This window comes from Maylandia zebra, linkage group LG10 (genome assembly GCF_041146795.1).
Source record: "Maylandia zebra isolate NMK-2024a linkage group LG10, Mzebra_GT3a, whole genome shotgun sequence".
NCBI lineage: Eukaryota > Metazoa > Chordata > Actinopteri > Cichliformes > Cichlidae > Maylandia > Maylandia zebra.
In genome coordinates this window covers 4,851,893-4,996,071 of record NC_135176.1, presented here as the reverse complement: position 1 = coordinate 4,996,071, position 144,179 = coordinate 4,851,893, and the positions used below count along the sequence as shown (strand labels likewise).

Below are 144,179 nucleotides of genomic sequence, written 5' to 3'. Positions count from 1 at the left end.
ATGAATTGATAAATATGGAATTGTAACTTTTTTTTAGAAAACAAAAAGTTTTTCTGTTGCTGTATTTTATTTAATTTTTATTTTGTATTTTAAGGCTGGTAAGATAGTCCTGTAGTGTGTCTTTCATGAATATGGTAGTTTTTTTACTTGCCGAATAAAAAGAAAGTCGGAGACTGACAGGCGGATTGCCACAGTATCTGTAGTAATGTAAATACTGTACATTCCTGTGAACATGCAGAAATTAGTAGATATTGGCATGTCATACAGCTATTTTGTCATACTGACAGCCCAGTTCTGCAATATATCCTGCGAGGACAAACCAAGGACAGAAAAAAAACCACATTGTGCTTCGAGTAGTACTCTCTCTGGTTCATAGTAGAATAGCTTTTTTTTAATCCAATGGAACAATAAAAGTGAAAAGGATTGAAGATTCAGCATGCCACTTTTAACCTTGCATTAATTATGTCCTTGATATTGTCACTGCATCTTTTTCAATGAAAAGTAAATTGTTTTTGAGAACCAAAGTGTCCTTCACATGGGCAGAAAAGATATTAACAGCCTTCAGGGTTGACCAAAGGTAATGATCATTTGTGAGAAACCTGCTTCAGATCAGTCTTCTGCTTGTGATTCACCATCCAATAACCTTGTACGTTTAGACAGAAAGTGTATACCTCTGGGCAATTAAGTTGTTGAAAAGTTCCAGTTTCATAGACATTATTTTTTTAAATCTCCTGCTGACAGCTGTACTTGGCTTCAAAGTTACTCTTTGTTGGCATAGACTGGTAAGAAGAAATAATAAAAACTGCAGAATATATATTATGAGCCAAGTAAACAATAACATTATTCATCTTGTTCTGGATATAGCTTATCAAGTTTATTCAGCCTATTGCTGTTTTAGATCATTGCATAGCTTATTACATTACATATTATTGCAGTCTTAAAGACCTTCAGTAGAATAAAATGTAGAAATTGTGGCTATGTCACCAAACCGTTAAAGATTTTGAGAAATGAATCTCTAATAGCTCAGTCAACACTACATAGTTCAATGTATAATCAGTTCATAAAATCTAATTTAGCAGATTGTGCTGTCACATTGTATTAAAAGCAGTGCAGCAGCAACTGTTTTTTTTTGTGGGGAAGAAGGACTGTATGTTAGCAGCTATACAAAGAAATTAAGTGACACTTGACTAACTCGATGAAGAAAAAAAGACACAGATTAGTCTCTTGGAAGAAGGGAAGCAGGTTTGAAAGGAAACCTGAGTTAAATGCAAAGTGAAGATTTACACCGCCTTCTGAACATGAATGGCTCTTCAATCTGAGAGGGCTCAATGAGAACTACTGACTATTTGGCTCCTTTCCTGTTTGGAAGACTTCTTCTAATTGGCTATGGTGTGTACTAATTTATTGTAAAATTGAGGGTACAGTATAGTAGTAAGTAATCAAACAGTAACAGTTTGAAATATTACAGGTTAGGTTACCGGTTGCAGGGGCCGATCCTTCCATGATGATTCCTCGTCTTCCTCCTCTTTTTTGGGTTTCTACTGTCTGAGGTATTCAATGAGCACGCAGTCGGTTGGGCCATCTTCCTGATGTATTCATGGACACAGCTGGACTTTTGCCCGGTGGACCGATGGTGATTTTTTGTTTTTATGGGCTGATGGGTTTTTTGGGGGGGGGGTTTGTAACAGTAAAAACAATGAAAGGTGGTGGATTGGCCAAAGGCAAGTTATGAACTGTTTCTGAGAGACAAATAACACCAGGATTCTTTTCTACATAACTGACAGCTGGTAACTGTGCAGGGGCGGGTCTACCAAAGTTATCCCAGGGGTGCAGGTAGGGCATTTCCAGGGAAAGGGAGCACAAAGAAATGCTTTTCCTTCTTATTCTCGTTTAAAATGTCTAGCTTTTAATAAAGCTGTTTTTTTTTCTGTTCTCAAACTGATCTCCCTGTTGGAGCTCAGTCTGAGGGGAGTTATTTTTTTCTCCTTATCTTTCCTCATGTGGTGCATTTTCTATTGTTATACCTCTCTGACCTGTCTTCCCCATGTGATGTTTTGTGTCTTGTATGTATGGTCGGAGGGTAAGATGGCGCCGCCATTGCGTGCAATAGGTCGGCAGCCTTATGAAATTTCCCCTTGTGGGACTAAAAAAAGGTATATCAAATCAAATCAAATCAAATAATTATCCGAATCTTACAACCAAAGTGGTCATCTGGTGTAAAATGTATAGAAATCATACATATATCCCAACAAGACAGTGAACGTCACTGTCACAACAGCGTTTGCTTTCATTCAAAGGCATTATGGCTTTTCCTATAATACCTGATGGGCTGGTCTCTAGTCAAAATGCCCGGGACGATTTTTTGTCCCAGTCCAGCCCTGGTCATGGATCTCTGTTGTGTCATCCTGGACCGTGGTACTGACCAATCCCTGGCCTCCTTCCTTCCTTCCTTGGCCTTCCTCTTTGAGATGTAAAATGGTGTAATGACCCCATATCATGTGCTTCAGCTTCTGCTTGAAGTGTTACCTCAGTTGACATCTCCATCAGTGATTGATAAAATCCCTCAAGAATTGTGCATAATCTTCTCCCAGAAATATTTTGTTGAACATTATTCATTAGCATTAGAAATGTTGCTAAATAAAAATATGATGTTCAAGGTAAAGACTCCAATTTATTTGTACCATTTGCAGTTTGAACAGTTGTCAAACTCTACAAAGTACTGAAATAGTTCAGCTGATGCCATTTTGTAGAGGCAGAGAATTCAGAAAAACCTAACCCCCAAACATGAAGTTCATTCATTCTATATTATCAGGTTTCATTCTATATATTCAGATTTTTATTGTAATATATATATAATATTTTAGCAGCATTATTTCAGCATCATTTTAGTATGACTCAATGGTGCCCTCGAGTGGCCTGAATCAGAGAGCTGCTTTTCTACACAGACAGAAATATACTAAATTACTTTTGCTGTCATTTAGTAAATGAAATTTCATTGCAGTTTTCTCAACACAGGATGAAAATATTAAAAACTGTTTTAAGCATAATAAAACATACAGAAATCTATAGCAGCAAAAATGCTATTCAATTCAAAATGTATTTGTATAACACGTTTAAAAACAACAGAGTTGACCAAAGTACTCACAATTGGTTAAAAACAAGAGAAAACAATGGAAATATAGATAAATTAGAAACTAATAGAGACAAATAACAAGACAGTGAATTAACAATAAAAACATAAAACAGGGCCCTGCGACAGATTACCCCGCCTCTCGCCCTATGACAGCTGGGATAGGCTCCAGCGCCCCCCGCGACCCTGAAAAGGAGAAGCAGAAGCGAATGGTTGGATGGATGGAACATAAAACAGGCCTGATAGTACTCATGCTGAACTCGAATTAAAAGCCAAAGTAAAAAAGTGAGTTTTAACACGCGATTTAAAAGACTGAATAGACTCTGAAGTACAAATCTCCTCTGGCAGATTATTCCAGAGTCTGGGTGCTGCTACTGCGAAGGCCCGATCTCCTCTATGCTTCAATCGAGACCTTAGTTGTGCTAAGAGCATCTGGCTAGAAGATCTCAGTGCTCTTTTGGGGTCATACGTGTTGAGGAGTTCGTTTAAATAACAGGCGCCATATTATTTAAAACTTTAGAAGTAAGTAAAAGAATCTTAAAATCAATATGATATTTTACAGGGAGCCAGTGTAAATTTGCTAAAACTGGAGTGATACGTTCATACATTCTAACACCTGTTAAAAGATGTGCAGCGGCATTTTGGACTAACTGCAAGCGATGGAGAGATGAGTGTTGAAGACCCAAATAGAGAGAATTGCAGTATTCCAGTCTAGAGGTGATGAAGGCATGAATAAGTGTTTCTAGATCTCTTAGAGGAAGATAAGTGCTATGAAGTGCAATGGTTAAACGAGACCTGTGGAATTAGCATACAGAAACCTGGTATCCAGTACAAGTGGCATATTTTATTTAAAGTCAGAAAGCCTATCCAGCCAGAATATATGAAAGCTGAAAAGTGTCTTGACTGAAAGTGCTCTGTGATCCATGACTTTCTGCTTCAAAGAACAGGAAGAAAAACATTACATTCTGCAGTCGTCCCAAATCCTGAAACACACTGTTTATAATTGGACTTCCAAAATGGGAGCTTGTTCATTATAAGTCTCAGATCTGCATTGCATTCCTTTGAACCCATGGTCTCCATTATCCACCCAACAACCTCCCTGCTTTTGTCTTTGACTATATCAAAATAATTGCATTCTTTAATCTGTGGAAAATTCACCTCAGCAGTAATTCTGGGTTTGTCTTATAGAACAGTCGGTCAAGGTGACACAACTCTTCTTGTGGGTCTTTTGGTTGCTCAGAAGCACACAGATAATGATACTCAAAGACAACTCTGGGTAAACTACTTGCTTTGTTGAAACACTGAAAGTTTTTCTGTACAATTACTCCACCATCTCATTCTAAAGAAGTTGTTATGACCCAGGAACATCTGGGTCATATATGTGTGTGTGATTCCTCTCTCTCCTCTATCTCAGGTGGGACATGGGTGTGTCTTGATCAGTGTTGGGGAGTAAAGGAATACATGTACCGGCGTATTTAAAATACAAAATATGAGTATTCCATTGTAAATAACTGTGAATAGCTTTGTGAAATAGGTCATTTGTAACCCTTTCAATGTATATATTTATTGTCTACTGCAGCAGTCTTGTAGGATTGAGAAGCTTTTTCTGTTGAACTCAGTTTTCTCCTGTTTTTCAAAGTAGAAAAACATTAGAAAAGCAAATTGTTTTTTGGTTGACTTTTGTTTGGTAGGGAAGCTTAGGGACCTTTAGAGATAAATAATTGACTAAATAGCATTTCAAAAGAGAGAGATTGCTACAGTTTTGGCTCTTTCTTGGGTGGTGTTGGAGAGGGGGGGCCACGTTTCTTGGAATGTTCAATTTACCTAAGAACATAACACAAGTATACGAGTATTGTGTGATGCCTGTAAGAACTGGTGCAATAATAAATAATGTAAAGTCTAGAATCTAATTACATTTTGGTAATTTTATACGTTACGATTTCCATTTCATATGAATTGGCTTGGACCTCAGTGTAATTAATTTGTGTGTGTTTACTGTTACTTACAAATCTCTGTTATTTGTGCATTAAGAAAGAACAGAATTGTGTGAAATACAAATAAAATCACTTTTAAAACGAGTGGCTCTCAGTCAGCCTTTAATAAAGAGCTCAGTAGGACTTTGATGTAGTAGAGTAGAAGCTCTTCGATAAATGTAAAATACAAAAACTGCAACTTCGTGTGGTTTCATTCTGATTAAAAAAACACACAACTAAATAAAAACAGTATTTATTTATTTGGAAATATATAGAATACAAGTGTCTGTAATTCACAGAAAACAAAGGATAAAAGACAGGAATACATCAAATAAAATATTCAATACCCTCACCTTGTATAAAATTATGCAATGGAAGTTGCGGAAAATGAATAGCACCCATAGCTGCCACTGAATATATTCTTTTGTGTCTTGATGGAAATCAGGAGTGTACAGTATGGACTGTATATTTATGGAATTCTGATTTCTGACAAATGTCATGTTGTCAAAGAGTGTTCTCTTGCACACTGTCCTTTAGTAATTTAGTCGCCTATACTGAGACACAAAGAAATTCAGTGGCAGATATTGTAGAAAACTGACAAATCCTGCTCCATTGACATTTACAGCCAGAACTTTTTGCATTATAACTCAAAAAATGTTTTTGTTTTGTTTTGTTTTCAGCCCACCCCTTCCCTTTCTTATTCCCCCATGTTATCATATTGATTAAGTCCATAGGAGGCCTAGTAATGACTAAATGGTGCAGTCTCCTTCAACTCATGGTACCCCTGGTGGTTTGGCTCTGTAAAGAGACGGAGAGGGCAGTTAGAGAGATTAGATGAAACTTTATTAATCCCTCGGGTGGGTTCCTCCAGGAAATTCAGTAGGACTAGGAAGTACCACAACTCTATAACTACCTATCTATCAACGTATCTATTGATGTAAGCATAAGCCAGTGTTTTGAAAAGACTCTTTTAGAAACGTAGGTGCTCTGCTGTGGTTACATACAGGAAGACAAAAACCAGTGCAGTTTAAAACCACACAGAAAAAATATTGTGACTTGGATTCTTTAGTTGCCACTGCTTATCAAACTGCTTCCTTAAAGTCCTGTTGGACATGACCTTCATTTCTATGCAATGAGCACTGTGAAAGCCACCCTACTATATATGTAAAACATTTGTTATTCCCTTTTTAGAACCTGCGTCTGTAGGTCACTTAATGATTTTCTGTACATCCCAAATGACGTAAACAAAAATAGCCACTAGCAGAAGGCGTTTGAGTGTGTAGATAAGTGTTACGGTACCGAGACTCATGTTCTCCTCCACCAGAGGCCTCTTCTCATTGCAGTTCACCACTCTTCCCTGTGCTGCTCCCAGAATAGTCATGATGTCCACTAAGTTGAGTTTCCCTTCCTCCCTGGCCTCCCCAACTTCCTCAGCAAGCTCCTTTGCTGCCTCTTCACGCTCCTCTATTTCCTCTTGGGTCAGCATTGCATGTAAACCTTGTTGTGCTGTGGTGTTTCCCACCTGTGGGGGTGCCAGAGAACACAAAGCCCTCACCTGCCCATAGGACTTCAAGTGAGCTATATTGGCACGTAAGAAGAGCAAGAGGACATTGAGGTCGTTCAGTGGGCAACCTAGCCGTCGTCTGTTGATGAGGTCCAGCGCTGGGAGGACCTCATAGATAGAAATGAAGGTGGTATCCCAAACAAAGAGTCGAAGGAGGCTGAAGAGGACGATAGGTGCCAATAGGATATAGATGGCACCATTAGCAACACTTATCACCTGAAAGACTAACTGGCCAATCATTTTACACTGAACCAATTCAGGGATCCAGTTCTGATCTCGCAGCATCCCTGTGCGTACAAAGCAGCTAAACTCATCCTGCAGGAAGGCAGACAGATGGAAGTAGGCCAGGTACAGGCAGGCAGCAGTCATGAAGATCAGGAGGAGGAAGCCCCGCAAGAAAAGCATGCTAACAAGAAAGTACGAGTTTTGTTTGCACTGCATGTGTCTCTCCAGAAGGGGGTACTCAAAGTACCGCTTCTTTTTGGCCCTGCAATGACACAAGAACAAACTCAGCATTATAACCATAGTCGTACTGCTACAAATACACACAGCTGGGAGCCACCCAACACAACCACAATGTTCTACTTTTGGCTCCTAGGAGTTCCTGACCACAATACCAACAGTACTGAGACTGTTGGTAGCTAAGCGCTTTGCTTAAGGGTATAACAAGGGTAGTTGCTGTGGGAGAGGAAGCGATCGCTCTTAGCTTTCCTAGTTTATCAAGAGACAGAAGAGCATCACTTTTGTATCCTCTGAATGATAGATACTTTTTACTGCTGCTGCAATGACCTAGTTTTATCACATGAGTCCTTGGAGATTTATGCAACTAGACATGTGAGTGAATCAATATTCATACGCTGAAGCTACTCAAAGCGTATGAACACTTGTGTTTACAAACTAACAATCATAAGTCCCTTACCGCTGCAACTCAGCCTGAAACGTCAGCGGGTTCTTAGTGTTCTGGCGCATATCCAGAATGTTTTGGGCCATTCGGACTGAGCGGTTGTAGGACTTGTCTAGTTCATCAATTATGAAGAGCAGGTCTGATCCCAGTGTGGGCATGACAAGCTGGCGCCAGAGTAGAGCTGGGAGGTACATCAGCACGGCCATGGCCAGAAGAGAGTAAGGGAACATCTGGACAGACAATGACAACAGAAATTAGGAATAAATGGAGAAGAAACACCCAATCATATAGATGAAACAAAAAAACAGCCAGTCTCACTACTGATCTTTTATTAATAAGTCAGTATTACAAATGAAGAAGCATGAATGATTTGTAAAGGGTTTTTAGAAAAAACTAAACTAAATCAATCCTTAACTCAGAAATGTGGTACACTGACATTTTTGACTGAAATTTTGCAGGGGTTTCAGCAGTTTATCATCCACTCTAGGCAGGAATAACATTCAAGAGTGCTTGATCAGAATCTTTGAACTCACTTTGTGTACCCAGAGGGAGCGCTCCTCGAAGTTCCCATCACTGTCAAACTCATGATGCATGAGAGAGTCCCAGCAGTATGTGTCTATATAGCTGGCCTGCTTCACAGTGAAGTTACTGGGAGGAAAACAGCTGATCTGAGGCCCTGCAGAATATACAAATATTGATCTATAACCTGATGTGAAAATGTGGAAAATTACTTCATGCAACATCAGTTGATTCTGTTTTGTCAATATGCCTGTAAGCCACTGCACAGTAGCAATCTCTCTCTCTCTCTCTCTCTCTCTCTCTCTCGCACACACACACACACACACACACACACACACACACACACACACACACACACACACACACACACAGAGTTTTCCATCCTAAAAGTCCAATGCTAGACACATGCTGTACATCTGAGGTGCTGCATGCCCTTTCCCTTTCACTGGAATAGATCTCTGTGGAAATCATATGTTTCCAAGTGGCAACATGGCATTTAAAAGAAAAAGAAAAACTCTGGGTGACTGTGTTCCAAATTTATGCTCACCCACCTTATATTTAGTTCACCTTTATATTACCACATATTGTCCACCCACACCCATCTGTCATTTCTCAAGGGTGCTCCACCCTTAAACAGAGAGCTAGAGTTAGAAGACATCAAAGTGTGCCCCACCTACTTGCAGCTTTGCAAGAGAAAGAGTCTGTTTTATCCTTGCACCCTCCACATTTGGCCAGCTCAATATAAGTACAAATATGCTGCCACTACTCTACTGCCAGGATATAATTTCTCTCACCACTCCACCTCACGATATAGTGCATGGCCCACTTATCTCATGGGTGTGCATATTTTTGTAATTATTCAGTCCTAGTTAAGTGCTAAAATTAAGAACCCAAGCAGACATGGGGAGAACATGCTCCACACAGCCACATGGTGGATTAGAAACCAGGAGTTTTTCAATTCAGTTCAATACAGTGTTATTTATACAGCGCCAAATCACAACAACAGTCACCTCAAGATACTTTATATTGTAAGGCAGACCCTACAATAATGCATACAGAGAAAAACCCAACAATCATTCAACCAGGTATGAGCAAGCACTTTGGCGACAGTGGGAAAGACAAAGTCCCTTTTAACAGGAATAAACCTCCGGCAGAACCAAGCTCAGGGTGAAGCACCCATCTGCCACGACCGGTTGGGGAGAGAGAAGGAAGACTGGATAAAAGACATGCTGTGAAAGCATTATTATAATTATTATTATTATGTACTAACCATGCCAGTTATGGTTTCATGCAGCTTCTTACATATTGCTAAATAATTCCTAAATAAAAAAATATATAAACAAAAACAACAGAGCATGCCTTCTCATGAAGTCTTGTAACAATATTTTCCCCTTCAGTTCCCTACCTGTGCAAGCCATTTGACAAAATGAGGGAGTTGAAAAAAGTTCTGTCCCTGCTTCTATCACCTCCTTTCAATCCTCACTTAATATTGGGAGATCGCCTCCACATTTGTGCTTTAAACAAGGCTTCTTGGCTAAGAGCACAGGTGCAAGTAAACCAGGCTCCAGACAACAGTACACTCAGGCACTGTTGTGAAACTGACAAGCCAGCAGATAAGCAGCCAAGATGCAGCAGATAAGCTGTGAATCTCAGGACCATGTCATGTCCTACACACACACTCCCCATCTCCTCCTCTGGTTAATCAACACATCCTCTCATCTGACTTAAATAGAGGGGAGCTGCTAGAGAAAAACTTTGGCTGGTAATTACAGCTTGCCACTGTTAGTGAACACTCCTCTCAATCATCCCCTGTTTCAATTAGTATCAGGCGCATCAGGCTGATTGCACACCGGCTCTGTAGAGAAGACGTTTAGTTCAAGGTCAAGACAGTCAGTCTCTGCAGCAATACACTTGTGGACCTGCCAAGTATATTTATGATTGTCAGCTGTGCTCTTTTTGTTATGAATGGCCGGGGATATAGTATCTGTGTGCTTGTTCCACTTAAATTATATATTTTTTTATTTTCCCCTCTGACAGCAGAAGAAATGGCAGCAAAAACAATAAAGTGCTGAATGGAGTTTTAAACCCTTTGTTATTTCTTGTTTTCAGTAATTTCATGATGTCTTGTCAATGTTGCATAACATGTACTGTTGAGGCTTTGAGGGGGTCTTAATGGAGTCAGCCGTTACAATCCTCCTTTTATGACAGATGTTTAAATCTTTCCTCTTCCATGACTGAGTAATTAATATCTTTGTTTTACAGTTCTTTATATTAAATTTCCTTGTATATTTATTGTAAGAGGGAATGTGGGATAAAACTCTGTTTTATCGAACCTGCAAATCTGTAGAGATTAAAAAAGTTAAGAACCGTATTAGGGGGGGGGGGGGGGGGGGGGTAGTTTGAAGAGCAGCAGAAATATTAGTAATATTAGAAATATTAGGTCTATTTCGCTAAGTATGAGACTCATCCTTATCATGAATTCAGCTACATGCAAATGATTAAAAAGACATTTAGGAACAAAAAGTACAAGATTCGTGTACAAGGAGGACTATTAACATTGCTAAAACAAGGACCACAAAATCCAATAAGAGCATGGAGAAAAAAATACCTATAATATTCATGAGGGTATAATTAAGGGCAAAAGCAAATGGAATACAAAACAAATGTCCTGACATAGTATTAAAAAAAACAGTTGCTCACCCAGGGAGATTTCACGGGCAAATGCCATGCACACCAGCATCAGCGGAAGGCCCACAGACACAAACTTGATGACCTTGTCAAGAGGAAGCTCCAGTTCCAGGTGGCTGATACGGTGTATCCCAGAGTCATCCCGCAGCAGGGCATCAGATAGCATGGCCTTGGCCGCTGCCTGGGCGATTGACATTTTGAACACCTAAGCAAGAAAAAAAGATGACTTTTTTTTGTTTGGTTGTTTGTTTTTTACCTCATATATGACTGCTTTCCTTAAGCTTATGTTCACTGCTGTTCTTCACTACATGTGACAAAATACAGCAATAACTCTGATAAATCTTTAGTAATAAAAGAAATCCTCTAGAGTAACAAATCAGAAATGGAATTAACATTAACCAAAGTATATTATCCAAAGACATCTGATGAAAGCTGTTACCACCTTACCTCAAGTCTTTCTGCTTTCTCTGCTGATGTTATTTGAAAATGTGGTTGCAGAGACTAGAATTTCCATAAAAATCTGCACAGTGCTGGAAAGCAGCTTAAATAGTCAGGGAGGGTCTCAGCCTGGACCAGCCCAAGATCCAACCTCTCATTTACTGAGTCTAACTGTAATTACAGAGAGGACATCTGGAAGCATGTATTCTCCCAAATGGCACTGACTAAAGCAGACCTCCAGTTCTCAACAGCAGGTCTTACAGCCGGTGTGTGTGTGTGTGTGTGTGTGTGTGTGTGTGTGTGTGTGTGTGTGTGTGTGTGTGTGTGTGTGTGTGTATTTCTACACTGGCTGTAGACCACTTCAAACAAGTGAACCATCACCAGTGGCTTTTTCAGCCTCTATCATTCAGATTCTATTTTTTACTGCACTTCAGCCCAAGAGCTACTGCTAAGATACTGTTGCAAATAACACACCAGATGGCTTGTTTCTGTCCCTGGCAGGCTGTACATGCTGTACATTGTGCAAAACTTCTATTTGACTCCATGGGAGTGACAAGAACACTGTGACAGGGTTTTGTACTCTAAATGTAAGAAAGCTTTTATTTTACTTTATTTTTGCTTTTGCTTTTATTTTACTATAGATGATTTGCTCAAGTGGTTCTCAATTCTGACACAAAATTCCCACAACCACACACAAAGAAGCTTTGGTCACATGTTTGAATTCCTTAAGCATGTGCTAAGATTTAAATGTTTGTTCTTTCATGCAAGCCCACTGCTAGAATTCAGCAATGAAGGTTGGTATGGGTTAAAACTCTATTATAACTGAAAATCTTTTTTTATTATTTCATACTTTATTTAAACTAAGTTCTTCAATAATTCAATTTTCAGTTCAATTCAATTTTATTCATATACATCACAACAAGAGTCACCTCAATGTGATATGATCAAGCACTTTGGCAACAGTGGGAAGCAAAAATTCCCTTTTAATAGGAAGAAACCTCTGGCAGAACCAGGCTCAGGGAGAAGCAGCCATCTGCTGTGACCAGTGATGACGGTGATGAAGGGAGAAAGACAATAAACATACTATGGAAGACAGCCAGAAATTAATGCTAACATGTGGTGAGTGAAAAGAGTTCAGAAGAGGAGAAATGTTTAGTGCATCATGGGAAGCCCCCAGCAGCCTAACTCTATTGCAGCTAACTAAGGGTGGCTTCAGGGTCACCTAACTATAGGTTCTGTCAAAAAGGACAAATCCAAATTCAATTCAATTCAATTCAATTTTATTTATATAGCGCCAAATCACAACATAAGTCGCCTCAAGGCGCTTCATAGATACAGAGAAAAACCCAACAATCATATGACCCCCTATGAGCAAGCACTTTGGCAACAGTGGGAAGGAAAAACTCCCTTTTAACAGGAAGAAACCTCCGGCAGAACCAGGCTCAGGGAGGGGCGGGGCCATCTGCTGCGACCGGTTGGGGTGAGAGAAGGAAGACAGGATAAAAGACATGCAGAGAGACAGAGGTTAATAACAGATATGATTCAATGCAGAGAGGTCTGTTAATACATAGTGAGTGAGAAAGGTGACTGGAAAGGAAAAACTCAGTGCATCATGGGAATCCCCGGCAGCCTACGTCTATTGCAGCATAACTAAGGGAGGATTCAGGGTCACCTGGTCCAGCCCTAACTATATGCTTTAGCAAAAAGGAAAGTTTTAAGCCTAATCTTAAAAGTAGAGATAGTGTCTGTCTCCCAAATCCAAACTGGAAGCTGGTTCCACAGAAGAGGGGCCTGAAAACTGAAGGCTCTCCCTCCCATTCTACTTTTAAATACTCTAGGAACAACAAGTAGGCCTGCAGAGCAAGAGCGAAGTGCTCTAATAGGGTGATATGGTACTACAAGGTCATTGAGATAAGATGGGGCCTGATTATTTAAGACCTTGTATGTGAGGAGCAGGATTTTGAATTCAATTCTGGATTTAACAGGAAGCCAATGAAGGGAAGCCAAAACAGGAGAAATATGCTCTCTCTTTCTAGTCCCTGTCAGTACTCTTGCTGCAGCATTTTGGATTAGCTGAAGGCTTTTCAGTGAGTTTTTTGGACATCCTGATAATAATGAATTACAGTAGTCCAGCCTGGAAGTAATAAATGCATGAACTAGTTTTTCAGCATCACTCTGAGACAGGATATTTCTAATTTTAGAGATGTTGCGCAAATGGAAGAACGCAGTCTTACATATTTGTTTAATATGTGCATTGAAGGACATGTCCTGGTCAAAAATGACTCCAAGGTTCCTCACAGCGTTACTGGAGGCCAAGGTAATGCCATCCAGAGTAAGAATCTGGTTAGATACCATATTTCTAGGCTTTTCAGGGCCGAGTACAATAACCTCAGTTTTATCTGAATTAAGAAGCAGAAAGTTAGCGGCCATCCAGGTCTTTGTCTTTAAGACATTCCTGCAGTTTAACTAATTGGTGTGTGTTATCTGGCTTCATGGACAGATAGAGCTGGGTGTCATCTGCATAGCAGTGAAAATGTATGCTATGTCTTCTAATGATACTGCCTAAGGGAAGCATGTATAATGTAAACAGAATTGGTCCTAGCACTGAACCCTGTGGAACTCCATAATTAACCTCAGTGTGTGAAGAGGACTCTCCATTTACATGAACAAACTGGAGTCTATTAGATAGATATGATACAAACCACTGCAGTGCAGTACCTGTAATACCTACAGCATGTTCTAATCGCTCTAATAGGATATTATGGTCGACAGTATCGAATGCTGCACTAAGGTCTAGCAGGACAAGCACAGAGATGAGTCCACTGTCAGAGGCCATAAGAAGATCATTTGTAACCTTCACTAAAGCTGTTTCTGTGCTGTGATGAGCTCTGAAACCTGACTGAAACTCTTCAAATAAACCATTCCTCTGCAGATGATCTGTTAGCTGTTTGACAACTACTCTTTCAAGGATTTTTGATATGAAAGGAAGGTTGGAGATTGGCCTATAATTAGCTAAGACTGCTGGGTCTAGAGATGGCTTTTTGAGTAAAGGTTTAACTACAGCTAGCTTGAAGGCCTGTGGTACATAGCCGATCATTAGAGATAGGTTGATCATATTTAAGATCGAAGAATTAATTAATGGCAGGACTTCTTTGAGCAGTTTTGTAGGAATGGGGTCTAAAAGACACGTTGATGGCTTGGAGGAAGTAATTATTGAAGTTAACTCAGAAAGATCAATTAGAGAAAAAGAGTCTAACTTAACATCGATGGTACTAAGAGTAGCTGCAGATAATATTACATCTGTGGGATGATTACTGGTAATTTTTTCTCTAATGATAACAATTTTATTTGTGAAGAAGTTCATGAAGTCGTTAACGTTAAAGGGATTGTTGGCTCAAAAGAGCTCTGACTTTTTGTCAGTCTGGCTACAGTGCTGAAGAGAAACCTGGGGTTGTTCTTATTTTCTTCAATCAGTGATGAATAGTAAGATGTTCTGGCTTTGCGGAGGGCTTTCTTATAAAGCAGCAAACTATTTCTCCGGGCTAAATGATGATCCTCTAAATTTGTGACACGCAATTTCCTCTCCAGATTACGAGTCATCTGCTTTAGGGTACGTGTTTGAGAATTATACCACGGAGTCAGGTACTTCTGATTAGAGACCTTAGTTTTCACAGGAGCTACAGTATCCAGAGTCGTACGTAGTGAGGAGGTGAAATTATTAACAAGATAATCGACTTCTGTTGGGGTAGCGTTCAGATAGCTGCTCTGCTCTATGTTGGTACAGGGCATTGAAGATGATAACAGTGGGTGGATTATATTCTTAAACTTAGTTACAGCGCTTTCAGAAAGACATCTACTGTGATAAAGTCTTCTCTCCACTGCTGTGTAATCAATTATTGTAAATGTAAATGTTATCAGGAAATGATCAGACAGGAGAGGGTTTTCAGGAAACACTGTTAAATGTTCAGTTTCTATGCCATATGTTAAAACAAGATCTAGAGTGTGATTAAAGTGGTGGGTGGGTTCTTTTACATTTTGAGAGAAACCAATTGAGTCTAATAACAGATTAAATGCCATGTTGAGGCTGTCATTTTTAGCATCTACATGGATGTTAAAATCACCCACAATAATTATTTTATCTGAGCTGAGAACTAAATCAGATAAAAAGTCTGAGAAATCAGACAGAAACTCTGTGTAAGGCCCAGGTGGACGATAGATGATAACAAGTAAGACTGGTTTCTGAGTTTTACAGCTGGGGTGGACGAGGCTAAGCATCAGGCTTTCAAATGAATTAAAAGTCTGTCTTGGTCTTTCATTAATTAATAGGCTGGTGTGAAAAATTGCTGCCACACCGCCCCCTCGGCCTGTGCTTCGAGATTTCTGGTAGTTAGAATGACTCGGGGGTGTTGATTCATTTAAACTAACATAATCATCCTGCTGCAACCAGGTTTCTGTAAGGCAGAGTAAATCAATTTGTTGATCAATTATTAAGTCATGTACTAACAGAGACTTGGAGGAGAGAGACCTAATATTTAATAATCCACATTTCACTGTTTTACTCTTTGGTTCAGATGTGGATACTGTATTGTTCTTTCTTTGTAATTGTTTATGTTTAAGTTGTTTGTTGATGGTTTTTAGTTTGTTTTTTGTCTGTTTGGGAGCTGACACAGTCTCTATGGAGATGGGTTTTTGGGGGGGTAGCAGGAGGAGAGAAGCTGCAGAGAGGCGTGTAAGACTGCAACTCTGCTTCCTGGTCCCAACTCTGGATAGTCATATTTTGGGGGGTTTAATAAATTTGTCCATATTTCTAGAAATGAGAGCTGCTCCATCCAAAGTGGGATGGATGCCGTCTCTCCTAACAAGACCAGGTTTCCTCCAGAAGGTTTGCCAATTATCTATGAAGCCCACATCGTTTCTGGGACACCACTCAGACAGACAGCAATTTAAGGAGAACATGCGGCTAAACATGTCACTCCTGGTCTGATTGGGGAGGGGACCAGAGAAAACTACAGAGTCCGACATTGTTTTGGCAAAGTTGCACACCGATTCAATATTGATTTTAGTGACCTCCGATTGGCGTAACCGGGTGTCATTACTGCCGACGTGAATTATGATCTTACTGAATTTACGTTTACCCTTAGCCAGCAGTTTTAAATTTCCTTCAATGTCGCCTGCTCTGGCCCCTGGAAGACAATTGACTATGGTTGCCGGTGTCTCTAGCGTCACATGTCTGAGAACAGAATCACCAATTACCAGAGTTTGACCCCCGGCGGGTGTGTCGCCGAGTGGGGAAAAACGGTTAGACACATGAACGGGTTGGTGGTGTACCTGGGGCTTCTGTTTAGGACTATGCTTCCTCCTCACCGTGACCCAGCCGCCCTCTTTCCCCAGCTGCTTGGGGTCTGCCGGGGAACAGCTAGCGGGGCCTACGCTATCTTCGGCTGCACCAGCTACAGGGGCCTGGCTAGCTATGGGTGAATGAAGGGTGCGAAGCCGAGTCTCCAATTCAGTAATCCTGGCCTCCAGCGCTGCAAATATGCTACATTTGTTACAGATATCATTACTGCTAAAGGAGGCCGAGGAGTAACTAAACATCTGACACAATGAGCAAGAAAGTGCAGGAGGGACAGGTGAAGTAGCCATGGTGCTAACGAGTCGGCTACGAGCTAAGCTAAGCTAGCGAAACAGTACAGAGACAGTGAGTGAATACTTTGGCTATAAATTAGGTAGTGAGTACACAGAAAGTGTGCTTCGGATGAAGCACGTGAAGATTATACTATGAAAGAAGAATGTATTTAAAAGTTGTTAATTAAATTGCTAAGCAAATAAGCTACTCAGAAACACCACTGTGTTTGAGCAGGAACAGGAAGTGATACTCTACCGCAGAGCGAGCGAACACCAAGTGACAGCGCCACCAAATCCAAGCTGGGACCTAGTTCCACTGAAGACGGGGCTGAAAGCTGAAGGCTCTGCCTTCCATTCTACTTTTAACTATCCTAGGGACCACAACTAAGCCTACAGTCTGAGTGCTCTACTGGGGTGATACAGTGCTGTAGGGGCTTTAAGATAAGATGGGGCCTGAGGAGAAGGATTTTATATTTGATTCTGAATTTAATGGGGAGGCACTGAAGAGAAGCTAGTAGTAGTTGTTGTTGTTGTTGTCAGTAGCCTACAAATAATAAATACATGAACTAGTTTTTCAGACAAGGTAATTGTAATTTTAGAGGTATTGTGCAAATAGGATAAAGCAGCCCCACATATTTAGTATGCACACTGAATGACATATCCTAATCAGATAACATATTTCTAAGATTTATAAGGAGAAAATTAGAGGTCATCTGAAATTAGTTTTACACCAGATATAACAGGACGCACATCTTCCAAGAAGTTCAGCTTCATGTCTTGACATTTTCACAGAATATTGTCCCAAAAATCTTGTGAATAATCAAGATGTTATTTTGGGTCATCAGTGGTTTTCTCCTAGGAACTCTCCCATGGATGACATTTTTACATGGTTTCTTTTGATTGTTGGATCATGATTCAACAATCATTCAAGTGAGGCCTGCAATTCTTTAGAAGTTGTTCTGGGTTCTTTGGTCAGCTCCTGGTTTTCAGTGTGTTCATGCAGTAATTTTGGTATGCCAGCTACTCGGCAGAAGGTCCACCCTTTCCCTGGCGGGTCGCGGAGTATGGGGGTGCCTACTGGGGTCAGCAGAGGAGCTGGCCCCAGGGAGGGGTCCCTTCTTTCCCTCCCCATCTCCAGCTGCCTCCCTCTTCCCGCTCCACCACAACCACCCACACATGCAGGGCCTTGGAGTAGGGGTGTGTCACCAGGGTGCAGAGGAGGCATCCCCCCTTCTGTCCCCTTCTGGCTGCCTCTGCCTCAATTTTATCCCACAACTTAGACATTCACATTACTCACACTCTCATTACACATACATATAGGATCTTGGGGGTGGGCACGATACACGGAATCCAAATTACCATCAGGGTGTACACCTCACCCCTGGCGTCGTTGCCCACCTCTCAATTTTAAATACACGTAGACATTGAGGGCTAGCAGGAGGGGCTATGCGCTTACCTGCTGCTCTCTGGCAGGTAGCTCCATGCCCTCCTGGGTTTTAAATGCACCTTAGAACACACATGCATCAACACTACAATGAGCGGGCGGAGGGAGGTTTGGAGTCTTCACACACCCCCGTTCTCTGCGGCCTGGTGGAGCGGGGGGGCTAGGAGGAGGAGTTGGCCGTCCGACTGGGGTCTGGAGTGTGGGGCCTCCCTGCTGCTGCAGAGTCAGGGCGGTCTGCTTCTCCCCACCGCAGGGAAAAGGGTAACACCACCTGGGTCTGGGTGCAGTTCCCCCCTCCAGGGGCAAGGGTACCTAGACCCGGTTCGTAGAGTACGCTTGGGGAGTGTGATTGTGTGTACAGCGTCTCTTTATGTCTGTCTCCACGTTGGTTGAGTGTGGAGTAAGTGCATATGAGAGCATGAGGGTGGGAATGGATGTTTGTATCTGTGTGTGCCTGTATGTCTGTGTCTATATGTCAGGTTGGGTATCAGACGCCACCTCTCTGGGGACATCTCAGGCCCTCCAAGGTTTGGAGGCCTATCTCCCCCCACCACTTCCCCTGCCGGTGGCGGACTCCCTCAGACATCGGTGCGTTGGTGGTTCTTTGTGTCCGGGGATGGGCGTCCAGGTACACACCGGCTCACTCCTTGGCGGCCGCTTATCGGGGCCTGGAGCCTGGGGCTCGCTCGGGCCACTCCGGAGGTGGGGTGCCCCCGGCCCCTCGGCCTGGGGCTCGGTCACTCAGGCACAGCTGGCTGCTGGCGGAGCTCACGGGCGCGTCACTGCAACCCCCCCTGGCTTCTGCTCCGCGGCTGCTGAGTGAGCCCTCATCTGGGACTCTCCTCAGCTCTTTCTGGGACAGTGGCGCGGCTGCCCCTCTGTTAGTCTTCCTTGGTCTCTTGTGTTCTGGGGGCCTCTGGATGTCTGGAGTTTTGATCTCCTCCATACCTGCTTCATGCCCTGAAGGACGTGGCAGTGGCTCCCCACACCCTCTAGATTGTTAGGGGGTTTCCCATGGCAAATTGGTCCTCGGTGAGGGAGCAGACAAAAAGCAAATCAGAAGACGCCTATGAGTAAAAAGTCTAAGGAACAGTTCATCCTGCCTGAATAGAGTTACTAGGGCTCTGCCCTGGAGCTGGGCCTTGGAAGGGTGCCCAAGGGCGAGTGCCTGGGCCCCTTTAGGCAATGGGGCCCAGGCTGGCGCAAGAAGAAGGAACATGGGCCCACGCTCCTGTAGTCCTGTAGGGGTCGAGTACAGTGTGTGCCAGGCGGCAGCCAAGGGGGAAGACCGTGGCAGGCTGATACTGGCTACTGAGGGTAGCGACTGGGATGTGGAATAATTCTGGGACCAGTCTCCTAGAGACTCCTGCATGTACATTCAGGAATGGTTCCGGTGGCTGTATGTTCTGGATACTCGGTGAAGAAAGGGGCTGAGTTGGATCAGGTGGTGGAGAAGGATGCTGGACAGACCTAGCTCACCTAAATGTATATTGAGGGTGCACTGGGAATGTCTGGTAGAGGCCTTGGTCTGTGAGATCTTCAACTCCCACCTTTAGCAGAGCTAAGACTGCATTTCATGGGAGAATGGGGACATTGAGTATGAATGGACCATTTTTACTCTGAGTCGTGGTCAAAAGCTGGTTGGTACCAACAGGCCAAGCGGAACGTGGCTTGAGCAGTGGCTGAAGCAAAAACTCGGGTGTGGGAGGAGTTTAAAGAGTCTATGGAAAAAGACTGTAGGACTGTGTCGATGAGTTTCTGGCAAACCCTCAGGTGACTCAGGAGGGGAAAGCGGTGTTTTACCTGCACAATGTATGGTACAGGTGGACCGTTGCTTACTTCAACTGAGGATATTGTCAGGCAGTGGAAGGAATACTTTGAAGACCTCGATCCCACTGACACGTCTTCTGTAGGGAAAGCAAAGTCTGGGGACAAAGGGGACAACACATCCATCACCGGCGATGAAGTCACTGAAGAAGTTAAATAACTCTTTGGTGTATGAGGTTTGCCCTGAGTTCCTAAAGGTGCTGGATGCTATAGCCTGTCAAGGTTGACACGCCTCTATAATGTTGCGTCGAGATAAAGGGCGGTATCTTATGGTTGGTGGTTCCCCTCTTCGCGAAGGGGGGCCAGAGGCGTGTGCTTCAACTACAAGAGGATCACACTCCTTAGTCTCCCCGCCCATTATTTGAACCTCAGATACAGGAGGGTAGGTGCAAAACACTGCATCAGCTCTTTACCCTCTTGAGGGTACTTGAGCATGAATGGGAGTTTGCCCAACTAGTCAACATGTGTTTTGTGGACTTCGACCATGTCAGTTGGAGAATTCTGTGAGAGATGCTTCGGGAGTATGGTGGTTGGTACCGACAGGTGTCTGTCAGGGCGGTTGCTCCGAGCCATTGGATCCTTATACAACTGTTGCAAGAGCTTGGTACACATAGGAAGTAATTAGCCACACTTGTTCCCGGTGGGTGTTGGACTCTGCCAGGACTGCCCTTTGTTCATAAAAATTATGAAGAATTGGTGACACAATTTGATGAACTTGGGTGGTCTCAGAATCTCACCTCTACAGAACCACATCATCTGCAAAAAGCACAAATCAGGTGGTGGCCTCCAGCTCACTGGAGTCATTCACAGCCGAGTGTGAAGCGGCAGAAATGAGATGGCACCTCCAAGTCTGAGGCCATGGTCCTCAGTGGGAAAAGGGTGGAGTGCCCACTCCAGGTTAGGGACAAGTTGCTGCCCTAGGAGTTTGTTGGGGTTTGCAAGTGGGGGGAGAGGGGACGGGGAGATTGTTAGATGGATTGGTGCTGTAGCTGCAGTGATGTGGATGCTGGACCTATCCATTATGGTAAAGAGAGGGCTGAAGGTAAAAGTGAAGCTCTTGACTTACCAGTAAATCTATGCCCTGGTCACCTATGGTCACCAGCTTTAGGTAGTGGCAAAAATAACGAGATTGTGGATACAAGAGGTGGAAATGAGCTTTCCCTGAAGGGTGGATGGGGGAGTTCAGCCATCTGGTAGGGGCTATAAGTAGAGCTGCTACTCCTTCCACATTGAAAGGAGCCAGTTAAGGTGGTCTGGCATCTGATATTCCATGCCATGTAAGGGAGGTGGCTAACAAATGCACCATTCTGTAGTCGGTATCTAAGCCATTCTTATTAATGATCTTACTGAAGAGGGAGGCCTATGCAGAACAACAGTGGGGGTAGAGCACTTCCTTGTTCCTTGTCATTTGATGGTGACTTGTGTTATTGGCTTGAAGTCCACCTCTAGTGTTGTTTGCCACATCCCAATTGAAATCCTGATACTCTAAGAGTCCTGTTGATTTTCTATACTTCTAAATTTTCCCGAATCCATGTATGTGCATTGAGTTGTAGTTGAGGCTTTCTTGTAGTCAATCTAGGCAGTGCACAGGTTGGTCAGTCTGGTCTTACAGTCTCAACCAACTGCTCACTCTACCAGTTGCTGATGTTTTGCTCCTCTTGCATTTCTGCCAATTCTCTTCTGTGTCCTGTATTAGTATTGACCCATGTGGCAGTTCAACTTAGCCACTATGATGGCTGACAGGAGCTTCCATGTTGTGCTGAGACAGGTCCCTTCTGGGGAACCTTAGGGATCAGGACTTTTGGGCTTTTGGTTAGCAAAGGCCCAACACTTAGCAGCTGGTTCATTTATCCATGGAGAAGGAGAATATGTAATTTACTCATTGGAAGGTTAGCAGTTCAATTCCTAGCTGCTCAAGTCTGTGTGCCAAATATCCTTGGGCAAGATACTAATCCACTACAAGAGAGTAGAAAAGTGCTATATAAGTGCTATATAAGAATCAGTCAATTTACCATTACACCCAGATTGGATGATTGATTTGCATATATGGACTGTTACAGGCTTCCACCACATATACATATAGGCAGTACTTCTACTGTAGCTATATCCATCCATTCTATGATAAATTCAAATGAATCTATCTAGATTCTTACATTCACATTTGATTCCACTTGCTCTCAAATTGGTATTTGCACTGTTCAGAAAAGACCTCTGGCTATTGTACTCATCTAATGTGTTGCGCATGAACTCCATGCAGAATAATTATTGAACAAATGCTATAATGTCTGAAGCACTTTTTTATTAGACCACTTGTGTAAATATGGCTGTGTCTTCCCTCCCACATATTTCCTCTCCCATGCATTTTGACCATTGCTCCCTCAAAAAAAAAAAAAAAGTCAAGTAGCTAATCATCTCACTACATGTTACCTCTGCTAAGTAGGTCCTATGTGACTGCTATAGTTCACATTTCTCGTGCCATAAAATATGGCTAAAGGTGGAGTAACAAAGGTGAACAATAACAGAGATTTAAGTGATGCAATTAGAGTTTGACCTTCTATGGTGAGGTTGAAAACAATGCAGGAAGGCAATTACATATATAAGCCATGTCAAAAAAAAAAAAAAAAAAAAAGCAATACAGTGATTTACTCAAAGAGGCCACAATTCAGGAGATTGTGGGTTTGTTTATGGTAGCTGGCTGAGAAGGTGGGCGAGCATTTGGGTGGGCATTTTCCAGCGAGTTAAATCACAGGCTTGAGATATAACGAGTGGGTGGAAGGCTATACATGATAGGACAGGCAAGTGGGAGAAGTTAACCAATAATTAGAATTTGTAATCTGAAAATTATTGTGAGGATGGTGAAGAAATGTTATACTCTCTTTTGTAAAAATGATTTACAGGTTATTGTATCGAAATATTAATGAATCAAACTGCCTCCCTCTATGAAAAGTCAGAGCCCTGCATGTGTTTGCTCAGCTCAAACAAATGCAGAACTTCCACGAGTCAAAATCAGTACCTTTACATGTTTAATTATTAAAAGTGATCTATTGAAACACAATAGATTATGACAACAACAAAGTTTACAAATGAAACAGAAATATTCCCCTAGTCTGTTGCTTGCTCTGGAAGATTCATTTAAAACTTTTTAAAAAGTTTAAAAAAAAAAGAAGAATAACAGGAAACATACTTCACAATGAACACTCAGAACATTCAATATAACAGTTTTTTTCTTTTTCTAGACATCTTCACATTAGAGATGAGTGATTCCATTTGTTTTAATACAAAACAGGGGGCTGAAATCGATTCACAGCTTCTTTAAAAGCCTTCACATAAAATGGAAAGATAGGTTACTACAGAGTCTCTTCCCTTTTTTATGTTTTTCTCAAAAATGTCTTCCATCAAAAAGAAGTCAGTGTCAGTACATGACATTTTTTTCCAAAGTCACTAGGCATCTCTGCGTGATTTCTCTCAGTGTTGAGTCTGTATGACCGGCACGCTCTTGATCTCTGACAGAACTGATCAAGGTCACAGAAATACGCAAGTAGTTTTCAAAGAGTTGGTGGTTGGAGTTAGGTACATATGTGCATGGCCACCTGCTTTTTCAACACCCTTATCCAGAAAATGTCATGGACAACATGAAGTCTGAAGCTACACACAAAAAATTGAATAAATATGCAAACCCTCAACACCAGAATACAAACATAGGAAAAATCCAATATACATACTATATGTGCAGTCAGTATACACTGGTTTAGTACAGCTGTTTTTGCTCATGGGGAGAGAGAAAATAAACCAAGAGTGTTGTAAAAGTCATGCGGCAGCAGTAAGTCAAGTGTTTTGCTCATGAGGAAGAAACATGTCAGATGAGAGTGCTGTTAAACCTGAGAACCTATGAGTCATTTAAAACGTGTGAATGATGTCCCAGAGTGGAAGCCAGCAGTCACTTCAACAAATATTTGAAATGTATTACACACACATCCTTTCCTTTATTTTGTCTTCTCACTCTTATTTTAGGAAGTGAAATGACACATTAGCTGCAAAGTGAAACTGTGGTCTGTCAATTGAAAATAAAGGGCACTTTCAGATGAAAAAAAAACTGATAAAAACGGCTGCAGCCCTTTTAGTAACTAATTTCAGATGACAAAATATTACATTCAATTAAGTAGTTGCTAAAACATACAGTCAAAAGAGATTTTCAGTTCTTTAATCCATGTAATGCTTTTCCTCATTGTTTCAAAAAAAGAAAAAAGAATCAGTTCCTGTAAAAGCACCAAACATCTTTAAATGCTGCTTTTAAACATACTCAATTTCAAACCTATTAGTTCCTGTGTCATTCCTCTCCATAAATAACCAGAGCTATAAAAATGTGCTACTCTCCAGAAAGTTCATGAGTTCACTACATAGGAACATACTGTGTTAAAATGCAATAACACAATTCAGCATTAAACTAATATTTTTCCTATAAACATGATGGTCATTGTGTTTGATTAGAGTCTGTGGTAAAGAACTAATACGTGCGTAAATGCTCTCTAGAGTCACTCGGCATTAGAGGCGTACTATTTGAGTTTCAATGAGGCTGTATTAAGTTCACAACTGAGATCAGCGTTCATAAAGTCTGTCAGTTGCCCCTGGCAGACTACTCCAGTTCCTCTCTGTGCTCCATGCTAAGATCTCTCCTTCCCACTCCCTGGCTGGACAGCTGCCTCCCCCTGTCATCTTCCTCCTCTCCATCCTCTTCCTCATCGTCCTCCTCTATGCCTTCCTCCTCCTCTTCCTCCTCCTCTTCATCCTCTTCCTCAGTGCCGTCCATTGAGTCATCGGCTCCGAGCATGGCTTGCTGCATGGCCAGGGTGGCTGAATCTGAGGATAGTGACTGGAGACTGTCCATACTCAGTGGGTCTGAAGCAAGGCCAGAAAGAGGGTAGGGAGAAGAGGGGTTATAATGTGACAGATACATTTAAAAAATAATAATGTAGGCAGAGGAAGATAGACCTTTTTATTTGTCTGTGCATGCTTCAGTATTATTTAGAAATTTCACTTAGCCAATATTCAGAGTGGCTACAGGGCCAGAGACTCAATTTTGGGAGCCACCTGAAAAAAACCATCCCATATGGAAAAGATATATATAAATCTTATAAAGTTTGTATCTGTCTTGTGTGAAACTTGTATGAAAAGCATACAAGAGTGACAACAGATATAAGATCCCTTGAAAAATTATATAAATGAAACTTGTATGTTTTGGATACTTCCTAAAACAATATCTGAAAGTAATGAGAAAGTGGCCACTTTCATGAGTAAATCATATAAGCCTTATATGATTCACTATATGAAGTAGGCCAAATCTTATGCAAGTCTTTTATAAGTTTTTTCTATTGCTTTTCCATATGGGATCCTACACACCAGTTTGATCAATTTTACCTTGCAAAACGTTACGTAGACTTTGTCTGCCACTGAAATTAATTCTTACCCTGCCTTTTATCTATATTTGCACTCCAGTAGGGAAGCTTTCTTTTACTTGTCTATACTCGTACCAGCTGCAGTACTGTGACAGGAGATAACAAATTGCATAAGTAACTGAGGTCTACAGCCTACCGTGTAGCAGTAAAAGAAAACTATTCCCAAGAGACTTGTTTGTACACATGAGTGCAGGCTGAGCTATTGATTGATTTAGGACACATTTTTAAAGAAACTGATAGTCTAAAAAAAAATTAAACAAAAGAGTGGTAATAGTGCCATCTAGTGGTTTGGATTCAAGCAGACACGCTTTTAGTTTGTTTATTTTTTTGTACAATGTGTACAATTTTACCGTTTATCAATATTCCCTCCAAATTCAAGTACATATCATAGCTATAGTGATCACTGTAGGACAAACACATCATAGTCAAGCAAGCAAAATCACAGACATTAAATTTAGACTGTATCCCATAACAGCCACAGTTGACGGCTGCTGTGTTTCTGCTGTTTGTTTTTACTGTTTCTACTACTATAATTGATTGTGTATAAAAATATTTTTCCAAACACTATATTTCAACTATATTTTAAGAGATGACATGTAAAAATTTAAATGTTCATGTATAGCTAGAAAGAGCTATTTGTGATCTTTAAATTACAAGTAAGCATCTATGGCTGGTAAATGGTAAATAGTTCTTATATGGCACTTTTCTACTCTCTTGGAGCACTCAAAGTGCTTTACAAAACAAAAATCAAGAAGACATTAAAGAAAAATTAAAAAGTAAAGGATTATTTAATGCCCAAAGAAAGCTGTTTGCTTTGCTTTGCTTTTCTTGGAAAATGTAACTGTTGGCATACTGTCTGAGTTGCTTCCTGTCTGAGATCTGTGCGTCTGCAATACACCAGCCACAATAGAGTCGGGCCAAAAGCGCTGTGTTGGACGATGCTGGGACTTCATCTTCTTCGCTTTAGGAGCTGGGTCAGGATTACTGGCATCTAACATAGGCTGAAGGATACGTCGACGAGCATTGATGAACCTGTGAAAATACCAAAGAAGTCATATTAGGAAAAGTAACACCTATGAATCCAACTTAATTACTCTGCATGTCTTTCACATATCTAATTAGTTCTACTAAACAGTACCGAGATTTAAGGAAGACATAAAATGAAAAACAAGTACACACAAAACTTTGAATATGACCATCAACACTTCAAAATGTTATCATTTGATTAAACCATACCCTAATGAAAAATTTTAATGCACTTTTATATCAAATTGTCTTTATTTATTTTTTTCTCTCTTTCTCTCTCTCTCTCTCTCTAAGGATAGACTGAAAGTCAGGACCCTCCACAGTACCATGGGAAGATAGAAGTGGCTGACACTGTGAAATTCTACTTGTGGAGAAAGCTGGACTGAAAGATAGCACTAATCATGGCAGCACAGGAACAAGCTCTAAGCACAAGATCCATAGAGGCTGGGGTCTATCACAGCAGAAAAGACCCCAGGTGGAGGTGTAAAGATGCTCCTGAGACAATTCTGGACATAACAGCAGGGTGTAAGATACTACTAGGTAGAGTATACATGAAATGCCATAACTAAGTGGCTGGCATTGTATAGTTGTACATTTGTGCTGAGTATGGTCTCCTCTATATCTCAGAAGGTTGAGCAAAGATCCTGTGGGATTTCCAGATACAGACACACTGGTAATGACAGCTGTAGTGATAGATATAGCGATGCCAAGTGGTAGCAGTATCAGGAAAAAGGAACACAAGAAACAAGAAGAGAGAGAGGGAGAGAGGGAGAGAGGGAGAGGTTGTTCCACATGTACTTGGTGTATACAACCAGGAGATGGTGCCACTGTATCAATGATGTACTCGGATATGCCAGCATAGTCAAGTTCAATTTAAAGCTTAACATTCATGCTCTGTAGAAGAAGGGCCAAAGTTTGTTCGATCTGATGTGCAGGCTGAGGTCTTTTAGTGTATGTAGGACCCTTTATGACACAGTGATTGCTACTCCAAGCTTTTATATGGTTGTCTGCTGGGGAGAAACAGTACATGGATTAAAACGCTGATGAAGAGAGCCAGTGAGCTAGACTCCACAGAGGAAGTGGGTGAGAGGAGGATGTTAGTCAAACTGATGTCTATTATGGACAACACTTCTAAAAGACTGTGGGGACCCTGAACAGGTCCCTCAGCAGTAGGACAGATCACTGTCACAGGTCCTTCATCCTGACAGCAGTCAGACTATATAATACCCACACAGGATAAATACTGTTTAAAAAATGCATATGTATACATTATCACTTCCACTGCATTTTAGCTATTTATATAAATGTGTGCATATAATAGCATTTTGGCTTTTTTGTACACTATTTTTCATTTATTTCAATTAATAATTTTCTAAAATATCTCTAAAATATCTTCACAAAACGAATTTCCCTTGCGTCGGATTAATAAAGCGTATATGTCTATGTCTAAAGAAAACTTTGTCTTACTTTTTAAATAAAAATATGAAGCCGTGTTTTGCTTTTACACATGCAACATGAGACCTTTTTGGGATTACAAAATCTTACCAGTTGTTTACTTGCAAGAGAGTCAGACTTGTTTGTGCTGCAATCTGTCTTTTCTCATCTTCTGTTGGATATGGGTGCTGCAAGAAGTAGGAAACGACATTTCAGTTTTCAAGCAGTTTCCAGCTGTTAAAATGGAATGTGCCGCACCATAATTATGTTAAACACTGAAAAGTCTTGCCCTCAAACACAGTGTAAATGTCTGCCTGCGTCTCACCATGAGATGCTGGAAGAGCCAGGAGCGCATGATGTTGGTGGCGTGTTTGGGCAGGACTCCCCTCTTATTCTTAGACTTCTTGTCTTCACTGTCCAACAAGGAGGACAGGTCCACATTTACCTTTATTCACAGACAACAGAAAGGAAAGAAAGAGGAAGAAAAGAAAAAAGGGAAAAGACCATAGGGCTTAGTTATTGTTGCCACGGAAACAAACTCAGACTACCAATTACCTTTTTTTTTTCCTATGGCAAGGGCAGAAACACCTCCTCAAGTGTCACCATGGTAACTGAATTTGAGTAATGATACTTAAAATATAAAGAAGCAGTACCCGTGACTAGTCTGTTATATGTGTGGTGCTTGGACTTTGAGTTTCACAGTTTGGCGTCGGTGAGCTAGAGTGACGCTGATGCAGAGTGGGCCTGTGTTTGCTTGGATTTTCATTGGTGTTGACCTGTAGTACACCAGCCTTTGTGTTCAGTGAGAAATCATTATTCAGATGTTACTGTTTGGAGTGTGAGTGCTGAAGGACGAGATGCTCTCAGACTATTGACAGTCTTTGACAGCCTGCATATGGATGTGTGTGAGTATGTGAGTTCATGTCTGGCTGAGACAACTAACTGCAAATATTTTTAACAGTTGTAAGAACATTTAGGTTTGCTATTTGGCGAAGAAATCATTTTTATCACTGTCATGCTTAAGATAAAGTTTGCACATGGCTTATTAGATAGTAAAGGGAAAACATCTAGTGATATTCTTCATTATTATGTTCTAATTAATGATAAATAATTCACTATTTCTAATTAAAGCATGACTTATATTGTTTTGTATTTTTTCTTTTTTTTCCCCCCGTGGTAATTTGGGCTTTTTAATAATTTCTTTGAACTGTTTTATTTATTTATTTATTTTTTTTTTAGGATGATTGCACAGCATATAAAAAACAAGTATTCAATATTTAGGCTCAAACATTTACATACATTCACTTAAATCTTAAAAAGTGGTGCTCAGGGTTCCATCCATCTTCATCCGCTTTATCCGGGGCCGGGTCGCAGGGGCAGCAGCCTAAGCAGAGAAGCCCAGACCTCCCTCTCCCCAGCCACCTCCTCCAGCTTATCGGGGGGAACACCAAGGCGTTCCCAGGCCAGCCGAGAGATATAATCTCTCCAGCGTGTCCTGGGTCTGCCCCGGGGGCCTCCTCTCGGTGGCACATGCCCGGAACACCAACCCCAGGAGGCGCCCAGGAGGCATCCTTGTCAGATGCCCGAACCACCTCAGCTGGCTCCTTTCGATGTGGAGGAGCAGCGGCTCTACTCTGAGCCCCTCCCGGATGGCTGAACTTCTCACCCCATCTCTAAGGGAGAGGCCAGCCACCCTTCGGAGGAAGCTCATTTCCGCCGCTTGTATCCGCGATCTCGTTTTTTCGGTCACTACCCACAGCTCGTGGCCATAGGTGAGGGTAGGGACGTAGATCGACCGGTAAATTGAGAGCTTCACTTTTACACTCAGCTCCCTCTTCACCACGACGGACCGGTGCAGCGTCCGCATCACTGCAGCCGCCGCACCAATCCGTCTGTCGATCTCCGGCTCCCTTCTCCCATCACTCGCGAAAAAGACCCCGAGATACTTGAACTCCTCCACTTGGGGCAGGAACTCATCCCCGACCCGGAGTTGGCACTCCACCCTTTTCCGGCTGAGAACCATGTGTTATGAGTGGCTGTGTGCAGACAGGAATAGGACCCAAGGTGCAGACTCCGGAGCCAGATGTGAACTCAAAACAGCTTTAATGTTAAACTCAAATATAACATAACTGGGGGAAAAAATCAAAATAAACTTACATCGGAAAACTGACGGAACACACAGCTAGGTAAGCGGTAGATCGCGACACAGACACAGAGAAACACAGGGCTTAAATACACAGAGGGAGCAATCAGGGAATGGGTAACAGGAGGGAAACACAGCTGGGGCAAATCAGGCCTAACGAGACAAGGGGAAGCGAAACCAGATACATTAACCTCAGACAAGGACCTTCAAAATAAAACAGTAAACCTGACACAGACTGAACTAAAGACACAGACTTGCACGCACTGCAACAGAGGGAACAGAGACTGACTGGAAACGGGGATATAGCAACTAAGGATACACAGAGACGCGAACTAGACAAGGGGATACAGCTGACAGGGGAGACAGAGCAACTAGAGAAGACAGAGACATAAACCATAAGACAGAACTCAAAGAAACCAAAGACTAGAAATTATAAATAATATAATAAACTCAACAACCCTGGGTCAACGACCCAGGCATCCTAACAACTTGGCCTCAGATTTGGAGGTGCTGATCCTCGTTCCCGCTGCTTCACACTCGGCTGCGAACCGTTCCAGTGTGAGCTGGAGGCCTTCACCCGATGAAGCCAACAGAACCACATCATCCGCGAAAAGCAGAGATGAGATTCTGAGGCCACCAAAGTGAAAGCCCTCCACCCCTTGGCTGCGCCTAGAAATCCTGTCCATAAAAATTATGAACAGAATCGGTGACAAAGGGCAGCCCTGGCGGAGCCCATCACCCACCGGGAACAAGTCCGACTTATTGCCGCCAATGCGAACCAAGCTCTTGCAACGGTTGTATAGGGATCGAATGGCCCGTAACAATGGGCCAGACACCCCATACTCCCGCAGCACCTCCCACAGGACACCCCGAGGGACACGGTCGAATGCCTTCTCCAAGTCCACAAAACACATGTAGACTGGTTGGGCAAACTCCCATGCACCCTCAAGTATCCTTGAGAGGATAAAGAGCTGGTCCAGTGTTCCGCGACCAGGATGAAAACCGCATTGTTCCTTCTGTATCCAAGGTTCGACTAGCGGACGAACTCTCCTTTCCAGTACCACAGGCTAACCAAGCCCGATAGGACTCCCTCTTCAGCCTGGTGGCTCCCCTCACCTCTGGTGTCCACCATTTCGTTTGGGGATTACCACCACGCCAACCACCTTGCAACCACAGCTCAATGCAGTAGCTTCGGCAATGGGGACTCAATGTCCCCAGCTCTGCCGGAGGTGTGTGTTGAAGATCTCGCGGACTGCAGCCTCTGCTAGACGTTCCCAGCACACCCTCACTACGGGTTTAGGTGCACCAGGTCTGTCCACCGTCCTCCCGCACCACCTGATCCAACTCACCACCAGGTGGTGATCAGTTGACAGCTCAGCCCCTCTCTTTACCCAAGTGTCCAGAACATATGGTCGCCGGTCTGGTGATACGATTACAAAATCGATCATCGACCTGCGGTCTAGAGCGTCCTGGTGCCACGTGCACTTATGGACACTCTTATGTTCGAACAAGGTGTTCGTTATGGCCAAACTGTGAGAAGCACAGAAGTCCAATAACAAAACACCACTCGGGTTCAGATCAGGGAGGCCGTTCCTCCCAATCACGCCCCTCCAGGTCTCGCTGTCATTACCTACGTGAGCATTGAAGTCTCCCAGTAGGACAACAGAGTCTCCAGGTGGAGCGCCTTCCAGCACCCCACCCAGGGACTCTAAGAAGGCTGGGTACTCCGAACTGCCACTCGGCGCATAAGCGCAGATGACAGTCAGGACCTGTTCCCCGACCCTAAGGCGCAGGGAACAAACCCTCTCATCCACCGGGAAAAACCCCAACGTACCGGCAGCAAGCCGAGGGGATATTAGAATACCCACCCCAGCCCACCGCCTCTCACCGGGGGCAACTCCAGACTGAGACAGAGTCCAGCCCCTATCCAGGAGACTGGTTCCAGAGCCCAAGCCATGCGTTGAGGTGAGCCCGACTATATCTAGCCGGTACCTCTCAACATCACACGCTAACTCAGGCTCCTTCCCCACCAGAGAGGTGACATTCCATGTCCCAACTGCCAGTCTTGGCAGCCGGGTATCAGTCTGCCAGGGTTTCCGCTCCTGGCCGCCGCCCGGCACACAATGCACCTGACCCCTAAGGCGCCTCCTGTGGGTGGTGGGCCTGCGGGAGGATGGGCCCATATCCCCTTTTCGGGCTGTGCCCAGCCGGGCCCCATGGACTAAGGCCCAGCCACCAGACGCTCGCCCTCGGGCACCCTCCCCGGGCCTGGCTCCAGGGCGGGGCCCCGGTAACCCTATCCCGGGCAGGGTAAACTGTTCCCTCGATGTTTTCTCCATAAGGGTCTTCTGAATCGCTCTTTGTCTGGTCCCTCACCCAGGACCAATTTGCCATGGGAGACCCTACCAGGGGGCAAAAGCCCCCAGACAACATAGCCCCTGAGATCCCCGGGACACACAAACCCCTCCACCACGATAAGGTAGCGATTCATGAAGAGGAGCTCAGGGTTCTACAGTCTATTTTAACTTAACAAGGCCAAGGTCATTTGGGGGGATTTATTTGACAGCAATAAATAAAGAATTGTAGATTTACACAAGTTGGAAGGCCTCCTGGAGTCATTAAGTTATTAATACAAATTATTTAGATCTATCAAATGAGAGGAAATTGGCTAGGATGTTCAGAAATAACACAAAACCCATTAATGCCATGAACTGAAAGCATCCCCAGAGCAAAAATAATTGATCATTGCTCTGGAGCTATTTTGCTGCTAGTGCTACATTGCACAGTGCTACATTGCACAGTGCTACATTGAATAATGAAGTTCTAGGACTACCTCCAAATTCTAAACTTCACCCCAAATGAACAGTTGGATGGTTGAAACTTGGGCACAGTTGGCCTTTCTAATAGAACAATAATCCTAAAGATCAAAACTGGTTTTGAAATACATGCAGTAGCTAACATTAAACTTCTGGAATGGCTTACCCCAAACCCTGACCTAACCCTATTCAAATCTTGTGGACTGTGCCTAAAAGCTCAGTCAGTGCCAAGAAATCAACCAACCATTTTCCTAGTATCATTCATTCCTACTATTTGGAGCCGTTTCAGTCCCCAAGACAGAGTATATTTTGTATACAAATGGGACATTGCTTGTTTTTTTCTATTAATAAATCTAACACCCCCATGGGTTAAATCCTCCTGACTAGGTCCTCTCATTGGTCCTCTAGTTTCATGTAAGTTGTATATTTTGTTGGAGGGAAATCATTATGCCCCACTATTATTAGGTTCCACGCAGAATAGTGTGGAAAGAATCCACAGACACGGAGATGCTGACCCTCACCCACCTACAACCCACATAATGCCCATAAATAGACATTCACACAGATCCCCCCTCATTCTCCCAACACAAAACAAGACTCATTACAGTTGCAGCTGTGTGTCACGTGGCTCCTTCTGTCCTGGGAGTGTGTGTGTTCCAGGAGAAAGCGAGGTTAAATTAATTGGCAGCACCGAGCCTCAGAGTGTGATTACTCGGGGCTTGTCGGCAAAGTGGCGAAGGGGCTGTGTTCAATTCCCAGCACGCATGTAGAACTCAGCACCAGCTGGGTCACTGTTACTGTCACAGAATTACATGAAACTGAGCCGCTCTTCAAACCAACACAGAACACTGTTAAATTTCTCTGCCCCATTTCTTTTCTTTTCCCCCCATTCAGAAAAGGCAAGTGTACAGCCTGTTGATTGGCTCTGCTTGGAGCCTTGGTTCCAGCATGGAGCCGTTCTTTGTCATAAATTTGTTTGAAATCTCCACAACAACAGAGTGGGCGGAGATTGTTAAAGTAAACCTTAAATTCCAAACACAATGAATTTGTAATAATTAAACTGCTGTTCATACAGATCGATATATAGCCTCTTACACCCACAACTCTATTTTCTGTAATAGAGTTATGCTATGAAATCACAATCAAGGTTAGATTACCGCTAATGCCAGACACACAATTTATTAAGAAACCACATTTTTTTATTCATGTTTTTATGTTCATCCAACTTTCATCCAATATATTTTGTCTGTTCTTCAGCTGTTGGTGTCTTAAGTCTTTGTTGTGACTGTATCTTGTACATAGACATAGGAAGGGTTCAAGTACCTGATACTCTATGCTTTAGAGGAGCCTTTGTACTCCTTCCCAAACAGAGATGAGGCGCTACACAACAAAAGAAAAGTCATAAAGGTTTGAAAAGGTGATAGTCCTCTCCTACCTAAACCACTCAAAAATTAGTCCCTGGGTATCACTCCTACAGTAAAATTATGATGATAAAGTATTTTTGCCTATATAATGACTACTTTAAAAGTCTTAGAGAAAGACAAAATGTTATACAGTATGAGTAATTTGCCAGCTTGTAGGAAGGCTGATACTGAAGGCTACTAAAGAACCTAATACTGAATGTCCTAGTCTTTTATATACGTCATAGTCAGTGGCTTTAGTAGTAGTAGTAATACTGTCATACTGTCTGCTTTGTTTATGACTACTTTGGTTAATTTCTTGTGCCTCTCTGTATTTTTTCTTGTATATTATGTGCTTCCGTGTCTATTTTTGTAGTTGTCATTATGTTCTGTCTTATTTTGATACTTTTCTTGAAACCATTTTGTTATTTTGCCTTCAGGCCTTGCCTGTTTTCTCTCTTTAAGTGTTCTCTAATTGTTGCCCTGAATTTAAGAACAGTAATATATTACTGTTAGGATACTCCTTTCTCAGAATGATTTGTTGATTCAAATGCTACGGTGAGGGTACTGACAGAGACTAAAAAGAGAAATCATTGTTAACTTGTTAAAGCAAATATCTAGTCAGCCATACACTCAGTGGCAGCAACTCAGTGCATTTAGGCATTTGCATTTGGGTATGGTTGTGGAACTTGTACAATTGTTTCACACTTGAACAATTTCTCAAGGTGTTCCAACTTGTAGAAATCTGCAATTATCACATTACTGATTCAATGTGAGGTAGATAATAAGTGTTTTGTGACTTGTAGACTAAACTGACTTCCAAGGTGCACACAGAAGAGTTGAAAGAGGCTAAAGCTCTGGCAAATTTTAAAACAATTTAAAAAATCATCAGGGTAAAAAACAACTTTTTAAATAATACATTTTAAATAAGGCTAAAAAATAAGATATCCCTAACACAAACATAAGGGAACCTATAATATACATTTGCACGAGCCCTTCTTGTCTAAAATACTTCATCTATTAATTACAAGGCGTTTTGTCCTAAACATACAGTTTGGCTAACTAATTTGACACATTGTCCGTATTATTCTTATGTTATTTACTGTGCATAACAGCAAGCTTCAATGTTAATATTCCATATGATATTCATCACTATTACTGTGTGGATCATCTGTTCACTTTTTGGCATTCACTTGTGAGTCAACAGACCCTTCCTTTGAAGGTTCTGTTGCCTTCAGAGTAATGATTTTCTAAAATAAGTATCCTCATATTTACAACAAACCAACAGTCACAGAGCAGGCATACAGCAAATGTCCCAGCTATTCTAAACAATTCCAGAAGCTTTTTGACAATCTAAATTGAACTAAAATACTAAAACCAGAAATCTGCCCCTGTGCAATAAAAAAAAAATTCAGTCATTCATATGAGTTTCTAAATCTTTTGGCGATAAAACATTTGTGATCCTAATATTTCCTGTTCATAAAAATTCTGAAATATTTTACTTCTGTTCTGTTCACATCTCAAATGTCCTGTACTTTTTGTTTTTAACAAAAGGTTTTTGAACAATGAAAAATGAATGACTAAATGAATTAGTCTTTTGTATGAGATCCGAGATTTATTTCTTGTATCTACCTAAATCACATCATCCACAAATTTGTCTTTAACTGATATTCATCTGCAGTGGCATGGTATCACAAAGGCTCCCCAAACATCAGGGGAATAAACAATTTCTATTTTGTTTAGCAGCAGGAGGCTATGTTCAGACAGACAATGAAAAGACCCACTGGGGAGGTCTGAGAGATGTAAAGAACAAATTGAGACCATAGGTGGTGAGGGCACAAGGAGGAGTGACAACGTTGGCCAGAAAGCATTGTGGTTCAGACAGCTTTACCTGTGAGTTCTGGATCTGAATGGTTCCCGGAGGCAGCGCCTGAGTTAACACTTGCCCTTGCGATGTCACCATGGCAACTGGCTGGTACAGGGTCCCACCTGAGGGGATAATTTGCTGCCATGAGTATCAAGTGTCTTCAGCAGCTACTAGAAGCCAGATTCTACACTAGCACCAGAGCTTATTAACTGCTTGTCAGCCTTGCAATCAAACACACAGCAAACAAGAGACTAAATGATAAATTCAAAGTGCATTACTGCCCTTTAACCCAGAAAAAAAACACAGAGAACAAGGAGAAGGAGGAGTGTGTTTTTGCTGCTGGCTTAATTAGCCTTGATCAAGACACTCTTATCACAGTCTGTTTGAGCTCTTCAGTATGTCGTGATCAAAGGGAGAGACATTGATTTATTTTGGGTTAAAAGGATTTTCCAGAGGGCAGGATTAACATTTCACTGTACAGGCTTGACATTACAAGAACCTGCCAGCCAAGCTCTCTGTGATGGATACTTATCATGACCCTCTGATACCAGCTATACAAAACACAGCCACAAACATGTAGCTAATGATATGTGTATATAATAGCAATGGAATAGTAAACATGCGTGTATACTGATTGATCAAAAGCATGCTAATGACTATTTTTATTTGTCATTATGCTCAACAAACAATTGAGTTTTATACTAATAATATGAAAATGCTTTATAATGATAACCCCAAAATGACGCAAAGAAAAAAGATCAAAGTCAAACTGATAAACACAGTGCAAATAATAAGAAAAGTATTCATTTGAAGACCAACACAGAGAGACTGAGGAGGAGCTTCTTCCCGCAGGCGATACGGTCTCTCAATCACACCACCACACAGTACTGACCCACACATATGGTTCTTACACACACACTGGACTTTCTGGACATTGTTTTTTTGCACAACACTGGTCACTATATTCTTCATTTCCAGTTAATACTTGTACAGCTGCTGTTATTGTGTATATATTTATTTATATTTAGATTTCTTCATACATTCTTATATAGTTCTATATTGTGTATTGTGTATTTTGTTGTACAGTTATTTTATTTTCAACTTTAATTTATATATTTTATCTTATTCTTCCCAGTTAAATTTACCCTTCATTCTAATTTGTGTTGTACAGTTATTTAATTTTTAACCTTAATTTATATTTTATTCCTTCCTAGTTAAATTTACCCTTTTTAATTTTTCATATTTATTTCCTATCTTATTCATAGCCTTTCCTTTTTTGTTTTCTTTAGGTCACGAGCAGTTGTCCAAGCATTTCACTACATATCGTACTGTGTATGACTGTGTACGTGACAAATAAAATTTGAATTTTGAATTTGAATTTGAATATGATAGTTATTAAAAGTCAGGAAATGGTGCTTTGGATAGCTGGTGTCAAATATTTCCTCTGATCAGAACGAGAGAGAAAATGTGGAGTACTATTTGAAAGTGTTGAGAGTGATTGGGCTAAGGCTCAGGTAAGTGTGCAGAAAACAACAGAACCACCTATGCGATTTTATTTATTTATCATTAGCTGTATGTCACTGACTGTCCCAAAATCTATGGAGACCCTATTTAGAGGTGGTAGTTTACTGAATAAGTTACACTGAGTTTTACATTTTTGTAGCACCTCTTCTTCACACATTGGGTCATAGAGCCATATGGAAAAAAAAGGTCGATAGTGTCAGGCCAAATTTTGTTTTATAGTGCTCATGTGAATTGACACGCTTACCCGAGACCACTTGAGAGTTGATGGTGGTCATGGCGACATTCCCCTGTTGCAGCCCTCCAGCAGGCACCACAATCCCTGAAGGGTTAACAGAGCTGGAGACAGAGGTCATGGATGGAGAGGAGGTCTGAATTAGTTCCTGGGGGATAACAGAGGGAGACACTGGTGAGCAACTCTAAGGGGGGGAAAGCTATTGCTTGTGTGTGATAACCAACAGCAAAATTTACCTGCTGATGAATGGCGTATCAAGGGAAACACTACATTACTGCATTATTACGCTAGGTACCATTAAGGAACTCTAAGCTCCACGGTGGGTCCATCACTGACCTGCTGCATGCTGAGACTGGTGTGTGACGGAGAATAGGGCCCTCCGAGGTCATTACGGAGGAGGTTATCGCTGTGCATCTTGGTCTTGAGACAAGTGATGTAACGGTTGCAGAAGTCCTTACAAAGCTCATTGACCTTCTCTAGTTCGAGTAGGTGGATTCGCAACACCTGAATGGCCTTTACCATCTGAGAGCAGCAAAGACAAAATATGAAACAGATCACATTCACCTTCTAAAACACTGATGACTTTTAGCGAACACCTTACCTTTAAAACACCAGGTTAACAACCATGAACAGAAGAATACGTTTGATGTTGGTCTCATGGATATTGCTGGCATTTGGTTTTATTGCAATTTATGTTACAAAGATCTGTAACGTCTAATGTCAAAATCAAAAATCATTGGTAATGGTATTTACAGATGCAGACTGCTGACTGACCTGCATCACTGATCCGTATATATATTAATACATTTTGGAATAAATGCAAATCTTCTGGTTTCTTGTTGTAATTATTTAACTTCTGGTACCCATCCGTAATGCTGGGTAATGTCTTTAAAACAGAGTCCAGGTAACAGATTAAAAAATCCTTAATACGGAAGACCCACGGGGGCCTGAGTGACTCAATAAACATTTGGGAAGTGCATCACATTCAGTAAAACAAACTAAAAAAAACATCTGGAGCCTTTCCACTCAATGTCTGTGGACTACAAATGTTTTTACATTAAGCATCATCATCATCACAGTAGTGTGTGAGTGAAGTGTATGTGTTAAGGCTGTCAAGGTTTAGTTCTATTTAGATTAGTTAACAAGCTGCCATGTTCTTCATGCTCTTCTAATTTTACCAAGACATGCACCAGTATCAAAGTGCATACTGCACTCTGGCTGTAAGATTAAGTTTTTCTTGGTCTGCAACTTTGCAGTACATTCCTATACAGGGTTCTAGTGGCTGTGCTTTTAAGATTACATATCCTGGCTAAGTCATTCACCAGTGTCTTGGCAGTTGTTTTGGGGTCTTTATACACATCTCACTATTTGTCTTTTCAGACTCTTTAAATTATTTCACTTGCTAACTCTGTCATGTTTGGTCTGTAATTTCTTGATGACACATCTCACTCCAATCCTTGGCACTTGGAAATGCTGTGATAACTTTGTATATCCATTTCTTCCTTTGTGAGCAACTATTTTCTCAACTGTGAACTCATTTTGTTTGTTTTTTGTTTTCCTTGTCAGGTGACAGCTCAAACCCTTGCTGAAGTTTTTTTTCTGTGTATGATTTGGAAGATAACCCTCGGGTTTCACTTGATTTTACAGCATTACAAATTTAAAGCGCATGACTGCAGCGCAGTGCACGGTGGTTGGTGCTTAGTTTTTCAGGGTACTCATAATATCGACCCAGCTAAATTTTTGTTTTTAAATAGTTATATTAATTTATGCAAGTAGAAATACTGTATGCTTTGTGAAGAAAATAATTATATTTAGAAGTTCTATAAGAAGTATAAGACTTTGAAAGCCATTTACACAGTTTTCAATAGACCAGTGTCTAATATTTAACAACTCCAATTCGTTGCAGTTGTGTTGCTAAGGAACAGCCTATTTAAGGATAAACTGCTGATAGCTACTGAGAAGAAATGAGAAACATGATTTTTGTTTTGCGTTGTTTTTCTACTAAGTTATGATCTGTCATTGAGTGAAATTTGGTTTGTTGGTTTGGCTGAAGTGACAACAGGAATCACTGACAATATATATATATCATCAGCTGCCTGGCTTTTCTTCACTCTGTGTGATACAAGATGGCACACCTTCAAAGTTGCCATCCAAGGTCAACAGAATGGTCAGAAAAGCACTTGGCCAAGGAGGAGATAAATCAGCTAATTAAACTGCACTTGCTTAATCAAGGGACCAGTAACTCTTGTCCTCATCGCAGCCAGTCAGGCCCAGCGTAGCATTACTGCCCTATGGAAGAGTTAGTGTCCTCTGGCAGAGACGCCTATTCCCATTACCTCATAAAACACACAGATGCAGGGTTAATTGACTGTTCAGCACTTGTCAGCCTGCAAGTACTGTAATGAGAAGAGTGCACTTTTTTCCTAATTCCTTGTCTGTGTCTTTGTGTCTGTCTGGCTTCAACTCCTCCCCCCCTTTTGTCATAGAAGATTATCAGCTTCCTCCTTCTCGTAATTTATAATTATTTCTAACTGTTGTGCACAGAGAAGATGGGAAAATTACTTTAAAAAGGACTGAATACTTGGGAATAGCAAAAATGGGATTCAATGCAGACACAGAGCCACATCTGTTAAGATTTATGTTACAAAAAAGAGGTTCAGGAACAGAAAAGTTGGCCGCCAGTAGGAAGACAGGCAGTAATTGCTTGAAAATACTTAATTTTAGTGAAGTTTTTTATTAGTTTTAGTATTAGTTTGAGTCTTTAAATTTTATTGTATGATTTAGAAAAATCAGTAGAGGCCTTAGAATACATTTTTTTAAGGTTGTTGACTCAGTCTTGTAAACATCCAAAGTCTCAGTTAACACACCCATTAATGGCTCATCAGGCAAGCCGTAATACAATTTTTACCAAACTAACAAAAAAAAAGAGAAAGAGAATTTTTTCTCTTTATTTTTATATTTCACAAAATCATTTCATTTAGTTCTAGTTTTATTTGAGTTAAATAAAAAGTTTTTAGTTTAGTTTTAGTTAAATAAAAATAACCTTGGTTATGGCATCAGTCTGCACTCTGTTTAAAAGGAAAAGAAAAGGGTGAATTCAAAAATATATTCACAGTCTATTCATACAAAAGCATACAAAACACAACAAGACAGAATAGCTGTGGAAGTGACAAACTAAAGAATTCTTAAAAGAAGTGGAGGACTCTTCGGTGTGTGAGGGAGAAAAGGTTCCAGTTAATGTGTGTTCTGTCGCATGGTTCATATAATACTGTAGCTGTATGTTTGTTATAGGTTTTTCATTTTTCTCTTCTTTAAATCACCTCTGTTGAGTTTTCTGAACTTTTTTAAGAGTTTTTTTTTTCTTTTTACTTCCATTGTTCTTTATTCAACCTTTATTGTGAGCATCTTTCCATTTGCTGGTGTTTCCTGAAGTTGCAGTACATGCAGTGTATGACCTCTTAGGGCTACTGCAGTTATAGTTGTATATAAAAATATAAAAGGCAGCTGTGGCTAAAAAGGTAAAATAGCTCATGTACTTATTAAGGATAATAAAAAAAACTGTACTCAGAAGGTAAAAAAACAGTAGAAATTACTGCATTACGTATTAATTACTGTTACATATTCATTTGAAAGAGCATCGGTACCAACAGTGCCATCTTCAGACACGCAACTTCACACAGCAGGCACACTGACCTTCCCCTCATTAGGAGCTGTTTCTCACAATAACACTTTGTGAGAAATTTTGAGAGGTCACTAAAGCTCCCATTTGAACAATATTAAAGTTTGACCAGCATATACACTAATGTTAGCTTTTTCAACTATTAGCAATTACCTGATAGCAACCGTAGCCATCTGTTATCATTAAAATAGCAGCTAGCAACTGGCTAATAATAGAACCTTAACATTAGTCTGCAATGTTAAAACACTGTGTTAGTTTAACAGGATAACACCTTTATTTGTATCTAAAAAGTTCAACATCAACTGAGAAAAGTTTATCAGATACTCCAACAGCCTACTTCATACATTCTATTGGATCTGGATCATCAGCTGGATCAGCAATGTAATATACATAAATATATCCATCCATCCATCCATTCATTTGCTTCCGCTTCTCCTTTTCAGGGTCGCGGGGGGAGCTGGAGCCTATCCCAGCTGTCATAGGGCGAGAGGCGGGGTACACCCTGGACAGGTCGCCAGTCTGTCGCAGGGCCAACACACAGGGACAGACAACCATTCGCACTCACATTCACTCCTATGGGCAATTTGGATTAATCAATTGACCTATCCCCACAAGCTGCATGTCTTTGGACTGTGGGAGGAAGCCAGAGTACCTGGAGGGAACCCACGCAAACACGGGGAGAACATGCAAACTCCACACAGAAAGACCCAGGCCTGATGGTGGAATTGAACTCAGGACCTTCTTGCTGTGTGGCAACAGTGCTAACCACCGTGCCACCGTGCTGCTATAAATATATATAAAATATAAAAATATAAAAGTCACCGCGATCGTGGCTCAAGAGTTGGCATTTTATCTTGTAGTCTCAGTCATTGTGTCCTTGGGCAAGACATTTCACCCGTTGCCTACTGGTTGTGGTCAGAGGGCCCATTGGCGCCAGTGTCTGGCAGCCTCACCTCTGTCAGTGCACCCCAGGGCAGCTGTGGCTACAATGTAGCTTGCCATCACCAGTGTGTGAATGTGTGAGTGAATGGGTGAATGTAGTGTGAAGCACTTTGGGGTCCTTAGGGACTACGTAAAGTGCTATACAAATACAGGTCATTTACCGTTTACAGTGTATAAGGCAAAAATAGAGTCTGTACAAATAGTATAGTGAGCTTGAAAATTAATATTTGGAATGACAACCTTTATTTTTCGACACAGTCTTTGGCTAACTTTCTTGTACTTAAGGAATTGTTCCCCAGGTTCTAAAGTTCTTCTTCATGCACTGCTTCAGTAATGTTGAGGTCTGAATTCAGAGGACACCGATTCATGACTGATGCTTTAACACATGTGATATGTTGACTTACCAAGTTGTCCAATTCTGGATCTTCGCTAAAGAAGGGTTTATGTTCTCGTTCCTGCTGGTGCACAAAGTTTTCTATGTCCACATCAAAGCTGGCTGACGTGATGCATTCAGATCCCTGTGTGGCCTGTTCACATTTCTCAAACAGCAATGCTAGCAGGGGAAACAATGGATGCCTGAGGAAAAAAGATAAAGAGGCACAGTAGGTGTCAGTTTCTAAAATTGTTAATATTATCTTTTCTGCTGTGAACAGAATCTTTCTATAAAGATCAATATAATTGCTTGAAGGTGAGGTCAGTGCTGAAGAGACTCTCTTTTCTACCACTCTAGTTGTTAAGGATGTCTTAACTACATAAAAAAACAACTCTAATCTTCACTTAGTCCATCATTCAATCAAATTTCAACTCAATTTAACCTATATAATGCCAAATCATACCAACAATCACCACAAGGCACTTTATATTGTAAGGTAAAGATCCTATGATAATAAAGCGAAACCCCCAACAAATAAATAACCCCCTTTGAGCAAACATATGGTTATAGTGGAATGGAAAAACTCCCTTTTAACAGGAATGGACCTTGCAAAATTTTAGACCTTTAACTTTAAACAAAGTGCTTCTGCTATTTTGCTTGTACTTTAGCTACTCCAGGCTTAGCCACATGACAGCTGTGTGGTCACCGTGCTCATTCTCACGTTCCTCCAAACTGCAACAAATTATCTGTGATTAATTGCTTTTGCTCTGATGAAGATAACTGTTTTAGTTACAACACCAACAGCATGGTTTACTTTTAGAACCGACTTGCACCTGCATAATACAATTGAAAAATTCAATTTGTGTTAATTTCAGTCACTTTATCTTACATCTTGATAAAGACGTTTTCCAGTCAGAATGCGGACAACTATCAGTTGTAACACCTACGAGTTTGTCCCAATTCAGCCCCATAAAATAAATCACTCCCTGTTATAATCTCTTACATTGCACTACTGCCAGCTCCTCCATAATCTCAAACTCTTTTGTTATCCCTCATACAGCCTGTGTTCAGAGTCAGGAAGTCTTGCTCTGACTTGATTTTGACTGAGTACCAGTGTGAGGGTGTATACTGGGTGTATTTCTAGGTTGACCCACGGAGACTGATTTAGGTGCTTTCAGTTGGAACTATGTTGAAGTCAGTACCCTGGATTTCGAACACCATACCTTTCCAGGTGTGGGTTAGATTTAATGACTAAATCACAATCTGAGAAAAAAAAACTTAACATGAAATGTTGTCACAGCACAGCACAGGCTGCATATAAAACATTACTTTAAAAAAATAATTTGCTGCATTGTATGCTTTGACAACAACATTATGAATGAGGAAATGAATAATCAGCTATCATAATAATTCAGGTGCAGCAGGAGGGAAGGAGTTCGAGAGAAACTTAAAGAATATCTGACAATCAGTAGGTTTTTGTAGAGTCTGTTACCTCAGTAACTGACATAAATTGAAGTTAAATGTCTTTCTATAGCAGAAAACCTGGAGTTGCCCTCAGCAACTCCTGGGCAAACAAACTCTGTGTTGTTTGCTAATCCTACTTCCTGGAATAGGGCCCAAGTGTAACCCAACTAGAAAATTGTTCTTTTTCATAACGTCATATTGTTTTTCATGTTTCATAATAATAATGTTTTCATAATGATAACTGTGTGCAACAAGTAGAGGTAAGGCATTAATTTGGCACACCAATGGAAAATAGTTTTCAGTAAGATATGCCCATGCTTCTTTGCTCATAGCTACTCCAGGGTGAGGTGGCAGCACATTGGAGCACCGTAACCGTTTAAACATTAAAGCTTACTGTCTAAAGGAGACATGGAAGTCACTTTAGTTTATCATCAACGGGTAAGAAGAGACCAATCAAGTCTCCAGAAATTAACATTACAATTTCTAAAAGATCCCTCAGACCTCTGCAGGGAGCGTAGGAGAGTCTAAAGTTTTTCAGTCACGAGTTTTGTCTTTCTCTAATGTCCATCAGTAACAAATATGGATTTTTAGAATTTTTTTTCCTGTTGGTAGCACCTATGTTGTAGAAGAATACCTGTTCAATCACTAAAATTTCACTTTGATCTGCAAAAGCTAAAGCGATTTATATGTCTTCTATATTTTGCAATGGGACAGGTGATTCATTTTCTGTGTAAGAATAGTCTGTAAAATCATTTTAGGTTGATTAGACTGTAGATTGCTAAGTGGTTAGTTATATTGTATATTGTTATAAGACCATACAATAATACAGAGAAACCCCCAACCCAACACATGACCCCCTAAGAGCAAGCATTTAGCAATCTGCACAAACAACGCTAATGCAACTAGAAGCGCAGAACCCGAGAGTGATGTCAAAGCTAAGTCTGTCCTGACCGTAGCCAAGCAGAGCTTCCACTTCAACAGAGGACATCACTACTATCATTGCGATAGTAGTCATGCTTGGTTTATTTCAGCCTCCATTTCTATCTGTAACTGGTTCTACAAAAGACTAAATAGTCTGGTTCTTATATAGTGAGCATTCAAAGCACTTTATACAACTTACATCATTCACACATATGTGTTTTCTAACGTTCACACTATGAATGCATCAGAGACCAACTTGGGGTTCAGTATCTTACCGGAGGATACTTAGAGCAGGTCTTCTATCAATTGGAAGGTTGGCGAATCAATATCTGCTCCTGTTTACAGTCTGCAAACCTCTCTTCTAAGCTACAGTCAGCATGGCCACAACAGTTTTCTGCGATGTGCTCTTTGATGAAGTTTACAGGTTTACACTGTTAAACGGTAATTATATGGCATCTCAGGTCATGTTAAAATGTACCCCAAAAAGGATGTATGCAGCAGTGTGACCTGGGCTCATGGCCAACTAACTCAAATGGCAATTAGCCAATGGTACTGTGAACAATTTGCCACTCGATACCACATACGCACACATTAGACTTGTCAATAGGGACAAGAATTTAAAACATATTGTAATATAAGCTGTACTCCAAGGACTCCTAATGCCCTTGTCCTACTTTTAACAGTGTGGTAGCTCTGTGAAGTACTTATAGTGGACAGGATATGGTCCAGTAACGGCACAGGGCTTCAGAGAGTTATCTAAATTGTTCCATTCTGTCTTTCACAGAGAACGACATTTGGATACTGTACAAGGATCTATAGTGTGCTGCTGTATACAGTACATGTTACATTATTGAACACACCCACTCGCCCCACTTTGATTCCAGGGGTACTTGGGAAGACAAATGGATTATAACAAAAATTTTGTGTAGCTAATTATACAATCCTGAAAGCTGCTTACACATGGCATATTTTATATTCATATTCCATGGTTTTAAATGTACAACATATATGTGAAGGCTTGGGGGAATGGTGATGCGTTTACTGTTTTAAAATACGAAAAGGCATTGATTTGATTGATGGTGTCTTGTATTTACTACATGCATAATAAATACTGCTTGGAGCTAAAAGCCACATTTAGGAGTGAAGAACTTTCATTCTTACATTTAAGCACATTTATGTAGAATCTGAATGTGGCTGTATAACTTTTAAATTAATATTGATTGCATAAAGTTTTGTTTCATAAAGACACAATGATGATGAAAATTGATGCAGTATACTTTTTAATTCCATTCAACTGTAAACCATACAGGCAAACATATCAATCACAGATCCTATCAGCTTTCACATAATGATGTAAATGTTGATGTCCCTCTGGGGACAAGTGGCAAAATTTGGGTGGAGACATCTAATATTTTATTTTTAGTATTTTCTTGATTCATACCACAACAAGCAAGTACTCAGGAAACTTTATAACAGATATGCAAGTTACAAAAAGTTTTCATTTTAAGCATCATCAGCAATGTTATAGATAAAGTTGTAAAACAATAGTAATGGGATTAGTTATTGTTGCATTTGACTTAGGAGATGCTAATATGCAAAGTGGTTCACTGCTATGACTTACAGAAGCACTTAATTATACTCATTCACTGTCTGTATAAGTCCATCATACTTCCCGTGTTAGCTTCTTTTGGTTTACTTTTATACTTTCTCCCTTCTTTTCCTATCATTGTAAAAATGACTGTATTCAATATTTTCTCTCCGTTCTAATACAATTTGCAAATTCTGATCAATTTAATTTATGTTTTAATCTGAAAAAATATACAAACACACCGTTCGGCCTTAAAGGTGAAGTTGTTAATGTTTTGTTTTTTAACCATCACTGGTTGAAAAGTAATAACCCTTGAGAATTAGAATTCAGTGTCCTTAGCCAAGGAGCCTCATACTGGAAATGTTTAATGTATTTCTATCTGCCATTGAGAATCACACAAAACTGGCACTCCACATGGAGTTCCTCTGGAGTCAATTAGTGGTCGTTTGTTGTTTACTTTCAATATAGAACTCAGGATTGCGGTTTCACCAACAAAATACATTATGGGACTGTTCTTCATGAAAGTCTGAGTGAATGGATTAGTGGAACATACCAAGATAAAGGTATGTAAGTCTGATGTCATTAGCCATTTCTGGGTCCAAACTCCTCTTCAGCTCTGAAAGTCAAACGAACACTGCGGCATCACTGAGAATTACAAACTGTCTAAATTCTTTCATCTTTAATAAAGTGATCAGTGTGGCTGCTCTACCAGGTGTAACAATTACGTTTAAAATCCAGGCATCCATGAAAACAAAATTTGTGAAATTTATGAGTTAGAAGTTAGCTCACTACTTTCCACCTAAACATAACATACCATGTTCTGACTGAGGGATTTCTGAAAAAATTAAAACGTACAGCTCTGCTATCACTTCTGACATAAACGATGACAGGAAACTAAACAGCAGGGACGTTTGTAGGGTTACTGAAGTTGAGCTAGCTGGTATATAATGATGTGGTACACGGTGGCTAGCTATACACCTACAGTATAGTTAGCATGGCTGCCCCACATATTAGCATAGTGAAGCTGGAGGATGAACGCTAACTTTTTTCCACTCAATAAAAGTAAATGCGAGGGTTCCCGATGGTTAGGGACACATGCAATTGTATGGTAGGATACTGTAAATGGACCAAACTTCACTCAGCAGAACAAATGAGATAATCCAGACACAATACAAGGTTAGTCATTAATTTACTGCTGCATGGGCTGGGCTGTAGTTACATTGTAAGGTTTAAAAAAATGAGCTTTAAAATTAATAGTGGCAATAAAAACCGAGAGAGAACGACAGTGATCACTGATGTTTTTAGAACAAAATGGCACATATTTCTGGCAGAAACACACGCATATATACACATTATTGTGTAACTGGAGTGCAAGTGTGGAGCAAGCCTTCAACTGAATACACCTCCAGGCTGGTCCCCCTGGTGGATACACAAGACATTACCACTAGTATTCCTAAATGCTGCTTAGGGGCGTTACTACTCATGGTTGCATGGTCCATGTCACAGGAGGGTCATCTATCAGCCGGCAATCGATCAGGATTCCACTAGGCATCCATCATGGTCCTGTCAGGGATGAGGCAACTATTTTAAGTGGCTGTAACTGTAAATCTCAAAACAAGGTGACTGTTTCTGGTGAACACTGTGAACCTTTCAAACAATAAATGAACTGATTCTTACATATCGCTTTTCTACTCTTCCATAGCACTGAAAGCCCTTTATACAACATGCTACATTCACACCCCTTCACAAAAGCACTTTCTTAAGTGCTTTTCAGTACTTCCCAGCTAACATTCACACTCTGATGGCTGCATTGGAGAGCAACTTGGGGTTAATATCTTGCCCAAGTATACTTGGCGTGGAGACCAGGATCAAACCACAAACCTTCCAATCAGTAGATGACCTGCTCTACCTCCTGAGCTACAGCCAAGTTGATAGGATTTTAGTTCAGTGAGTGAGAACAAATGCAGTCAAACACAAAGCTTCTTTATATAAAGATTCTACAGTTCCAGTTAACTGGATAGCAAGCTAACCCACGAGTTTTGATGAGAATGTCCAGCCTGATTCGAAGACTGCACTTTTGTTGCATTTCATTTGCCTTGGAAACTGGATGACAGATCTGGGAGTGATGCTACTCCTTGCTGAGCATGTTCCAGTAGTAAAGTCAGAAAGGCAAAGAAAAACAGGATTTGTTTTGCTCATTAGCAAGGCAGAGGCATTCATACATCACTAGCAATACAACACTGCCAAAAGAAAAACCTTAAACGCAGCACTGCAACACATTCACAGACAAAGCTGTGCTGTGCAATACTGTGCACAAATACACAGTAGTCGCAGTGTAGATTACAAGTTCTTCAGTTTTACTAATGTTTACACACACACACACACACACACACACACACACACACACACACACACACACACACACACACACACACACACACACACACACACACAGAAGATGAAACAACTTTTGGTTTCATACTATCTTATTAATAAATATGACTTGTTTTTCTGATTGTCTATTTGACTTTTACAATTCCTTGGCTGGTTCTTTGCTTAATATTTATTGCTATTATTTTTCACTTTCATTCTATAGACTATAAACGGTAAATCGACAGGAACTTATGTAGTGCTTTTCTACTCTAACTGAATGCTTTGAGCACTTTTAAAATTATGGTAGGGAATTGTGGCGGTATGGACCCTACTCAGGCTCTAACCCATGGCTCTCATTTCTAGCCTTTAATAGTCAACTATATTATACTCTAATCTCCCTGATCCCAATTTAATACTGCTCCCTCAGCCTACGTGCCAGGAATATTAAACAGGACGGTCACGTGCACACTGGAGAGATGCTGCATTTTTTGTCTGGTATCTGCTTGAGTTGGTTTGGAGAAGAATCCAGGTGGGGGAGAGAGAGAGGTTTATTTAGTCTTAGATGTAGTGTTATTTTTATTACACAATCTGATTAATTTTGACAATTTTCTGAGTTTATTTAAACTCATATTTTTACTAAGCTCCGATATCTACTCAAAGATAACGCAAATGACATATTAGCCCACAAGTGTCAGCAAACTGATACTTTCCTTGTCTTATTAGACATGCCCGTGTGATTTGTAAACATCAGACACAGAAAAAAATACTTGACTGCATCTATTAGCACAGTGCTGTCAAGGAGATCTGGCCTTACGGGGCTTAAAGCCTCAGGAGCATTGTGGCAAGAGCTAGAGAGTACACAACACCTTTAGTGGCTGGTAAATAAACAGGCAAATTGAAAGAAGTGATAACAGTAGGCAAGCTAAAAACAAAGCGAGCACGCCACTTAAAAGTGTTAACCAGATGACAGCTGAATTTCTTGCATGTCCAAGACAAGAAATTTAAATCACTTTGCATCAAGCTATTTCTTCAAATAACCTTAACACGATAACATGAGAGAAATATTTGATTTTGATCTCTTTCTATTGGTGAATACTTTAATAACAACTAGAATGTGATTATGCTTTTGTAAGGAGCTAAAAAAAAAAAATAGTGTCAGTACCCAAAACTATAAGCGGTGTTCCATCAGGAAAAGGAAAGCAGGCAATGCTTGCCTTATCAGATCTAAAAACAGACATAATGTTTTAACAGACATTAAAACGTATCACAGCCTTTCATCTCATAAAGCTCCTAACCTGTTTGCATCCATCATTAAAATTACTGTAATCTTGTGACTGCAGCTGGCTATTATTATTGAAAGCTCCGCTGTTTTGTACTCAAAAGAATGTAGTAGCTGTCTCCATCTCCTGTTCACAATGACCGGGGTGAGCAAGCTAAGAGGCCAGAAGCTTTTTTCTGGTGGTTTTGCGCATGAGCATTGTGGATAAACCTTTGGTCTCTTTGGTAAACTGATAGCAGGCAAGCAAGGTAGAACAGTACAAATGCAGACCACAAAGTGGTACTACCACTTTGTACTGTGTACAAAGTGGTCTGGAAACAAAATGGTGTGGAAACAGAGCAAGCACTCAGTTATTTATCATTGTAACAGATCAGTTTCGTCTTGCTTAACCACCTTGGCCAACATATGTCATGATAAATAAAACTAATAAAACAGGGAAGTTGAACAGAAATTATTAATTTGTTTTAATATATCCAAGGCCTCATGAAGAGCTTTTTCAGAGACCTCTGTTAATTTGGGGGAATATTTTTCTGCAGAATAATTCTTTTTATTTTCGATACTTTATGCACTTTTCATTGCTACAGTTTTATGTGCAATGAGAGTGTTTTCATAATGTTTTATTGCTTCTTTTCTTAAATTAGTGGTTTGAAAATGTCCTTGCCACTGTCAGATAGTAGTTAATTTTGTTTTTAGTAATATAATAGAATATAATAGATTTACATGTCTTCAGTCAGGAAGGAGTGCAGAAAGGTGAAAATGTCCATGAGAGTGCAGACGGCAGCACAAACGGTATGTTTTAATAAATACAGGTGAAACAAACAAAAAACAAACTTGCCAACTTGTACAGTAATTACATTTCATCTGAATTGTTGTTCCGAATGTGACATGTTTTGTTTTACTATTCATGCCATGTGCTGTAATTTTCAGTGACATTTGTAGTGAATGAGTAATAAAAAGCTCACTTGCATGTTAAAAAAGAAAACAGAGAGACATCTTTAACTGTACAGTTTTTATAGCTGATGATGCAAGCTATAGATTGAGACGTTTCATTTATCTGTTCTTCCTGCTGTTTGCATGTCATGTTTAATGACACTGACTCTAATTAGGATTTGCAAACAGTAAAGTTCATTAAACTGTTATACAACAGACTTTGTTGAGCTAAAGTGATAATGAAATCTAGAAACAAATTGTTTATGTATATGGTGAGATCTATATCTAGACAACAACAGCTTTGTAAAACCCATCCATTTGCATTCATTATATTTCATTTGCATTTAATTTTTCGTATATTTTCTTTGCCTGGCTTCTTGGCTTTAAACCACATTTCATATTGTTTAAATAAACACTTTTGTAGAAATCAAATGTTAGAAATTTCAGTCTAACATTTTGCAGTGTTTTTGGCAAAACAGATCATATAAAGTCTTTTGTTAAAGCAAACTACATCTGTGCGTTCTCTTGTGTAAAATCAAGTTCAGTGGATATGACAAAGTAATTATGGGTTTTGAGATTACTTTTGGAAATTCTAAGCTAACCGTTGCTGTCAGCAGTTCAATGTTGGTATATTCCAAAATCATGTAAAAGCCTAAAACTATCAAGGCACTATTGGTCTGCATGAGGAAGTCTGTCTCTGATGATGTTACACAATTGCACGCTGTTGGAGCTCACCAACTTTGAGTGAGGTCAAAACACCATCCTTCGGCACTTTCTATGACCTTTACACAGGAAGTTGGGATTAAGGTAGATGGGGTGTGAAAAGGCATGCATTTTTATGAATGTGAACATATGTATGTGTGTGCCAGTGTGTAGTCACACAGTGTGTGCTTTCCAGTCTCCCGCTACCTCCTCCAGCCATCTTGAGCACCCTCATGTTGACTGCCAGAAGCAGCGGTTCCTATCTGCAGTGCGACGGAATCGAGATTGCTGGCTGGGGGATCATTATGAGGGCCATAAAAGAGCGATTTACAGGACGGCCAGTGAGTGGAGTCATCACCAACCCCCCACCTCACCCCAACACACACACACACACACACACACACAGACACACACACTTTTTCCTGCACTGCACCATGCTGGATCACCAACGAAAAGCCCAAAATGGAGAATCAGAGGCGAGCGGAGAGCATGATGACTTAAACATGAAGGTGAGGCACGTGGCAGCTTTAGTGGAATCTGCTTTATGACCTGTGGATCTAAGCAAGGGAATAAGGTGCCAGTACATTTTTGATCAGATAACAGAACACAACAAAAGGTAGAGCACTTTCAAAAAGCACAAAAAATGTCTTGTCTTAAAGTGAAAAACACATACAGTATGTGGTACTTTTTTTTTTTTACATTTATTATTATTTCTTTGGGGTTTTCTGTTGTTGTTGTTGTTGTATTTTCCCACATATCCATAGCCCTGAACCCCTTAATCATCACAACCTATGTTTAAATTATGATTATTTTAACCAATTATAAAATGTGTAATACTAGTCCTAGTTTTTAACAGAAAAAATGACCTTGTTGATATATATTGTTTTAAACCACAGTTTTCACATGATGTCAGATCTACTGGGACAATGTAGTGGACACGCCCACCTGGCAGGCATTTATCTAACTGTATTAAATAGTTTTTCATTACACTTTTGCACTGTGTTTTCAGCAGTTATTCTATGAATTAAGCTTATGATTTCAACATTTTAATGACAACTATTGCAACTTTTTTCTAATTAAATATTTAACCTTAGCTAACTATTTGGAAAATCCCTTCATTACATTTAATTACTTTTACATCAACCATTTGATCTCTACTTTTAACTTTTTTTCATTGCTTCAACTGTCTACCACAGGTATGGTATGTGATATTGTAACTGTGTTATCACAACATCAATCTACTATTCATAATACAATCCTTTACTTATTCCTTGCTAGTGCTATATTTGGTCATATATAAATAAAGCAGAATTATTATTATTCACTATATTGTTAAAAGTATTCACTCACCTATTCAAATCATTGAAGTCAGGTGTTTTAATCACTTCCATGCCTACATAAATATAAAATCAAGCACCTAAGTATGTAGACTGCTTCTTCAAGTATTTGTAAAAGAATGGGTAAATTTCAGGAGCATGGTACCATGATAGCCACTTTGTGATATTTCCTTGCTACTAAATATTCCACGGACAACTTTCAATGGGAATGACAGCAACTCAGCCACAAAGTGATAGCCCTCCTAAAATAATAGAGTGGTAGTACTCAGAGGTCACCAACTTTCTGCTGAGTCAATCACTACAGACATCCAAATTCCATGGTCCCTAGAAATTAGCTCAACAACAGTGTGTAGAGAACTTCATGGAATGGGTTTCCATGATTGAGCAGCTCAAGCCTTACATCTGCAAGCACGATATAATTCGGCAGATGCAGTGCTGTAATCACCATTGGCCACCATTGGACTCAATAGAAGTGGAGATGTGTGGCAGTTGCCAGGAGAACGGTACTTGTCTGCATTGTGACAAGTACTGTGTAAAGTGTAAAGTTTGGTGGAGGGGGGATTATGGTGTGGGGTTGTTTTCAGATGTTGGGTTTGGCCTCTTAGTTCCAATGAAAGGAACTCTTACTGCTTCAGCATATTCTGGATAATTTCATGCTTCCAACTTTGTGAGAACAGTTTGGTGTTGTCCCTTTCTGTTCCATCATGAGTGCAGGCTAGTGCACAAAGCAAGGTCCATGAAGACATGGATGAGTAAACTTGGTGTGGAAGAACAGAATTCTGACCTCAACCCGATAGAACACCTTTGGGATGATTCATAGCAGAGACTGCAAACCAGGCCTTCTGGTCCAACATCAGCATCTGACATTACAAACATCTGGAAGAATTGTCAAAATTCCCAGTTCTAGATGCAGTGAAGCATTCCACAGCATAATCCTTCCACCACCATGTTTAACGGTGGAGAAAGTGTTCTTTGGCTTGTAGACCTCTTTCTTTCTCCAAAAATAAGCAGTGTCGCTACTGCCAAGATATATACTTTTACCTCATCTGACCAAAGGATGCATTTTCAGTATGTTCAAAAAGTCATTTTATACAAAAAGATCATAAATGTCTGGACATGTACACTCTATCCAGATTTGAAACTGGTAAACAGAAACAGGGAAAGTGAGGTACTCAGAAGAGGACTTTTGAACATCCACTATTCCATCACATGTTTAAGTACAAATCCATCTGCCGAGGAAGACTGTGTTATATAACTGGAAGCTCCAGGAGAGCTACTGAATGGAAATGTGGTGAGAGGTTCACTGTCTTTCAAGGAAAATAAAAGAAATGTCAATCCCAGTTGAAAATATTCTTTACATTTGAGTTTTAGCACTTAAATCTACCAAGTTGTCTACAGCCTATCAAAAACATTAAACCTGCAGATGAAGAGCAGCGCATGAAAACAAGCACAAATCAAAGCAGCGTAGTCATCTAAGGAACGAGTCATGTTTACCTGCATTTGCAATAATCTGTTAGGCCACCAAGTGGGTACAGAAAGACGACGGGGTGGGGTTTGAAGGTACCGCTGTGTGTTTTTGCGTGGGGATGCGTGTGAGTTGGAGAGAGAGAGGAAGAGACAGAGGTCCTCCTCTCTCTCTCTGCTCCCCACTGTTTGCCAGTCTAATCAGGCCTGCTGTACCCCTGTATATTAGAAGCCAGTTTGTGGTGAGCCCTGCTGTGTGTGCTCCCAACAAGGCCCCATTTCCCCAGGCTACATGTCTGAAGCACACCCTGTGTTAGAGAAAGGAGTGTGTCACACATTCACACACATACACACAAAGAACCTGCGGCATTATCTGAAAAAATCCAGTCTCCTTTTCTGTACTTCTCAATATTGCCTTTTATTCTTATGTCTGGTCTTGAAACCCTTCAACCAATATGTCATCTGTATTTAAACAGTCTACCTTTCATTTCACTTTGTATCCCTGTGTGTATGTACATCCTTTCTGATTATCCTGCATTGGCAGATGTTCTTTACTTGCGCTTTTGGCAATACACACACACACGCACACACACACATACATATATACATATATATATATATATGCGCGCTTTTTAAAAAAGCTGACAAAATACGTGACTTCGCCTACATTCTGTAAAAAGGTACTGTTATTTTCAATAAAGAAATAAAGATAAAAATTGAGGCTGACTGAATGAATGTTGTCTTTGCACAGAGTGTGGGTTAGCAGCTGTGAAGTGTAAATTATGTCCTATTCTGTGTTTGCTGTAGGCCACTCGTGCTAACAAAAGATAACATGGATCGCTAAGTAGTCCAAGTAAGAAATTAAAAAAAGGTAAAATTTGGACTTTCATTCTCAACTAAAGTCAAGCGGAAGGATACTCATAAAAATGAGTATCTTAAAGAAACAGCCAATAAAGCCACTTGAGCTTTGACACAGTTTCTTGCATTCAGAAGCAGCTGAACACCAACACATGCTGACCCGGTAAATGGAAAAAAGCACGGCCTGTTTTAAGCCCATCAAATGGTGAGAGACTTTGGGTTGCTGGAATAGCAGCACAGTGGTGGAGAACGCATTGATGCATTGTGGCAGTGAGGATAAATAGACTTTATGGTGCATTAGAGACTCACACAAACATGGAGGCTATAACAAAATGTGTCAATCCTAGGATGTATCAAATTAAAAGTAATCTCCTCCTGTGTATATTGTCATGTTGTAATGTTGTCAACAACAACTGCAAATAGAGGCTGAATAACTCGCTTTAGCTTTGTGAATTAAGGAACTAGCAGCATGGCTAACTGCTAACCTTTCCAGAAACACAAAGAAACCCCATCAATTCAAAATACAGGGGCCAGGACCAGCATGAGAAGGGCTTTCAGCAAAGATCCACTATGGAGGCATGTCAGTGGTAATGTGCACCACATACAGTTCTGCATTTGTACGGCTGTCAAAGACAAGAAGGAATCGAATTTTATTTCTATTTTTCTCAGATTTTTTGAAACGTATAAAATGACAATGACTACTTCTCGTAAGACAAAAATGTGTTTATTTGATTTTAGAGATTTATGAAATAACGTGTAAGTAACTAAATGTAGCATATGCTTCCATTTAATGTATACAGCAGATGTATGATACAGCCTGTGAGAACTTTTGAAAAGCACATTCACCCTGTTGTTTATCATTGATTCTCTACTCCAAGTTCTCTTCATGTAAAGTAAGTGAGCTGTTAAGTCAAGCATAAAAGTGTCACCTTAAAAGAGCGCATTGGTAAACACATCTCTTCTACCCGGGCTGGTTCTGAGAATTACAAGGACATTTCTGTTGAAAACAGAAACGACTATTATGATGTCTCTTTCAATTAAGCCCGTGTTTCCATCTCAGCCGCAAATTCTACATTCGCAACCTAAAAAACAAAAGACTCACCCGCTTTTTAATAAGATGCAGAGAATCCAGAAGGATCTTTATAGTAAATGCCACAACTCATTAGGCTAATTACCCTATCACACATTTACTCTGCTGCTAATAACAAAGTAGGCAGAGAGACAGAGAGACGGAGAGAGAAAAGCACACATCTCCTCATAAAATTGGCATTCCAGCAATTAGTGAAAAGAAACATTAAAGCCTGCACAGGCTTCCTGAGCAAAATAATTAAAGAAAAATGGCAGAGATGCTGATTCTCACTGCTCTTCTCCTTTCAAAGTCTACAGCCCCCATATGAGCACAGCACAGAAGCATAAAAACAAAGTGCTATTTGTGTCTTTTTGCATAATTTCACTCACTGTGGGAGACGGAAGTGAAGTCAAATTTAATTGTGTTTATAACAAGGTGCGTTTAGTCATTAGTTCCTCACAAGGGCAACAGTCATGCCAAAAATTCTAATCTGCTCAGCACTTCTTTGAGTGCTTAAACACAACTATTTCAATAGGAGATTTTAAACAGCACATGCTGGTGAATTCTTAGGGCTGCCTCTAAAAGCTAATTACTGCATTTTAATGACGGGCCATTATACATATTAACTGACTCATTCGACATTATATTCTCCGTAGCACCATTTACTCTCATCTCAATTTACCCTTTAGCCCACTGCTTTTTTATCACATAAAGACACTGATCATCTACAGCTATGTTTGTCTGTAACACTACGTTTCACAGACCCTGCCATTCTGTGAAGGTTCATAGTTGGAAAGGAGATATCTCAAATGGAAAACTTTTCTCAATTTAATGATAATTTTTTAAATTTTAATCCCCTTATAGGCCTCTGCATGTATCCCATTCACTCAGTGAAGCAATAGGGATCTACTAATCCAGCACCCGGGGAGCAGTGTGTATAAAAGGGTACCTCCTTCCTTAAGGGTACCTCAGGATAACTGTTCGGTGGATTCAAACCCCCGACCTTGTGATCATGGAGCAAACCCTCAAACCTACTGACCCATCCCACCCCTAGGAAGACTCCTAACAGAGTAAAATGACTAAATATTTACTGAGCACTACTAAAGAAGTTCCACTCTCTGAACTTTCACTTTCATTTGGGGAACTACAAGACCATCTAGCTATTTATTATTAATAAGTGCCACTAAAGTTTATGAGAGTGTTTAATTTCAGTATACATGTAAAGTATTAACAGACTGCTAGTGTTTTTGTTCGCAACTTATTAGCTATACTGTGTTTGTGAAAAAATCAAATCAAATCTGGAATATTCTTGCCCAGAAACAAGTGTAAAAGATTACTTTATAAGGATTGTAAAGATTACTTCCTTTGTGCAAGCAGAGTCAAAACTGCAGAGAGAAGAGCAGATGCAAATATCAGAGCTAAACAATACAGGTTCTTCCCATCACTGTCTGTTTGGTTTTAATCACTGCTACCTATACTCTGGAATACCTGATTCTAATCTAATCTAACCTGATGGACTGGAAATTATAGTCAATGCAGGGGTGCAATTCAAATGGGATGCACATATTTTGTCTTTATATGATTAAAGTGCCAGTTTAGGACAGTCAGTTCATATAACGCAAGTCTATTCTTGTCAGCTGTAGCTTTTAGCTTAATAATAAAAGCAAGTAGTCAACAAACAGGTTTTATAACTGAGATCGCATTTTAATAATTTCAAATGTTCTATATGTCACAGCTAGAATTAGTAATTCGTATTGTATATGTGGTTGAGAACTGTTAAAGGAGGAAACCAAGATCCAAAACTCCCCAGAGGAAATGAAAGAGGGGCTGATTCCACCACCACAAATACACCCGGAGCTGCTCCAAACATGGTGCCTCACATCAAAGACAGCCTTGTATCTCAGTGGATCAACCAAGGACTTTACAGTGGCTTGCCTCAGGTCTGCACATGGGGGGGGGACTCACATCTCCAGCAGTGGCAGATACACTCAGGTGGGACCCTAATACCATACAGTGCTGGGCAGCCTTCACTCAACAAATCAAGTTAGTTGCTGATAGTCTGGCAACACCAGGAGATCAGCCAGCTTGATTAAAAATGCCTGTATATTTTGAATAATTTACTTCATAAATAGATAATATAAACTCATTATAAGGGTTTATCAATATTCTAGTGATGAGCTGAGAGAAGAGGGAGGTGTAATTTGTATCTTTTTTTTTGCTGGCATTTTTTTTTTTCTTTTTGCTGGCATTCTGGGTTTTCCCCAAGCAGTAATTTTCTTACAGACATATATATATATATATCAATATTCTATTCAAAATCAAATCAAATCAATATATATATATATATATATATATATATATATATATATATATATATATATATATATATATATATATATATATATATATATATATATATATATAGAGAGAGAGAGAGAGAGAGAGAGAGAGAGAGAGAGATGTAGACTTTTAAATAAAAGATTAGTCAAATGGTGCTGAAAGTGTGACTTGAGATTTATTTGCTGATCATATGATTAATTTGAATTTTGAATAATTTGAATACAGAACTTCCACACAATCTGAAAATGTAAAAAAGCAATTCACTACACAGCATAAATGTCAACTTAATATATCTACCAGTGCCAGGCAGCTAATATAAAAACATATAAGCAGCAGCGTAACTGTGGTAACTACTTTCTTTATTTCCTGTAAACAGTATAACCTTTTTCTTTTGTAATATTGCTGCACTTTACACAGACATTGGCCAGAACATAAAGTAAAAGCCTGTAAAATAAGTATTACGAGTAATTGTGACACATGATGAAATCCATTTTCACAAACATCTCTATTATCTCTATTAGTATGGTTCATGTGTTTCTACTTAAATGAACATCTATTCACAAGTGTGATTCCAAAAGAAGCTCTCTTTCATCTGAAGAGTGATGCTTACCTTTGAAAATGGCTGTTGGCGTGAAAGAGAAATAAATTATGTTTTACAATGTTGATCTGGAGTCAAGCTAAAACCTCACACAAAACAAATGGCCAATAAAATTTCAAATATCACTTTCAACAGCAAATAAACAAATGATTTAAATTTCTTTTTTGTCCTCTTCTGGTCTGCTTTATTTTTGTTGGCTGTTCGTAATTCAAAACAGTGAGTTTATAATGAGTGATAATTATAACAATTTAGAGCCCACCTCATTATACAGACAACTGCTGCACTATGAGATACTTTTTTTTAAAGTCTTGTAACATTTACACAGTTCAAAGCAGAGAAAACTGAACTGCCTATGAGGAGTCAAGGAACAAAGGTGCTCTCTGGTTTATAAATGAAATCTGAAGAAAGCCCCTTCAAGTATAATTCCAAAAGCTTTTATGTCATGGCTAGTTTGAGAGAATGCATTAAAAACAACACTAGTGCCTGTGTCCTTCATCGGTGAGTAACACATCAAGTTAATTTACTACAGTCTCTTAAAGTCAGCATGAAATGAAACATTTCTTCAAAGGGGAACAATTGAAATGTAATTCAGAAGCAGAAGGGTGCACACTGCCAAACTTCATGACACAAACACATGGCTAAATAATCAAAACAAAAAACCACTGATAAACAACATGGTCTTTCTCTGCTTCTTGTCCCTGGTCATCTTTACATATTTATGTTTTCAGACTGGCTTATAGCCCTTACAGTAACAGATGTCTCATGAAAAATGTAACCAACCTGTAAACAGCCCTCTTGTCAGATTCAAGCTGGGCCTGGGGGTCAAGGGTCACACTGACAGAGCTATTTGGTGCTGCGGAGGCTGCTGGGATGTGGACCTGTGGGGTCTTGGTGTTCTGTTGAGTCGTGCCCGTCATCTGGTGATATTTAAAATAATCACAAAATGACTTAATGATAAATTTATGTTCTTTTTTTCTTACATTGGCAATTATGACTTTGAATATTGCTTTTGTTTTAGTATCATCTGTGATGTTGCATATATACAGTGATTTAGGATGCTAATACGCTCACAGTAATACTCCTAACACGGCAGTGCTAAGATTTAATGATTATCATTCATTTAAAGCATGCTGACATGCTCATATTTAGTAATTACCACTAATTAAGTACTTTCAAAATCCTACATCATCTCAAGTTATCGCAGTTTCATTCCGATAACTTGAGACGACGATTTTCAGAAAACTTGACCTCTGACCTCTAACCTTGAGGTTTAGGTCACTGAGATTTGAACTTGTTTGTTTTTAGTATGTGGCCCTTTGGTATCAATTTGGAAATCCTAGGTTATCACACTCACAAACTTGGGTGTCCATGTTGACTGCCAACCCACCCACCTGGCAGGGTGATGACAGCCCCTCAGATATATATAAAAGTCATTTTTTAAAAGTAATTCTTGTAATTGCTTTTCGAAGCAAGTAAGGCCACAACATGCACTGAATTCTGTCAGACGCCAAATGAGGATGTCGCTGGCATGAATCATTATGGCTCGACAGGTCAATGGCCTGATGATGCTGTTAAGCAAATGAATTGTGAGTGAATGAGTGAGTTAGGACAGGTTGAGTAATTGAACAAGACACTTACAGATCTTATAGACTGCTGTTAAATGATAAATATCCAGTTTGGAACAAGAAACTGAACAGTGAATTAATCAGAATATAGAAAAGGAGTACAAAAGATTTTGACTGCCTCTGTCAGTAAATGTTTAGATTTTATATATGTCTTATAAGATGCACAAGTCTCATAGGATGTTTTTGCTTCTTTTGAAGGTATTTGTATTGTGGGTGAGAAAGAGGGCTAACATGTTTTACAAACATGACCACTCGTCTCCTTGATTATCTTCTTCCTTCATTCCACTTTTCTCTCGCATTCGTTTTTTATGAGGATATGAATGTAAAAAAACCCCCATCCCCCTTCTGTTTTTTTTCAGCAGGGTGGGGTGGAAGGAAGCTTCAAGTCTTAATCCCAGCACCAAATGGGAAATAAATTAGGTTCTTCACACTTAACTAGCTCTAATTTGCATTTACCGAGCACACAGGCTGCAGCTCGGGAGCTCTCCCCTGGCACTAATCCTCTGGCGAGAGCAGACAGAGGTGCTATGAACAACAAGCAGGGTTAGATGGTCAGATGAACCTACTCTATTCCACCATCACAGGATGTCTGTGGCGCTGAACAAAATATTCTCTATTCTAATATTTCTGTACTATTATGTATTATCCTTTCTGGTGATCACTCGGTATAAGCTGTGTATTTTTACACAGGTATCACTGTATCTGTAAGTTATTATTTAAAGCTAATGTTCACCCAGGGATTCTCTTTATGTGCTTTATCATCTTTTATGACAGCATCTTTTTTCATGTTCACCCTTAATAATTCTCATAAACTTAAGGAAAAGTTACAAACAGATATGATTTTGAATAGTAGATTTAGAGGCTGGTTCACTACAAATAGCTACACATTTGTTTTACATCTATGAATGGTGCTGTACTGTAGTTCTCACAAAGGATCACCCATCCAAAATTCTATACAAGTCTGTTTAGAACATATCCTTGTAAAGAACATCAGTACATCTGCTGATGCATGGCTTGTGAGTTTACCAAACTATCAGCCCACAACACAACAAGCCAGCTCCACACTAGTTCCACTTTATATGTTTTAGGCTAACACCTGGCCTCCAGGTGGCTAACACCTGGAGGCCAGATAGCAAGTGTGGCCTTAGTAGGTTGGAACTGATTGGGCTAACGGGTGAGTAGACAGGACCAAAGGCAGGTCATGATATCATTGAGTATACGGTTTAGATTATATGTCATAGAATATGAAATGATTTGTAATTTAGCAAAACATTTTATGTCATTTTCATTTAGTTAATTTCTGTGTTCTCACAAAAATCAAAACAAATTCAAAACCTCAGCTCCTGTTGAAAAGAACAGCCTAATGCATACTGAGAAAAGATAGCTAGATAAAAAACAAGGGCATAAATCCCCTGTCAACAAAACCCCAAAGGTTAAACGTTACTTTCATTTTTTTTTCTTTAACTCCAGAAGTTGTTTAAAATGACACTATGTATGAATCATGAGAATGTGTACTACAAATCATCTTAGAAATTCAACTATAAAACAGTAAAAGTTTCAGTTTAGGTAAAAATTCAAAATGATTATTTTTCAAATCTTTAACCTTCAATCCTTCTCATCACATCCGGATTTATGCTTGTTGGCACATCCCCAGTTAAGTAAGAGCTCAGACAACACAGAAAACCTCCATAAGCCAAGCTGTGTGTTCACATTAGACACAGGGGTTACTGTACAGAGGTTTGTACCATATGACAAGTCTTTAAGTTGGCGCTCTAACCTGTTGGCTCTCCTGGTACGATGGCGGAGGAGCGCTCTGGGTGGCCATCATTGTCACTGCAGATGCTGGGGACACATGTTGCATCATGGGATAGTTTCACATTGAGACTGGTAAAGAAACAGACAAGAAAGAAAAAATCATAAATCCAGTGCAAGCAAGCAGTGATTGCAAATTCTATGACAGCAGCCACCACCAGGTGCTGCTATGATTAAATCATATGAGATGGGTTTCTCAAACACATCATCTCACACTTCTATCCCTTCTGCACTTACTAATTTATTTCTTTGCTATATTTCTCTTCAGTCTACTTCTGCATGTGTTGCATAGAGCTCACAGAACAGTCAGTATTAACACTGAGTGATCTAACAATGCTGACAAGTAAAAAGAAAACAACCTGATTAAGTGTGTGCAGCCCTTTTAATGAAATACCTTACATAGCAGCAGGTTCATAAGGATACCACAAATAAAGCCCACTACTTGTTTACCATTTACAGAGAGCTATGCTTGTTTGCTAATTACAGATGGCTTTACATGCATTGTGGCGGAGTCACCTTGGTCGTCTCTATGTTTTGGCTGCTGATGTTGTTGCTGTGCTGTAACTAAGCCAATCAAGAGGGCTAATTAGGGCTCTTGTTGGTAGGCTAATTGCTATTGGCCAAGACCCCACAGGGCTGAGGGCCGTACCCTGTGGAACTCTGTTGTAACCATTGCCCCCACCCCCACTGAAGGAAGCTAATTGGTTTGCAGAGACACACATACACACACACAGCACAGCTGGATCTCTTTCCTTAAGTTACATTTAACCTATGTGTATACTGCATGAAAACGCCTTGTTAATGTGAGCTGATGGCAGAAAATGTGTTTTAGATAAAGGTGTGGTTAAACTTTATTAAACCTTTTGTGAGATTTCAACTTTTAAAAAAAGGCAGGCTTTAAACTCTGATCTCACAAATCATGTGAGATCAGACACATGGGATGTTTCAATCTGTCACTTTAAACAATCCGTTTGCTCGGTACCCTGAGCTGGGAGAGTTATTGGAAAAATGCACTCTAATGCCACATAAAGCCTTGCGTGGTTGTGAAAGACAGGCAGCAGTTACAATGGACTGGTGCACTTGGACTGAATGGTATTGACCTGGAGGAAAAGCACTTGATTACCAGCTAGTGAAATGAAACTGGAACATCTGACCAAAATCTCTGTAGCGCTTGCAACATCCGCTCAGGAGATACCGCCTCAGGAAAATGGAGCAAATCAACCAGACTGTTAAAGCCAAGGATTTGCAGTATTTGACAGTGAAGTTACAGACTATAATAATCATATAACACTGTTTACATGATAGTATAAACGAGGATCTTGGACAGACTACAAAAGAAAAACTGCAAAAATATGTAATGAATAAGTATATAAGACACAACAAGTTGGACTATTACAGAAACATTAATGAGATTATGTTTGAGTATTATGCGGCATTCCTCCTTCCAGCACTATAAAATCTCCTCCTATGGCCTCCTGTGTGTTGAGCTGAGTGAACAAAAAGGCTCCTTTTGGGTAGACTTCAGTATCTTCAGGAGAAAGACGGGAAGCAGCAAGAGCAACTTTTTTCTCCTCTCTACTCTGGGATATTACATGACAGACATTTCACTGCCAGTCAGCTCATCACCCACTGAGACTCAGACCCTGACAATGTCTCTGAATGGGAAAGTCAGAGAAAAGACAACCATAGTAGACCCTTCTCTGTTTGAGTGGCACCCCTATCCACCACCGCTGCCAGCATTTTGATTTCAAATGGTGATTTGGTTTCTAATTTGGGGTTTCAGCTGTAAATCTGCATGTTTTATTGTGTCATTCTGTTTCAGTGTGTATGTATTCAGTGCACCCATATATAAGCAGGACTGTTTGCTCTGCGTGCGTTCACACTTGTTTGTGTGCCATGCGCATGTCTCAGTGAGTCGTGTTGTGTACCGATTGTGTCTTCTGGTTTCTGTTCTCATTCCAACTGGTATCAGCTGAAAGGCATCTTCTCTGTTATCAGTCCTCATTTTAATTGCAAATGAAGCGAGCGTGTTAGTGATTAAATGGAAAATTGCACATTAATTGATGAGACTGAAGATAAAGCAATTCCAATTACCACACAGTATTTTACGCAGCCGCTCAAGTTTTGCCATCCCTCAAAGGAACAAGCCACCAAATGGTAAATTTGAGCAGGCAATGGTGCATCCATAAATATACACACACTGAAACATAACTTGTGCACAAACACATGCTATACCAAGGCTGCTGAGGCGTGAATGTACATACAAGAGCAGACAAGAACACTGGGGAAAAAAACCCAGAAAAACACCAACAAGATATTTAATTTCAACCCAGCAAAAAAAATTCTCTCATGAATTTGAAAGTACAATTTTTGAAGACAATAAGCATCTGTCACCAACCCTTTCCAAAGTCACCAAAGGTGTGTGGTTACACAATAAGTTGTGAAATTAATTTCGGGGATAAATGACATGTTTGTTCCTCAACAAGGCCCTTTCAATTATTGCAAAGTTCGTAATGCATATCAATTGAAAAGTGCCTGTAGTCACAATCAAAATTCAAGAGCAAGCATAAAATAAAAAATGAGAAGTAGGCATAAAATTATTTCAACAAACATCAAAGGGTTTTGTGAATTTGGATTGGAGGCAGACGTTCTCTTTCATCGGATTGTGTGCAATAAGGAACATTTCTATTCAGCATTCAATTTTCCAACAATTCTCAGGCATAGAATGGGCCTGTGCTCTATTGATGCAAGGTTAGGCTGCAGTGTAGCTGCGGTTTCACCCCGTTTACCTCCGGCATTGAATAAATATTCATATCTAGTCACACATGATGTGATCACTGCCTGTGGACTTCACAGTTCAGCTATGTCTGAAGTGTTTTTTCTCTGCTTTGGTTTAAAGGTGAATTTCTTACAAAGTGTCCAGCTTCTATTATACATGGGATGAGAGTGTTTCGTGCCACTGACTACGGTGATAAAAAGAAACTTTGCGATTTAAACACACAAAGCAGCACCCTGGAGAACACTTCTTGCATGCCAAACTGTGACCTGGTAGGGGGCTTACACTGGTTCATTAATAAAAACAAGCCTGTTGTAGACAGAGATGCGGTATTCTCTCAGGTTGACTTATCAACACTTCACAGCAAAGAAGTGAACAGAGGTGATGGTGTTGACAGTCGCACAAACTGTGGAGTACAGGTAATGTGAGTCCTCACATGTAAAACTGAAAATAACCATGTTGCTGAATTGGTGGTTTGATGTGAGGCTGTGATGTTCAGATTTTTATAGCACTCTTGAATTCAGTCTCCAAACAGATTAAAGCTGAATGTTAACATTAGCATGCATTAGTGTGCTGTATATGCATACCTATATATATAATGTAAAAAAGTGACCAAGTTAAATATGTTTTGTTAGCATGTTTGCTCCATAATATTATCCATTATCATCTTATTTATTTTACTTTAGCATGTTAGCCCCACAAGCCAACAACACGGCATAATCTTACATTACCAAGTTAACCGTGACACTTTCTATCACTTGACACTGTACACATGTAGACTCCACAGTATCAACCATTACCATCCATCAATCCACTTTCTTCCACTTATTTGAAGCCACTTTCTCTAGCTTATCCGGGGGAACACTGAGGTATTCCCAGACCAGCCAAGAGACATAATCCATCCATCTTCTTCCGCTTTATTTGGGACCCAGTCGCGGGGGCAGCAGCCTAAGCAGAAAAGCCCAGACCTCCCTCTCCCCAGCCACCTCCTCCAGCTTATCCGGGAGAACACCAAGGCGTTCCCAGGCCAGCCAAGAGATATAATCTCTCCAGTGTGTCCTGGGTCTGCCCCGGGGCCTCCTCCTGGTGGGACATGCCCGAAACACCAACCCCAGGAGGCATCCTTGTCAGATGCCCGAACCACCTCAGCTGGCTCCTTTCAATGTGGAGGAGCAGCGGCTCTACTCTGAGCCCCTCCCGGATGGCCGAACTTCTCACCCTATCTCTAAGGGAGAGGCCAGCCACCCTTCGGAGGAAGCTCATTTCTGCCGCTTGTATCCGCGATCTCGTTCTTTCGGTCACTACCCACAGCTCGTGGCCATAGGTGAGGGTAGGGACGTAGATCGACCGGTAAATTGAGAGCTTCGCTTTTACACTCAGCTCCCTCTTCACCACGACGGACCGGTGCAGCGTCTGCATCACTGCAGCCGCCGCACCAATCCGTCTGTCGATCTCCGGCTCCCTTCTCCCATCACTTGCGAACAAGACCCTGAGGTACTTGAACTCTTCCAGATATAATCTCTCCAGCATATCCTGGGTCAGCCGCAGGAGCTTCTCCCGGTGGGACATGCCTGGAATACCCCAGCCAGGAGAAAGCATCCATGTCATGGCCGGACCACCTCAACTGGCTCCTTTCGATGTGGAGGAGTAGCGGCTCTACTCTGAGCCCCTCCCAGATGGCCAAACTCCTCACCCCATGTGTAAGGAAGAGGCCAGCCACCTAAAAGGTGAGGGCTGGAACAAACATTGACCGGTAAATCAAGAGCTTTAGTTTTACGCTCAGCTCTCTTTTCACCATGACAGACTAGTAGTGCATCTGCATCAGTACAGCCACAGCATCAATCCATCTGTTGATCTTCCGCTCTCTTCTCTCATAAACAAGAGTGAACAGCCAGTACCCATTTAATTATATTACTTTAGCATATCAGCTCTATAATTTAGCTTATTAGCTTCTTATACTAGATATACATGGCACATGTAGTGGCATTTACATAACCTTCAGATCAGAAAATAAATGTAATAATCTGCAATCTTTGTAATACCCATTAGGAGTTTACTTCACTAGTTCCACCTTATACTACCTCAGTAAACAAATGTACAAAAAATGTATGGTCTTAATAAAATGAAGACCTTTAATTTTATTGAATTCATATCTTCTTCACTACAGCATGATTTCAATAGAAGTCAATGTGTTTAGTGTTTCCTTCAAAAGCTAAGACTGTTGCAACCAATTACCAAACTAAGGAAAGATGAGTTAAGTGGCCAACTCACCTGTAAAAATCATTACAGTTAATCTTGAGGATGTGAATGTTTGTTTGAAATGCTATGAAATTCCTCTATCAAAATCTATATGGCCCTGTGTGAAAAAGTGTCTCATGTCAGTCTGGAAAGGCCATCTCTAAAGCTGTGGGACTCCAGTGAACTACAGCGAGAGCCATTTTTTTTTACATATGACAATAACATGGAACAGTGGTGAACCTTCCCAGGAGTGGCCAGCCAACCAAATTTACCCCAAGAGTGCAGTAACAACTTGTCCAAGAGGTCACACAAAACCCCAGAACAACATCCAAAGAACTGCAGGCCTCACTTGCCTCAGCTAAGTTCAGTGTTCATGATTCGACCATAGGGAAGAGACTGAGCAAAAAAGGCCTGCATAGCAGAGTTCAAAGATGCAAGCCAATGCATCTCGAAGGCTTGTCTCAGTTTTGACAGAAAACATCTTGATGATCCCCAAGACTTTTGGGAAAATACTCTGTGGACTGACAAGACAAAGGTTGAACTTTTTGCAAGGTGTGTGCCCATTTACGTCTGGCTAACATAGCATTTCAGAGAAAGGACCATTATACAAATAGTAAAATACAGTGGTGTTAATCTGATGTTAATCTGGGGCTATTTGGTTGCCTCAGGACCTTGAAGACTTGCTGTGGTAAATGGAACCATGAATTCTGCCCTCTACTAAAACCTCCTGAAGGAGAATCACCTCAAGCTGAAGCACACTTGGGTTCTGCAGCAGGACAATGATCCAAAACACACCAGCCAATCCACCACTGAATAGCTTAAGAAAAATAAAATGAAAACTTTTAAGTGGTCTAGTCCAAGTCCTGACCTGGATCTGATTGAGATGCTGTGGCATGACCTTAAAAAGGTGGTTTGTGCTCAAAAACCCTCCAATGTGGCTGAATTACAAAATTCTGCAAAGATCAGTGGGTCAAAATTCCTCCACAGCCCTGTGAAAGCCTCATTGCCAGTTATCACAAACGCTTGATTGCAGGCAATTACTTTTTCACACAGGGCCAGTAGGCTTGGATTGTTTTCCCCTTATTCATAAACACCTTCTTTCAGAAACTACATTTTGTGTTTACTTGTCTTATCGTTGTCTAATATTTAAATTTGTTTGATGATCTGAAACATTTAAGTGTATCCAAAAAATAGGAAATCAGGAAGCGGGCAAGCACTTTTTTCACATATATTTGTTCACTTATATGATCAGCACTGATTAACCAATGAACCAAACAAAAATCCTTATGTGATTTTCAACAGACTTGTAGAGGCTTATCAAATACACATACGACAGTCTTATTTGCGTTCATTATCAACAGAAATAATGAAATAATCTCACAAGGGCAGGATGCAATTGGAAGAGAAATTAGCCCAGTCCCCATGATACCATTTTCTTAAAAACCCAAAATAACAACATCACTAAAGTTTGACTGACTTAAATAGTCCAGTACAATTGGACCTGCTTTTAGTATCCAGCAACTTTTCAGACATAATATCTTGTGCATATTGATGAAAATAGGGACAGTGTGCCACAGTTTTACACCAGAGGATAGCTTCTAAGCCACTTACCCATAGATTGCAACACTTTAACGTAGTCTGATATCTGAACTGGTACTGTATGTACATGCATCAAAGAGGCAGTCCTTCCATGCATATCCTGTCATAAAAATCTCATTTAATCTGTCTTGGGTTTGTTGGTGAAAAGGTTGACCTGCAAAAGCAATGAATAACATTTGGAAGTGGGTATGTCACCTTGGTCAGATATTATGCATCTTGATGCCCTGCAAGGGGGGGAGATGAATAAATAAATAAGATGTTTTTGAATACGAGTAGGATCTAATCATTGCCTTATTGTCAGGCCTGATTTACAATGCAAACACCAGGAGGCAAGGCCTTGATGGCGTTGAGTAAAACGATGGAGGGAAGGGTGGAATGGTAATGAGATTTGGGGCCAGGGATGGGGGATGCTATGTACACATTTGTAGTTGGACTCGATACACAAAATCACAAAACACACAGATCCAAGTGCAAATACACCGCATGCAAGCAGGAATGGGTACGCATGCAAACACAGGCATGTATATTAATGCACAAATTCCAACACTAAACACAGAGATCTCAAAGCTTCAACCAGAGTCATCCTGAGGGCAATATTACAATCACTGTCTCCCGGCATACCACCATACAAGCACGCATACATCTGTATACACACACACACACACACTCACACTCAAAGGCTTGAGTGGATACATGGCCTGAGGCAAAAAGAGTCTAACCAGTGGTCTTAGGGCTACAAATCCCCCCCAGGCTAAAGTGAACTCCATGAATACTGCAGTCAGGACCCGGTCCATGCTCCCAGACCACCTCATTAACCCAATCCAGCAGCAGCTCCCTCCACCCAGCCAACCTCACAACTTTGCTCTTCAACAGTCCATACTTACCATTCATACTAGTATCATTTATTCATCTGCTCTTGTTGATTGGACTCATCCTCGCCTGCATGATAAATAAGGCATGGATTTGTAGTTTACTGAAGGATGTTACAGCAGTGTTGTGGTCAGTGGAAGGATTTAGCTAAGATCAAAATGTCAAAATGACAAGGCGTAGAGGGGCCCACGATGTGGGACTCTTGGGTCAACAGGGAAGTATTGGTATGTAATTCTGCATTTCTGCAGTGTCGGGGAAGTTGCTCAGTCTTGCCTCACCGCAGACAGTGTGGAGAGGGACAGAGAAGGATGTTCTGTTGCTGAAATAAAACGTGCAAAAGAAGGAGAACATGGTCCAGTGGACACTGACTGAAGATGTTTGCAATAAAAATAGGTTATATAGGTATTGGCTACGATATGTAGTCATTTCATTTTAACTAAATCACTAAGCTGCATCATAATTATCAACAAGATGCTTCTTACCATTAAGTCTTCTCCCTCTCTTTACTCACTTCACTCCAAAGGTTCCTCCGACTTTCAATTTCCAATGACATTTTGTGCTTGAATTTAAATGTCTAACCTTTCTAGTTTATTCTTTCATGCTGAACTTGATGAATGTCCTTCACAAATTCAAATATACCCCACAGTCTTAATGAAGACTTGGGATTTCCTGTGGGTGTGACAGTTTGCATGATTCGCCACTTTCTTTGAATGTGGTGAACAATGGCGCCAGCACTCCACGCTGACTGCAATTCTTTTCTTTGAATTTATGCAAATGTTTGTTTGGATATTAAAGATTCCAGTTTGATTCCATTGCTTCCTGCTTTTAAAATTAGATTAAAAAACACAGACTAAAATGGATGGTGGTGAAACTACAGTGCAGTGGAAACATTTTTGGAATCCCCCGTAGGCAGGTGGTTTGCATGCAAATAGCCTTATTAACATAGCTAAAAACCCTTCTTGTAATGAGGTGAATTTTTAATCTAAAGAGACTGAACACATAAGACAAAGAATATTCTTGCAGCAGGTAAGTCATTCTACCATCGTAAATTCAATTCAATTTTATTCATATAGTGCCATTTCACAGGTACAGTCACCTGTACATTGTAAAATAAAGACCCTGCAATATTAGAAAGAAGTTCCAACAATCCCACAACCCACTCAAGGAAGGTCAGCCATCCAGCACAGTGAGTTTAAGGTGAGGGGAGAATCTGAAAACTAGTCTAGAAGAGTATTTATTGTAAGTTTCAACTTTTGCTGTGGTTTGGATAATGGAAGGTGGATAAATGAAAGTTTTGTGATAGACAAAATTAAGTATTTTTTTCTGATTAAGTATTAGAAAATGTTAATTAAGTATTTCCATGATGCTTTAAAATGTCATAGTAACATATTTGGCTATAACTCAAATGTGTTACTGTGAAGGTTTGTTTCGACGCATTAGGCTCCAGTGCACACCTCAATCTTCCATCAAAATAATTATAAGACGAACATGGATATTCTCTACTACATATACAACACACACGGCAAACATGGCATGAGGCCACCAAATGGTTGGCGGGCCGACTTCAGTAAACTTATTTTTGTTTCAGCTGTGTCGTGGATAAATTTACACAAACTGGCTCTGCATCATTTCCTAAAACAAACATATACACAGGCACACACACTCTTGGGAAGAGTGGGTGGGTTGGGTGGAGAGTGCCAACAATGTGCTCCCCTCCATCAACAGAAATAGCAGTGTAACAGCGTCTTTCTAGTGGAAAAAACTCAGAGAACCAGAGATAAAATGATGGTTGGTGGATTTCAAAGCAAATTCAGCTGTGATATTCTGTACCTTCTTGTTTGTATATAGGACCAAAGCCAAGTGCACTTCCGCCAAGTGGGATCGATATCACATGTTTCTGTGGCATAGAGCTCAATGAAACAATAGTTTTGCACCATGGTATTCAAGAAAATACTAAAAATCACTCAAATATATGAATGAATACCCTCATCATTCATTATTGTCTGCAAATTTAAATGAAACTAGTTTGATGAAGTGAAACTTTTTAACTTCACATAGACAGTGTAGGGGAGTAACGGAATACATGTACCGCTGTTATGTATTTAAAATACAAAATATGAGTAACTGTATTCCATTACAGTTACCATTTAAAAAGGTGGTATTTAGAATACAGTTACTTTGTTGAAATAAAGGGATTACACGGCGGTCTTTTCCTGTTTCATATGTTAGGTTATGCCCTCTCTATTTTTGATAATTCCACACCGGTGGAAACCCAAACAAAACACGCATTAAGAGGCCCAAATGCCTGTGTCTCAATGTCAAGTCTCATAATGACGTGAAGAAACATTTTTTAAAATGATTTAATATGAAGGCAATCCGGTTGTTCAGTCTGACGTCACTAGCCGTGTCTGGACCTAAACTCCGCTGCAGGTCCACAAACGATCACTATGGCATTACTGAGAGTTGAAAAACTGTCTAAAGTCTTTCATCTTTAATAAAATGATCAGCGTTCTGCTCTACCAGGTGTAACAATTGAGTTTAACATCCAGGCATCCATGAAAACGGAATTTATGACATTTAACGGAGTTAGAAGTTAGCAGGGAGTTAGCTCGCTAGCTTCTATCTAAATACAATATAGCATGTCCTGACTGCGGGGTTTTGGAAACAAATTAAAACGTACAGCTCTGTTATCACTTCCAGCATAAATGAAGACAGAAAACTAAACAGCAGTGACGTTTGTAGGGTTACTGAAGTTGGGCTAGCTGGTATATAATGATGTGCTACGTGACCGCTAGCGGCACAGCTATGTTAGCATAATATAAACAAGCTAACTTTTTTTCCACTCGATAAAAGTTAACGTGAGTGTTCTCGGTGGTCAGGAACAAATGTAATCGCATGGCAGGATGCTGTAAAAGGACCAAACTTCAGCCAGGAGAACAACTGAGATCATCCATCCACAATACGAGGTTAGTCATTCATATACTGCTGCATGGGCTGGGCTGTAGTTACATCCTAAGGTTTTAAAAACTGAGCTTAAATAAATGATTAGCGGTAATAAAAGCCGAGGGAGGTCAACAGTGATCACTGACTGTTTTAGGAGCTTTTTGAGATCAAATAGAAGAAAATACAAAACATTAAACATGTTAACAACACAAAAGCCATATTAAACGCAGACTACTTTAGGCCCGGAAGTAGGATTCGTCAGAGGTGGGACCAAGTCATTGTTTTGCAAGTCTCAAGTAAGTCTCAAGTCTTTATCCTCAAGTCTCAAGTCAAGTCTCAAGTAATGTCAGGCAAGTCAGAGTCGAGTCTCAAGTCACTGGTGTAAAAGTCCGAGTCAAGTCACAAGTCTGAAACTTTGAATTTCAAGTCCTTTCGAGTCTTTAAAAAAAAAAAAGAAAAAAGAATGTTGCAGTTATGCTAAATGTAAATATTAGACCATGTAATTTTAAAATCTGTGTTTTTCTTAACACATGACAAAATAGTGAACTTAGAAAATATACACAAATTGTGAAATTGCACCTCTATAAAATGCAGCTCAATTAAACCTAGCTCCAAGAATAATTTTCACCGACAGTTCTGAGATAAGCTGCATGTTATTCTTGGATGCGGTTGTAGGACCGGCTTTAAAATCGCATGACAAAAATATCATACACATTAAAAAAAACTGTATCACCAACGTAGCCTGGACAACATTTGCTAGTTAGATGAAGTCAGCTATCTCATCGTAGCATATTTATATGCATATTTATAATTATACGGTTCTTGGAGTGAGTGCACACACTCATGAAGTTTAGTAACTTCAGGTCACTGCAACAAGCCCAGGTACAGTTTACCGACGGATGGGTACAGGACCTTGAAATGCACAGTGTAGAACGAAAGACCATCGTACCTATCATAAGTTTACCAGTCTCACAAATTGTCTTCATAAATACACATTCCTTAACCGTTTATTAATAGGACCTTTGAGCTCAACGGTAATTAATTAGTAGTGGAAATAATTTCTGGTACGCGTTACAGAAATGTAGCAGTGACAACAATATTGTATGCTGTAATCGTACTGGGCAATTAGTGATACATAAAACCTGTTTTATCCTGTGAATAAAAGTATATGTTTTTGTCAATGTACCATAATAACAGAGGCGAAACGCAATATTGTGTCAGGACAATTCACTATTTATGCACAATAAATAAAGGAGCATAGCGCGACAATTTCTGTTCAGCGCCAGACTTGCTTGTAACCTATATCACCAATTATGTTATGAAAATGACGTATTAACTACTAAAAAACACTGACCTTCGTGTAAATGCTTGGAGCAGACTAACCTGTGAGCTGGAGTGTTCTGGGACGTTATATTTGATCTTTGAATGGCTGCAATCCAGGCCATCCATCGCGTCTTTGTTACTTCGGAAACATGGCTTGAACAATTTCTCTTCAACGACGTAATCCGATAACAACCGATCTCTTTACCCGTCGGCTTCCCGTGGCTGTCATGCGACCGGCTATTGCAGTTAATAATACAACGGCTTCTTGACATTTTTGTGTTTCTTTTTATCGCTGTGTGACTGATTTCAATTGAAAGCCTGCGTGCGCTAGTACCTCTTGCCATGAGTTCCCAGAATCCTTTGCGGTTTACCCCTGAATGACGTCACATTTTCAATCTCTATATAATATGCATGTTAAATTTTATATTTGGGGTGAAATATCAAGTCTTTTCAAGTAAACCGGTTCAAGTCCAATTCAAGTCCCAGGTCATTGGTGTAAAAGTCCAAGTCAAGTCACAAGTCTTAGAACATTTTTTCAAGTCAAGTCTAAAGTCATAAAATTAATGACTCGAGTCTGACTCGAGTCCAAGTCATGTGACTCGAGTCCACACCTCTGGGATTCGTCGTGTCATCACTGAACAACCGGATGGGCAGAGTGTTACAGGCATCACCCTAAAGAATGTAGCCTCATGGGCAGTGTAGTCCGTGCTGCAGGGAGAATGGACTGCCATACCCGTTATGTGTCTGTGAGCGTGAGGAGGGAGAAAAAGGAGAGTGGAAAAGTACAAGCTGTCACCGAGCAGAAACGGGAGCTGGAAGCATGTAAATATAATAATAACCACTGCAGCCAAAAAGAGTGCCTGACGAGCCCAGTTGTAAGTAAGCTATTAAGATTTGACTGTTCACTGTGTTCGTGTTTTCCTGCGAAACAATAAGTTCCAGTGGAGCAGCCTTTCAACGCCTCTCTCTGTCCCTGCATGGAAAGTTGACCCAGACAACAAAGTAAAGCAAGTTTTCGGCTACGAGCCCGACACGAACCCGACGTATTAGCCAGAGGTCCCTTTACTACGGTTCCTAGTCGCGGACCTGTTTTATATACGCGCGGAATAGTTTTCTATACGAGATCGCTGCAAAAAGTGCAGCCTTACTTAATGTCCACCTACTGTTACTCATTTTATATTAAGATTTAAAAATGTAGCTGGTATTGGTATGGCAAGTAACCCTCAGTAATAGTAATAAATCACACAGCAATAGGACATTCATGTAGTTTTAAAAAAAGCATGATAATATATTAAGTAATCCAAAGTATTCAGAATACGTTACTCTCATTGAGTAACGTAATGGAATATGTTACAAAATACATTTTGGGGCATGTATTCTGTAATCTGTAGTGGAATACATTTTAAAAGTAACCTACCCAACACTGCACATAAAGAAGAAGCACAGAACTCCACCTAAATGTACAGATCTTAGTAGCTGTCATTTCATTTGATGACTCTAGTGAATTCCATAAGTGGATGAGTGATAAAAAAAAATGAACATTGTGTTTTACTTTATATAGTGTATGTCACTGCAAAATGAAAATTGCTTGATTGCGTACCCAGTTTCTCAGTAGCTACTGATAGCGTCCCATTAGGTCAAACAGCTGTCAAGCAGTTATTCTTTAAACCAACTCACTTTAAATATAAATCAAACAATTTCATTTCTTGCTTAAATGTATGAAATTTGGGTCAGCTATGTGGTAGATACTAAAGAACTAAAGAGGTAGTTCATAGAATGAAAATATATGAAACAAAAAATATATATATTTATGTATGTGTAGTACATATCAGGCAAATGGGTATTAAAAATACTCAAAAACTGCTCAATTAATGTCTCTACTTTTTTTGGTCTTAAGATAAAAGTGATGGAATGAAAACTAAATGTATACAACATTGATTAATGTGTTGGTCTTTACGTCTCAAGTTTTTCTTCTTTAGCTACTGTTCTGGGCCTGTGTAGGGCAGAATTCATGAGACATTCAACTCAGGATCACATTTTTGAGGAATGCAGAACATGTTATGTCACACTCTCCAAGGGTTTCAGCTTGGACCATGGTGGTAAACCAAAAACATCGTCTCACTTCCTTTTAACTTACCAAAAGAAACATTGTATTTACGATTTATGCATGAGTGACATTCATTTGTTTAAACTGAAACGCGCTGGGCATGCAAATCACGTCTGTGAAACAGTTCCAAAATAATCAAAAAAGGAAATTCAGAAACCCTTAAGATGGAATGACTAGAAAGTATAAAACCCTGATGGCAATATCCTAAATTTAGAGGGAATGATGAAGGCAATATGAGGCCATCTAACAGAGTTCCTTTACCTTCTTATTGATACATTTGGGTTACTTAAATAATCATCCAATAGTAATTATGTTAACAACTCCCCTCAAGTCCTGACTTTGAGCTTAACAAAGTTATTCATAGAGGTTTTAGTATGAAACATACATATACAAATGCATTTGTGCCATTGAGCTGTTTTCCAAGAAGAACATCTGAGACATTCTGATGTTGAAAGGTGTTGCGTGGCCGAGTGTCTGCACTTGACACGCAGATGCACATATGGGAGCAACATTTCCTCTGCTAGCTGATAACCATCAGAACACTGAAGGTAGAAAATTCAAGCTGAAATTGGAATGCCCAAGCTTGTGTAAATGTAATCTACAAGACTTTCCCCACTGAATCCTTCCCCAACACTATGCTTGTCTTCTCTCCTCCTCCACCACCACCACCATCTTTTCACTCACTCCTCCTCATCCTCCACTGTCATGTTTTCTGGCACATACATTGTGTAGATTATCTGCCATTGCGTCTGTCAAGTTCTTTTTTTTATGGATACCTCCCTATCACAGTGAGGGGGGCCATCTGTGTAATCCTAGAACAAGTTTAGGTACTGGCAGTGTAACGCGGCTGATTAATAAATTGTACAAGATGCATGGCCACTTATTTGTTTGAAAACTTAATTGGCTACAGAAAAAACTATGTATATGTGTAATGCAATGTAATGTAAGTTGACCACTAAAAACAAGAATGGGTGGAATAAAAGTTATATTACAATGACTATTTTTTCTGGTATTAATCATAAATAGAGCTTGCTAAACTGAACAGATAGAGCGGTTGGTTATTTGACAATATTGATTATTACTAACAGCAGGCACTAGAAAATATTTTGCCAATTTTCTCTAAATTTCTCCTAAAGATCCATTGCTAAAGATCCATTGAGACTAAGTAGCAAGCTAATTTTGGGACTGAATAATAAAGTCAGTCCAGAAGTGCCGGAAAAAATTCAGTTCTTAGTTATGTTTATATCTTTACCCACCATTTTAGCAAGGGATCGAAAAGGAGCTTTTTGCCGTCGATACATGGTTGCAATACCCTCAGCATAGTGCGTGCATTCTCTGGATTAAGTAGCTTAGACCATTACTTTTTCAAATAAATAGCTATGGTGTTCTTGCGCACATTGTGAATGTTGACTCATTGGCTCATTCACAATGTTTCGATCTCCCTCTGACTCTTGTACCTTATATATCTTGTTAGCTAGAGAGAACTACGAGGAGCTTGCACTTGTAATTGTTTCTGCTACTGTCTCCAACAATGTTGTTGGATCTAACTTCAGTATTGGCACTGACATTGTCCTTAACACTGTAACTAGTTTAGTTAGGACAAGTTTGTCTTTGACTGAAGAAAATATAAGAGCATCCTTGAACATGTGCAGCATGGTGGAAAATCCAGACAGGAATTTTGCCACAAAGATTGGGATAAAATCTGCTGACAAGCTGAAGGAATGCTACAGACATGGTCACATGTTTGCCAACTCTCATCTCAAGATGAGGCCTGTGACATGAGAAAGATGGCTTTGGTTTTCCAGCCTCTGGCAGAATTGGTAGAACAGACTGACATTGAACATCATATTCCAAAGGCCCATCTTGAAAATCATGGACAAGTACAAAGTCAGCCTGGATACCTCTAAAAAGGGCCACGATGGAATATGTTATCAAAATGAGAGATTTAGTTCATCAGTAATTTATATATGTCATTATTTATTGATCAGGCATGGTCTGATGACCTGACTGTCTTCTTTGAAAACACTTTGTAAACAGGGTGTCTTTGGTTCATGAGGTAGAGCAGGTCATCTATTAATTGGAAGCCAGCGAAAAAGAAGTTGTTGATTTCTTCAGTCTACATGCCAAAGCCAAAGTATCCCTGGACAAGATGCTTTCATTGCATGTTAGACACGGCATCAACGCGTTAGCGCAGTTAGATCGTTAACGTGTTAGTGCCATCCAGCCCCACGGACGGGGCAATTCACTATTATCGCTAACGGAGATTTGCCGCGTTAATACGGTTATGCCGTTAACGTAATTTTAACGAGATTAACGCTGACAGCACTAATAAAAATTAGTCAGCTACTAGATTACCAGCTCTCTGTTTGTGTCATTGAGCATGTTTAGGTCAGCTAGTGTGATGACAGAGAAGATGGCCTTGTGCAAGTATTTGCATATTTATTCTGTGTCTACAGGTGATAATGAAGTGTATGTCAGCAAGACTTTAGGGTCATAAATTCAAACTGATAGTAAACATGGTTTCTTTTAGCCATGGTCATTAACAACTCCAATCACATGTATAACTAAGCTCCTAAAGGTCATGTCGGAATGTAGAGGCAGCCTTTATCATTTTTAAAGTCAAGGACTTGCTGTCCTATTATTTACTATCCATCCATCCATCCATCTTCATCCGCTTTGTCCGGGTCCGGGTCGCGGGGGCAGCAGCCTAAGCAAAGAGGCCCAGACCTCCCTCTCCCCAGCCACCTCCTCCAGCTTATCCGGGGGAATACCAAGGCGTTCCCAGGCCAGCCGAGAGATATAATCTCTCCAGATTAATATCCTCACGTTATTTTTTCTCCTCCTTTGTTGAAAATCAGCCTCCTTCTGAAAATTATTTACTAATTACTAATATATGTTCTATCAGTATAAAAGTTTCTCCTGTGAAAACACATGGATATGTATGTTTAAATGTGACTTGTAGCATTTCTCAATATTTTTCCAAGCAGCCAGACTTTCTTTTAATTTTTATATTGGCTTCATCGGGTGAAGGCCTCCAGCTCGCACTGGAACGGTTCGCAGCCGAGTGTGAAGCAGCGAGAATGAGGATCAGCACCTCCAAATCTGAGGCCATGGTTCTCAGCCGGAAAAGGGTGGAGCGCCCACTCCGGGTCGGGGATGACTTCCTGCCCCAAGTGGAGGAGTTCAAGTATCTCGGGGTCTTGTTCACGAGTGATGGGAGAAGGGAGCCGGAGATCGACAGACGGATTGGTGCTGCGGCCGCAGTGATGCAGACGCTGCACCGGTCTGTTGTGGTGAAGAGGGAGCTGAGTGTAAAAGCGAAGCTCTCAATTTACCGGTCGATCTACGTCCCTACCCTCACCTATGGCCACGAGCTGTGGGTAGTGACCGAAAGAACGAGATCGCGGATACAAGCGGCGGAAATGAGCTTCCTCCGAAGGGTGACTGGTCTCTCCCTTAGAGATAGGGTGAGAAGTTCAGCCATCCGGGAGGGGCTCAGAGTAGAGCCGCTGCTCCTCCACATTGAAAGGAGCCAGCTGAGGTGGTTCGGGCATCTGACAAGGATGCCTCCTGGGGTTGGTGTTTCGGGCATGTCCCACCAGGAGGAGGCCCCGGGGCAGACCCAGGACACACTGGAGAGATTATATCTCTTGGCTGGCCTGGGAACGCCTTGGTGTTCCCCCGGATAAGCTGGAGGAGGTAGCTGGGGAGAGGGAGGTCTGGGCTTCTCTGCTTAGGCTGCTGCCCCCGCGACCAGGTCCCGGATAAAGCGGAAGAAGATGGATGGATGGCACTACACAAATGTAAATTTTTATTATTAGTACAGTTTTCGAGGCTTAATGAAGGCCATTCAAAGTTGTCTTTGGGACACAGGCTGCTTCTTCACTCATTTTCAGTCCCTGTACTTTTTTTTTAAACATTTTCAGGAGACAGTTTTTTTCTTTGTTATGCACCCTAACACCGAACTATTAATCGACGGATGAGCTACGGTTGTGCCCACAAATAATAACAACTTACCAAAGATTTTTAACACTTTGTTTCTAACAGCTGGTCACAAAAACACTAATGATTTGTTCTTATTTCTGTAGTTAGGTATAAAGTAGTATTTTTGCACCAATAAGGTGATTCCTAAAGCGCTATAAGCTCAAAACCAATCAGAATGGTGTGCAGTGTGTGGACAACTAGAGGACCAAAGAGGAAGTGACATCTCAGATAACCTGTATCTGACCTAAGAAATCATAAAAAACAAAATGAACAAAGACTTGACACGGGACCTGAGAGATGGATCTGGCTCTTCATTTGAGTGTTTACCGAAGCCTCATTAGAAACAAAAGCACTCAGAGAGTGCAACTCCCTGTCAAAAGGGCAAGGGCTGTACTAAAACTATGATATTCGATTCTGTATTCGGTATTTTTTTTCTTTATTTTATCAGCATTGGTAATATGGAAACCTCAATAATGATATCTGCATTGTTTTTGTAGATCACTTGTGTTGATGTCAGCATTTTTAATATGAAAAGGTAGTGTAGCATATTAATGTTTTTGTTTCATTGTGAGGTCAATTATTTCTTGTATTGAAAAAAGAATATTTTAAAGGGATATATTGGTTTAAAGTACGATTCAATGGAAACTAAATTGTTTCCTAAGTCATGTGAGCCTGACCTTTGACGTATGACCTTGAAGCATTACATACTAAGATGGTGAATTTTATCATCCGTATCCATATGATTGGAGCAGCACTGGATGAAATCTTTGGCGTCTATAAACTGTAAATGATATATTCATGCAGTGTATACTTGGTGGCCTCATTGTGATGTCATTGTGATGTCAAGTACAGCTCTCTCATTCCCCTTATGATACATTACTTTATTATTTTTTTTTTTTCAAAGTTAATTTTGAACTTGGGATCTAACAGTGAAGGTCAACATCAAATACTCATGTCCCCCAAGGCCTAGTATATTGTTGTGAAGTTTGAAGACAAGCCATACAAAACTGTGCAGAGTAGGATCATTTTAACAGACACCAAAATAAAAGGCAGTCAACACTGTAAAAAGAATGTTTTGCTTCTAGAAACCTGGACTACTCAAAGAAATTACAAGAACGGTTGTCTAAATTTGCGTACACACACATACACATTCGCTTGTCACACATTGCTATGAAGCTGCCAGCTGGTTGCTTGTAGACATTCCAGGCTCTGGTTGCTTGGTGGTCACTACATTGCTGCAAACTGTTTGCAGTGTGTACAGAGCTTACGACAGTTCAGGCGGTGTTGAAGAATAATGGTTTATGACAAAAGCAGTATTTAAAATCATGTATATTTACACGTTTTAATAAATTATTCCACTGTTCCTAGTAAAATATAAGGAAATGAGGGATATCTCACAGCTTTTGCACAATGCTCTTTTTGTGCAATAGTGCAAAGATTATTTAGTTATTTTCTCCCACATGTCATCATTTAATTTTGAGTTCTGCAATCGAATACTTGTGATACCAGCTGTGGGCAAATGAGCAATGAGCACGTTTGACTAATTATAATGTAATGTGTTTGTAATCTACAAAAACTGACTTTACTATGAAAACTGTGAAGTCAATTTTACTTGAAGATTTAAAAAATTTAGTTGAGGTTAATCATTTTTTTCTAGCTTCCACCTCCATAGATGCTGTAAAACCTTCAAAAAAAAGTTCAAGTTTCCATGAACTAGCACTGATATCTTTATTTTGTTAAGGAAATGTGTGGACTCAACCATACAGAAAACAATGGAAAATAAAATAGGTAGCTGACTATTACTGGTCAGAGTCTTCTGAGAGGCTAGCTAATGTTTGAAAGTGAAATTTAATGAATGGAGCCACCTGCAGAAGGCCCTGTTGCACAACCACCCCCACAATATACACACACAAACGCCCTAACAATGAGATCAACAGAAGGGAATATTTGAGGAGACTAGTGGGGGATTAATGAGAAGGGGATTAGAAGGTGGGTGGCTCTCTCTCTATGTATTTGTGTGTGTGTGTCTGTAGTGTTAGCCACTTGAGTGTCAGCATAGCTCTGGTTAGGGACAGGATTGTTTTGAGTTTGTCTTAGCGGGACAAGGCTAGCAAGCAGTCAGAGACAGGAGTAGGTTTAAAGAGAGCTGTTGGTGGCCAGACTGAACTAGAGACTGAGATGAGTGAGCAGACTGGTATGTGTGACAGCTCTGCACTGAGAAGCCCGGCCAGAGTAATGACAGGTCATACTCTCTGAGCATGCAAAGCAGAGAGTGAAGCGAAGGCAACTGGGATCTTGGTTTGGTAAACCTGTTTCTATTTTATTTTTTTCAACAGTAAGCCAGTTCTGTATTTCATGTAGTAGTAGATTGTAGCAGATAAGAGCTTTGATTTCAATGTGAATTTACTTTGACTCATGTAGACAAAAAGGAAGTGATAAAAAGTCTTGATGCATTCTCAATCATCCAGGAAAATAAATCTCCAAAAGTTGATTCTGTTCATCTGGACGTAGCATTTTCTGGGAGAAACGTTTCGTCACTCATCTAAGTGACTTCTTCAGTCTCAGCTGACTGCAGGTTTCCCCAACCTTATAAACAGTTTATAAACTGACTGCAGGTTTCAGTCAGCTGGAAACCTGCAGTCAGCTGAGACTGAAGAAGTCACTTGGATGAGTGATGCAACGTTTCTCCCAGAAAACGCTACGTCCAGATGAACAGAATCAACTTTTGGAGAAGTGATAAAAAGTATTTATCACTTCTTCACTTCCAGTATTTAACATTGGATTTTTGTTTGAAAATGAAAACATTGGGGAAAAAAACTTTTAAAGTACAAAAAAACAATACAACAAGAATTGGAAGAGTTAATTATCTCCTATGTGAAGGTCTGATGACACAGAATATATTTTAACTGAAGCAGAAGTGAGAATAAAGCTTAGTTATGGGAAATCATTTTTAAACTCGATACTTAAATCGAAACCTAAATCCACTAAATTCTAAACAAATGTGGATTCCAAGAAATTCAGCTGAATTAATTTTAATTGATTTTAATTCATTTCCAACAAAAGTCACAGAAGAAAATGCTCATTAATACTTAGTGGTAAGTAAACCACTGTTTTTCTCTAGCTGAGCACCCAAAGCACTTTCCCACACAGTGGATGTATGAATGGGTGAATGAGGTAAGTTGTCTAATGTCATACCAGCACAAACAGTCTGTCCAGCCAAACATTCGTCCACATTCATACTCTGATGGATGCATCGGGGAGCGACTTGGGTTTAGCATCTTGCCCAAGGATATTTGGCATGCAGACTGGAGCAGACAGGGATCAAACCACCAACCTTCCAATTAGTAGATGACCTGCTCTAGCTCCTGAGCTACAGCCGCCCCACAACACCCCACTGTTAAATGTCAAAATAAACAAGAGAAGGTAGAGATAATATCACTGAAATAATTTCAATCAGACTTCCATGCTTTGATGTGAGGAAGGTTACTTTGCTCAACACTTCACAAATCTAATTTTTTTCATTGTCTTTTTAACATTTCTCTCTCACTCATTTAAGTGTATTTCCATTGGACGTGAGTAAAAAGCAAAAGAAAGAAACATACATTTTGCATTTCAAACTTTTCATCAGGTTTCATTACTTCCAGTTGGGAGCTTTTAAGTGCAAAGTGAAGAAGGGAACAGTGGGGTGATCAAAACTTCATAGTTTTATTTTTCTTAAACACTGGATTAAGAATATAGTGAGAACATTTAAAAGAAAACTGCAAGGCGCTCATGTTTTGCACTTTTGGGGCAGTCATTTTGTATTTAAGTTTGTACATTTCCAACTGAATAACAGGGTATCAGGGTACCACAAGCGTATCAGAGCTTCAAGTAAAAATAACAGCTGCACATCATCAGTGAAGCATTACTACTCACTGCGCAACAACTCTGATAAAAACTAATGGAAAGCAGAGGATGAACATCCTGTTTACATCCTAAGACGGTAACATATGAAGCTGTTTTTAATGTGCAGCAAAACTGTCTTACATGCACTTTATAAACTGTAAATACCATATGGATGTCATCTAATTCCTTTCACAGACCAGCTCACATAAGACATGCAGGTGCAAGTAGATCTAAAACTGAAGCTATGCTCATAAGAAGGGAACAAACAGAAAATGAAGTGCTGTTGGATTCATCTGAAATGTGAAGACCAAATAATGAAGCCAACACCAGCAGTGTTTGCTGCTCTTGGCTGGACAGGCTCTGTTTGTCTTAGTGTCGGGGGGCAAAGAGAGCTGGCAGCTGAATGGAATTCTTCGAAACACCAAATAAACCCATATTAAATTTCCTCTGCAATGCTTTAGGGAGAGGGCTGAATATGACAGGGAGGACGGACAGAAAGGAGGACAGCAGGAGCTCATTGTGTAGAGGCGAAGGTACACTGCAAAGTAGGTAGGTAAAGAGCTCAAAATATAGAGATGGGAAGGTGAGAAGAGACTGAGAAAGATGTTTGCAGGCTGTGAAGGGAGGATAGGGAAAAGGTCCAGAGGGAAATGGAGAGCGCAAGGTCGCAAAGGATGTAGAGGAGAAGCTGTGAAAAAGGTGAAAAAGAAAAGAATAAGAACGGTCATAGTAGAAAGACACGCCGAACAAATGAAAGTCACTATGTAGGCCCCAAACTGGATTCCTACCAGAAGAGAGGCACTCTGGGCATTTACCAGTCATAGTCATAGCCCTGCTTTTGTAATGGTTAACGTTACTGTGCACAGGTCTGAAATGAAGTTGAGTATCACACAGCTTTTTGTGGCCACTGCTGCAAAAAGTGAATATCTCATTCATGCAGAACAGATGGTGTGAAGTCTACGCACATCACAGTTTTGGCAAAGTGCAGTGCTGTGAAAAAACAATTGCCCTGTTTCTGGGTTATAGCTGTCACATGTGCATGTTTCAGATGATCGAACAAATGTTAGATTTAATATCAGACAAAGATCATCTGAGGTTATGATGATTACATTACATAGGGCCAAGTAGATTGGCCCTATGTGAAAAAGTAATTGAATTAACTACAATTAACAACATTTGCTAGAAACCTTAGTTCAGTCTTACCGGCCACACCCAGTCCTAATTACTGCCAGACCCACTGAATCAAGATATAAAAGTAGACTAAAAAGCAACAAGTCACGTCACGATCTAAAGACACTCAAGAACAGATGAGAAACAATATAACAATAACACATCCAGGAGGTGAAGAACCCAAAACATCATCTAAAGTAGTTAAAGATACGTGTGGATGTCTGACAATCTGGAGCTGCTTTGCTACTTAAGGACCGGGACAACTTGCTGTAATTGATGAAACCATGAATTCAGCTCTATACTGGAAAATCCTGAGAGAGAATGTCTGGCCATCAGTTTGTTCCCTGGAGCTCAAGAAAACTAGGGTTGTGCAGCAGGATAATAATTGGAACACATCAGCAAATCCACCTCTGAACAGCTCAAAAAAAAGAAGGTTTTGGATGGACAGGCCACAGCTGAGGCTTAAGTCAGATTGGGATGCTTTGGCATGACCTTAAACATCTTGTTCATACTTAAAAAAACAAACAAACAAAAAACTTTAATGTAGTTAAATTAAAACAATTCTGCAAAGAAAAGTGGGACAAAATTTCTTCAGAGTACTGTGAAATTCGCATTGCCAGTTATCGCAGGTACTTCATAGTCCCCTCAAAGCATGCATGGGGTTAGGTTTGTTTGGTGATTCTAAACTGACTGTTGATGTGACTGGTTGTCTCTATGTGTTAACCCTGTCCCAGACTTGCTGACACGTCCATGGTGTATCGTGCCTGTGGCCTTTATTGGATAGACAGAAGAAAATTGATATCTGGATCTGAAACATGTAGCTGTGACTAACATGTAAAGAAATCAGAAAATACTTTTCACAGCATTATAAAAGTGAAACCTAATACATAGATGTTGGAAAAGACTTGTTACAGTTGAATTCTCCAGGTGTGATATTTAAAAATGAGAGCAGATTAACTCTCACAGTTAGTGAGTTGTAAAATAAGGTTTCCATGGAACAGTTCGTCCAGTGGACCCCGGGGGACTTTTGGATGCAGAGAGTGTGATAGAGTAGACTGAGGAACCTGGTCATTCAAGAGGGCCCAGAGTATAGCTGCCGCTCCTCTGCACTGAAAAGAGCCAGTTGAGGTGGTTCAGACGTCTAATTAGGATGTCTGCTGGATACCTCTTAGGTGAGGTGTTTCCAACATTGACTGGAGTCTCCAAAGCAGACCCAGGACACTCTGAAGGGATTTTTGGCTGACAGGCAATGCCTCAGTTTCACCACAGAAGAGCACGAGGAGGTGGTTGGGAAAAGTCTGAGCTTAGAATGTGTCGCCCACAACCCTGCCCCAGATAAGATATCAAATACAAGGATGGATGGAAAACTCAGAAACTTCTCCGAAAACTGCACTCATTAAAATTAGCAACCAGAACAAGAGTACCATATGAGTACTGTGTTAAATAACTGTCACAGTTCCATAACGCCCCCCCACCCCCACCCCCTTAGCAACTATATACTTAGCTGTTTGTCTGCTGATGACATGGGAAGGAAACAAAGCTAAAGACAAAAAATGATATATGTAATCACTATTATTTTGAAATGAAACTCAACAGCACAAAGCCCCAGGTGCACCGGCAAGAATCCCCCAAACCAGAGCTATAGGCTGTGAGACAGCTAGAGGTCTGCTTTGAGGATTATAGCCTCCAATTCTCTCTCTGCCCCCCTCTCACTTCTCTCTCTCTGTCTCTCTTTCTTTCAGCTGAAGGGACATCTGGAGTGCATTAAAGCGTTGAGGACATTGGATCTCCCCAGAGCGCTCAACTGGATGGGTGGCCCACTGTAGCCCCTTTTCAGCAGCAGGACCCAACCCTTCCTGATTGATAGAGGGAGCCCCACATGCACACTTAACACTCACACACATCCTACATGGCTGACATACACCATAGACCACTGAAACACCGGTAGTGCTGCTAACATGGATTAATTTGAACACATGTTTTTGCTCCTTTCAGTGTGTGCAATTTGGCCTATCAATCATCCATTGATACATTTTATGTGCTGTACATTCCTGCAGATTTAGGCCATATATTAGTGAAGTGACTTTGAAGCAAGCATGTCGACACTAAACACAAACCAGCTTGGTTTAATGGAAGCTCCTGACATGTGGAAGTAATATAGGAACACGGATACTCTGATCCTCACTGACAACATGCAGTGACTAAGGCTTTTTACAGCAATCCTCGACACCTCGTTCACAGACATAATGAAGCAAATCAAAACCCAGAATTGTACTTTCTCATTAAAGTACAGGATGGACAATTCTATAAGAGTCTTTCCTACACACGATTAGAAAACACAAACTTTCTCAAAGAGGGAAAGTTCAAAGAAGCTCCTCATTTCCAGTAAATTGCTTTGCCTGATTTGCCATTTCAAATAAATTGCAGCGTTGGCCAAAATTTGCAATTCACTGGAAGTCGTCCCCTCAGCCACACAGAAGAGGTTAATCCATATTTCGCGTTTGAATATAAGACGGAAAAAGAGAAAAAGGGAAGATAGGTAACTCTTTGCCAGGAGATGGGGAGCTGAGGGGAGGGGAGTAGTGAGAGAAACTGTGGGAGTGGAGGAAAAGGCGAGAGAATGGGAAGAAACAGGCGTCATTTAGAGTAAATGGCATCCAAAAACCCTCTCCAATTATCTTTGCCTACCATGCCAGTGAGACTGACTTAATTAAAATGACTTGAGAGGGAGGGGAGAGAAGAAGAATCTGCCAGTGATTGAGGGGGCAGGCAGGCGACATATCTGCACTGAAACACAAAGCTCAGGCATCGTGCAGGCTGTCGACCACTCTCCCTTTTCAATTCTCGACTTCAAAAGTGAATAAAGAAATACTAATAAAAAGAGAGGGGCTCTCACCATTTGCAGCCATGTAATTGCGCTATTTAAATCCTACATTTTTTATCATTGTTGGAATATTGGTCGGGAGGGGGGTTGAGTGTATAAAAATGGATAGTGAAACAGCCCCATACCCTCACCACCTATAATCTCCGTGCCTTCTTTCTCAGAAAATCCTCTGACAGTGACCTTTTCGCATGAGGTCTGTTTCTATGGAAACAACGTCCAGCCCATCTACGTTTGGTGTTTTCCTGTCACCGGTCTGCCAGAACTGGCCCACTTGTGACTAAGAAGAAGAATGTGGCACATTTCAAGATCCGTCTCCTGTTTGTTGTTTCCACTGGTGTGCAGCCACAGGCCTGGGAAGCAGCATGGAGCATCTGCTATGGTAAACACACGTGTGTGATGTCTGAAGCCTAAAATGTTGCAGTCCTGTGGATGTGAAATCATACAAATTTCATGTTTTATGATGATTTCATGTTTGTTTTTTGTGCATCACACTGCAGCAAAAATTTTGAGTTATTATAAAAGTATTTTCCAAAACAACAATTACCAAAAAATGGATACTAAAGATATCCAGGTTGACAAAGATATAGTGACATAGTTACTCTAGCAGTTTTACAAATAGATCCCTCAGTTTATTATTTCAACTCTACGTCTTCATCAAATAAGATTTACTGTGGGTTACCCACTTTTCCTTTCTTGTCTTTATTTTTGCAGCCAGCTGGGGATGTATATGTGATTTATTTGAAGTGGCAGTTCATCTTATCAGTGTAAATCTAAAATAAAGCCAACGTTTTGCAGTTGTTACCACAGATATAACATACAGAAGAACAAGACGTCATTGTAAGAAGCCATTTGAAATCTGATATAGGTATCACCAACAAGGTGCACTGCAGAAATACTACTTAGCTTATTCCAGTATTATTAAAACTATTATGACATTTACTAACTAAATGTCCGTTTTTACACACGTTCACACTTAGCATTAACATGTGCCATGGATAATTGGTAGATAAATCTATTGTGTCTGTTTAGGAAGTGCAGTCACAAGCATTTTCGATAGCTCTGTGTAAATGGGTCTCATCTTTCTCTTTTGGTTTGCAAAGACTAACTATTCTCTTTTCAACTGTCAGAAGGCAACAATTCAACTTCTGTTACCATTTTGTCAAAAGAAAACGAAGAAGCATACATCCATCTTCTTCCCTTTATCCGTGGCCGGGTCGCGAGGGCAGCAGCCTAAGCAGAGAAGCCCAGACCTCCCTCTTCCCAGCCACCTCCTCCAGCTTGTCCAGGGGAACACCAAAGCGTTCCCAGGCCAGCAGAGAGATATAATCTCTCCAGTGTGTCCTGGGTCTGCCCCGGGGCCTCCTCCTGATAGGACATGCCCGGAACACATTAGCCAGGAGGCGCCCAGAAAGCATCCTTGTCAGATGCCCGAACCACCTCAACTGGCTCCTTTCGCTGTGGAGGAGCAGCGAAAGGAGCTCTGAGCCCCTCCCAGATGTCTGAACTTCTCACCATATCTATAAGGGAGAGGCCAGCCACCCTTCGAAGGAAGCTAATTTCCGCCACTTGTATCCACGGTCTCATTCTTTCAGTCACTACCGACAGCTTGTGACAATAGGTGAAGGTAGGTCGACTGGTAAATTGAGAGCTCTGCTTTTACACTCAGCTCTCTAGAAGAAGAAGCAATCCATTGATTGATTTGAACACGCAATCAAAACAATATAATTCATTATAAAATTGTTGGCATATCACTGAGTACTTCAACTAATACACTGTACATCAAAGGGTTAGGCAGAACATTAACACAACCCATGATACATTAATATACACTCTAAATAGCAACCTGCAGGCTTCAAAAATTAATAGCAAAACTGCACTTTCCATAATGGCCATTGCTTAAAAAATGCTAAGAGTACAGTGGGTGTTTTTTCTCCTTATAGCCTGTGCACTGGAATGTTGGTGTCTGCTAGGCCTCAGCTCTCCATGTCAACGCGGTTTATTATAAGAGATTAATGAGCATATCAGCTTTGGGCATTGCCAAATAATAAAAGATTTGCTCTTTTAGATTTCATGAAGTATCTTTTGTCCATCCTATAGACATTCTAGACTTTGCATCTTTATCAAGAAAATACAGCTAGTGCGCTGTGGCAGCTGCTCTTTTGGAATTTAAGGCTCAGTTTGCTTGCCAGCAGATTCAGACACACTCTGGCTGATGAAAGAAGGTCGTTTTGTGGTGTAGTGTACACTGGGGACACGTAGCAATGTTAAAAACAATGTAAACGCTGATTTGAACAATATGTTCTCTTTAAGTGTTGTCTTGTTCAAATGACAAATGCTTTAAACACGTTTGTCACAGCCACTGCAGAAATTTCCATTTAAACATGCGCATTGTGCCATTTCAGTCTAAAATGTGCTTCTCTTCATAAGTTGCTGGCTTAAAAAAAGGAAGCAAAGAAAGAAAAAGTGAAGTAAATTGAAATTCATTTTGCACCAAAGTACAGTATGTGCTGCCAGTGTCAATAAAAAAAGCACTTCTCTGTCGCAAATACACACACATTCACAGACACACACACACACACTCCTCTCACACCTTGATCAGCCAATACACAATACTGCTCGTGTGTCACAGCTAACACCTGTTACTGTGCTTTTGCCTTGTGAGCTTATTGTAACGGACTGTACAGAATCTTCCACTGAACACAATACAAACTCGCACCTGTCTCAACAAATGTGTTTGCACAGAAGGTTGGTGGGCGCTATAATTTCAAGTTAAAGTGCCAGGATGCACTGTATAGGATAATTGCCAAGACTCAGCAACCACTGTATCAATATACATTGACTGGAGTGGGCACAGACAGCTTGGATATAAATCAAAGCTTAGAGGAAAAAGACACAAACACACACACACACACAGCAGTGACTAAAACTTTGAAATCACCTCTTGGAGCATTTGTGTAAAAGTTAGTGCATTTTCAAGTCAATGCAAAACATGACATTTTAGCAAACAGAAAAAGAAGAAAGAACTCTTGACAACAAACTAATCTAAGGCAATATACTTGTTTCCACTTATAGTAAAAGATTCATTCTTAAAGGTATAGTAAGTGATTAGACAATGTCTGAGAGCTCTGAGGCCCGGAGATGAAGGAGCACCTCAGTTTATGTGAAACAGAAAGGGAGGAAAGGGGGTGGAGTTAGCATGACAACTGCTATTTTGATGGGGCCAAAGCCAAGTACCATCATTGTCCATCCCCCTGCTTTTCCATCTCCAGAGCCCTCTCGTCTCCTCTCCTCTGCATCCCCTTGTTTTCTTTCTCATTCTCGTCAATATTCTCTCTTCATTCTTCTCTAAATTCACATCTTCCTCTTTCCACTGCTTTTCTCCTCCCCCATTTTCTCTATTCCTCCCGTTCTCAGTATCTTGGTCTTAGAGAGCTTCACATTCCCTTATGTTGAGAAACAGAGGGAGAGACCGAATATTAATCATCCCTGTGTGGTTTCAGCGGGCTTGTTTGTTGTTTTTTTAGGGAAGGAAATTTTACACTTCATGAACTCTGTTGACCTCATTCCATATCATCTTAGGGAAACATTTGATGATCGTTATATTGAAGGTGGTACTGAAAAAAGTAAGGAACAGCTCGGCACCTTTACCTCCCTAAAACTCACATGTACCGCATGCACAAACACACAGACACACACACGAGACCGCAGTCAGTCTCAGCTCTGGTTGCCAGGGAGACCGCCATACCAGGGCTCTGACCCAGGAGGTTTGGGACTGTTTTTCAGCCTCCCCACTGGCACCTCCCCCTCTGAAGCAGAAGAGATGGCAGCTGTAGGACAGCTGTTCCTACCAGGATCGAGCCTGAAACCACAACCACCATCCCACCATGAGCGCAGCCAGGACAACATATCAGGGGACAAAAAACACTGAAAAGGCCCAAACGATTACACACATCTGTTTGTTTCACGATAAGTCTGTGGAAAAGATTCACACTGAATTTATTCTATATTTCAGTATGACTCAGTATGACTTTTTTCTATCTGGAAAATGATCCTTTTAGCTTTTGTTTACATTGTTAGTCACTATATTATTATATAAATAATGTAACCTGGTAGCTCAGCTGACTGTGAAACTTTAGGACATAGTTATATTTCTGCAATTACTGCATTATCCTAAACTGGCATCAGTTCACATGTCGCTTTAGATTTGGTACCGGTAAGTACTTTAACCCTTACCATGGGCCTTTTGCTGGGCCCATTTTACAAGCTTTATTTAACTGGCTGTAACTCCATTAGTGTTTGTTGTAGAGACAAAATTCACATGGTTTTGCAAGAAGAAGATGAGTTTCATGGGGATATTTAATGCATCATAGTCACACAAGGCAATCACGAGGTACTGCTGTCTGAACACAGACAGAGTTTACCATCTGTGCTTCACATTACCTTACTCCTGAACCATTTTGACCTAGAGAGAAACTTCTACTTGCTACTGGAAGATGATAATTTTTTTATTTTAAAGCAAAAGTAAAAGTAAAGTAAGTCCATTAGCTTGTGTGAATCTTGGTTAATAAAGAGATAAGAATAAAAAGTATAACAGAGTAGTATAATTTTCACCTTTGGCAGGTTCTGTTCTCAACTGTTTTCTTAGTATTATTATTGTTGTTAATTATTGTTTACCTTACAATATACAGAAAAGTGCCTTGAGACAGCTGTTAGGTAAAACTGAGTGAGAAAAGAAGAATTTAGGCAGTTTGACTGAGGCAGATCATGATTTTCCTTATATTGTGGCTGTTCAGACTAATACAGGATGGATTCCTACACTGTTCCAAAAAATACTAATGTCAAATTATTTTACTGTGTATTTTACAGTTGTGTACTGTTTTTCTAGAACATCATTACATTTACATAAGTAGACTGTGATCTGACACGTCAAATGTAAAATAACATAACATCACTGTAAATGTAATAAAACACAATTTACTTGTTTGTTAAATATATTTTGTTGTACATATGCATATTTAGATCGTAAAAATACATCCAGGAATGTCTCCCATCATGCCTTGGGACATGTGCTGCTGTTTAGATGTTCTTGTTTTATTGTTTATGGTTACGTTACTTTAAACTGTTATCTTGAATGTTGTGTTTACGCCGTGGTGCAGCGTCACTGATAGTTGTTGTTTTGTAGAGAGAGTGCTGTACCATGAGTGACTTCTGTTGTGCTGTTGTTGAACCTTGAGGCACATTGTAGCACCGCAAGTGTTTTAATAAGGAGCTCCCCCTACCAGCTTGGGGTTAAATAACAAGCTCAATCTCTCTCTGTGAGCTTCTTTGTTAAGATTTCTCTGCATGCCACAATGTAAAACATTGCACGGACACGCTGTGCTAATTATATATTTTGAAAAAGAAATGTAGAGGTAGGAATTGCAATAATATAAATAACATGACGCTAAGCATCGGCCAATGAATGTGAACTAACAACAAGGTCGCGGGTATGGCTGCGACCGTAGGAAAAAAAACCCTAATATGAAGGTATTTTACTGTGCATTTTACAGTAATGTTCTGTTCTTCTAGAATATCATTAAAGTTACGTAAATAGACTTTGACTTCACATTTTGAATGTAAATTAACGTTAAATCACTGTAATGTAATACAATCAGAATCAGAATCAGAATACTTTATTGATTCTGATTCTGATTCTGATTGTATTACATTACAGTAACATAACGTTAATTTACAACATAATTGTCATGATTATTAAATGTATCTGTCTGTGCATATGCATATTTAGATTGTTAAAATACATTCACAAATGTATCATGATTTCACAAATATCTGTCCGTTATTTGAAAGATTGAACTGTTGAATTCAAATGTAATGCTATGGAAAAGTATATAACATGATCCCTATAAGCGTGTGTTACATCACATAAGTATTATTATCATTTCTAGTTAGGGCGATCGTGGCTCAAGAGTTGGCAGTTCGCCTTGTGATCAGAAGATTGCTGGTTCGCGCCCCGGCTCGGACACTCTCCGTCGTTGTGTCCGTGGTCAAGACTCTTCACCTACCGCCTACTAGTGATGGCCAGAGGGGCCGATGGTGCAATATGGCAGCCTCGCCTCTGTCAGTCTGTCCCAGGGCATGCAATCAATTATTATTTAAACCAAATGTTAACTGTATATTTCTGTACATTTACGTATTATGATTCATATTTCCACATTCAGTGACCTTGTTTATAGGTAATTTCATTGTTTGATCGCATAAAAATGTTCCTAATTTAATGTCTAAAAGCACTTGGAAAAGGCAGAATCCCATGTAAAATTAGCGCAACAAACTGTATTTTCATTACTGAAAATGACCGTATTTTTATGGGACAGTTATTTTCTGTTATTTTACGGTCGTATTTTTGGCGCCCCAGCTGCCGGAATATTACCGTTTTTTTAAGATGTTTTTTTTTCCTATTTATAGATGGTTTCATTGTTTCATCACATTAACATGTTCCTGATTTAATGTTTAGTGGCACTTGAAAAAGGCGAGATCCCATGTCAAATTAGCGCAACTAATTGTATTTTCATTACTGGAAATAACCGTATTTTTATGGGGAGTGATTTTCTGTTATTTCACGGTCGTATTTTGGCGCCCCAGCTGCCGGAATATTACCGTTGTTTTAGGATGTTTTTTTTAACAGTGTAGATCAAAAATATGAAATAGTAAGAAAATAGTGCTTTTTGCTTGAAATGTCAGAAATGAAGGTCTGGCTTTGGAGTAAATCACATTTTTCTCTATGGAATTAAACATGTATTTAAACAACATTTTAAAAATAAGGACAATTCTGAAGCTTTTTGTTATAGCAAATTTATCAAGTTGAGAACAGGAATTCTTCCCAGCACTTAAAATTGGCAGATTTATAAACCTCTTGGAGGAAAACGGGTCATATGAATATATGTGTGACGAGCTGAGGATACATATTTGATGAAGTGTTTGAGAATCTAGAAGGGTTTTGTCAGATAATCAGATCAGATATTTTAACCTTAAGTCTATTAACTGTAAGCTACATTTGAGCCTAAAGTCTAGAGAACAAAAACACAAGGATCGATGTATTTTACTAAAAATGTTCATTTTATTGTAGCTTCTATGGAACACTGTTTTTAAATTATGGTGGTTTATAAACCTGGCTGGTGATTTTTTTGTCCATGGCACAATAATAAAACCAACCAATTCAGTTTACTATGAGCAGACTTCTTTGCAGTGTATTAACACAGGTTTAGTTCATCATTACTTGATTATGCTTGCTCTGACTTAAAAACACCTTGGGTATATGTCACACCTGTATGTATATATAGGCAGTACACCTGTAGAACTTAAAAACGCATGATTCATTATTTAATATGTCAGTTTTAAACTAAACATTATGTTCTTAAAATGAAATAAAGTCAACATTGTATTGTTAAAAAATGAAATAAAAACTCAGTTTTACCTTTCTGGAATCCACAGCAGATCTAGCTTCTGGATAATTGGCCTTATTTCCACTGTGTCCACATACACTTTGCAATTCTTCACCACTATTTATATCACTGAATTTCCCTGGATAGCGGTTCTGGGATTCATATTTGCATGTTGTCGAAAGAACAGATACATTTGCATTGTCTCTGATCTAAAACAAGATGACTAAAATTAATTTAAAAAAAGAAACAGTCGACCAGTTGACAGCAGATCTTTCAAGAATTGCTTGTATGTCTCAGTGCAGCACTCACAACCCCACTATAAAGTTTATGCTGCATAATGTTTGATTTGTTTTGTAATTGTCGTTTTTCAGAAATTCATAATAATTACCCCTGCCTGACCCACACACACAAACACACACACACAAAAGAACCTCAGAAAATAAAAATAAAAAATGTTTCTATTGTGTAAAACTAAGTAATCAATTGAACCAATAAATTAATCAGGATAATGTTTAACAAGGTTACAGATAACATTAGCTGAAGAGATGTTTTTATATGGATTTCCACACAACTGGACTTTTTTCCAACCAGAGGAGAGGTGAATTATTGGTTAATTCTCATAAACCTGGAATTTATCAACTAAAAATACATAGGAGGGGGGGCACTGGTTTTTGAAAGCTGCCATGTTGCTCGACCATCTTGAATACAGTGACTCAGATGGATATTGCAATTCTACCTAATCAGGTTCTATGTAGGTGATGGTTCAAATATGTATTACGTTAAAGGCAGAGAAGAGAACTTGTAGGCGATCACGTGCCGTGGAGGCACATTTGAATTTGTTTCTGCACTTTCCAAGACAACATATCAAGGATCATATCTATGATTAGTCATTTGTAATTGAGGTCCTTTTTACCAAAGCAAACATGTGAAGGAAAGAAACAGCATGACCAGTATCATCTTCTTCCATACATAGGTGCATTCTTCAGGAGGAAGATGCAGGAGACACATCTATTCTGATATTTAGAAAGCGTATCTATGCACTTCTATATGTGAAAATGATAAAGAATGCCTGAGAGCCTTACTGTATTTTATTATATGTTGAACTGTTACCTGTTTCCTTCTCCCAAATGTAGAGATTTTAACCACTACATTGATGCAGAAAAAGGAGTTGCAGTAAAAATCCTCAGAATGTAGGAAATAGTGTTTGATCTTTAACGTTTCTTGGAAAAGGACTTCTAAGACCAACTTAATGTACATTCCCCAATGATGAAGTGAAACCTGCACCCAAGTACATATGTTTACAACAATACATCATAAGATAATCACAATACCAGCTCTGAAATATTACGCGTGCCCTCTCTAGTTTCTGGTTTCGTGATTTAACTTGTATGCAGTTTTACAGTATTGCTTTGGTCTCATAACATGGTTTTGTGTGCATGCTATGCATTCGCATCTTTCTCTGTGAGAATAACGTGTGAAAAATGTGGGAGGACTTGACCTCGACGTTCTAGTCTATCCACAAATATATCATTTATATATACGATGTTACTTTGCCAATAAAGAAACAGTTGCCTTGAGACTGTTTCCAACAGCCTGAGATACATAAAATTGCTGCTTTTTATGATCAACTGGACAACCAGAGAAATGATGCGCACTTATCTCTTTAGCAGCGTCTGTTTTTTCATTGTAAGGCACTGTGCAGTTTTCAGTAGCACTGTATTTCTCTATAATTAGGTAGTATTCGTGTGCAAGAAGAGTAACCTGTTCTTTTTTGTCATCGGAGTGCCATGGAAAGGAGCAAGCTAAGTTAGTGTGGTGGTGATTTGGTTCTCCCCCTCCATCTGTTTTGTTTTCCTTCCATCTCCCTCTTTTTGATGAGCTGGGTCTTCAGTCCCCCTTATAAAATCCCATTAGATCTTAATGAAGTCAGGCTCCTAGCCTCTCGGCCTCACCTCATTTAGCACGATTGTCTGGCGGCCATTAGCATGGAGGCAATTACAGCCGCACGACAAGAGTAATTGGAAATGCCGACAGGGACCCTGAGAAATTGGAATAAATAAATATAAAAAAAAATATTCAAACTAATAAGCTTCCATTCAGATGGCAGGGAGGGAGCCGCATGTGTCTAAGTTAAATCAACGTAATTACAATTAGGGTTGGTAGGGTAAAGAGCCCGGGTGAGAGAGAAATGGATATGGATGGATTGGAGGATGTTGGTTAAGCACAGAGGTAGCAAATGTGATGGAGGGGAAAGCATAGTGAGGATATTAATGAAGAACTTAAGTGTCAAACACATTCAAGTCACAGAAGTTTGGAAGAAAATATCTATCTGAAGGTGAATTTTGTATTTTGTTGCCCAACTAGTACCTAAAATCATTTCATTACTTCTTAAAATATCAGCATTATTATTTGTAGTCTGTTGTGAAAGCTATAGTGCACATATACAGCTTCAGATCTGTCAAAAGCAACCAGCTAAACGACATGAGGTATACCTGTAATAGATACAGTGTTAACATTTTTGTCCTTTTTTTCCCCAGTTACAGTAACTGTAGTTATAAAGTAGATATGTATAATATGCACTGTCTATTAGCATCTCCATGCTAGTTTAACTAAACCAGCAACAATCTATAAGGACCTAATTCATAATAAATATGTTGGGCTACTGAGAATGACTTACACCAAGGGATAATTATTAATAGTATAATATTTTTTTGGAAAAGGATGGCCAAAAGAAAAACCCCATCTAGATTTGCTAGGCTGCAATAAAAAGCCTCTGGCCATCATAGCAAATACAACGTTGGCAATAACCAACATGGATTTTTCTTTGAGTCCACTGAACTGCACTGATTGTGTTCTTTCAATCATAGAGAAGATATGTACCTTATTGTGCAGGAACTTTAAGAAAAAAATAAACTGACCAAAAAGGACCGCTTGAGTCTGAGAGGCTCTGAGACTACTGAAACAGCAGTGGGCTGCAGGACCTGAGCCAGATTGCCATGGCATCTCTCCTGTGCTGCCACCCCCCAAGTCCATCCCCAACCCTCTCACTCCACACCACCCACTAGCAATCTTGCCCCCTTTCCTGCCTCCTAAACTGAATGACAGGTGGCAGAAATCCGATCAGCATGGGCCTTCATCAAGGAAGCACTCACATCTGAAACGGGCACATTGCCCACTCGCCCACCCGAGGGCCACAGCACACATGTGAGGCTGTTTGGTGTGTATGTGCATGTGCATAAATCAGACAGAGGATGGGGGAGCAGGGCTACAATGGACACAGAGGCTTCAGAGGGAGAAGATGGGGGAGTGTTAGGGGTATAATGGACTTCTTGGCCAGGGAGCCAAGCGGCGAAGCTGGCACTAGGTGTCCGGGACTCAAACGGGAAACAGGAGGTTGGCTCCCACTATAGTCATTGCAAGAGTCCCATTGGGTCATCCACAATAGCAGGGCAACCGGCTGCTGTCAACAATGACCTCCAAGGCCTCACTGCTTGAACTGAGAGAGTCCCACCCTTCAGCACTTCCCTTTTAGCACTCCAATGCAGCTAAGCAGGGATTATTATTAGGGACATGTATTTGGAACATGTGTGCATGGTTGTGATGACCTGTCACTTGGAGTTGCTTTAAAGCTTTGGCTACTGTGCTTCAAAATATGGCTGAAGAACAGCAGTACTGAAGTTAATACACATAAACTGCCACTTCTATTGTATTGCAGCTCATCTTTTCCTGCCCTTACAAACCCAATCAAATTTGAAAAACTCCCACTGTCCTGTTTCTCATAAAAAAAGTTTATTTGTCTAAAACGAGCACAATCTCCATGGGCAGCAGTGGTAGTAAGTGGAAGGGGGGTAATGTAAAGGGAGGTAGGGGGTCTCCTCCAACCAGGAGGAGATTTAATTAGTGAAATCTCATTAAGTCTAACAAAATTAAGCGTAAAACAATCCTTGGTGGGGAATCGTGGTGGAGGTTCTGGGTGTAGAGGGTAGGAGGTGGGGGACACTTAGGGGCTGAGAGGACATGAAGACTGGCTGTGCGATTAGTCTTGCCTGTGTGTACGAGGAGACAAATGGCTTAGTATAACCAGACACCGCTTGGCAAAAAACTAGATTGCCATGTGTGTACAGCTCCTCCATTGTTTTAGTTCTTAACTCTTAACTTCTTAACTAAGCTCTTCCTAGGGAAGGTACATTTATAGAAATTGATACATAGAGTAGCTACAATATAGAATCAGACATTTCAAACTGGAGGCTTGATGAACGATATCAAGAGTGACTCTGAAACCTTCCTTTGGTGGAATACAGGTGGCTGGAGAGGATATCATCTGGACAGCCTGCCAATCTGACATACAACTAACACTTAGAGACAGGCATTCATTCACATTCACATTCACAGCTGTAGCCAATTCCCAGTACATGTGACAGAGAATATGCCGACTCCATAGAGAAGGGCCCCTGGGTCAATCTCTTCTTGACTTGAGCATATAGTTCTACCCACCATAACAACATGCAACCCTCAGATACTACAATCCTATCCTTATATGGACTATGACTATATAGGACTATGACTTTCACCATTTGCTTCACAAACATTTTAGAGTTGATCCTGCGTGAAATAGCACTAAACTACTGCTGTACTGGGTAGCAGTAGTACAGCTGTAATGTAATGCTGTAGCATGCTGTGGTGCTATGTGATCATTTCCATTCTTCCAACGTACGAAACTGACAAACAAAAACACCAGTTAGTGTATTTTTTACATCAAAGAGAGAGATAGAATCTGAAATTATTCCAAGGGCAAAGTAACTTAAGCCACTGGTAAATGTAGCCTACTAGCCAAAGAAATAATGTTACAGCTTAAAGCGTTGTTACCCACTATGGCAACATTGTTGATTGTTGGCTTTTTTTTTCCAAGAAGTACATGTCTGCTCTGTTTTAAAACCATGAAAGTTCGACTTCTTCGTTATAGGAAGTACCTTCACAGCACAAATAGGCAAAACATAGTCTTTACCTGCCTTAGAGTAAAAGCTGTCCAGTACAGAATGTACTATACTGGCTTTGGTGTTATGCTACTGAGTTTTTCCATTTTCCTCAAATAATTCTAAAATAGCTAATTAGAAAATAACCTAACCTGTTTTTTTCTCCCAACAACCCCTTTGATATCAATGTCCCCAGTGAAAAACTAGATAAATGAACTGTACACTAATGAGTGCCTATAATTTACTAAAAGTGGAACGCTACAATTTTGCTTTGCTGTCTCAATGACTCGGCAGCAAACTAAGTGTTTTGTGGGAAGAAGTTCCAGTCATGAGGATCTAAAAAACAATTTGAGGGCATTAATGGGTTGTTTTGTCATGTAAATGTAATATAGAACCACTATCCAGCCCAAAGTAACATTCAAAAGCCAGACAATTGTTTCTTAGAAACCAATGAAGTGCCCTATTCTTGGTCTCCGGGAGGTCCAGGTATCATTAGAAAGTAATGGTCTTTTTAAAGATGGTGGTTTCCATCGCCACATAATTTCTGCTCAACATTATAAACAACATACAGAAAATATATGTTTTTCCCATCACCTGATTTTTCTAGTTTATCATTCATGACTAGGACACTTTAACACACTTTATATTTAACTAGTATAACTTTAAAGAAAATGAAGTCACATTTTTACATGAGATTGCTAATATAAGCCTGACCTCACCAGTAAAATAACAAGAGCAATAACTAATTGTGGTAAATGGCTACTCCTCAGGTGACCTCTTGCTGTCTTCTTAGTGCACATGCACCTAGGGTGGTATGTCTCAAAAGCCTGACAGAGGAGGCTCATAATGGGTAATTTAAGTAAAACTATCTGTTCCTAAACTTCCTAGTTTTGTTGACTAACACTAACTAAACAGTAGCTAAAGACAACAGTAATAAACAAAAAAGGAAAGAACATGGAATAAGTGAGTTACCTGAAACCCAGGTCTTCTTTTGTGTGGATGTGTCATTGGTAACTGACTCTATTGTTTACTTGTAACATGTGCACAAACAGTTCATTTACTAAAGGGTTAATCATAATAATCAACAACTTCAAAAAACAGAACCACAGACAAACTACAGCAAGAAGCGAGTAAACATAACAATTCAGGGGTTGAAGAAATAGGGATAAAGTTTGCTCAGGTGATTGAAATTCAACTGGTTAAACTGAACTTCAGCAGGGTAATCAGTCACAGTGTACCCAACAACAATATGCCACCATGTGTAAAGTATGAATTACATGTGACTCTGTGCTCCTAAATTATTACAAGAACTGATCTTGATGCCGCTTTCTCAACATTTCTCTACAAAACAAAACCGCACATAGATTTGCCTCTGATACTTATAATAATATCCAACATCACACAACAGGAAAATGGCACCTTACAATTAGCTTGCCCACAACAACGCAGCACCTTGTTGTATTATCTTCTGTCTGTCTGTCCTCCACTCCCAGCCTATTGAGACATTATAGAATTATTAAACATTTAGCAAAAGTTATTATTAATACTGAAACACTATTAAATAATAGGAGCAGGAATGCAACTGGTCAATCGTTTGTTTAAGAAGGATATAAAGTTGTCATTCAAACCAGATTTAACCTCTTAAAACCAGTCTGCATCATAAACTGTCACATTAAAATAATAAAGCCAGACTGTTCCAGATTCTAGATCGACTTCTACGAAAACTGGTCTAAAACAAGTTGTCCTTTTAAAAACTAGTGAAACTATATTGTATCCAAGATGGCCGACTTCTAAATGGCCACCATGGTCACCACCCATCTTGAGGAGTTTGCCCCCTCACATATACTAATGTGCCACAAACAGGACTTTAATATCACCAACCATTCCCATTTTATGACGGTGTATCCATATAAATGGCCCACCCTGTACAAATGTGATTATAATTTTGAAGAGGTGAAAACAGGGAGGTCAGTAAATGGCTGTGGTTAAAATTCCATTGAATAGTTGACTGGCTGGCTGTGACTGATCCACACGGAGCATTTTTGGTGCACATGTAAAAGATTTAAGTTCAATCAGGCATTCAGGCCTGGACACCTGATCTTTCACTTAAAGCTCCCCCAGAACAGTGGGAGTGTGGTTCGGCCTCACAGCAGGCCACCTACCTCCAGCAATCTGTGAACACAGAGCTTCTTAAGGGATGGTATTTATCCAGTTCTACACAGCTCAGTCGGGAGTACTCTGTGTGGTATGCAGGTACCACCCTATGAGTAGGGAGGACTGGTATGAAATCTGCTGATGTCTGAGCCCAGATACTTTTCTCACTTTAAAGTTTATCAGTCTCACTAAGAAAATGGAAAGAGATTTTTTATTTATTTATTTATTTATTTTGAGGATGCAAACAAAGTGGTTAATTTAATTTAACATTTAATTTTACTGGGCAAATTGCCATGTCATCCAAAACCCATTTCATTTCCATAATCCATCTAGTTTATCGCTACCTATGACAATTCAAAAAGGAAGAAAATCCTGATTATTATTGTTGTTGTTGTTTTAAATTGTATAGAACTTGTTATTTCTATTAGCTCTTTCTCAACTTGAAAATGTCAAGCCTGTTAATGTAAAAAGGACAATGTGGGGATGGGCTGTGATATAGATATAGGCATAGGGCCACTCCAGTGATAAAATACATCAAAATAAGTTGAACACATTTACTTTTTATACAGGAAAATGAAGCAGCAAGACTTTAATAATGCTGCGGCCTTCGTTTTTCAGCTGCTCCCATTGGGGGAACATGTGCCTCCATCTCACAATCTCTCTACTATCCTCTTCTTTCCCTGTCCTCCTTCACTGCATCCTTGAATATTTTCTGTGGTATTTTTCTTTTCCTTCTGCTTGGCACCTCAAGCTACATAAAACCTTTGTCAGCCATGTCACTATCCCTCCTCTGCACGGCCATACCATTTTAGCCTTGCATCTCTCATTTTTTCTGATATACACTCAACCTTAGCGGCCCCTCTGTTAGACTCATTTCTAGTCTTGTCCAGTTTTGTCACTCCAAATGAAAACTTTAACATCTTCAACACTACCACTTCCAGCTCCGCCTCCTTTCTTTTGGTTAATGTTCCTGTAGGTCTCGCTGCCATCTTATAAACCTTTGCTTTTGCTCTTCCTGCTGTCCTTTTGTCACATAACACTCCTGATGCTTCACTGCATTTTCTTCTACACCTTTGACAATGTTACTGTTGTTACTGCGCCAAATGTTATTTTCAACAAAAGTCAACTTGGATCATTTATAACTTTCAAAACTGTGTGTAATTGAGTATCAAGTTTTTGGGGTTTTTTGCTTCTGAAAGGGGGCGTATCAGAAAACAGAGATAGTAAAGAAAAACTTAAATCTGGGGGGAAACAAATATGTTGAGGATGTACAGTGCCAAGAAAAAGTAATTTCCCCTCCCCCTGATTTCTTTGGTTTTTGCATATTTGTAACATTTAGATATGTCGTATCATCAAACTAATTTTATTATTTTGCAAAAATAACTTGTGTAAATACAAAATGTAGTTTTTCAATGACGCTCTCATTCATTAGGAAAAAATATTTAAAAAAGTAATTGCTGCCATATTAAAACTGCATTTTATATTTACATGGTGGCAGATATTTTTCACTAATATTAAAATTTGTTTGCTGAAACATATAAATGTGACAAATACTGAAAATTTGAAGAACTCAAGGGAGGAGCAAATATTTATTCCCAGTACTATCGGTTGAGTTTCGCTGTCAAGCAGCCACTTCAGACCAGAGATTTGGGTAAGAGCATTTCTTAGATTTCCTTCAGCCACAAAGAAAACATTTTAGCCTTACGGTAATCCTTCCCAGAGCCCTCCCTAAGCTCAATGGCTCTTCCTCCCTAGGTGATCCCTCTGGCCCCTGTGTGTGATCCTAAAGGGGAATCTCTTTATACCAAAACCCACCGTGCACACCATTCCCCTCCTCTCGCTCCATGGCCCTTCTGAGACCCAGCTGATCTTCCTGTCGACGTCAAAGAAAAATCAGAGTGGAAGCTAGAGCAGTGAGGGTCTCCACCCAGGAGAGTGGAGGTCTAATCACCCTGTTCCTCACGAAATCCACAAGAGAAACATTAGCATTCCTTAATCTGCCCAGTATCAGGTACAATCGCTGGATCTGTACTTGCGCTTTTCTACTTCCATTTTCCTCTACGGAAAATAACATTTTACTTCAGTATAGATTTATATTTCCCAAGAAAATTATTTTTGCAACCAGACATTATAAAACAGAAAAGTTTGCTCTCATTCTTGGAGTCTTGGCTGTCCAGGCATGTAAACCAAGCAGCAAAGTGAAAACGAAGCAACACCGAACAGCCAAAAATTGTTGTTCCTCTTCCTCTCAGGGCAATTTAAGCTTGGGTCCAAAGGCCAGTTAATCCCAACAGACTCCTATGTTAAAATTCCAAAATTTACACCAGTAAAAATCATTATATACAGCTGAAGCTTAAAGTTGGTTTGACATGTGGAGCAGCGGCAGCCAATAGCTAGGGCCCACCTCTGCTAATTCATGTTACTGAATTTCACCTGAATGTGTTTATGCCGTATATACTTTTCGGAGCACTTTTAGTACTTTTAGTACCTTTAGTACTAATCAGCAGTTTTGTTTTGTTTTTGTTGTTGTCTTTTTTTTTTTTGGGGGGGGGGGGGGGGGGGGGGGGGGGGTCATTTGTTTCAAGGTGTTTTTTTAGGATTAAGGATAGCTACTAATACTACTACTACTACTTAGCTACTCCATAATGTGTGTCTGTGGATTAGTCATTAATCATATAGTAGGGGACAAATTGTTAATGCTGAGGTTTTGTCCAGAAACCAGTTGGTTACATCATGTTGGCTATGTTCATTTTTTGATGTTTTTTTCAATGAGTGAGAAGTGATAGCTCTCATTTTAAGAATTTCCAACAGGCTTGTCGCAATTTTGCAAGGAAAGTGCAGCAACACATCCTATTTTTTAATAGGATGTGTTTTAAATGTATATTTAAAAGGAACGTATAAAATATTAAATATCCAAAGCACTAGAATTCTCACCATTCCCCTTTATCCATTATAACTGATATTCCAAATAACCAACTCAAAGCCAGAATGAAATTTAGATTGCACCTGTTTACAATTTCTGTTTGTAAGGGGCAACCAAAAAGAACTTAAAGGGCCCTTTTCGCAAATTTAATCAGATGAAATAAGGATTATTTTGAACTGGGAATCATGCAAAGCTAGTCTAGCAGAGTCCAAAAAGATAAATATGGAGTACAATTACTGTAAATATGTAAAGATTCTGCCTTGCTTTCAAAAGAGTCTATGTGCAAAAGCATTGTAATGCTGAACGAGTTACAAAAAGGTAGTATTCGATGTAGTGATAGGTTCACACCACCCCAGTCAGCTCTGCATTAAATCAAATAGTGGGAGGATGAGTCTTTGCTGTTGGTTCACGTTTCAGGGTTTATTATGACTGAAGGAGTGGGGCTCACAGAGTGCTACTCCCTGGACAAGTTGTGCTCCTTGTAAAATGATTGCTTTATTGTTGCACTGTGTACAACATTTGCTCATATCAATAATGGGATATGCTCCAATGCATCAGGCAAACCCTGGGAGAGAATGTAGCCTCATTTGGTTCATTCAATTTTCACTGTTCGCTTTCATGGCAAAGCAGGTTTTGGGTAGCCACAGGAATGAGTGAATATTCACAACTTCTTGACTAAACTTTATCTCTAATCATATGGAATCTCTGTACAGGGAGCAAAAAAATTCCAGATGGGCATCTTTAAGATATCTAAATCCCCCTCCGTTTGCTAGTAGGTTCTGGGGTCAAGGTGTGAAGGGAGGACCAAAAGACCTGTTTCCCACAATCCCTCCACAGCTATAGCCCCCCAGCTGTTCGAGGGCTTTCATAACAACAGCTGCGCAGAGGTTTAGTGGTTCATGTTGCTATGACAACAGCAGGATCAATTGGCATGCACAGACTCTCGGTGCTAATAGCAAAAGTGACATTATGGCATAATTTCATTTCAATAAAACACAGACAGCATTTTTGGTGCACAGAGATTCAGGGGCACATAAAAGGATAAAAGGAAATAATTAATTTTGCACGACAATTCTAGCAGCTCATATGTACAAAACTTACAAGAATCTCCCACACATATTGACAAGCCAGCAACATCTCATTTCAAAAACATTCCTCTGCGTTAAAGATAAGCTCAGTACAGAGCATGACTGTGTCCAAACTCATACAATAGAGGCTAAATATGTCTTCATGCCCGGCAGCTGTATTTGCCACAGATCGCTAACCGGCAGGATGTGCAACAATCAGAAATATTTCTGTTCTCCTGACAAACAGGATATCAGGTCACTTGGCCTCCTCAACAGTGAGGAATCTGATTGTATGGGGAGATTAAAGTATTGCGCAGAGTCAAGAACCAGCCCCAGTTCTACTTGAGGTTTACCAATGGAGGACATCTTTATTACTTAAATACACTCATTGTTCCTTCACATATATTCAACAGTTAGTTAGAGTTTAGTTTTATAGCTTTAATCTGGCCAGTGAATGACAATAGTAGGTATTCCCGAGGGAGTAACCGGAGCTGGCATGGCGTCACCATGGATTTAAGCCCAGCATTTAATGAGCATGCAGCAGATAAAGGCAGCTGTGCCAGACAAAACACAGCACAGGCAGCCTATTCGCACACTGATGTGAGCATGTTATCCAGCTGCTACACTGTGAAACACAAGGTTTTTTAACTTTGTATGTACACCACTAATCGTCATTCGGCTGATATTTGACATTGATTATTCCTCTCTGTCTCAAAGAATATGATAGGCCTTGTGAACGGTGTGGGGAAAGCCAAACCGGAATTTACAGCTAAAAATACCCACAGTGATGAGTCAGGATGGACTGAGCAAACAAAAAGAGACCCGTCTAATTTCCTACAGTCTGGCCTTTCAGTGAAAAAACTTCCAGAGTCCTTTCTAGTTAATGAGAGCAGCATCGAGAAGAGAGAAAAGATAATCTATAGACTAGTGGAATAAAAAGAGATTGTCCAATTTCAGTTCAATTCAATGCAATTTGATTTATAGAGCACCAAATCGCAACAACTGTTGCCTCACAGCACTTTACACTGTAAGGTAAAGACCTTAAAATATTTGAGAGAAAACTCCAACAATGAAATAATCCCCTATGACCATGCAGTTGGCGACAGTGGAAAGGAAAATCTCATAACAAGAAAAAAGAAAAGAAAAAAAAGAGCAGAGTTTAAGTCAAAGTTTAAAAATAATTACCCAGTTTGTTATCATATTGTATCTAGAATTTTCAGGTGAAAATGAATTTAATTAATTTTTGGAATAAAGCTGTAACATAGTAAAAATGTGGAACAATTTGACCTGTGAATACTTTCCAGAAGCACTGTAAAGCAGGGTATCATCTGCATAGCAATGAAAGGTGATCAGGTATAATGTAAATAGCAGTGGTCCCAGCACAGAACCTTGTGGAACTCTGTGACGAACTTCTGTGTGCGAAGAAGCCTTCACATTTACACGAACAAATCCGTTATTCTTTTACATAGATATGATTCAAACCATAATTCCTTTAATATGGTGTTCTGCTTTGTAATTAAATATTATGGTTAACAATATCAAATCACTGCACTTAGGTGAGGTTTAACATGAAATGCACAGAGATCCACTGTCAGAAACCATAAGACTGTCATTAGCAGCTGTCTGTTTTGATAATGAGCTCTGAAACTTGACTGAAATTATTCAAATAAGCTATTCCTCTGCAGATGGTCAGTTAGCTTTTTTACAACTAGTCTTTTAAGAATTTCTGAAATAACAGGAAGGTTGGAGATTAGTCTATAAATCGCTAAGACAGGAGGGTAAAGTAAAGGCTTTTTAAGTAATAGTTTAATACCACCATCTTAAAAGCATGTAATCTGTTGTGGCAGGGCATGGGCTGTGGCACCGCTGCGGGGGAGGCGGACTCACCTGAGAGGCATCAGCGATCACGTCTCACCGGCTTAGAATGATTAACTGGGTCCTGACTGGGTTGTTGTTGTGTTGTGTGTGGATGGCAGCTGAAAAAGAGCCAACAACCGGGAAATAAAAGTGTGTAAAGTGAACTATGTGGTTGGGTCCATCGCAATTTCCATTCCACCCGTTAACAGAGATAGATTGACTACTAATGGTATGACTTCTTTCAGCAGTCTAGAAGGAACTGAGTGTAATAGACACATTGATGGTTTGAAGGAAGTAATTACTGAACAGAACAATCAGAGAGAGTTTAAATAAATATCAGCTGTTTTAAAAGTTTTGGATTAGCTGTTGGATTAGCAGTTGGATTAACAACTTCATTTTAAAAATCCTGCGACTATTCAAATTAGCCACACCGTGGGCTGTAAGGAGCTCTCTGATTGGTTGGACAGACACAGGCTGTCTGTCTGGATTTTTCTAGCTCATAGCTTCGCCCTGCTAAGTAGCGTGTGTGCTTTTACAAAGGCCGTTCAGCCTCAGGATTTACACTCGACTTGACACGGATATGTGAAGACCCTGCAGCAAAACAAACAGCGCAACCTCTGACTGAGTGCCTGTTTATTCAGTCTGACCACCTGTTGAAGGTAACGTGCTAACATGGCTAACGATAGCATCACCGCACGTCGCCACGTTATTTTAAGGTCATCTTAGCTTATGAAAATTTTACGTCACATCTGTACGAGCTGGCTACATGTTTTGTAAACTGCTGTGCTCTTCACAAATAAAGCTGGAAGCAGCTCAGACTATTAGAACCAGCACTGAGCCCTGTTACATTTACACAGTGTTAGAGCAACGGCTGCAGCCTACAGCCTTTAAACTAGCGTGTGCAGTTCCTGCTTTAACCTCCTAGGACCTGGCGTCCACATATGTCGACATCACATTTTCACTCATTACATCCCACGGTGTGGCTAATTTGAATAGCCGCAGGATTTTTAAAATGAAGTTGTTAATCCAACAGCTAATCCAAAAGTTAATCCCTGAGCGAACAGGAAAGGGAAATGGATTTTGAAATGAGGAGTGGAATCGCCATTTTAAAAAGCATTGTGAAAATCACTTTATTAAAGTGCAATTCGAAAAAGGGTTTTGAAATGAAGTTTTTAAAAAGCATTTTAAAAATCAGTTTACTAAATTGGAATTCAAAAATGAATTTACAAATGCAGAATTTATTCTACAACTCATTATTTAAGCACAGAATTCTTTATTTCCATGCGCATGGCTCTTGTGGTCCTCCATATTTGTTAACCTGGCTACAGTACTGAAAAGAAACCTGGGATTATTCTTTTTTCTTCTATCAGTGATGAATTGGAAGATGTCCCAGCTTTACAGAAGGCTTTTTTTATAGAGCACAAAACTATTTTTGCAAGCCAGACAAAGGTTTTCTAAATTAGTGAAAAACTATCTCCTCCTCTTCAGCTAAAGGTTATCTGCTTTAAGGTGTCCATTTGTGAGTTATACCAAGGACTTTGATCTGGAGCTTTCTTTTTTAGAAGACTCATAGTATATATGTGTGTAGCTCTGCTTTGTGTGCCCAACTCTGAATAATCACACTTTGGGGGCTCAATAATTTGATGAGATTACTAGAAAAGAGAGCTGCTCCATGTAAAGTGGAATTGATGCCATTTCTCCTAAAAAAGACCACATAAATTTTTTGAACATGACACAGCCAGTGGTTTAAGAAAAACATGCAGCTAAGCATGTCACTACTGTTCTGAATGGAGAGGATGAGTCTGGTATTTTTTAAATCAAAATTACATACTTTGTCAGTTTCAGTATTAATCAGTAATAATTTGAGTGACTTAAGTAATTTCAAAATTAATGCAAACAGGTGCTTTACTGCTAAAGTGAATTCCAGTCTTGCAAAATCTAATTTATTCTTAGTTGGCAGTTTTATATTTCCTTCAAGGGGGGCTACTATGACCCCAGGAACAGAATCAACTATGGCTGCTCAAGTCTCTAGTGTTATGTTTCACAGACTAGAGTTTTTAGCTTGGCAGGTGTCTCATGAGAGGGTAAATTCAATTTGAAACATGAACAGGTTAGTGGAGTAGCAGGGGTACAGCTAACTGGGGTTAGCTATCTGGGAGTCCAAAGCTACAAGTTTTATTAAAGTACCACTGATGCTAAAGGAAGCTGAGAAGTAATTAAACATTTGAAAAACTGCACAGCAGCACGAGGGTGTGCTGCTGGTGCTTCATTTAAAGGTGTTTCTATAAAAGGGGCATCATTTTTAATTCTTCTTATCACCAAACTATTCACTGAGCTGTCGTGCCCTATGGATTGGTGCCAGTCATCTCTGAAGAGACCAGACAACTTCAGAATAAAACTGCTTCATCACAAGATGAATATGATAAAAGTGACTGCCCTGAAAAACATAATATTAATTTCTGTATTGAATTTGAGAAACTTGCCTTTAAGAAACGATACTAGTAAAATGCCTCTTATCAACTGTCATTATAGGTATCAAAAGTTAATACCACTGTTCTCTCGACCTACGTCACACATCTGCTTGTCTAGTTGAGAATATAATGAAACTGACTATATCTTTACTCTTTGCTTATGTACGAGACGTCAAAAGGAAGGCAAAAATGTTTTTATTTTTTTTTAATACCATGATATTACTTGGCCTTGCCTCCATGTACTGGGATAAATATTTTTACTTGAGAATACATTTATGTCCGATTCAAAACTTGCCCAAAAAAGTTTATATCCCAAGGCACCAAAGTGCATCTGTTATGCAAAATGTATATCAAGATTTACATGCATTATCTTTTGAGGCAAACACACAGGTAAAAACACACTGAAAACATAAAGGATGTGTTTTCACTTCATTCCAGCTGTCAGACTGTCAGATCTAACACACAGAGAGGAGACACAAGAGGCATTTCCCAGGTGGAATCCTGCCTTGATTCTCACAAAAATGAATCAAACAATCCAGACAGACAGCAGGCCAGTTAAAAGAAGTTGTCTTGGCTCATATTATGCAATATCCTGCAGAGGTATCTCTATAATGTGACTGCACAAGTTTAGATATATTTTGAAAAATATATATTTTGAAAACTCCTAACTGATGTACATGTAAGTCAGTGAAATGAATCACATCTTTAAGATGTGGCCTCTGTGATAAATCAATGGAACTGCTGTGTTCTGTGGTAAGTACAAAGCACTGAATGGGAAGACTGAATGGATTAAACAGCCAGTGACCACAATTTACATTATTTTATATGGGTACATTCATTGTCAGATGAAGTGATGAACTGCAGTACGAACATCACTGATTTCTGATTATCTTTTTATGAAACTACAATCAGTGTTCTGCTTGAAAACCTTTGGCTGCTGTTACTCATATCCTTTCCCAAACATATAAAGGTAGGTTTTACTGCTTAAACCTATGTTAGGGACTAGAAAGGTGCTCGTGTAGTACCTTTCTAGTCAGTTGAGCATTCAAAGCACTTTCTTACTATAATCTCAACCAGTGACACACACATTCATACAACACTTATTTACGCGTAAGCACTTTCTAACATTCACACTCCATTGGATGCATCCGGGGCAACTTGGATACTGCCCAATGGCAGTTGCCCTTACACAGCATCAAAATTCATGTTATTGGGTGTATTGGACCAATACAAGTGCTCAATACTTTCACCCAGCTTCTCAACAAGCACATTTGATCAAGAGGTTTGCTGGAATATGCCCAATCCACAGCGCTCACAGGATCCACTGCCAGCATCACAGTTCCAGACACTACAGGGCACGCACAGAGGTCCCAGGCCCATGCCTTAGGGCTGTTTTGGTGGCACAAAATAGAACTAAAATATTAAAAGGTACTTTTAAATTTGTTGCTAATAATACATCATAAAATGACTTACAGATTACAGATTTTCACATCTTGCACATAAATGATATAAAGCATGAAGACATGATCTGTTATTTTAATGTCCATCTTGTATAAAATGTCAGAGTCATGTGGTAGAATGAAATTTATACACTACAGTACACGCTGATGACAAAGTCATAAATGTAGTGAAGAATGTTGATAATCTCCTCAGCCTGGTGCTGTATAGCAGTAGTAAATTTTGCACATAATCTTTCAATGTCTCTCAGACAGAAAAAAGTGCTTCCCATATGTACATTAAAGAAGATGGATGAAGGAAGCACAAAGAAAGCTTCGGTTACAGCAGACTCATTCTCTCTGAATTTAAACAGCCAGTGTCTGCCCATTATATAAATAATGAGGCCATAGTAGGAATAAAGGTAACACTTTTTTTTGCTGCAAATTTAAACACTCTTTCATTGTCTGAGCATGAAACAGCTCGGGAAGGCAGAAGCACAATGGACTTGGCAGAGGCGGCAAAGGCAGAACAGACAGAGAGGAATTCCCCATCAGTGTCTGAAGCAAACTAACCTTTCTTTTTTCTTTCTGACTCTTCCCTCCTGGTGAGAGTCCAAAGGAAGAAAGTTAACTCTTTCACTGGCACACTGAATGTCTGCTTCAGTTGTTTGTTCAGAGTGCACAGCTCCTAATAATAATTCATGACATTCCTGTGGACTGAGGCTGCAGAATTTACTGACACCCTGGTTCTCTCTGTAGCCTCCACAATGTTTTTCCACACATTAGAGATGCACCACTTAACCCCCCCCCCCCCCCCCTTCGCCACCACCACAATCCAGCTCCATATCCAGGTAGTTAAATACAAAGTACTTTCTGTCCTTTTCCCAGTACAGAAAATAGTGTCTTGAAGGTGCTTCTCTGTCTGTAAATGTCGGCTGGTGATGGTTTATAAATACCACTGACCACGGGGGAGAAGAAGAACAGTAGCATGCCATTCACTGAGATTGAGAGATTCACACAAAAGACTTATAAGAAAACCTCAAAACAGTAAACCGCTTTCTCAATTTCCCAGCCCTAGCTTGTACAAACACACTCTCATATCCTGGAAAGATAAGCAGGCCTGTTTTGAAGAGGGCATCAAGAAGGCAGGTGTAAGTCATCCCTCATCTCCTGTCATGGTGGGTCTCACCTTCACAGTCCAACTGACACTACGCTGCAGCCAATCCTTTCTGAGAAGCTTAACCACGCGTCTCTTTTTGAGAGTGGCCCATTGGTCAACTTTGCTCTGAACAAATGGGGAAAAAAAACAAGAACGAAAGCAACCACAGGTAAAATCACGTGTTCCACGTCCACATTTCCAGCAATAAGTCAGATTCATTCCCAGTAGATGCCGGACTTCACCAGGGCTGCCCTCTGTCACTGATTCTATTTACAATTTTTATTAATGCCAAGTGGTTTAAGGCTTCCACCTTGGTGGCTGCAGGATCACGTCTTTGCTTTTTGTGGATGATGTGGTTCTGCTGAATTTATTAGACTGTGGCCTCACACTGAAGTGGTTTACAGCTGAGAGTGAAGTAACAGAAATGAAAATTAGCACCTTCAAGTCTGAGTCCATGGTTCTCAGCAGAAAAAGGGTGGAGTGCCAAATATAGGTAAGGATGGATGGATGGACGTGTTACAAATGTTCTAACAGAAAAGTTTGATATTTTTCATATTCAAGCTAGATAAGAAGACTTATCTAGGTTACCACTAGATCTATAAGAGACTGGCAGCCAGGCACTGAACTTAGTTTGGCAAAATCTGTAAAAAGCAACTCACAACAAGTTTTTGTGTTGTTTGTGAACAAAGACTGCAGTCTTGTCGTCATCAGCTAGCAGGAGATCCAGGATCCAGGAGACCCACATGATTTTATTCTGTTTGTATGCAAGCCCAGTGTCCCAGGTGTCACATGCCAGTTTTGATGTCACATCATGTCACCTTGCCCAGTTGTGTAGCTCTTGATTTTTGTAACCTGGCGTGTTGCGCCACAAGACTTTGCAACAACAACAACAAAAAAACACTTGGCAAAGTCTTTGCTTACAGTTTTGAGTTTTTCTCTTCCTATAACATCACTTACATGGCAGTATTGTCTAAGTGGCGACACCTATCGTTCTGCAGAGGCTTCCTGTGCCTTAACAGTGGGCATAAATAGACTTCAAGATGATATTGCAAAGCAACCTTAGCTGTCAATTTCCAAATGGGAATGAGGAGTGAGTAAACCTGAAGATGAATTTTGCAGCATGAAAGAATTTTAAATATTCCAAATTCTATCCTTTGGTGAATATATCATTTCCAACATGAGTTCTCTGACGGAAAACCTTCAGTTGATCCAAATGCTTTAAGAGGGAGCATTTTTCTCTAATACTGGGTTCTCTTCCCTGTTCATTTCAGAATCAAATTTCAGCTCCTACTCCTCCCATACAAGGTATTGGATAATCAGCCACCGTCTTATCTTAAGGACCTTACAGTACCATATCACTCCAATAAAGCACTTCACGCTTAGACTGCTGGCTTGTCTACGGCTCCTAGGATATTTATTTACAAAGGTAGAATAGGAGGCAGAGCTTTCAGTTTTTAGGCCCCTATTCTGTCAAAACAGCTCCCAGTTTGGATTTGGGAGACAGACACCCTTGCTACTTTTAAGATTAGCCTTAAAACCTTTCTTGTTGAAAAAGCCTAGGGCTGGATCAGGTAACCCTAGGCTGCCAGAGGCTTCCCATGAGTGTTTCTTCTTCACTTGTTTGTTTTCACTGCGTTTTTATACTTTATTTAATCATTCATTATTAGTAATCTCTGTCTCTAGTATGTCTTTTGTCGTGTCCCTTGTCCTAATTCCCAACCAGTTGCAGCAGATGGCTGCCCCTCTCTGAGCCTGGTGCTGTTGAAGGTTTCTTCCTGTTTAAAAAAGGGAAGTTTTTTTTCCTTTCCACTGTCACTAAGTTCTTGCTCATAAGGGCTTGTCTAAATTTTGGTAGTTTTCTCTGTATCACTGTAGGGTCTGTCCCTTACAACATAAGGAACATCTTGGTAAGACTGTTTTTGTTGTTACTATATAACAGGTAATAACATGGAACAGAAATGATTGACCTATTGCAGAAAAACCTATCTAAAAGGCTTTTTCCTAACAAGAAGTTTTTTTCAGAGGAAACATTGCAATCTAGAAAAAAAGTCTTCCATAATGAGGCCAATTGGATTAGCAGTGGTGTGGTCTGAATCTGTGCAATTATTGTTTTAGACATAATGGCGAGTTGAAAGAGGCATACTGCAGGCTTCAGTTATTAGAGCTAAAGGCTCATTATTGGAGGCATTAACTCAGTTATTGCTACCAACCAGAATGGTTGGGTTTTCATACATCTTGGATAAACTACAGGACTTGCTCTGGCTACTTAATGCTTCCCCAACCAGGCCAGAGAGACATTTTTAAAAACTTCTGTGCCACCAAATCCAAATGATAAATCACTTAACAGGAGCCTTATGAGTCTATGAGACTGTTGTTGCTGAACTTGTTCTAAAAAGATAAAGACTGAGACACGGTCTCCATTTGAACCATTTGGAGAATCCCCTTACAGTCCTGGTACAAGACTAGTGTTAAAGTTCAGATGTGTGGTACTAATCACATTTAAAAACAATGTCACATACAGCAATCTTTAGGTGTGAGCACAGAGCACTAATGAAACACTGATGATTTCAGTGAGGCTGTCGAAATTACTTATCCCCTCTGAAAAGCTCTTTAAACTAAAAAAACAAATTTCATCCACAATCAGCACTATCAGATTTCAAATTCCCATTTACACCACACTAACATTACAGCAATGCCAAGGCAGTGCCAGCAGGGATCCAGGCATAGATACAGCAGAGCGGTATGGAGACCTTGACCAGATGAGAGCAGCCAGGGGGAGGGGGATCTGGATAGCTGTCTTTCTTCTCCCAGACTCGAGCCCAGACATACAGAAACACACTTGACTCTGTACCGTCTCCAGACGACGCCAGTTCCACAGCTGTTTATAACTCACTTTTAGCACAAAACCATCATCACTCTTTGGAGATGAACCTTTATGAAGTCACATAGTGCGTGGGAGAGCTGTGTGGGTGCGTGACTATGTGTCATTTTTCATTCTTTTACTCAATTTTTTTTTAGTCGCTGGTAATTAAAGTGCTCTTTCCTATGAACTCCTCTGAGGTGCTTTTTCACCTCTTAGGCTGAAAACTTCTCTGTCTGGATTGATCTCAGTGGAGTTTGTCAGATTCTAATGTTATTTTCATTTAGAAATATAATAATGTATAATAGTGTGGGTTTTATGAATGTCTACGTGGAAAATAGGTGGGAAATTTTTTCTCAGCTAGGTATTGGAAACATTGCATGTTGCACCACCCACACCCACAGCCCGACACATGCACACACAACATTTTATTACAGAGTTAATTATATCTGATAGCAGAAGACACGCTGATTTTAATTGTACAAACTCTGAAACTTTCAGGATTTTGTTTGTTTGCCTTTCTTCTTTTTTTTGGGATTTTTGTTATCGGGGGAGGGGAGGGGTCAAATAAAGCCACTGGGCACAATATGGATATGGCTTTTTATTTTTGCTATGGCAAAATATAACTCCTTATTACGGTGTATTGCAGGTTTTAGGCACTTATCAGTGACAGGTGTTAGTGCCAAAAATATTGCAGGACAAAGTATGTACCTGAAAGTATCCACAATGTCACTTTCAGCCTTGAAATACTGATTTATGAGCACATACTGACACATTAAACTTTTTGAATTAATGTAGCTGCATGTTTCCTGCATTTAAATACATAAAACTATTTTAATACCGTAAACGAAACAGTCTAAATTTAGGCTCGATGATGGTTTCTCTGCAGAGTAGTGACATCACCTGTATTTTAAGTTCACGTTTTTTTCTCTGTTTATTTACATGACAGACACTGCATTTTAATAACACTTTTTGAAAATTGGACTTTAATTGAGTAGTAAAATTTGTAGCTATTGCATTTTCACAAATCCCAGTGTCTTTATAGGCAATTCAAACTGCCGTCCTGATTGGCTCCCCTTATTAAATAATAGCTGAACTGTTTCCAAGCAGGCAGCATTAAACTAGGATGCATCAGCAGCAGGTTTACTTATTTCAATTGAAAGAGTTGCTGTTGTTCATGACTAACAGCTGTATCACAATGTTATTTTTTAGTTAGCCTTTAACTGACTTTCATTTATTTGTAAAAGGCAGGATAAGTAATGTTGTATTATAATGGAAGCTTGTTTGAAGACAACCTACAAATATTCTGAAAATGTCAAGAAGTTTAAGAAATATTAAATGCCTATTATATTAACAGCACACTATAACCTACTTACTGAAAGCTTGACTGAAGTGCTGCACATCTGTCCTTTGGACTGAACAAGATCTATACAGCAGACTGCTGCCAAAGTCAAGCATTTACAGTAGTCTCCATTTTCCTGCCATGTCTTTTTGCATCTTACGCATATTAACTACTCTGTGTGAAACCTGGAGTCCAAGATAACATTACTTCTTATGAGAAATGTACCCGAGATGTGAGTGCAAACACACACAGAGAAAATAAATAGACACTTTATAGAGTGATCATCCAATATTTCAGTTCTTTCTGCATTTCTCACTTTTCAGGAATGTCTTGAACAATAGCCTCTTTGAGAGAGCGAACCTCTTATCGTGGCACATATCCTAACATGCTAATTACCCACACAGTTTGAGTTCATTTATTATGCATGAAATAATCTAATATGATGACTGTGATAATTATGCGCACATAGATAAGATAAAAGAGTAGTAACCAATTATGGCACGGGAGTTGGGAAAAGTAATTATTCTTTGTAGTGGAAAGAAGTCTCGGTAGAGAAAAAGGGGGTTCGGTCTGTTTTTCTTTTTTTCTACTTAGTACTGGATTTAACATGTGAAATCATGTCTACACTCCCAGATAATGTTTAAGGGATATTTTCGTGATTTAAAGTCTTATTTTTTAGCAGGCATTTCATTGACCAAAATGAAAAAGTAAAACTGCAGTAGACCAGAATTTGCTTCAGCTGCTGATATATCCACTTACAGTGATGTTTCTGTTATAATTGCACACGCTCACCCCCCCCAGCAAACTCCATGTTTACATTAAGACTTGAAAGGCAATGCAACTAAATGTCTTGGTTTTCATCGGCAGTAGCAAATCAGAAAGGACACCAAAAGGAAGGAGTGGTGCTCAGAGTCAAGTACTCACAAATCAGACGGGTGTTGTAGAGTCATTAAATATTACCACTTCTAAAATCAGAGCTGGCATGCGGTTAGCCCGCACCACTGTACAAACACACTTAACACAGCACAGCTTTCTTTGACAAATTATGTGCCTGCCACCACAAATCACAGGAAACAGAGACTCAGCAGTAATTTTGTTTCTCTGTGACTGTTTTGGCTCAAATCTTCTTATGAATTAAACTTTTATGTAACGGAATGTGGCAGCCTGGAAACGGTGCTGAATGTGGATTAATGTGTCGGCATGCTCACACAGACAGAGAAAGAAATGTTTTACGGTTGCTCGTAATGTCTTTAAATGAGAACCAAACTTGACTGAGTCACTGCTGCAGGCCAAAATAATGAGATACGGGAACGATAATTAAATGGGGGAAAAAGAGAAATTTTAAAACAGGTGCTAATTGCAAAATTTGTGCTATGTAAAGGAGGACTATTGTCTCTGACCTCAAACTAAAACCCAACTGAAAGTGACTCAGAAGTGCACACGTCATGGTCACACTCATCGACCGTCAACCGTGTCCCGGACCAAGTCTCCTGTGGACTCCTGTAGCTGACTCATAATTATTTGCAGAGTCCAAGCTTCAGGCCAAACACGAGTCCAGAACCATCCAGAAGACAGCTTTTAAAAACAATACTGCATCAATTTCGACAGGTTTTTCAAATCAGCTCAATTTCCATTTCCATCAGTGTCGATCCCGCCCTGTTTCAACTACACACAGGTCTGAACAAAGGGACTGGCTCTCTGTGTGCTCTGTCACTTTAAACTGGAGGTTAATGTCAGTGGTGCTCATGTTTCCTTACACACTCAGCAAAGTCATAATGTTCTAAATGCAATGAAGTGAGGAAAGGAGAGAGCAAGGACGATGGATACGGCTAAGACGGAAGCTACTGCATATCATGCATTTCATATGAACAGCTGATGTTTGGAAAACATTTTCATGGATTTTTTGATGGATATTTTTTAGGGGCATTAATCCATGTTATTACAAGCTTGCAGTGAAAAAGAAGATTACTTCAGCTCTCTAAAAACAGGTCATTCTTTGGTCCAAATAAAACAAGAAAGACGTATGGACCATAAAGCCAGTTTTAACTGCTGCCTTAAGTTAAAGTTCAACAGGAGTATGAATAGACTGTTCTTGGTTGACTTCACTAAATCATTGATCATCTCTTAGACATCATTTTCAATATACTGCCAGGAATAAGTTCACCAACATGTTTTCAATATGTAATTTTAGAATAAGGCTGTTGTAAATGCTTGGGGTGTGTAAAGGACAATTTGACTCTAGATCTATCATATTGGTTCCCAAGTGTGGTGGGGTTTAGGTCCCAAAAGCTCTGGTTCAGATTAGGAAAGATGCAGGTTTCCACATTAATAAATAGACTTGTCCTTTCCAAGTTATTCTTGGACTCTTTGATAAGTTCGCAAAAACCCGATCTTTCTAATCTGCATGTTTTTCTCCAAAACATAACCACCAAAATGAATATTTTATCATGGAAAGGAGATTACTCTTATGAGCTGAAAACTCATGTTTTGTCATTGTCACTGGACAGTGGTAATCAAGGAAGTGCTTAATGCAGTAATGTGTGTTTAGCATTGTAAAACTATGTACTTTTATTCAAACTGTGGTTTTTCCTTCTATAACCGAAAAAGCTATTTTGGTGCCTAAACCCAACCAAACAGAAAAAGAAAGAATGTGGAGTTAAAAACAAAAGTGCAAAACCAGGAGAACAGAAGAGTTTCCCAGGAGAACTCCTGTCTGGCTGTTTTCTTCTCTTTAGAGGGTGTGTAATTATGTCATCCATCGCCCCACCTAACACAGATTTTTGTAGGTTTTTATTGTTTTCCATGTTGAAAGCTGAACGCTAAAGAGTTGTCCCAATGCATCAGAATTGAGGCTAAGTGAGGGTGAGTTAAAAAACAAATACTTGGTCTTTTTTTAAAGTGAGACAGGTTTTTACATCTACACATTTCCCCCATATCTAACACTCTGACTAATAAGACTCGGTTAATTATTTCCACACCCAACTTGTTTAGTCCCGACTTTGAGAATTTCCACGTTGATATCAACCAAAAATGAAGTGTGAGACCTCAGTGGACTGAGAAGTGGATCATGGTCAAATGTTGGTGGCTCCCAAATCAAACTCATCCATGATTTATTATTTTTCTTTTGATGTTTCAGCCTTTCACCAATTACAGGACGTTACAGCCGGCTATTGTTAGACTTGGAAAAAAGAAGCACAAGAGCAGAGGATGGAAACAAGTTTTATTTGAAATATGGTCTGATGCTGGTGGGGGGAAATGGTGAATTGACCGATGAGATGGACACTTGGTTTTGTGGGGTTTTTGTTTTTTTGTTTTTTGCTTGTTGAAGACGGATAACAGTTGGGCTGCAGCTTATTATTATCTTATTATTATTATTTTAACAACTGGATATTCTGTTGATTATTCCATAGGTGAATCGAGTAATCGGATATGTTCTCAGTGGTTTCCATTTTAAAAATTTTAAGGTTTTTAATAGTTTATCTGCATACAACATCTGTCAAAAAACTAAAGCCTTTCATTGTCTTTATGTAAGCTGTTAACTTTCTTAAATGCAAAAATAAATAAATGATCGTAAGTGCGGTAATGTCAAAGAAAATAAGGTCTACATGAAATCTAAACTAAGGCATAAAATAAAACTGCCTTTGCTCTTTCTCCTTGGAGAGCTTTCTTACATTAGTACGAGGCAAACAGAGTTCTATGTTGCATCTTTTTGATGTTCGTTCGTGTGTGTGTGTGTGTGTGTGTGTGTGTGTGTGTGTGTGTGTGTGTGTGTGTGTGTGTGTGTGTGTGTGTGTGTGTGTGTGTGTGTGTTACTGAAAACAGAGGCTCTGATGATTAATCTTAATAACAATTCTGTGTCCACCCTAACAATAATAGGTCACAGGCTCAGAGTATTACTGGCACAGGTACATTTTTATCAGCCTGTGAAGAACCACTTTTAATTCTATATTTTAAGATATTTTTGTTTACTTTAAATATGAAAAAATGATGTAAAAGCCTTAAATATGGTTTAGTACACCCCTGCTTGCTGCTGGTATCACTACAATAGAAAGCATGACGCCTGTAGTCGGCCTTCAGCAAGCTCATTTAAATATCGTATAGATATTGGAGCTTGCTAAAGATGTGGTTTGATCACGGACTCCTGCTGACTGTTTCTAGTAAAGTTTTTAATAAGAAACAACTATTTCCGTGGTGACAACTAAATGCTACAGAGCCTTGGATTAAACAAAGCATGAAGCAAAGAATTTTCATAGAGGATTTTTTTTAATAGTCGAATTATTCAAGTTACTGGATGAATCACTGCAATCCTGGAATAGAAAAAAAAATATGAATGACAGAACACCTATATCAGACATGTCTGTCTACAAAACCAGTCAATATTAGCATGTATAGTGTTGATGACAGAATGCAGTATTTCACTCATATGTATATAGTTAATAGTTAATAATTTAACATAATGCATTTTATGAATGTAGTTGCTAGGGGACTGGCCATTTTGTTAGGTTACCGTGTAGTTATATATATAAAATGTTATTTCTACTTTACCATTAGCAACCCTTTGGATGAAAAAGCTGCTGAAATTTAGCAGCAGTTCGACATCCAAGATGGCTGATGTTTAGTGAAATATAATACAGGAATGAAAGAGTGTAGTGCTCCTTTCACATTTTAGGAGTGACAAGTCTTGTGAAACACTGTGACAGATATAGCCTTCCTGTGGAAAATGAAATGCGCCTCGACTCAAGCCTGTACTGTCATAAAATCATGGCACTTTTATAGCAGGGTACTGGACTATGTAAAGGAAGTCATTTGCAGCTAATAAGAACGATTACTAAAAAGCACTGGGACAAATCATTGTGTCCTTGCCACTGCATAATGTCTTTACTAGTCTTACTAGTCTGCTGATAAGTCACAGTTTTAACTAACGACTTGTGCATTAACAAGAATTTCCCCGGGTGCCTTCAAAGACCTCTTAGAGATTAACAGCAAAGTATACAAATGGATTTGAAGAGACGACTGCTTTTGTTCAACTCTAATGCCAAGAATAAAGGAACAGCTATAGACTGAGTGAAAATATTGTCCTTCAGATCAATGGTGTCCTAGAGTGCAGTAGGCTGAAACATTCAGATGAGTGGCAGAAAGAGCAACACACTTGAATAATATCTTTGGAGAGGACTGTGGAAAATGGAAGTGTACTCCAGTAAATAGCCATTTGGAGGTCACAGCTTTAGCGTTGGTGTATTTCTATTCACAGCGCAGCAGACTTCAATGAGCTGCTGTGCCAACAATCAAAGGAAGCTGATATCTAAAGATCATCAACCACCATTTCAAAAAGGCTAATTTCCTCATCTTCTTGCCTATTGCCTTGTATCTCAATGTGTTGGGTTTTTTTTCATCTGTATATTAATTTAGCTGTAAAACAAACAAACAAACAAACAACAACAGTGATCTGAGATAGCTTAGTGCTCACAGAAACAGCCTGAATTCTTGTGTACCTGGTTGTAAAACTAATAAAAGCAGATCTGCATCACATAGAGGAGACAACGCTTTTCTTAATGGCAACTGCACTGCAGTGCCGAAAACCAGCTGGAGCTGTACCTGCAGTAAAAAGACGCTGGAGTTTCAATAAAAACAGCAATTTTTGAAGTGACATCAATATAGTTGCATTAAGATAATTGAAGCTCCTGCCTCTGTATCAGTGCATGGTGTGAAGATGGCTTCATCAAAATAAGTAACAGTTCTGAGGAAACTTAAATATGTTTTATAGAATATTGCAGTGTGTGAAATTCCCAAAAGTGGCAACAGCATTTTGGCCAATGCATTTATTCATGTATTCATTCTCAATATGCAGCCACATAGTACTTGGTCGGATTTACTCTGCTGTGATCTACTGTTGAATTCAAATCAAATATTTTGAACCTCACCCAGCTCAGCTGTTACCAGGACTCTGAAATATAATAAATTCAGGATTTGCTGGCAGGATTCATATTTCTCTGTGAGAAGCTCTACTCATTTATTCGGATTATCTACATTCCACCAGAGATAAGAAGCAAAGGCACAATGAGGTTCAGAGTCTTGCTAAAGGTCTTCAAATGCAGAATATATAATGTGCTGTAGCTAATTTGATTGCACGCTTGATCTTTGAATAGTAAGCACCAATGTCTAAAAATATTATGTTTTAATTGTTTTCACTGCAAAAATAATGACATCAAAAGCAGCTGATATTAACACTACTGAATACTGACGACGTGAGAGAGAGGCCGCAGCCTGTTTCTGAAGAATCTTTGAAATACTTTTCACCCCCAGTAAACAATGCACATGCATCCTGCTGCTGGTGGAAAAACTAAGCTGTATTGGACTTTCCATTCTAAGCCACAACTTTGACTCATTTTAGGGAATGTGTCCCTGCTGGGCTTTCATTTCCTCTGTCTGAAAAAAGGAATGCAATCAGAGAACTGATGCTAAAATCATTATCTAATGACTAAAGCCCTTATTTGACTCCTTCCATGCTGTCGTGTTCACTGTTCAAGCACACATCTGTGATTGTTATGTGAAGAAGAGTATTTCTAAAAGTTTAAGAACGATCTGCAGGGTAAACTGAATGTGCTACACACTATCATTCAGTGAATAGCAGTCTGGAGGCAGACATGGATTTTTCTTACTTTTTTCCAGCTGGAGATGAGCAGTGCTATACTGAGAGAACATTGTAATAACATTTTGTGGAGTAAAACAACACAAGAAAAAAAAGAGTAGCCTGTGTCGTGTAGACAAGTATGTAATCCTCCACATGCTCATGTGCAATGGAATCACTTTTAGTTCATATTTTAAAAAAAATAAACGAAGCAAAACAATCTATGCATTTAAATAGTCATTAGGAATACTGTTTTACATCAAGACTTGTAAGTAATGTAATGACTGCCTTAAAAAAGTGACTATGAAGTGTAAATGGTATCAAATATATATTAATTCACATTTTCTCACTAACTTTATCTTAAAAATGCTTCCTTAATGTTTGCTTTTGCATTGCAGTTATTTGTAAATTCTACAAGACATACATCTGGAAACACTCATTGCTAAGGCACTAAGAGGATGTCTGTTGTTATACCGATCACCAACTGGCACTGGGGAGGAACCAGCTAAATGTACTGCTGTTTGCTATTTTAATAAAAATGAAAATAACTACAATTGTGCTCAGATGCAATTATGGGGCAAAAATGTTAAATTACATATAAATGTCAAAATGTTATTGATTACTATGGGGTTATATACCACTATTCAGACTACATCATTTATTTATTGTTATTAAAGTAAAATGTTTTAATCGCTTTTTCTGCCTCACACTCTTTTCATTGTTGAGCGTTTAGATTAAAATACATTTCAGCAGTACTGTATGCCGTTACTGCCTGATTCCCTTTTTAAATTAAATTACAGTTCTAATCAACATGCCTATTCATTATAGTTTGTTTATGTCTTTCCAGAAACAAAGTCTGTAATGTTGACACTATATGGAGAATCGCTAAATTTGCCTGCTGTTCCTCTTGAAGCATAAATCAAGCCAATCCATCTCTCTCCGAAGCCCACTCCCCGGTGGCTTACTTAGAGCCGTGCCAGCACAGCACTGGCTGCGGAATGAGCATGGGTAAGCATGCAAGGGCTGTCCTTAACCTGTGCTATCTGACGATATAAAAAGGTCTCTGCCTCCTCCTGAGAGCAATAGGGATCAAGCAGGCTTAGTGGGCATGACCTACGAGGGCCCAGACAGGACCAAAACATGCAGCGCAACACAATTGTCTAAAGAACTGCCGCGCTATCGAACATGAGAAAACTAGACTACATCACTTTCCTCATGGGCCAGAACAGGAGCTATATTCACTTCGCTGAGGATACCCAGCAGACTAAAACCCTATGAATAATTCAAAACATCCGCTGTTTTTCCAGCCTGATTTTAAAAAGCCGGGCCCTCAAAAAAAACAACAAATTAGATATTTCACAATTTGATTGCTAGAAAAAAGACTCCTGCAAAGTAAGCCCTATTAGTCTTACAAGAAACCCTGTGAAAAAAAGAGAAAGAAAGGAAAAAGACTGTCTCCAAAAATGATTCCACTGGCACCATGCAGGGAGGAATTAGCAGCAAAGGCGAAGAAAATGACAAGACATTCGCTCATGGTTTAATTTCCTCAATTGCTTTATGGCCATACATAAATGCTTAAATTGGTTTGTAACATATGCTCTCCTCGCTCTGTTTACTTCCTTCATTTAGTGTGACTGACTCACTTTATTAGTGATTATCCCCCAAAAAGCTGTAGGAATGCACAGCATCACATCTCATCATGTAATTTACCCATATAGTAAGAATGGGAATATGCAAATGGTGCCGGAGTATTGTGCAGCCCTAAATGTGCCCCTGGGCTGCTTGTCCAATGACACAAATCATCAATTAAGATCTCAGCAGGGTTTGGTGGATAAACTAAATTGGCATTATCGCCTTTTGACAATATGTAGAGCTGCGTGGGGTACATAACAACAAAGAACAAACATCTCTGAGGGTGACTAGTGATGCGTATCAACTCGTGTGCTTGCGTATTTGTGTACGCCGTCTCGATCCATTCGCAGGTAAATCATCTACTGACAAAGGGTGATTTGAACGGTGTAAAAGGTAAAAGGGCTTCTCTTGCTCTTTTAACAGCAATTCCCAGAACAACAGCAGTATCTTACAAAGTGTTTACTTTCACAGTGGGTGCAAATTTAGCCCCTCGTGGGATTTCATGCTCAGCATTTTGCACCTGGTGAATGTGTCTGACAAAGGGACCTAAAGTGGTCCAAATCGCCATCGTGATTTCTCAGGGAAGCAGATGATTAGTAAACAAATGGTTCAGGCATATTTAATTAAGCTAATGTACTCTTGATGTTCACACTATGGCCTTAGTTATTAGGCCCTCAGTTAGCTTTGTATAGCCAGAGCATTTTACCACTGAGAGAAAACAACTGTGTCAGTTGTCAGTTTAAATTTTATATCAAGAAAAGCGTTTCTGTTTTTAAGTCACATGTGTTTATCAAATCTGCGCCTGCCTATATGAAATACTGCCCAAAGGAACACAGGAGTTGGCTGAATTTGACTCAAAAAAACTACTAAGACAGAGCAAAAGACCAGCAAATCTGGGCCTCTCTAACTCAAGGATGTAAGTCAAATCATACAGGCTAGCAGTGCTGAAAACTAGCTGTCTCGCAGACAGTGTTTTGTGCCAGTCAAACAAGCTCTACGGTGAGCAAAACCGTCATTCAAGCAATTGTGGAATAAACAAGTCATCTGAAATAGAAAGTGGTGAGCGGCACACAAAGAGGGCCAGTGTTCAGACTAGGGAGGTTTTTGCAGGGCTGGGTAGGCTGAGTGTAAACTTTAGAGCTCACTTCAGTCAAACATTGATTGAGAAAATAAGAAGTCAAACATGCCCCTATATGAGGACAACTTAAATTACTACATGTAATATTTTAGCTTTATATATTGTTTGTTTTACTTTAAAATACTGCTGCTACACTAATTTCACTGAAAAGCTTGGGTACTTTTGTAAGTCATCAGCAAAAAAATGTAATTTTAAAGGTAACTATAGTTCACTTTTTTCAGTTTGAGATTGAAAAACATGCAACCATCTATTTTTCCTGCAAACCAAAATAATTACACACGCAAAACTCACGAGCATTAAGAAAAATAATAATAAAATTCAGTGAATTACATCAAATTGCAAGTGTGCTACATGACACCCCCCATTTACACCTCACCTAACTCGGTCAGTCAAAATAAAAGCCTTTTTAACAGCGCAACAACGAAACTTCAACATCAAGAAAATTGCATTACATTACAACACAACACGCCTTTTGCACGTTACAGACACGCCGTAAAATGAAGTGTTAATTTGCGATTAATTAGAATGGGATGAGGCGTTCCGAAGCTTTTTGACAAAGAAATCAAAGCAAACAGAACGCCAGCTTCCTGCACGTTTTACTGCTTTTATTCTCTTTAAACTATTACATTTGCACTAAAACATCCGCTTTATACATTTAAAAAAAATCTGAGATAACCGCATCACAAACATTACCGCGACAATTTCAAAAATCCAAATGCCGCATCAAGCAAAGGAAAAAAAATCCACTGGTCTTTGAGTCCAGCACAAAAATGCTTCTCCTCTCCTTTCCCTCTCTCTTTTTTCACCCCCTCCTCTAGGCCCCCTCCCTTCCCTCAGTCTCTCGCTCTCTCTTTTTTTTTTCTTTCTCCCTCCCTCACTCTCTCTCTGTCTCTCTTTCCCTCCCTATCTCTCTCTCCCTCACTCTGGCCTGGCTGGCTGTCTGACTGTATGAATAATGTCCTGCCTTTTGTAATGAAGGGGGGGAAAGGGGGAAAAAGGACGCTGGAGTGCTGAAGCCCTGCTCCCATGCACTGACATTGAAAATGAATGACAGCTTACCTGCATGCCAATCTTCATCAGACTGACACTGGGCTGACAGCACAGCCTATACTCCTCCACACAGTCGCTGACGTCAGTCATGTCAGGCCCCTCCCACCTCCATCTTCATCTCCGCTCCCCGTTTTCCCAACACCGGGCTGCTGATGCCTTCCAGTGTCCATGGGAAATACCGCAATCAGGTGTAGGGCTCCAAACACACGAAACCTCCAAGAAGAGCGCATTGACATTTGCGGTCGAGTTAGGGTGGTGGAACTCGTTTAGAACAATCACAGTAACCACAACAGCAAACAACAGTTCATTTCAATAAAAAAATCTAAAGAATTTAGTTGATTTTGAATCAAGAGAATCAGTCTGGACCAGCTTAAAACGCAAAAATGTGAACATTTAAATGACATTTTCAAATGATTTAATATATGAACACATTCATTGAGCTCGGGCGGACTCTGTTATAAACCTGAAAAGTAAAGTGACTTACATCTGTTCGGTCATCCTCTTTGCTTTCGGTCTTTATACAAACATAATGTGACAGCCTTTGTCAGGAAAGTGTGTCCAGTTACAGGCAAGCTTGAACCTTTTTAGTATAAGAAACCTAATTCACTGCGTGTTGATTTCCTGCTGTTCTAATCCCTACAGGAATCCCCAGTTTTATATTCACTTCATTGGCTGCCCGTGCATTTTAGGATCCATTTTAAGCTGCTTTTATTTGTCTTTAAGTGTTTGTCAAATGCTGCCCCTCTGTATCTCTCTGAGCGTCTTCATCCATACATAACTTCCCGGTCCCTCAGGTCGGCAGACCAGCTCCTCCTGAGCGTGCCCAGGACAAATCGTAAGCTCAGAGGGGATCGGGCGTTTGCTGTGGCAGCACCAAAATTGTGGAATGAGTTGCCTTTACATGTTAGACAGGCACCTTCATTATCTGTTTTTAAATCACGTCTTAAAACTTATCTATTTACCTCGGCTTTCAGCACAGCAGGACTTGTTGATGTCTCTTAATATGTTTCTAATTAATTATATTATTTTTAATTTTAAGATATTCTATATGTAATTTAAACTGTTTTCTCTTTGTTTTATATTTGTAGCACTTTGGCCAACATTGTTGGATGTAAAGTGCGTTATAAATAAAGATGCTATGCTATGCTACAGCTGTGGGTAGCTGCTTCAATGTTAAATGTCTCAGTTGTAGTCACCACAGCTCCACTTATCCTCGTTCTTTTTGTTATATCCTCACTTGTTCAGGTTTACCACTGATTACAGTTCTTCGTTCAAACAGAAAAGACCTGAGTTTAGACCTTCTTTATCGGGAATGTTCAAGCACTCCTGAATTTGGACATAGAACCCCTAAAAAATGTTCTGTTATCATTGTCTAATTTTGCATTTATATTCCCACCTGGTCTGCTGGAGACAGTGCAGGTTATAACAAGCACAGATTTAGATATCCAGTGTTCTTAATGTCATGATGTTACAGTGCACTCATACATGCTTCAACATCAACAGTGTGGATTTTTATTAATAGATTTGTGTTATTTTGACAGAAAGAAGATGAAGAGGTCATTCCACGACACCACTCACTTGTGAAGATTGAAAACACACATTACCTAAATATGTAAACATGCAAGGAAAAGTGTAAATTGTCCTGATAAAACAGGGTCATTACCATCAAAAATGTTAATGTAGGCTAGATTGTTAGAGTCTATTAGCTAATTTTAGCTTTCTGAGCCTTAGGTATGCTGGTATATATGCATGTGCTTTATCAATTTCCTATTTCTGTTCTGGTGAAATCGGGGTGCAGTGTTTGTTTACAGCAAAGCAGACCTCTAGACAGAGAGAAAACAGCTAAGAGTGAATATGTAGTGAAAGCCAACAAAAGTTACAAAGCCATGGTAGCTTCTGCTTTGCTCACACTCATTAATAATGATTTCACATTCTAAATAGAACATATTAATTGATACGAACTGAATAGGGTTCCCATCGCTAAACATGGCTTGAACAGGATGGATGCCATTACAAATCTATTCTCCACTCTTGGATCAGGGGACCTGATATCATGTGTCCTGCAGAATAAATGAAGGGTTTGCATGAATTTGGAAACTTTAGTGTAAAATAAACTCTACCAACTCCAGGTGTATGGGGTGGCAGAGTGATGTTTTTTTTTTAATGTTTTAATTTTAATTGCAATTTAATTGAAGTAAACTGAACTGCCTGTACGTGGTTAAGAGACTGAAAAAAGAGAGTGACAAAAGGCTGTGCATGTTTCTTCTCATATCTGCTTTGTATAGTTCTTTAATGTACCGTGGTCATTTCTGGTCAACAATTGAACACAATTGAGTCTTTGCCTTCAGTTTGCCCGCTATAAGACTGGTGTTTCATATGGAAAACTGTGATTATTCATTCCAACTAATTGGGTTGCTTTGAAGGTAATATTGTAATGTGCATTCCTTTGAACTGAGGGTTGTAAAGGGGAAAAGGACAGCAGCGCATGTTTACAAACAGAATATTCCGTTAATATTAATTGCAAGGAAGTCTGTGCATGTTATTATGATAGGGGGCTGAGCCCCCTTCAAGGTCTAATCCCAGAATCGCCCCTTCCTGGACACTTTGATACAATCAGGAGTTGCTTTAATCTGTTTGATTGCAGTGAAAGTGTAGAAAAGATCAAATCGCCCGATGGAAAGTCAGGCAGGCACAGGCAAAACACAAAGAGCGGTTTAAACTGCTCTAAAAAAAATGTAAATATCTAATAAGGCGACATATTCATAATTTCTCTCACACACGCGCGCTAGAATGCACATGCCTTTGAATCGCGGACCTGGCTAGCCCCCTGTTGGTCACCATGAATATTACCCATGATAAATCTTAGCTCGGAGTGCACGTGAGACATTCAGTCACTACTATTAATACACTTTGTAGATCAAGGAGCAGAATATTGTTACGAATAAAAACAGGAGTTTAAAATACGGCGGGATACTTTATGGACACGTGTGATAATCCCTTGAATTAAATGTGTTTTGTGCAAGACTGAATAATACTAATACTCCTTTGGGCTTACTCTGGGGATACCTTCAGATAAGTATTCATACAAGACTTTATGAGTGTTTCAAACACCGCCGGTTCATAAACTTTAAGGAAATCTACCTCAGTGAGCCGAACCTAACATAAGGCGCTGAAACGTGGCCTGGCTATAATGCAAGGACCTGGCTGTAAAATGGGACCCTTCCTCGGAATAAATGGGGTAAAGTTCGACATTCGCATAAGAAGGCTCTACTTCTTCTCTGGTGTTGTGTGGCAGCTTCACAGTGGGGCTTAACGCTTAAGTAACGACGCATTTGATTGGTTAGTCGTCTGGCTCATTTACCCAATTACATTACAGTTTGTTGTTACCAGGAAGCAGATGAAGCCATAGAGAAGGCTTAACCGATGCTAAGAAAAAAAATAAAAGGCTTAACCGATGCTCGGCTCGTTTTTATGTGAGAAATGGCGAGTTAGCTGGCAACATTAGTTCGCAACTGTGTCGGCCTGATATTTTAAAGCCTTCTGTCTCAGCGCTAGTAGAGACAGCGAACTTACTTGTAAGGCAGTGTCTCGACTACCTTTAGCTGCTGCAGCTGTCGGCACAGCGTTGTTAAGTGTACAATTAGCATTTTTCATAAATACAAAGGATTGGGCGTTCGGTGTGATGAGTTAGCTCCCTTAAAAACGTTGCTTTAAAATGGCAAATACTGTCCTTGAAGTCGGTACCGGCGTTTTCGTTATTGTGGCGGTCTGGATTGTTGCTCTTGTGTTTGGGATTTTGCTGCTGAGAGCGCCAGGGTCCGCAAAGTGAGTGGCATAACAGCACACACACAGGCTTAACTCTGATGGAATATAGGAATATTTATAACGAAAAGCCGGGATAACATTTATCTCAATGGGCGCCGCATTTCCTTGAAATGCGCGCCACTTGTCTCATAGCTGGGCTTCAGTGCACCTAGGAGATAACACGTTGTAACCACTAATGAGGCTTCCTTGTAAATTCGGCATACTTTTGCATCACACAGTAACCACAGTGTAATCCCAAAAAATGTCTTCTGCTTTCCGCTGCTCCCTTTAGGGACCTGCAGCGGGTTATCTGGCTCCATTTCAGCCTTTCCCTACCATCCTCCTCTGTCTTTCAGTCCTCTTTCACTACATGCATGAAGCCGAAGATCTTTTTTTTTGTCCTGCCTGACAGCTCCATCTGAAACATCCTTCATCCAGTTTATCCACTGTCCCTCCACTGTACATGTCCCAACATTGTCAGGCGTGCCTTTCTAACTTTGTCCGTCCTGGTCACTCCTAAAAAAAAAACCTCAGCATCTTCAACTCTTTCACCATCTGTTCTGCCTCCTGTCATTTTGTTAGCACTGGCGTCTCTACAGCCAGATGTATGTGATGTATAGCAGGTCTACACCTACACCCCTCCAGGCTCTTTTCCACCTGTTCTCTACTCTCACTTTAGATTACAATGTCTTCTGTAAACATCATAGTCCATAGAAACCCCTGCCTGACCTCGTCTGTCGGCTTGTCCTACACCAATGCAGACAAGAAGGGGCTCAGACCCATCTGTAATCCCTATAATACCTGTAATACATGTCCTGCACCACCCTCACATACCTCTCTGTCACTCTTGACGTCCTCATGCAGTACCACAGTTCCTCTCTTGGAACCCTATTATATCATTTCTATAGATCTAAAAAAAAAAAAAAAACACGGTGCAACTCCTGATTGTCTCTATACATTTACTCCCCCCCCCCCCCCCTTCAATGAAGCAGCTCATCCTTCATGACTACTCCTACTTCAATATACTCTGGGCCTTGCATTCCTTTCACCTGGTCTCTTGCACACACAATATATCTACCTTATGTCTCTCTATTCTGTTAGCCACTTTACCAGTCATTGTCCCCAAATTTATAGTTCGTAGAGTCATTTCCAGATTTCTGTCTTTCCTTTTTCTGCCTCCTAAGTGCCCTATTATACCTGCTTTTTGGTCCCTGGAGAAAAGCACCGTATGTTAATGTTGACTTAATGCGTTAATGCCATTATTAGTTCACTGACTTGCGGCCACGTCCCACCCCCGTCAGCTGGGTTAAAATTACAAAAATTATAATGTCTCAAATATCATTAAGGGCTGGAGCTGGGTGTTTGAGAGGAGGCGAGGGACAGAGGAGGTGTTAAGTGCTCAAAAACAATCTAATTAACACCAAGGGAAGGGATTTTTGCACAGTCACCATGAGACATGCTGAGACATTGTTTTGCTTTATAGGCTACTCAGTGAGACCAGCAAAAATCAACTTTTCCATCAAAGTTTTAACAAAACACACGCTGCGTCACTGGTTGAGTGCTGCAGCGATACACCTTGCACTCCCTGCTGATTAACATTTGTGCAATTACTCAACATTGGACCATTATACCACTAAAGTCAGTAAAATTTGAACTCCTGTAACACCAAACACTGTGCAATTACAGTAAAGTTTAAATGTGTGAAACATGGTGCTATTTACTTGATTGGAAAGTTAACAACTTTTGAAAACCACAATAAAGGCTGCCATTGTTTAGATTGCTATTGGCTATGATGACATTAGCCCCAGGTAACCCTGCATGCCTTACAGATCATTAACTCAGTAGTGGAGACCTCATCCTCAATCCTCTGTCTTTGAATCCCATGTGTCTTCTCAGGTTAGGAGTTCTTCCTGTTTTCCTCTTGGCTCTCACGATCACTTTGGTGTTGGTGTTTTTCCCCCGCAGCCCAGAGACACCTCTGCCTTTCAAAGATATAGAGGTGAGCTTAATTCACTAATCACAGACACGTTAACATAATATTAAAGAGTGTGTCAGTGTCTGTATCTTTGTTTATTGGGTAACTCAACTCGACTCCAAGTCTCATGTGCCACCTGGAATAATAATTAGTATGATTTTGCTCATCATTTTGTTCACTAGTTTTTACTGTAAATCTGCTGCAAAATCGATGTCAGGAAAACACAGAACACGATACCATTTATTGAAAATGTATTCATTAAAACAAAAACACATTTGCTATTATTATAAAACCTAGCTAGGGATGCATTGATTGATCAGTCACAGATCAGTACTGCAGTTATCCACCATACTGAACAATATTCATCTCAGTGGCTTCCCGTGACGTAAATATTGCTGATTTTCACCAATAATATTTCACCAGTAGCTGAATTTGAGGCTATGAGTTGAGGGCATCTTTAAAGAGTTTAAGCAGAATTGAATCCTGCAACATGACACTGACCTAAAACATACCAGTAAATCCACCAAGAACTGGTTGAAAACTAAGAAATTGAGAGTCCTGGGGTGGCATTGTAAAGACCTATTAATTGTTGAGATGACTATTGAGAGTCTGCCACCACTGATGGTATTCTGCTATATTGCAGACTGATGTCAGAGACTGCTGGATGACTACAAAAAGCGTCTCTGAAGTTATTTTAGCCCAAGTCAAAGGGGGAAAACTGGCTATTAAGTGGTGGGGTAACCCTTTCCTCAGTTAGAACATAAAACAAGGTTCATTTTTGTTGTTTAGCTGTGATTAAAGCACTTTTCCCCCAGAGATAAATAAAAACAAGATTAGATATTAACATGTAAACCTTTTTAAATAAAGCGCTGAATGTTCACTGAGGTATCCAAATGTTTTCACATTGATGTATTTCAGCTGGCCAGTGTAATGTCGTATAAAAACTTGCATGTCTTCTCACACAGAGATTGCAGTTTTTGAAAACACATGGTATGGAAAGAGTGACACACATGTAAGAATATTTTGCAGACAAGTAAACTGGTAACAAAGATGGTGAAGAGGTGAATCACATTGCCCTAGAGCAAATAAGAAAGAGCCAGTCATTGGTGGCCATGACAAATGGTTTAAATGAACAGCTTATGTTGTTATAACCCACACTTATGCACTATAAATTTATAGTTTGGCAATAAAGCCACTGACAGCACTCTTTACACTACACCATATATATTTGAGTGCTTATGATATTGTGGGCTAGGCTAGACATTCAATAGTTCTGTATTTTTTAAATTTTTTTTTAGTATCCCTCAACTGTAAAAGGCTGATACTGCTGTAACCCTGCTAGGTGGGCAGTGTGGACAAGCAAATTTGTAAATGTGATAACTTGAGAACAAAGTGACGTAGGATTTTCAAACTAATAACAGAGGTAGATCTACTAGGAGGCTGCTCAGTTTCAGTTAGCCTGCCAGAGTATGGTTTGCTTGTTTTTGTTTAGTTTTTGTTATTAAAAAATGTTTGCTTCTGGTTTGGTTTTAATAGTTCAGTACAATTCAGTTCAGAAAATCAGTACAGTTATTACAAAAAACTCTGTATAATGGCTTTTTTCGAGCAGTTGACTCACAGTCTTATAGACATCAGCAGTCGCAATAAACACATCCATCAATTCCTTTTTTAATTTTTAATTTTATTTTACTTCCTTTTCCAAGTTCACAGAATTTTTTGTTTTAATTTTTTTAAGAATCTATTTTTTTATTTTAGTTATTTAAAATCCTTTGTTTCAACATCTAGTTTTAGTTTTATTTTAGTTTTAGTTAATCATAATAGAAAGTTGTGGCTCAGAGAGTCTGATTGCTGTAAGCATGGAAGTAGTGAGGTGACACTCATACGTAATACTGCATAATGCCTGCACTGTCACAGACAGAAGGCAACGTGACTAAAAGAGCCCCTGATCAGTAGGTTCATCCACACCTGGTTCAGTCGGAGTCAGATTTATTAAGAGAACAATGCATGCAGGTATGTGTACATGTGTTGTAGAAATCAGATGTACTTTTTTTTTTAAATAAATAAGGTCCCAGAACTTTACAATTGGTGTGTCCCTACTTGTGTTTCCTGCTTAATGACAACATAATGTAGTTCATTTAGAAATGATGGGGGTCTGCGATGTCATCAGTCTTGATGTAAGGCCATGTGGCATTCATTTCCAGCCAATATATTGGGTGCAGAGGGAAAAATGAGGATTTAGAGCCCACAAATTAACAGCAAGCTTTAGCTGAATGTTTATCTCATGTTCAATACATTATGTTATTTATTCAGTTAATTATAGTGCCTGCAATCCTAATTCTCAAAGACAATTTTATCATAGACGGTGTTATTATGTAGAAAGGTGAGTTATATTTAGTTCTAAATGGCAAAGCTCTGATCATGCAGGGTTGTAAAGTAAAGCATTCGCTACATTCATTTGTACTAATTAAAGATCTACGTTCTACTTAGCTTTAAGATGCAGTGAGTGTATATAAACAGCCGATGCAGAATGAAAGCTTAATTTTACTGTAATGTAAGGCAGTATCTGCACAACACTGTATGCCTGTAAATAGTGTCAGTGTGTGCACTTCTGTGCATGTGCTTGTCGTAAAAGGCCTGGTCTGCTTTATCTTAGACCAGCAGCAACACAGAACAAACACTCCCCCATGCTGCCTCGGGGTCGTGCCAATAAGCCGGCTAGATCTGCCAAGCAAGCTGCCACCCCATAGAAATAGCAGAGCGGAGCAGCATTCTGGCCAGCTCATGTTTTATATCCTTTGTGCAAAGGCAGATACCAGACCAACAACAGAGAGAGGGGGAGGCAGCAAAATCAGACTTCCTGGATTTCTGTACAAGGTTTCCAAATAAAATGAACCTATGCTGACTAATTATCACACACAGGTTTTCTTACTTCTCAAGTCATTATTGAGACGCACATTATTTCCCATGATTTGAGATAAAGATTTTTAAAAAATCAAGTCCTAAAAAGGGTTCTCTCATCATCATTTTTACAAAAACCTCAAAACAGAAAGATGCCACCAGAATTCAAATATTATAATAGCAAGACGCAAATTGCTTAAAGAAAAGAAAAGAAGAAAAAGAGGCGTGAAGAACGTCTTCATCTCCGTTCTTTGGAGTATGTAGTAACACCTGTAGAAAACAGATCATCTACCCTCCCCCGTAGGATCCAAAACGGTATTTAAATGAAGGCAGATATGCATGTTAAGGTAATAAATTGATCTACTGGGCACAGTTAGTGACTTTTTGTGTTTGTATCATGTTGTGATGTACACTCATTTTTAGCTAATACACACAAAGACACACAAAACTTTGTAACCTATCTGCAAGCAGAAAGATAAGTGAGAGAAAAGAATGTCTAGCCTCCTGTTAAAGAAAAGTAAAATATCATAGTGCCAATTAGGCCAGTCTTAGAGCAGGAGTGGGGGTGGTTTGTACCACACCCCATAGTTCTCCCACCTCCCCCACCGCCTGCATGCTCACACTGTGCGTCCTGTGGCACATTAATAAAACATGGGCCGCTTTTTGGGCTCCTGCTTGCTGCGTAATTGGCAAATTAAAAAGTGAGATGTGTTAAATGCACCTATAAGAAACAGCATACATCAACCCCACCTCATGCACACCAGTGGGTTTACACGCGTGCACACACACACACGCACACACCTTCTCTCATTTCACAGCAGACTCTGTGAAATCCTGTTTAAGACTGCAGTAGAATTGCAGCTCTCCTCCCATTATTTAGCTTAAGGGCGTTTTCTCCGTTTGTCTTCTTGTATTCATGATCCAAATTATAACATGCAGCCATTAATGACGTGCTGATGAATCTTTTTGATGGCAAATTTTAAAAATCCAAACTTCCCCTTATCCACGAAACAGCATCATCAGTGTGGCAGACGTGTTGTTTTTCTGAGCCCTGCATCTTGCTCGCTTCACATCTCTTAATTGACATGTTGCTTGGGTGAGCTGCAGTGCTGTGTTGTTGGTGTCCCTGCTGATCATCTGTCTAGATAGGGAACAGCAGGATTCCAAAATAAAGAGAAGCCCGAATCAGCATTAAGTTGTGTGAGAGCGAAACAACAAACATGTTTTCAATCACAGCTTATTCCGTGAACAAACATAGCATCAGAGGTTTGATGACCAATTCTCGGCCAGTGGTTTAAAGTGACATGACCCTTCCAGCATGTTCAACCTATTCCACCTATTGAACTGATTTTCTTGTTATGCTATCTGGGATCATTTTTCTATGTGTAAGATAATAACGGGCTGTGTGGCTGGATAAGTTCTAAATGTGCACAGGACTTCTTTTAATGAGAGTCTCTAAGCTTATATAATGGCAGCTTTGTAACAGCAGGGACTCAGAGACAGCATTTAATATGAAAAAGTGCAGCTGGTTGTTGTGCAGTCTGTTAAAGGAGGTCAATTTACCACAGACACCCGTGCATTACATCAAATTAATTATTGCACTAAAAGTGTCAGATAGTGAACTATTAGTATGGGGGAAATGATCGTTTCCAAATGCAAAGAGAAACAAGAGTACAGCAGGGATTTTTTGTCTACTGTTTGAACCCAAAAGTGGCTGAACCCATAGAAGGTCACACTATATCACACTTTATACTGAATACTGTACTACCTGCTGCCTTTAATAGCCAGCCAGTGGTGAACACTGTGAACACACAAAGTGTTCACCACTGTGAGTGAGCGTAGGCCAGAGCCAGCAAGAAATAGATCTGTCTCTATGCCTGCGAGTCACAGCCTGCATCATGGTTTTCTCCCATCTGCCATATAACGAACTAAACTGAATGTTCACCAACACCAAATTAACTAGAAAGAGATCTTTGAATACTATATGTATTTATAGCATCACAGTTAACCAAATGTTTCAGGCTTGTCTGAGTTATGGAGTGATGTAGTTGTCAGAAAAGGCTTTACTGTTCAAGGATCTCATTGTTGTTTCCATGGATGCTTTTAACAAATAGGGCTTGACAGATACTAATAAACTTCAAGTCATTTTTTCAGCACTTCTTCATAAAGAGAGACTAAAAGCTATTGTGGAGCCATATTTGCTCTGTATATGAAGGGAAAATGTATAGCATATGGAGCAGTGGTTTGTGCTTAGTAAGACTAGAAAAGCACCATACAAATGCTAGTCCATCCCACTCCTTTGATACAGGTGCTCTTGATTATTGCTCATCGTTCTTCATGTCACTGCTTACAACACTCATCAAACTTGTCTGAAGTAGGTGAAAGCACAGATTGTGCCAGAATATGCAATGCAATCTGAATTTGGGGGGAAAAATGTGAAAATTGCAAAAAATAAATAAATCCAGCACCGATTTGGGGAATTCAGCGATTTCCGGCCACCTGAAGCCAAATCAAACTGTGTTTCCTGTCAAATGCTCAATTTTGCTCTGCCTCCAAAGTTGACAGCAGTCATGAGGTTGTTGGTAAAGAAAGCCAGGTTAAGCTTAACTCGACAAAAAGAAATCCAGATAATGTTTTACTATCCATAGAACAATTTAAGAAATGTTAAATGAGTGACCTTCTAAAGTTGATTTCTCACTGAGAAATTTGCACTTGAGCCTTTATGAAAGCCCTGCCATGACATCTAGTGGCTAATAGAGGAACTTTATGTATAACCCTGTGTTTTCCATACACTAGAAACTACAAACTTCTAATGGATTTACTTTATTTTGCTCTGTAGATAGTGGACACCTTGTTCATCGGCCGCTACGTGCTTCTGGCTGTGGTGAGCACCATCTTTCTGGTGGCATTCTTTGTGCTGCTTCCCTTTCATTTCCTGGAACCCGTGTATGCCAAGCCCTTAAAAACACACTAGAGTTGGCGCCTGAATCACAGGCTGATTTACCCAGTCTGACAAGTCCTGAAGACCCCAGCCTGCCTTCACAATAGATTGTGGAACACATGTGAATGGAAGATCCAGTTTTGTCTTAGCACTGCTGTTTGTGTCTTCATGATTTTGTATACAACAATATAAATTGATATATTTGGGTCAAGTTTTCATATTTTGTATCACTTAGCACAAGTAATGACCACATCCTTTAAATTTTGATGCATGTATGGAACAAGCCAGTAATTCTTTGTCATTCAACTTTTTCATCCAACAATAAATAAATAATTAAGTATGTGATTATGACTCTCAAGTTTTTGCTTCTGATTAATTTCTGCAGTACTCTCAAAGTACGGTAACTGATAATTGTGATGGTACATGATGCACATTTAGCCCAGAGTGAAAATTGCTCAATTTTCCACGATCTGCCATTTACAGCTGCCTGAAGCTGGAAGTTCTTCAAACAGACCGACTGTTGATATACCACATTATTTAGCTTGTTTTTACAGGATCTGATTCATGTGGTGCCAGTAAAAAAAAGTCTATAATTTGACTGATAACCAGAAAAGAAGTCATGGATTATATATTTGGCAATCAAAAAAGTACTGTGTGGATTATTTTTGCCTTTTGTTCTTTTGCTTTAAAGCTCAAATGTATGCTGGCGTAATATGACTTGTGTTTTCCAGAGAAGCGTTCCTAAATTGGACAGTTGAAAAAGCTTAAATAGGACAAGGCAAACTATAATTAGACTTCGCAATGCAAAACATAACCTTGTAACTATATTAGGCAGAGCTTTTTTTGCCTGTAAAACAGGCCAGTTGGGTTTACTTTAACCTAGCACCAGTTGCTGAACATAAGCATGCCCAGCTATCAGGGAACACCAAGAACTGATCGTGATGCAGGCTGGTTGTTGGAGGATTTTGCTGCTGCAGTGTCTAGTGACCACAGACGTGGACTGAGTGCTCTGATGTTGAACAGACATTAAAGAAAGTTGGGTTAGGAAAAAAAGACTCCAGACACGCTCTTGGAGATTAGCTGTTGAGGATAGCAATGATACTCTTCTAAACTAAGATTTTCTAAATACACATTTAAATGTAAGTGTTGGATAAGTCAATCATGTCATATCGTGTAAAGTGTTGTCAGTACATTGAAGAACAGGGGGATGCATTCACACAATTCCACAGGGTCGCAATAAGCGGATGATTCCATAGAGTAATGAGCTTTTGCAGTCCAGAGGCTCAATTATAAACACTTACCCCCCTCCCGCCTCCATTTTAAAAGTGTGAAGCCTGAGGAGACATGGAGTGGAATTCCAACCAGGCCGATGAAAGAGAATCTAATGAATCAAAACCAATCCTATTAGTTCCAGCCCACATCTCCATACTATGGTCCTTTTTCTGCATAACAATCCACTGCATGATTTCGCACAACCTGGGGAACTGGGGGGATTTCATCACGGTGGGGTAAGGGATCCGAAATCTTTTCAACCTGGAGGGACTTGTTGGCTGTAATTGACCGCATGAATACCGCAAAACATGATCTTAGCCCCAGTAGAAAGTGCCACCGAGTGTCTTTAAAAGCAGTGAAATTGAAGAAGAGGCTTAGCTGGCTGACTTTAACTTGATTGAAAACTTTTTGGATCTGTTCCTTTTACTTATCAACAGAATGGTCTTTTTGAGAATATTCCGCTGCAGTTTCTGTTTCAAGGTCATAATGCAAAAGGTATTTACACCAACTCCTCACTGCCTTTGCAGCCTCCACGCTCAAGGTTTTACATTCCCTGAAGTCTGGGCCTTGAAGAAGCCAGTATTCCCTGGCTCTCATTTTCACACACCCTCTCACTCTACCTCACCTTTTTAATCTTTCTCTATCCTCTATCCTTTCCTCATTTTAATTTTTGCTGTTAAACTCCATCTCTGGGGAGTGGGAAAATGAGCAGAACAAAGGATGTGGGGGTTTAAGGATCATTTGGAGCTGGGAGATGCAGTCTTTGTGGCGCAGCCAGCTGGACATATAAAGAGATTGGGGGTGGGAGAGATACAGAAAGAGAAAGCTATGCAAGGGCAAAGAGGTGTGAGCATGGTTTTGAAACTGCAGAGGGGCTGGTTGCTCTCCTTGGGGTAGATCCTGCATTTAGATGCACTCAAGCAGAACTTCTGGCTTGCCCTTCACATCCTTAGCCATCTTTGTTTGTGATATGGACACTGTCACCACCCCACCTAGCTCCCACAACATTCACAATCCATTAAAGATTTCAGGCAAAGTTGATGCACTTATCCCAAAAGAATGACATTCAGTTCGTGTTAAATCAAGCAGATGGCAATGTTTGCTATCCTTTCAGCAAGTTTGGTAAATAAAACCTGATGAGACTTTCGAAGGGAAACACAAGCAGGGTCATTTTAAGTCCTTATAAAGTCTTGAATTAGATAAGGACTGATTTGCCAACATGGGTGTCTGGCAGTGTCTGTTGAAGACACTAGAGTTCACTGTCTGCGGCTTTCACTGAGGTATGAGAGAGTTTGTGATAGAATGTGAAAATGAACCAAAGCCTTGTCGCCCAAGCAACAAACTATGCCGTTTTGGGGCCAAGAAGAGGGCTTTTTTTTCTCAGCACTGCCTGGTTGTGCTCTATTGTGCACTTTTGTATATCGCTAGGGGATGCTATAATTGCAATACACACTAGGGGGGCAAAATCCTCAAACTGAGATCCTAGTGTGGACTTAGCCTTTTACCTCTTGCTCAGGAATGAATTAATGCATAGCTCTTTCCTTTGGTAAGAGGATGGTGGCCCAAATTGGGGGTCAGGTTGCCCACGAACAGCCCTTTGCTGTTTGGACATGACATCTCCTTGAGGGCCAAAGCTTGGCCTATTTTCCATTCTGACAGTACTGAAGACCTTATTGAATATTAGCTGGGTGTAGAAAGGCAATGGCTGCAGAGATCAAAGGCCACACGGGTGGCCTTGGTATTGCACAGAACATGCTTAGTTGTTACCAAAGTCACCTATGTTTGAATTTATCTAGATCTTTAGAAGCTATTCCAAAAAGTTGATTGTGTTCATCTGGACTTGGTGTTTTCAGTGGGAGAAATGTTTCATCACTCATCTGAGTGACTTCTTCAGTCTCCATTCTGTTGGCTATATATAGCCAGCTTTAAGTTTTTAACTGCCTTGTGGCACACATATTCTGATATTCCAGGGTTTGTGGGATTTTAAAAAATGTATTTTTGTAATATAGGAACAATTTTT

At 39.9% G+C, this 144,179-nt stretch overlaps 3 protein-coding genes across 7 annotated transcripts; 1 reads left to right on the top strand and 2 right to left on the bottom strand.

Annotated features, from left to right (window-relative positions):
* Positions 1-5,340: 5,340 nt before the first annotated feature.
* Positions 5,341-11,373, bottom strand: LOC101487320 (pannexin-3). Of its 2 annotated transcripts, XM_004567453.3 has the most exons (6): positions 11,226-11,373; positions 10,791-10,983; positions 8,105-8,247; positions 7,587-7,801; positions 6,403-7,154; positions 5,341-5,901 (listed from the first exon to the last, which is right to left on the bottom strand). In XM_004567453.3, the coding sequence occupies exons 2-6, from the start codon at positions 10,972-10,974 to the stop codon at positions 5,843-5,845; spliced, it is 1,353 nt and encodes a 450-aa protein (XP_004567510.1). In that variant the 5' UTR covers positions 10,975-10,983; positions 11,226-11,373; the 3' UTR covers positions 5,341-5,842. The 2 variants fall into 2 exon arrangements, with proteins under 2 accessions (XP_004567510.1, XP_076745038.1); XM_076888923.1 differs by having other exon boundaries at positions 5,341-7,154.
* Positions 11,374-24,297: 12,924 nt separating this feature from the next.
* On the bottom strand, positions 24,298-129,345 carry pknox2 (pbx/knotted 1 homeobox 2). 4 transcript variants are annotated; one of them, XM_076888921.1, is made up of 13 exons: positions 129,279-129,297; positions 109,584-109,672; positions 63,327-63,433; positions 60,705-60,841; positions 59,937-59,948; positions 43,033-43,204; positions 38,344-38,529; positions 38,020-38,155; positions 36,276-36,373; positions 28,351-28,470; positions 28,137-28,213; positions 26,419-26,597; positions 24,298-25,008 (listed from the first exon to the last, which is right to left on the bottom strand). In XM_076888921.1, the coding sequence occupies exons 3-13, from the start codon at positions 63,411-63,413 to the stop codon at positions 24,746-24,748; spliced, it is 1,467 nt and encodes a 488-aa protein (XP_076745036.1). In that variant the 5' UTR covers positions 63,414-63,433; positions 109,584-109,672; positions 129,279-129,297; the 3' UTR covers positions 24,298-24,745. The 4 variants fall into 4 exon arrangements, with proteins under 4 accessions (XP_076745036.1, XP_004567508.1, XP_012779077.1 ...); XM_004567451.3 differs by lacking the exon at positions 109,584-109,672 and having other exon boundaries at positions 129,279-129,345; XM_012923623.4 differs by lacking the exons at positions 109,584-109,672; positions 129,279-129,297 and adding an exon at positions 128,913-128,938.
* A 3,322-nt stretch (positions 129,346-132,667) lies between these two features.
* On the top strand, positions 132,668-141,238 carry tmem218 (transmembrane protein 218). Its single transcript, XM_004567450.2, has 3 exons — positions 132,668-133,094; positions 134,970-135,072; positions 140,786-141,238. Exons 1-3 carry the CDS (start codon positions 132,985-132,987, stop codon positions 140,918-140,920), a joined length of 348 nt encoding a protein of 115 aa, XP_004567507.1. The 5' UTR covers positions 132,668-132,984; the 3' UTR covers positions 140,921-141,238.
* The last annotated feature ends 2,941 nt before the right edge of the window (positions 141,239-144,179 follow it).

Bases quoted from the DNA above. Each gene is read 5' to 3' on its own strand.
- LOC101487320 (XM_076888923.1), bottom strand. From the start codon at position 10,974: ATGTCAATCGCCCAGGCAGCGGCCAAGGCCATGCTATCTGATGCCCTG. The intron at 7,802-8,104 runs GTGAGTTCAAAG...TTGTCTGTCCAG, and splicing joins GCTCCCTCTGGGTACACAAA to ATGTTCCCTTACTCTCTTCT. The intron at 7,155-7,586 runs GTAAGGGACTTA...GTGTCATTGCAG, and splicing joins TTTCAGGCTGAGTTGCAGCG to GGCCAAAAAGAAGCGGTACT.
- pknox2 (XM_004567451.3), bottom strand. From the start codon at position 63,413: ATGATGCAACATGTGTCCCCAGCATCTGCAGTGACAATGATGGCCACC. The intron at 38,156-38,343 runs GTCAGTGATGGA...GTTATCCCCCAG, and splicing joins CCAGTCTCAGCATGCAGCAG to GAACTAATTCAGACCTCCTC. The intron at 26,598-28,136 runs GTAAGATTTTGT...GTATTTTCACAG, and splicing joins CTCTTGCAAGTAAACAACTG to GTTCATCAATGCTCGTCGAC.
- tmem218 (XM_004567450.2), top strand. From the start codon at position 132,985: ATGGCAAATACTGTCCTTGAAGTCGGTACCGGCGTTTTCGTTATTGTG. The intron at 133,095-134,969 runs GTGAGTGGCATA...GTGTCTTCTCAG, and splicing joins AGAGCGCCAGGGTCCGCAAA to GTTAGGAGTTCTTCCTGTTT. The intron at 135,073-140,785 runs GTGAGCTTAATT...TTTGCTCTGTAG, and splicing joins TGCCTTTCAAAGATATAGAG to ATAGTGGACACCTTGTTCAT.